General features: G+C 41.1%; 2 protein-coding genes across 3 annotated transcripts in view; one reads left to right on the top strand and one right to left on the bottom strand.

Moving 5' to 3' along the window:
- The first annotated feature begins 27853 nt into the window (after positions 1-27853).
- MARCHF1 (membrane associated ring-CH-type finger 1) lies at positions 27854-133766 on the top strand. 2 transcript variants are annotated; one of them, XM_088528109.1, is made up of 8 exons: positions 44473-44537; positions 68812-68951; positions 104145-104195; positions 110440-110519; positions 110803-111516; positions 119067-119247; positions 130886-131033; positions 133489-133766. In XM_088528109.1, exons 2-8 carry the CDS (start codon positions 68850-68852, stop codon positions 133764-133766), a joined length of 1554 nt encoding a protein of 517 aa, XP_088384235.1. In that variant the 5' UTR covers positions 44473-44537; positions 68812-68849. The 2 variants fall into 2 exon arrangements, with proteins under 2 accessions (XP_088384236.1, XP_088384235.1); XM_088528110.1 differs by lacking the exons at positions 44473-44537; positions 110803-111516 and adding an exon at positions 27854-27933.
- Positions 133767-139070: 5304 nt separating this feature from the next.
- TMA16 (translation machinery associated 16 homolog) overlaps positions 139071-144179 on the bottom strand; it is a 12031-nt gene continuing 6922 nt past the window's right edge. Inside the window, exons 5-7 of the mRNA XM_088528140.1 lie at positions 143259-143407; positions 140824-140866; positions 139071-139223 (exon numbers count right to left, since the gene is read on the bottom strand). Of these exons, the coding sequence (XP_088384266.1) occupies positions 139085-139223; positions 140824-140866; positions 143259-143407 (331 nt within the window). The 3' untranslated portion in view covers positions 139071-139084. The remainder of the gene's footprint in view (positions 139224-140823; positions 140867-143258; positions 143408-144179) is intronic.

The following is a 144179-nucleotide window of genomic DNA, read 5'->3' as shown; positions in this document are numbered from 1 at the left end:
TGTAAATATTTCTTCCTGGCCAGTTGTGAAGTCCCAGTCCTTCCCATTAGCAAAATCCTTCCTCGTTCTTTTCTGGGGATGTGCAGCAGCTCTTCTATCCCTTGCAGCCTAGGGGCTGTAAGGCTGTTGTTCCTTGGATGACAAGGAATTCTAAGGCAAAGATATAGGATTCCTATCCCTCACATCTGCCATTAGAAAGAAATATTAAATAATATATTTTTTCATATATTGATTTTATAATTTTAATAATACGTACAATATACTTTTTAATATATAATTATTTTTTTTTCTGGCCTGCTAACTGTATGCTTGGCAGGAGATTTTTGCTAGTTGATATCTGTATTTGGCCGTATGAGTGAACTGTATTTTTCAGTATTGCAATACAGGTATCTCTTACACAACTAACTGTTTTTTGGCATCATTCTTGGTTAAAAGACATTGTAAATACTAGTCTGGGATATATACTTGTAAAGTGAACAAGAGAAAAATAATTTAGCCAAAGTCTTTCCATTTTGTAACTAATGAGATCTTTCCTTGCCAAAAGGTTCTTTTCTAAGTTACTCATCGAGTTTATTTTGCTCCTTTATTTCCACAAATATTGCAAGGTGATCTTTAATGTTCCTCTCAGCTGTTCACAATTTGACAGTGGTGATAAGGGAAGAGTCAAATGAGTCCCTAGCCGGCCCTCTCTTAATGCTGCTCTCTCCAGGAGCTGACAATGTCTTAAAAAGCTGCATTAAAATGGAAAAAAGGAGAAGTTTGTCTTTGTGCCAGGCTCTGTGAATGCTTCTTTTGCACACCTGTTTCTGTAAAGCTTTCCAGAAAATAGAATGTTCTATTTACCCTACAGAAACAAAATGCTGTGGCTCTAAGTCTGCCTGGAAGGAACAGGATCAGGAATACAGGGCTCCAGTTCTATACCGTCTGCTCTGGAGTTTCTGTACGGTGTACCCTGATCAAAAATGCTTCAGTTACAGAGATCTTCTATGTATTGTCCAAGGAAGGGGCCAAAGTCTTCTCTCTTTTTTTTTTTTTTTTTTTTTTTTTGAGCTGCAACAAATTGATGTGGTAATTGCATAAAAATTTCAAGTTTTTTTTGCCTTGTTCTTTCTTCTCCCTCCTCCTGCTCCCCCTTTCAGCTTCCCTATCTGTGTTTGAATCTGCAGAGATACAGACCCTAATGTGCTGAAGAGAACTGGGAGTGCAGGAGAATTACTGATACTAATAGCAAGTTATACATATATATATATATATACACATGCATAATGCTTGCCAAATATTTGATATAACGTGTGTCTGTTTCAGCTGGCCTGGACATCATGCTTCAGAGTCTAAAAGTGTCACATTAATATGGAGAGAGTCCTGCAGGATATTGTTCCCGTGTCCTGAATCTTGGTCACAGTTAATCAAAAGACCCTCACTAATCACTTTGATTCCTTCACTATGGAAAGGAGGCTTATCCTTGAGGATGGAGTAGGCAGTGCTTTCTGCCAAAGGGTAATTTCCTGATTCCCCTAGAGTTTAGACAGGGTTGTTAAAACTGTTCTGTGGGTAGAGCAAACTGAGGAGATGAAGTAAAGTATTCTTGCTCTTTGATCTAATCTACCAAAGGAAGACTGTACTGGCAGTATGCTTAATATAAAAGTGTTTGCCTAGGGTTGTGGGAGAATTTAAGCCTATATGTCTGATTAGCTAAGGCTGCAGAAAGAGAGAGGGAGAAAAGAGCATATTCTTTTAATTCACAATATCCTTTACTACTAAAAAGCTGCAGTACTTACCAGTGTCTGACAGAAAATAAATTTTCCCAATACGACCAGTCAAAACTGCAGCTGAGGAGCCTTTCTGGTGTGGAAATGACTGCGGTGACTTTTCTGGTTGCTTGTTGCAGTTGTGTCGAGGACCTGATATCTGTCAGATGAAAAGTTCCTAGCAATGGATTTCTAAAACTTTATTTGAAGTGTTGAGACTAGGCCCCTTCAGGGCTTTGTAAAATAGCTCTGGGTTCTGTGAATAGCTTGCAAGGCAATGGGTAGATCAATACTTATTTTTGAAACTTTCTAAATATTGATGGTTTAGGAGAATACTCAGAAACTAAGGAAGAATTGATAGGGTTTACTGGAAGAGTTTGTGCAGAGGAAGAAACAAGAGTGAACAAAGATGACGCACAAGAAATGAGTCTCTTCTGTGAAGATGCTAGATACCTAAATGATGAAGTGGCCTGAGTTTTAAAGACAGTTTCAGTTGTGTGTTGGTTATTTAAGGCATGTTCAGTAAGTGTGTTTGGAGAATAACTTTCAAAGCCTTTCTGGAATACTAGGAGAAAAAAAAGCATGGTCTCGTTGAAATACTATTATGGTAAACTCGGGGATGGTGGCTCCTTGTGTGTCTTGGTTTCTAGATGTGCATAATGGTGTGACAGATTGCTCCGAGGCCCTCATGTATCACATAGCTGATTAATTGCATCAAGTGCAGTTTTGATGTGTAAGAGCACAAAACTTGGTATTTGAGAAAAGGGCTGAACTGGAGAAGAAACACAGGGGAGAGGGTAGGTAGTGAAAGATGAATTTTTGCAGGGTAGCTTTAAATGTCAAGTATTTTATCTAGTTGTCAGGATGGAGGCTTCTCATCCGTGCAGAGTCAATATAAAGTTTTGACAAGTTGTTAGGCTGGAGACTGGGAAGACAGAAAGGATGAATCAAAAACTCTGTTCAGGAGAATATCTGTTTTAGCATCTGCAGTAGCCGCCTTCAAATGTTGCTTAACTTCATTTCCTACAGCTCTGCCTATGGCTCTGAAATAGGAGAGTCTACGTTAATAGATAGTTCATAGAGATGCTTTAAAAATTAGTCAGAGCAGCTGTTTTTTCATGGTAAAATTGTGGTGTTTTCTCAGTCTTTGCGTACCAAGAAGTACGAATGGATTTTAAATCCTTACCAAGGAGAAGAAAGAAGACATCGCATGTGCCTCATGTATTACTGATAATCAACCTGTTTTTACTACTTTGTCAGGGCTTTTTTTTTTTTCCTGATTCCTTAAAGAGCTTCTGAATTTCAGTTTGAAATACAACATCCCATGGCTCTGGGATCGCAATGTTGGCGGGATGGGTAGAATGTCTGAAGGATTCTTGATCAGAGAATGCCTTCAACCTGTGAAATAGCAGCTCCCAAAAGGTTAGAGGCGAGGTTAGTTACCCAGTCTAAAGTGGATTTGCACTTTCAGTAGTAACTTTATTCAATTCATGTGACTTAATAGAAATAGGCAGCAGTGGTTTAGCCTCGTGCAGTAGTGCTGATTAGGAGTTCTGTAGAGGTGCTATAAGAATTAGGGAGCGATTTATGTTTAAAAAGGCTGGAGGCACAAGTGTTTAGCATAACTAAGTAATGAGTGTTAAAATTTATCATTCTGATATTTCAGTACACAAAATGGGAATATCTGATATTTTTAGCACATAGGTTTAGAGGAGATGATCTCCAAAAACACCAAAAGAAGAGAAAATGGCACTAAATTTCTGTTGCTGGAGAGTATGTCTCGATGATGTTGGTTTCATTATTTACATTTATTACTGTTATTATTTATGATACCAAGCTGACCGATGGAAGAGGATCATGAAATATACATTTATCTTCAAATCCCGGGAGAAGGGGCCTATGGAGCCTCACAGTGGGGCCATGAAGGAGAGTTTCTGGCCACGGTTGGTGCTTCTGAGCAGCTCCTGGATGGCACTGAGCGAAACGGGGCTCCAGCAAAGGGCTAAAATAACCCCTGGAGCTGCTGAGCCTTAGTGTAGAAGGGCACTTCGAAGGCCCTCAGAGCTGTGAATACTTCAGAAATACTAGAAAGTTCCAAAAATATAATCTGGTTATTTGTTTTAAGCTAAGCATTCCAGCTTGATTCAAATAGGCCTGCATGCACACACAAACACGCTCACATATAACATTAAATACTCGACAAGAAATATATTTAAAACAGTGAATGTGACTGTGTTCTGCAATGATTAACCTGCATGTAGAGCATTGTTAAAGCATGAGATTTCAGTTTCACAGTAAAAATTTTAGCAACAGCTTGATATACAGCTTGTGGGGTGGGTATCCAAGTGTTCGTGCCTAATAAACGTTTATCCTTTGCAAATGATTAATCACTTCTTGAACTCTTTCTAGATTTGCCCTTTGTGTCCTCCCATGAGGGTAAGTTCCACGGGATTTGGTTATGTGATGTATGAAATGAAATAATTCTTTTAGTGGTGAGTTTTTTTGTTTTGTTTAGTTTTGTTTTAGCCTGCTATTTGCTGATTTTATGAAGTGGTCACAGAATGGTTAGGTTGGAAGGGGCCTCTGGAGATGGTCACCGTGCTCGAGCAGGGCCACCTCGAGCGCGTAGCCCAGGTCCCTCTCTGGACAGTTTTGAGTGTCTCCTATGGGGAAGGTGTCATAACCTCTCTGGGCAACCTGCTCTGTCCGACCATTCTCACAGTAAAACTCAAAATCCCAAATCCCTCTTGCCTTACATGTGTATGGAACTCTTCTTCATGTCACTTTGTGCCCGTTGCCTCTCTCCTCTCCCTGGGCCCTTCAGCAAGGGCCTGGCTGCATCTTCTCCACATCTTCCCCCCGGCCAGGTACTTCTCACCTGGAGAAATTTTTCCCAGCCTTTTTTCCCTGCGAGGGAAAGGCTGGAGCCGGGAGGGAGCTGGGCAGCTCCCCTGCAATCAGGGCGGCAGAGGAGCCGGGCTACATCACTGTTCAAAAGGTAATTCTAAAAACCAAGGCAATTAGCATGGAGTCGTTACTTCCTGGGGGTTGTCCTTAATTAAGACAGTGTCGCTCTCAAATGGGTCAAAGCTGGCGCGGTTGGTGCCTTGCAGGGAGCTTTGTGACAGGGGGATGGGTTTTGGGAAGAGGGAGGGAGAATGGGGAGCAAAGGTATCACTGTCACGAGAAGGAGTGCTAGGAAAGCAGCAGGTTGTTCAAATTGCACCAAAATTCCTGAATTGTGACTCCTCTTGCTAATCTTTCTGATAGTTTCTGCGTCATGGAACTATCCCTGGCTGCTGTTTCAGCAAGGTGGCAATCCTGGCGATGCCAGCACATTCGCATCCCTCATCGCATTCCCTGATTTTTTTGGAGAATGTAGCTTGATTCATATTGACAAGCTGTTTGTTATGTTTCGAACACCAAGGCTGCTTGTGGGTGGCATACTTTCCCTTCCAGTGCGTGTGTATCAGAACTCATCTGTCATCTGATTTAAACTTCAATTTAGTCAGCCCAGCGTATCAATTTAGAGAAAATTGGACTCCATTGTAAAATACAATTGCAATGGGATTATGGATTTATGGTAATGCGTGTAATTTATCACTACTTATTATGCAACAGATTGTAGACTAATGTTTTGACTTGCTCCTTGAAAACTGCTTTGGAGCACTAAAATGATAATATTACTCGTATGTGTTGTTTTTATTTTTTCTTCCAGACTCTGAAGGAGAGATGCAGGAGTCTGGCTTTCATGAGTAGGATCATCAAGAATTTTTAGAATGTATTTGTAACTGATCCACAAATGTTTCTGTGTGGTTTTCAGCTTGCCTCTCCGTTAACAGCACTAATCTCTGTCTGCCTTTAAGAATGTTTATTCTCTGCAAAATGCTTCATTCTGTTGTGTTCCTACCCTAAACGCTGTTCCAGCCCAGCTGTTAACCAAATGGCCACGAGGAGCAAGAGCCTTAATCACATCACTACAATTAATTTTGCAGCAGCAGAGGTGAGCGGCACGGTGCGCCGGAGCACCCGCTTTGGGCTGCAATGAAGCCTTTGAGTCATAAAAGTTGGAGCTGTTTTCCTCATCAGTAATTAACCTAATCTCCTACTCTAATGAAAGGAAACTCAGATTTTCTTTGCCAGTCCCTTTTTTTTTTTTGTCTTAACTTTCCAATTAATTAAATCCGTACAGATTGTTTTTTTCAGATCCTCCGTCTTTTTATAATGCAAATAATTTATCCTTTTCACTGCTTTTTTTTTTTTTCTTTTTTTCCTCTCCCCTGCTCTAGGCATTTTTCCCACATCAGAAGATGTAATAACCAGTGCTTTAGTAGTGTCTTCCAGTGTAACGGATTAAAAAATACATTCCCTGAGGGAATGGTGCAGCGAGGTTGTAGTTGTTGGCGCGCTCGGGACTCGCTTTGCTCCTGGCTGCTGCTCAGCTCAGTGTCCCATCGTTGGTCTCATCAATACCCTGTCCTGCTGATTTCTGGTTAAGCTTTTCTAGCTGTCTTGTCTCCTGTCCCACCTGTGGGAGAGTGTTGGTTTTTGTTTTGTTCTTATCAGCACTTCTTCATAAACCCCTTGACCAAAACAGTCTGCAAGGATGCAAATGATATGGATGTAATCCCGAGGTTAGGATGGAGTTGAACCTGCTCTTCCGGCAAGCTAGGCAAGTTGTCCTACTGAATATTCCATCAAGTGAGGGTAGAGGCTTGTCTCCACTGTCCTTGGGGTGCCTCTAAAAATGGAAGTTACCTATATTCAGCAAAGGATTCCAGGGTAGAGGAAGCAACTCACTGAGCTGCTGAGTTAAGCTGAGTTAACCTAAAATACAGGGAAAGACAAGAGATGAAATTAATCCGTATGTTGAAAATACCATTTCAGAAACAGTGTGCCCATTTTCTCCAGTCCTGGTCATTGATCCTTACATCAGCCCCATGTTCTAATGTTCTCCTCCACTCGGCAGTGCTAACCCTTTCAGGTGTTGAGCAATCCAGCAGTTGTGATTATAGTTAAGGATCTTGTCCTCAGGCTTTGATTTTAAAACTGAGTGAAATGGATTTGTCCACGAAAACCGAAGGAAATAAGTTGTTATCTGTAAAGCACTTCATCTTGCCAATCCCATTTCATCCTTGACCCCATTTCAGAGGGTGGCCCTTTCTCCTATCTGTGTCTTCAGAGCAGGACAATTAGGTGGGCAATACGTGATTGTATTTGATCCAGGAAAGTTCTTTCTGTTGCACGTCCTTGAGCTCGTGGTCACGGTGGAAGAAGGGCCCTTCCTGCCCGGGTTGGTGCCAGCAGCGGCGCGTTGACCCCTGCTCTGGGTGTCCCTGCTGGTTGGACTGGATGATCCCTAGAGGTCCCTTCCAACCTCAACCCTTCTGTGGCTCTGTGACCTTCCTGAGCCCACGAATGGCCTGTGTATAGAAGCTCCTCTCCGAATAATCTTTCCCCCCTGCAAAACGAGCTTCCCTATAGGACACGTTATTGGCTTTGCTAGTCAGTGTCATTCCTTGCAGTGCCACAGCAGGCAACGAAAAGATGGAGCCTTGGGGCACGTGCAGGTAATTGGATGAAGCATATTTTGACAGACACCTACTAATTGGAATTTAAAATGACTCTTTTTGCATTTTAATCATGTCTTATTTCGCGTCTTTCCTGAAAAGGTTTTCATTAGCTGGTAGGTTTTCTTACTGAATACTGTTAGGAGATGTAAATCTTGTCAGCTTCTGCTTTCACCTTTTTCTCTTTTTTTTTTTTTTTTTCCTTCCCCCCACCCCAGGATGCTACAAGTGCATCAACCAACTTGTTTCATACTTGTTTAATAGTCAATTTAAGCAAAGAGAGACAGTTCATTATGATGCTGTGTCATTGTTTCTGCCTCTGGTGCTGCAAGAACGTATGTTAAATATGTTCTTGTATTTAAATACATTCTTGTATTTAAATACATATCTAAATCCGTGTAGTAAAATAGTAACTGTGTTTCTTGACCTTCAGTTGCAAAGAAACGCTCTACTGGAGGGTACGGTTCTGTGAGGGAGCTGTTGGGACCCAGCACAGACCAACAGGCCCTTGTTGCTGTTCCTTGTTACCCCCCAGTGCTCAGCATGGGAACCAAGTGGTGCCGTAGCTGTTCGATTACACTAATTAGATCATTTCTGCTTAAAGCCCTGAGGTACCTTGTGAGAAAGCAAATGACCGATATGTGCGGGGCTTGTCCCTCTTCCCTGCTTTCTCCTATGAAAAGCATGGCATGAAAACGGAAGGGATGTGCCGGTTTTTACTGTGAAGGACCAGGTTTTTGGGGTCCTCCTCCTGCAGCAGGTATCCCCCGTGTCGCTCTGCAAGGTTTGCGTCTTGCTGTTACCCCGGCTCACGTTGTGCCCTGGCTCTCAGCTCTCCTCCTGTGAGTACATCCTGCGGGATACGTCGATGAGTGACGGAACCAACGGGAGGGCCTTGCTGGACCATCCCTAGGCCGCAGCCAGGCCCAGGTCCCTTCCAGCCTGGCCTCAGGAGAGAGGCTAAGGCCCCAAACCCGTTCATCTGCTCTAGTTGCTCTATCTCTGTGATCCACTTTTTGGTTCTGAGCTCTGGAGTTTTTTTAACTGTAAAATGTGCTGGGTTGCCTTCTTATCCCTGGTTGTGCAGGGATCAAGAGGTTCAAAGGGCAGGAAGAAACCAAGGTGGCTACTGGCGATGTGTCGATATGCTCAAACATAGCAGGTCGCTCCTACTCCCCCAAACTAATGTCTACAACACCAATCCCTTAAGAAAGGGGATATGTACAAGCAGTTCATCATGTAAAATCTGCTAGGAGCACACCAGGCTGGAAGGAAGAGCTGTTACAATTACCTTCCACATTGTGCTCCTCATCTCTGGTACTTGCCTCTGTAAAGGTGATCAAAAGCCAAGGTAGATGAAGTATGTGGTGAATATAAGATATGAGACTTCTAATGAGTCTTTCAACTCTGGCAGTCTTTAGAGCCAAAGAAAATGAATGCACCTGGAAACACATTTTGTGTGTTAATTTGGGAGATGGCGTGTAGGGGTTGGTAACGAAACAGCCCTTTAGAAGTTTAAAAATAATTCTAGCCTTTTACTAAGAAAAGTCACCCTCTAAGTCTTCCTTGAGAATCATGTATTTCTATGGAGTCGGGCCTGGAGAAGTTGATCCAGTGGAGCCACAAGGATCCCCATGAAACTTCTGTGGGCAGGGAGGAGGGCACAGAGCATGGCCCGTGTCCCCTCATGTCCATAGAAGGGGGCAATGGTGTCGGTTCTGTGACTTTTCCTTTAACGTGCCGTTTACTCTGGTTTGAGTGCCAGTATTCCTCATACCGGAGAGATGAGCTGCTTTGTTGCTTTTATCATTTTATTTCTTCCTTTCTTTCAGCAAAGATTTTTTTTTTCCAACAAAACTTCTTGCCACCAAGCAGCACTTGCCTTCAGTTTTGTGTGTTTTATTAACTTCTGTACTGGAATTCCAAGGTTATGGGTGGTCAGGATGTTGTTCAGGAACAGTCCACAGTGTAGACAATGAGGTTTTTCTTAAGATTTGTAATTTAAATGAATAATGTGCAGATTTGGAGAGGGAGGATGCGCTTTTCATGGTCAGATGTGGCAGGTGTGTCTAAGCTTATTTAGATATTATCCTTGCTAACATACTGCTTGGTCCTGATAGGAGAGAGGAAATCTAGGTGTTAAAAAAGACACCAAGAAAAAGTAGAGAACTGTTCACCATGCATTACCATGAGCACTGTGTGCTTACGGTGTTATTTAGAAGGCCCTTAATGGGTCAACACTGTTATTTTTATTTAAAAGTGGAAGTTAGAGAAGTGTAACTGTATAAAAAATTAAAGCGTGACCAAGCCAGTTGATAACAAGGCAACTCGGCGCGGGACGCTCAATGACAGGGCACCGTTAACTCGGTGTACGTAGGTACCCGTGTGCTTGGAGGGGGAAGATAGCTCACTAATCTGTCTTTTAGATGTCAGATTGTACCAGATTTCTTACAACGGGGATAAAAGGGTGTGAAAAACTGTCAAACAGCTACTAACCAGAGGAGACAGACAAGGGTGTTCTCACTGCAAGCATTATTTATCAACAGGAATAGTCTGTGGAGGAGAACACAAGTGTAAGATATTTTATGTTAGTTTTTGTCTTAAAAAAATCCTTTTTTCTATGGCATCTGGACATTTTTTTTTTTTAATTTCTGCAAGAATGTGTTTTTAGAACATTCCATATTTTTTCATTAGATTTTTGAACCTGTGTTTTTGCCAGCTGTGCTCTTTTTGTTTCCATAATAAATGTTTCAGCAAAGCAGGTACTGTGAGTTTTTAGTTTCATCAGATAACTCTATGCTTTGAAGAGTAAAATCACCAGATGCGGATATGTGTCTTAACTCTTTATTAACTCAATAAAATAGAAAAAGAAAATGTTTAAACATGCATGTGTATGTATTTTTAGAGTAGGAAACTAGTAGAAAATGAAGAGTGGCAAAGAAGTGAGGCTGAGATAACAGATTCTGGTAGCCATCAGAATAGTTTAAGCTGCATTTCTCATTACCGTTGACTTATTTTTAAGGCAAACTAGGTTAATTTGTCAATAATTCACCTACTTTTTTTTCCTGAGCATTTGTAGAAGCAAAATGTTTCTGGGCTCTCTGTGGCGTGATTTTGTGGTTGGGCGTAGATACCCTTCCTTGTTCTTTCATTAAGATTATGATAGAGCTAAAGAAGTAATTAGCCAGGGCTAAATTAACTCTGTGAGCTACAACGTGCAGTAGAACAAAAGACTTTACAAAAAAGCATTTCATGTGATGAGTATTATCTTCCAAAGGAATTCAGCATCTTATGGAAGTTGTTGACGTCTCCCAAGGTGCCAGTTAGTGGGAGAGCTGGGATGTGCCGGGAGTTACTCCCTAAACTCCTTCCTGTCATTTACTTCATTTTATGTATTTTATTTACCATGGTGAGTGATTCTTTCTGTCATAATTTGAACATCACCTGAGCTTTTCAATGAATAGGATCTTTTGTTCTTTTCTTGTTCCTGAAAGCTCCTTCAGCCTGTTGGCTGTCCATGCCAACTTATTTGTAACTTTTAATCAATCTTTCTTAATAAGTGATATGCACTAGCACTGTGTATTTGATACAGCGTCTTTCAGTCATTTCCCTGGTGTCTGTAGGGGCCTAACTTTTTTCAGCAACTTTTTATTATTTTTTAAAAGGCTCCCACATTTCTACGTCATTTTCCCCTTGGAAGCTGCCCAGAGCTGTGGTGGATTTTGTGGCTCTTGTCGTTCCCATTGGGATGCTGAATGTGATGATATTACTATTACTAAAAGCCACTATTAGAGTGGTTGTTCAATAGCAAGATTTTGAACAAGGTGCTGCACACCTCAATACTGAGCCTGGGGTTGTATTTCTAATGATTTCCCTAACCAGCTCTCCATGGAAGAGTCATCGTAGCACTAAGTTTTGTGTCTTGTTTTCCCCTCTCTCCTCTGTGTGCTAATGTAGTATTTGCCTCATCCTCATGGATATCTGTCCTGGCAATTTTATTTCCTTCCCTTATTGCCTCTCTGATCTCTCTCAGCGAAGCACGGGCAGTCGGTGCTGTCATTCTGTTAAGGCTGTTGATAATATTCTCACTTTTGGGTCCAGGAAGACGGAATTGATTCCCTGAAATCTTCCTTCTTGCCAAACCTCACTCGGAGGCCAAACACTCGCCTGCAGCCTTAATGTGGACGCGTGACAGCTGAGGCTATCTGCTCGTGAAGCTCTGTTCAGCTTAATATCCTCTTGTCATTTATTGGAAATAGCAATACATCAAGTTTCCAAGGCCTTTGTGGCTGCTTTACACTCTGCAGCACTTCACGGGAATAAGGCAATAATTACACAATACTTCAGTTTGTCAGAATTCCAGCCCACTTTCTTATCAGTTTTCTTTCTGAACCAAAACTCTTGCCTTTGAGAGGAGGGGGGGAAAAAAGAAATAAACGTTTTGGGCACTTTCAGAGCTGCTCTTGGCTGTAATTGCTTTTGTACAGTCTGGCCATAACAGTGGAATGGGGTGTGTGTACATGTATATCCTGAATGATGTGCAAGATGGGAGCAAATTATAACACCAGTTAAATTAGCAGTAACCCCAGATTCCTTTAATTCAGATATCTGTTGGCATCCATGCTGCAGTTAATCCTGCATCTATTTGTTCAAAGTATTGCTTGTTCAAAATATTACAATAGTCAGTAGTAACTGATGAGTGTTTTAATGCTAATCTGTGCTTTTCAGCTCTTGGGTATGATTGTTGTTGAGGGAATAGAGAATCACTTTTTTTCTTCATGTCTTTCTTAGATTATATGTACTAAACTGTAGCTATTTAAAAATCAAGAAAGTTGCTTGGTTCAAGAATAAGATGCTATTATTGTGCTCCTGAGTACTTACTTCACAGAAAAATGATATATTGAAAATAACAGAGTACTTTCTAAAGACTGAGATTTTTTGATACTTGTTTAAAAAAATCATTTTATCCCCTCAATTTAAAGTGATAATATTGGTTGTAGAGATGAAACCATTCAAATAAGATATACTTGATCACTTTTATTTTATGTGTGTAAATAGAACTTCATATGTAAAGAACAGTATTAGCTCAGCTAAGATTCTCAGCGATAGCAGTTATATATATATATATATATATATATATTTTTTTTTTTTCAGTGATGGATTTTATGTTTGTTATAACCCTCTGGTGAACCAGAAGGTGGATGTTTACACGTCTCCAATTGCTTGTAGATGTTTGGGAATTGTCATCTCCTCCCTTATTTGCTAGTTTTCCTGCTTAGAGGACCGGGGTTTTAAAGCCGTTTCATGTAACGTAGGCAGGGAAGCTTGCACAGCTTTATAGGATAAACTAGTCTGTTTTGCATCCAGTCCTCACTTATTTTCTCTGTCATATGGCCCAGGAATAGTCAATGTTAAAAAAAAAAAAAAAAAAAAAAAAAAAAAAAAGCTCTAACTTGTTGTTGTTGTTGATTCAAATCTTTCCTATTACTTCTATACAAATCAAAAATGTCATTTTATTTTCAAAAGGATGTCACATATGTAGAATACTTGAAATGCGCTTTTTTTTTTCTTTTTACCTGAGCAGTAAAAGTTTGAGTATCATGAAATGTTCCTGCGTTTGTGTCATTCCTAACTTTGAATATTTAGGAGAAAGAGAGTGAGATTTATTACTTTGTGGAATAAGGAAGTATTTTTTTTTCCTTCTCTTTAGACTATTTTCTTTTGCAGAAAATGCTGACATGAATTACAGATATCTGAAGTTTCTAGCTATAATTTCCACTTTTCTGAGTATGGCATAAAATTATGTTGTATGTTTTATTTGTGATGCTACATTTTAAATGGCTTGACTTTTGCAGTTGCATTATTTTTTTACAGTTGCTTTTATAGCTAATATATACCAATAAAGTTTTTTTCCATGACATTTCCTTTCTTCATAATTTTGAACTATTATTTCTACTCCTGGCAATGTCCTCAATAAAAGCCTGTTCTTGATATATGGGTTGTTTGAGCCTATAAGGAAATGGTCTTGTGATAATCATCCTATTTTCCTTTTCTACCTGCTATACTGCTCCCTCATGTTACCTTCTCGACTTATTCTCTTGTGCTAACTGTCTAAAAAAACTAAGTTTTAGTGTCGTTTGTTATATTATCATGAATACGCTTAGGAACACAAGGTATATCTTAATTATCTATTAAATAGCAATATTTAGAGTTTTAGGAATACAAGCGCCTATGTTCATAACTTTGGGGAAGTATGTCAAAATTTGCCCGGAGAAAATAGCTTGTTTTCTTGAAAGTACCAGAATTTTGACTGGAACTGCGCTTGGATGACGGTAATATAGAATGGAGAGGAGGGGGAAAAAAAAAAAAAAAAACAACAGAAATTTGTGCTTAACCTAGAGTCCAGCCAAAATTTTAGGAGTCTGAAAGAGTTCTTCAAACAGGGCTGTTTTATTACCTTTACTTAAAGGTGTTTTGTTACCTTTTCCTGTGAGCGGTCAAGCTGCTTGGGGGAACGCGTGGCAGACGCACACGAGGCCTTTGCAGGCCAGGAACGTGGCTGTTACGGTGCCTCTTCCTCCTACAGATGGTCTCGTGTGATCCTCTGCGCCCGTATAAATCAATCTTCTGGTTCTGTCCCTTGCTGAGATGTCCTGTCCCTTCTTACAGTGGAAAGCTGTAATTTTGACAGAAAAGGGAGCTGTAGCGCTGTTTGTCACGGTGGGGAGCGCAATGCGGAAAGGCCTGCGGAACTCCCTAAATCCCCAAGTAACCTCCACAGCGTTTGGGCCTGACCCATGGAGGTGCTGATGGCTGGGAATTTTCGTTTGTTTGCTCTGATTTGGGCTACTTCCCTTCTTGCGTACGTATTGTGGGAGAAGAAGGAGCTACCCAAAAGAAGGGAACAGTGTCTGCACAGGCGCTGCTTGTCCCCTGTGGGTCCGGCTCATGGCATGGGGACACATGCAGTCAAAGTGGGGCTGGCTGGATATTTCGTGATACGAGTGGTGAGATGTTGCTGGGCTTGACAGGAGTCTGGTCTGCCTTCCTGCTGCCGACTGAGGAAGGAGGGGAGTGAACGCGACGGGGGTGTCCTCAGCCCTCCTGATAGGGCAAGACGTGCCTGGGCGGACGGAAAACCACAAATCACTAACTTTGACTGGATACCTAATGGGAAAAATGGATTTCTTGTCGCCTTTGAGTATATTTCGATCACGGATGGCAGCTGGCAAGTGGAGCTGGTAGGTCTTCATTTCGGTGACACGTCTGTGGGACCCGGCCGCGTTACACGGTGAGCAAACTGGAGTCTGATACGATCTGCAGCGTGGCCTGTCGCATTGGCCTCTAACGGGGCAGATCAACACCCTGTGTGGCTCTTTTCAGCGTGTACTGTGACTCAGGGCTTGGTTTCCTGCGTCAGGTCTGCATTTTAGGTGAACATCTGATTCTGACACTGAGAAGCTTATAACCATCACTAACATGGTTGAGATGAGGTCTGGAGAGAAGAGGGAATGGAAGCGAGTGGAGGCCAAGGGCAAAGTATCAATAGGAGGGATAAAGAAATCCCCCAATTTCTTTTTTCCCTTCAGCTATTAAGATTAAACTTTGAAGTAACCCAGAGCTACTCTTTTATGAAGCCTTCTAAAATTTAAGGTAAAACAGCCTTTTCTAGATGGAAATGATAACTAAAAACTTAAATTTCTTAGAAGCAGTTACTATTTTTTTCTGAACATAAAATCAGATTATCACTTCCATCCGGAGATGAAATTTTCTGTATTCCAAAATGATAAGTTGGCAGGAGATGATTTCAACTGTTGTAAATATTTCGCCTGTCATGTCACTTGATAATTGGTATAATGAATATAAATGATCAGCTAGACTTCACTTTAGCAACCACATACTAAATACCCGTTTTTATAAAATGAATGTGTGATGTAGGCACTCTGCATTATGCTGCTTACAATAGGAATGTGCTAATAAACAAGACAGCAGTCGCTCAGACAAGTGAGGTGCAATGACTTGCTGCTGGGGTCCTTCTCACATGTGTCACATCTCTCAACTTCTCGCTGTCCAGTGCAAATTCCTTGTTTCAGGAAATGTTGTATTGTCCAATGGAAAAGGCTTGTTTGTGGAAGGAGTGCACTTCCATCGAGAGGAACTTTTATCTAGTACTGTCAATGTTTTGACAGCAATTAATTAAAAATTAATTTTGCTTTTCAATGCATATGGAATGGGCAGAATTGCCCATGCTGGATTTTTGCATCTCATTAAACAGATGACAGTGGATTTCTGAATGCTTAATTAATATCCCCCTGCCCTTTTGAGCCAGGCCACAGAAGAATACGCCCTGTTGTAATTGCCATGTAGAGTTAGAGCACAGAGAAAAGAAAATGCAAAACGGAGTCAAAACTGGAGTAAGTTTCAAAACCTGCACATAAAGAATGAACCACTGACTAGGCAATGACCCTACGGGGAGCCCTGCCTGCAGGAGCCCTCTCTAAACACCTTAGGGCTGTGACAGGGCCTTCGTTAAGTATTTTTACTAATCAGCAGGAAGGGCAGCTCCCTTTGGAGAAATGACTCGCCTGACGCTGTGTTTGTTCTTTATAGATCTGAACACAAGGTGATATAGCTGCAGGGCACAGGTTAATCAAACAAGGGGAGGAAAACTCTGAAGAATTCGGAGTATTGTGTCTGACTTGGATGCATAAGGCTCTTTGTGTATGGACACAAGCATTCTCATAAACTTGAGCCTTTTCCTGCGAATTAAAATGAAAGGCTGTGTAGGCCAGGCAGGGAGAAGCTTGTGGGGACTTGTGCTACTAAACCCAGTCTTTGTTCATGGAACGAACAACTGTTTTTTAAAGAAGCTTTGGATCGTGAAGGTGCAGTTTCCTGCAAGAAAACAGCCTTTTTCTGCATTAGTCCTTTATCTTACATTACCCTCAATAGGCTAATGAGGTGGGTAATGAGCTCCCTGAGCAAGCTGCTCCCTTACCTATTTGTTGTCTTCATTAAAATAATTATCCTAAATATAACCTCAGCATTTTCATTCTTAAATTTCAAGCAGGAATTTATGTTAGGAAAGTCTCAGAATATTTCACAGCTTAGAAATGAAACGTTTTTCTCTTTGTAACTAGTAACTGGCTGCTTGTGCCTGCAAATACGTGAGTAAAGCAATAGTGGCTATTAAAATTTTTTTAAAAAGGTCAGTTTTTCTCTGCCATGAAAACTGTAATACTCTGATAAAACCAAGAACCACAATTGCTTCCTGAAACTATACATGAGATTTCATATTGCTCTGAGAACTATTGATTTTAAAGTTCATCACGAGTGGCTGTAATCAGGGTAGCAATTTGACTTCTTAATTAGAACAGTCCTATGAGAGTCTGGCTCCCATACAGTGTGTTTATGAATCTAATCAGCCAGACAGTGTAAAAAACAATTATAGATACTATCTTTATTTTATTTATTTTTTAACTCACAAAGGAGCTAGAATTGCGATACTGGAGCTCTTGCTACTGTGATAATTAAAACATGGATCCAGATGAACAGGAAAAACTATACCCTGAAGAAATACAAGCACCACAAAACGAGGTCCTTAAGTAAGAGAAACAAGAGGAGTATAAAAGAAACTATGGGACTGTGTCTAAGATTAATCATTATTAATTTAGAAGACCAGTGTTCATTTTTTTTAGGGTTTTATTAAGTTGTATGTGAGGTGTTTTGGTTTTGTCATGATAAATGAGTCAGCCCGTTGTCATTTTTGAAAAAGAACATGTACTGTCTCTTATTAATTCGTATCCTAGATTTGCCTTGTTAGCAGGTAATTTGTATTGTTATAGACTGTCCTCTGTGTATAAAGTGGTTTGCTGTGGGTATAGCTAGAAACGTTGTTAAACACCACCCAGGACCTGATGTGCTGTTTCTTGGCGGGGAGAGTATTCTATACTGTTTTCCAGTGTGTTAGTTGTTCCTTTAGCCTCCATTTATGGCTCAAAAGAGTCGAAGTTCAGTATATGGCATTAAAACCAGGCTCTGAACTGTCTGGGCAATCAGTCTATTGTATTCTGGTCGTTAGGCCAGTCTCTTAAGCGACTAACCTTTGTCTATGGCTTATTCTTGCTTTGCCTCTCCTTAGGGAGGTAATTGTGCACTGGGTTTCTTTCTGTCTTCGATAAATAAGCCTTTTTTTCCTTTTTTTTTGGTCTTGCAGTACGCTTATGACCGATTATGAATGTGACCTTTTAATCTAACTGCCTATAAGAAAGGATTATGATGATTTCTAGGTAAGTCGGGAGGCCTGAAGCCCGTGACAACCAGGAAGGTCTGTTTTTGCACAGATAAGCCGCCTCTTCCCACTCGCAGGCAGTTCTGCTTTGCTTTTGGAATGGAGCTGTGGCTTACGTTTGCTTATTTTAGAGGTTTTTTCATTTCATTGCTATGTTTAAGCTAGGCCACTGATTGCTTTTAGAGATACGGCCTGAAATCTTGCCCTTAATGCTGTGTCAAATGGGGAGCAGGAGGCAAAACTTGCATGGACTTCAGTGTAAGTAGCCAGAACTCCAGTTATGAATCTTTCCTGTGAATGGTTCTCAATTCGTTAATGTTATTTTTCTTAGCTCAAAATCAATATAAATTAGTTTTAAAGGGTAAGCATTGTTGTCAAAAGGCCATTTGGGACATCCAAAAGAAAAGGGCTTTTCCTTGGTTACATGTTCAGGTTTCCTTTTTTAGTAATCATTTTGTGGGGCACTGTTGCCAAGTCAGAGCATCCTTTTCACATGTAGCATGTTCTCTGACATATTTGAAGCAGTCTAATAGACACATGGTATCGTTCCTTTTCTTTACGATATAAACAGAAATTGAATAAAACAAGGATATTCCTATCAATGTTTAGAGAGGGGCTTTTGAGACTGGAAACAAGTCTGACCTAAAACAAAGATATCTTTGAAACTCTTTACTGCAGTGAAGTCCTTTAATTCAAGGCAGCGGCTCCAAGTCATTTGGTGAGAGCTCCCAACGCAGGATGCCAGCGATGGGATCGGGAAAGCCTCCGTGTGGGTTTGTGTGTTTGGGGCCTGCCTTTTTCCCTGTGGTGGTTTGGCCTCACAGCAAGAGCCTGGCCTAAGTGCATCGTTTTTTCCCTTTCCAATTCAGCTCCGTGTGGAGTGAGCTGGGACAGGGAGATCCAAACATCTCCAAAGGCCGCGTGGGCCCCGCTTCGAGCCGTCCTCGTGGACGATAACGTGGGTGTAGGTGGGCATTTCTACAGCAGCTCGAGGCTACATTCCTGCAAGAAGCATCCGATTTTTTGGAGATTACTTCCTAGTAGCGACACAGCGGCTGTTTTCTGCTGCTAATTTGTATTTTTCCAATAGACTCTGCCTCACCGAAGCACTGCATCCTGGCCAACGGCATCTTGAGGATCCCGTAGTGAAAGGCATTTACTGACAGCTACTGACAGGATTTCTGGAAGTTCGGATGCGACCTGTGGCTAGGTAGAAACTGCTGTGCAAGATGAGGACTGCGTGTGAATCTTTGTTTTCCATTCTCTTTTACCCTTTTACAACCAAGTTTCTTTATTTCAAAACTGTGTTTTCCCAGCTCCTTTTCAAGTAAAGTATGCTGCTTGAGTTTAAAAGTCCTTCTGGTATATTCAATTATTTCAGTTTGGAGCAGTTCAGTAGTGCAGGGAAATTCACTCCAAGTGCTGGTAGACTCTCTACCTTATTCTTGTTCAACGTAAAGGACCAAACGACAGTTTTAGTTAAATTGAAGAACTTATATTTTTTCCCTTTTGCTGCTTTTAACCCCCTGCTTCAGATCTGCTGAATCCCTCTTCATCTTCAGAAGTTGGCTGTGGAAAAGAAGAAGAGAAAGAATGTCACCATGTCTTCAGTGGCTGAATAGTAACTTGAATTTATGAGATGTAGTGTATGTGCAATGCCACAGTGCTCTGAAGAGTTGGTATTTCTTGAGTATTTACTAGGAAAATTTGCTGAAAAGATGCACCTCGCTTGTGTGTAAGTACTATGGAGGTGGACCCTTATTGTTTTCTGTTTCAGTTCTTTCCTGAGCATGGGGGAAACAAACTTGAGTTAGAACTGCTTAACATCTCATGCTGAAATTTTGGGAATTTTTTCCTTAAATTCCTGAAGTGAATGTTAGTGTGAAGGCATGCATATTATCTTAGTACGTTGTGCAAATTTTCTAGGGGAATCATAGTTTGAGGGTTTTATTTAATTGATGTAAAAGTATAATAATGCAGAGAAAATAGGAGAGGATTTGTGAAATCAGTATTTTGATAAGCACGTGCTATGCTGAACTGCAGACCCAAATATAAACTCAGAGAGGCCCAGCACTGACAAACCTGCTGTGAGCCCCCTTTCCCCTTTTAGATGCTGGGTCACCCAAGTCACTAATTAAACTTTATCTTCTCCAACTCTAAGGCAACATTTACACTGTATCTACATCTTAAATTTGGGAGAATTCTAGTTGTGCTTTCCTGAAGTCCTTTCTCCTTTAGTACTTCCATGTGTCTATTTGCTGGGTATCCCTTGGTAGGTATCGTTGTAATTCCCACATGTAAATTCATGATCTGCAGCGAGCTGAGTTTTCTTCAATCAGATACTGATTTAAATGCTAGATGAATATGCTATTCACAGCCATCAAAATGGAGCACAGGAGGCAGCTATTGATGAATAACATACCACCACAATCATAAAGCGGTCTTCTTGTAGGTGTGAAATACAAAATTAGAGGTATAGCTCACTTTACACCAAATTAGAAGCGTGGAGAAAGGGGTGGGGTGCCTATGTGTGTTTTTCAGACTTAGAGAGAAATGCAAAATCTGTTTTGTGTAGTGAATCAGAGTGGTTTGCGTTTAATTGTGGGAGATATCAGAGGCAAATTTGCCAGGACTGGAAAAGCATCTGGTGCTTTAGAAATTCCCCGTACAAAGATCAAAGTGATCCCATTATGAAATCATTTTATTAAAAAGCAACTGAGAATATTCTAAACACAGGATATTTACTCCTGCCAGCCTTTTCCCCTTATTTCTTCTTAAAGATGTGCATGTTTATCTCATGATTTGTGTTTAACACTGCCAACTAGGGACTGAGACTTATTCTGAAAAGTAGATGAGCACTAGTGGTGCCGATGTATATGAGAATCATTATTTTCAAGTAGCTGATAATAAGAATATAGTGGTAATAATGAGAATAGGGTAGTTCAGTTCCTAATAATGTCCCACATTTCACAGCAATAAACTCAATCACAAGACAATGCAATGCTGATATATTAATTCCCAAGATAGAGAGACACCTCAAAGATGTTCTCTGCTTTAAGGCCGGAGATGTTGGTTTTCACAGGATGACAGAACAGTTGGGGTTGGAAGAGATTTCTGGAGATGATCTGTCCATTCCCCCTGCTCAAGCAGGGGCAACTAGAGCAGGTTGCCCAGAGCAGTGTCTAGTTGGGTCCTGAATATCTCCAAGGGTTGTGGGACCCCATGGTCACCTTCGCTGCAGTCCGTGTGCGTTGCCCGTCGTCCTCTCGCGGGCACTGCAGCAAAGAGCCTCTCTCCATCCCCTTCACGTTCCTCTTCCTGCACTTAGGGAGGCTGCCGAGGTCTCTGCCGAGGTCTCTCCATCCGTAACCGGAGACAACCCTCAAAGGATGCGTGAAAACAGAAGGTAAGTGATGGGGAAGTGCAGGTTAACTCCCTTCAGTGAGCTCAAAGACTGCACCCATGAGCTGGGAGTTGGGAAAGAACACCCAGAGCCTCCATTTCTGCCTGCTTTTGTTTCCTAGCATACAGAAACGGATTCATAAAGACTTGATCTTACAAGCCACAGTCCCCAGATATCATTGCTGTTATTTGAGTGGGAGAGCCTGACTAATGGTAGCTGTTAGCATGAGTAAGGGTTTTAAGTACACACAGCTATGTGGCAGATTGTGCAGAGACCAAAATACTTCGTGGGAGTTGATATTAGCACAATTCAGCCAAAAAGCCAATCAACAGATGCGGAAACGTGGCTTCCCTGCTGCTTAGGCTCAAGAGAAACACTTGTGTTTGTTCCACGTGCTGCTAAACCATCCACTGCTCTCACGTGCTCTTGTGTGCCAGGCTGTGGTGGCAAATGGTGGAGCGGGAAGGTCCCTTCTAGTGGCTCTAACTTGTTCTGTATGGAAAAGAGCCCTGGCAGTGTCCAGGTCATCAGAGGAGCATCCTGAAAATCTTTCAGGCCCTATTTACTTAGAAAAATAGAAAGGAAACTAAGGTATGTATTGCAAAGGGCTGTGCTGTCACAGCTGGCTTCTTGCCATTGTTATTCTGAGGTTAAAACCAAGCTGGAATCTTAAAGTTTGTTCATTTCAGAAAATACTTTTAGGAGTAAGAAATAGGAGGATGTTGCTATGTACATGAACGATCACAGAATTTTGCAAGATATTTGTGAAAATGGTCACATGCGATGACCCTCAACACCGTTGAGCTACTGATACTCTGCAACTAAAATTATGGCTTAAAACTGTGTGCACGTTAAGAAGATGGATAGATCTTCAAATCTGTGTGTCTTTGCCTGTTGCTACAATATCCATGTGATCTAGCCAGATTCCTGTTATCTTGGCATGTTCTGCTGTGAATTAGAGAACAGGAAAGAGTCAAAAGAAGTGAGTGGCACATAAGGCATCTGAACTGCCTTATTGCACAAACAGAATAGGGTGCAGTTTTAAAGATGAATTTTTAATTTATTAAAAAACATAATTTAAATTGCTGAATCTTTATGGCCCTCATATTTGAAAGCGACAGCAGATTCTGTAGAGCACTCATTGTGGGTGCTCTCATCTAAAGAGTTTTCTTTTGGCTAGTTGGAAGATGGTTTGATGATCCAGCGTATGATTTGGAGAACACATTTTTATTTCTGCTTTTAGGAAGTCCAGCTCCTTGGGCAGGTGCAATGTGACCCATAACTGTTTGTATTGGTCGCTAGACTGTAATCTCTGTTACACAGAAGATTTTGGACAGAATTTGGAGTTGCTGTAAGCATATTTCTTTATATTCTATACTCTGTAAGAGTGAGGCTCATGTAAATATCCAGTAATATTTCATTTGTGTGGGGCTCTCTTCTGTTTCAATGTCAACGAAAACTGCAATTCCCATTTCTAATCGTCTTTCAAGTTTATTTTAATTGGTCCTGTAGGCTCTAGAGGTTGACCTTGTGTTTCCTTGTAGTTGAGAGTTTTTAGAATACTCTTAGGACTGGAAATTCATCAAGTTTAAATCTTTTAAGCAGTACAAAACCAACACCGTGAAAATACGTGGCTTTAACTTTTGGGGTTTCTTAGTTTTATTAGTGGAGGATAAACTGGAGAAGCAGGGAGCATGGATATTGATCTTTTTATAGAAACTTTATGGAGTGATTATAGGTAAATGCTGCAGCTCCACAGAGGGCCCTTCAGGGAGCTGCTGTGCAGCGTTTCGCTGTGGTACCGGGAGCAGCAGAAAATCACTTCTTGTTTTTCAAGGCGTTCTGATCTATTTGTGCAAACTATCGGCAGAGCTGGCAGTGACGCTTGGAGGTGCTTTGAGAACACCGACCGCTATTTACCTTGCACCAAATCTCTGGTTTTCTGCGCATGGCGGGGAGCCTTGCTTTGATTTTTGTTTGTTTGTTTCGCTTTTGTTTCGCAGTTGAATATTTTAATGCTGAGGGTGAAGTTCAATCTGGATCCCATGTCTCATCGAAATGTTCTAACCACTAAGTATATCCCCTTTTCTCGTGATGCTTACTGTGCTCAACGCAAAGATGATGCTCCCTATGTTTCGTGTCGCGAAGGTAGCACCCAAGCGTAGGTGGAAGGAAGAGCTTTCCTCCTCTCTGTGTAACTCAGAAAGCGGTGGCAGAAATAGCCTGTGCTGCTGTCAGGAAGGAGCTGCAGGTGCCAACGCTGGCCACGCAGGCACAGCAACCACAAGGATGTGACTCCATCCTCCACCAGTGACAGGGAACGGCACCTTTCATTGCCTTGTGTCACCTTCGATATGAAGATACGCAGGGAAATCCTTGCACCTCCGAAGTCTGTGCAAGTTTGCTATTAACTTCAATGAAGCCAGGTTTCCCAAAATTATGTGTTATAGGAAAAGGTAGACTCCCTTGTGTGGAGTTTTGTTTTGTTTTTCCTTCAGTTGAATATAGTGTGATTTCCTCTTGCAATTTTTGGAGCCTATTAGAAATAAAGTATTCATGCAGTCTTTCTTTACCCTAGGTAAATGTGAGCTTGGCATTCCGTGTTCTTGCTTGCCCTAAAAAGGGTAAGAGCAGAGCAAGAAGCGGGGAAGCAGAACCAAACGCCAGTATTTTTTTTGGTCTTGTTAGTGGTCTCGTCCCCGCTCACTTATGTAGCTGAAGGGACAACACAGGCGGCCTTTGAAATTACTCCACACTGTCAAGATGGACTCAGTATATCCAAATAATAAGCGTGGGATGAAGCTTATCCCGAATTGTTTTTGAAGCACCTAGCTTCCTCTAAACTTGTCTTGGGGAACCGGCCTTGCCCAATTGCCATGACCATCCTGGTGTCTCCCTTTCCTAATCCTTGTCCCTTCACCTGCTGCCGGAGGGGCAGTGAGGTGAGTGGTGGCATTTCCAGCCAGGAGCCCTGTCTGACACAGTGCGAATGAGAACTGACTTTGTTATGATGTCTAATTTGAGATTCCTGGTTCCTGATGTTAGCCTAGTTTCCGAATTTATTTTGAATTTATCTTTTTGTTGTCCTTTTAACCTTTTGATTTCTTTTGCTGCTACATATATAATGCATGAAGCTACAGTAATTGCTTTTAAAGAAATGCTTGTCTCCAAGAATCTTTTTTTATCATAATTTTTTTAATCTTTGGCTTTGATTTTTATGGTAGTATTGAGTCCTAGATTGAAACCAGCTAATGGATTTTCAGAGAGAAAAGACATAGTTACTATGGCTACACAGCACCCTGAAAGCTTAAAAGGACAAAGGATAAATGAATATAGTGCTGGCTGCTTAGCCAGTTCCAGAATAGTTTCTGATAATTTAAAGGTTTTATAGTCTTTCAGACACTATCAGGAAAAGCAAGGTGTTAGTACCCTAAAAACTTCCATTTTATTTTTATTTAAATCACTATTTTTGGAATAGCAAACTTGAAAAATATTTTTAATAAATTGGCTGAACAGTGAGTAGATGATGTTACCTTGCTCTGTGTGCCTGTAGCATGTAATAAAACTGGCTGTTAGCGCTAATCCCTGATACGTTTGTTGTAATGCACTGAAATTAGAAACCTAATCCTCCTATGGAAAACCAAGCCGTAGTTGTGGTTTGTCATTGCAAACTTGTAGTAATGTACTTCTCATAGCTTTCAATGTAGTTTTGACTGAAATGTGTGATTTGGCCTTGTTTCCTTTGTAAAAACTAAGAAATAAAGTGCATGTGAGAAGGGATAATTAAATGCGTGGTTATGTTCATACAATTAAGGCGCTATAGCTGGTTAGTGCTTAAGTCTCCACACAACCTGATCCTGGCAGCCTCTAGTGTTGTTGAGTCAAAGAACCTAAAATAGAAATATTCCACCTCAGGATGGTGGGTGGCCCTGCTCTGTCTTGGGCTAAGAGGGAGAATTCTTCCCCAGTAGATGCTATATGTCCATAGGACTTTTCTGTTGTGAGTGAAAGCCTCAGATTTAGGGCGCTTAAAACTACTCTAGTATTTACTAATTTTTTTAGTGCTTATTCTGAGAGAGCTTTTCAGAAGAATTTAGCCTAAGAAATGACCGTTGTACCTGTCTAGCACTTCTTAAAATTGGAGCTATGGGTTCTCAACATCAATTCTTGGGTGAAGCGCCGAGTTGCTGTCTGGTTTTGGTAGTTTGGGTTAAGAGAAATGTAGAGAAAAAATTACTCTTACTTATATTTATGTTGATTTTTCTAAACATGTCAGTGACCAAATTTGATGGGCTGTAGTTGCTGTGTAGGTGATTGATTATATTTATGTAGTTGTGGTTGTGCTGTACCAGGCGATCACTGGGGGCTTTTAATTCCTGAACTCCTACTGCCCGGGCTAGTGTGGCCATATTCTTTAGGGCTTCTTATTGTGCGTGGTTTATTTTGCTGCATAACCATTTGGAGCTGTTTAATCAAGTAAAAACTACCAACAGGTTCATAGTCGCGTTACAGCCTGCATCTCCCACTCCTGCCTTGTACGATTTGAATGCACATCTCTTCAGAAATGAGGTTATCTTAGCTAAGGGCCCACCAGGCTGATGCTCGTGTGTATTTCAGTTGCTCGTGTGTATTTGTTTGATTCGTGTGTGTGTTTCTGGGGTTCGCCATGTCCCCGCGGGGGAGGCCCTCGGCCTGGCGCCGGGCCCGGCCTGGCGCTCCGTGTTGCCACGGGAGACGGCGCCTTCCCCGAGCAGATGGGCCCAAGGAAATAAAACACCTTCAGGTGCCGAGTAGGGATGGGGTAAATGTTCCGTGAAACAACACGAAAATACCAACACGAGGCCGAGTAACGGCTTTTACACTTGTCCTCCTTTTAATGGGTATGCCTATAGATTGATTTTTTTTTTCTTTTTTAAAACCATTTCTGTAGCAGACTTGTTTTATCTTCCTTTAAAATCAGTGGTGTATTTCCATGGTATTTGATCTCAAGCCATTGAACCATCAGCTGTGTTGTTTTTATAATTTTTTTTGAGTTTTTAACAAGTCAGACTGTCAGGATTTCTCTATTTCATCTTCTGTTACATGCAAAAAGTGCCATCTCCCTACTGTAATACCTACCTTTTGGCAAGCTTTTCAAGTTATATCTAAGCACCATATAATGGATAAACTACTAATTTCAAGTTTTGTGATTTGATTAGCTTTAGTGTGCTTCTGGCTATTAACCAAGGACCCCTGTAAACTAGCTTTTTGCCTTGATTAACAAAAAAAGACGTACACATACTCTCCCGGTTGGAGAATTAAAATGTCCTTGTACTCATGCTTTTGGCAAAGAAGTGTCTGGTTTCTTAGCAACGCAAACATTATATCCATGCTGCTGTATACATGCAACGTATGCATCCAAGGGTGTGTATATACAGAAATACACTCTAATACATATTTTTTTGTTCTTTGTGACAACAGAGAATGGATACTGCTATTTTTTTTTCCTAGGGAAATAGCTGTGTAGAGCACTTGAAATATGTTTGTAGTCGTGGTTTCAACAAGTCGAACTCAAATGTGAACTTGTAAAGAAAAAAAACCTGTAAAAGTATAAACTTAATCTGTTCACTTGATAAATGCTTTCAACTGCAAAAGGAATCTTTTTCTTCCTAAGTGATATATTGAATCTAAAGAATTTCATTAACTTTTATTCTACAACATGCCTGTGCTTCTGTTCTAGATGAATTATGAAGCTTATTTCATGGGTTAATTTCTGCACATACAGTGCAGCAATTCCTTGGATCATGTGCTCATAAACCCATGAATGCCCAGAGAACTGTATCTGTTTTCCATTTAGTGTAACCAAGTACTGTACAGCTGACTCATATTTCTAGCATGCATGTTAAAGATTTTTGAGAGAGCTCAGAGCAATGATTTCTTGTTCTAAAGAGTATCTTTTTCATTACAAAGGAAAATTGCATTTGTTATTGTTAACCCATTAAGTATTGTATTTGAATAACTCCCCCAAACCTCTTTGTTTATTTATTTATTGGTCTGTAGTTCCTTTGATCCTCCTTCTTGAAGATAATTTGTTCTAGTTCTCAGCAACCTCTTCCAATCGCCATGACCTTTCAGAGGTGATTGAGAGCATCTCTGTAATGACATTGTCTAATTCCCTTGGTGTTCGTGGGTGCATCCTCATAGGATTGGATTGTGCCCATTTAGTTTGTTTAAATGTTCCCTGACCTGGTCCTCCCTCATGAGGGTTAAAACTGCCCCCTCATCCAGCTTTCCTTTGGGTCTCGGGGAATGGGATTGCTGGAGACTGATCTCGTTGGCATGCAATGAGAGCACTGAGAGTACCTCAGTCCCATGTCTTCTGTCACCAGGGCTACTGCTGCATTCCACCCCACAGCCATTAGTCTTCCTTTTGCTGCTTATTTGCTTGCAGAAGCCTTGCTGGTTGCCTTCTCGTATCCCTTTCTGGTTTAAACTGCAAACAGACTGTGGCTTTTCTAAGCCATGCCTGCAAGCTTGAGTAGACTTTCTGGATGTCCCCCAGTCGCCTGTCTCTGCTTTCATCTTTTGTACTTGAGGTTTGTCAGGAGCGCTCGGTCTGTCCATGTGGTGTCCTGCCACCTCTGATCGGACTATTCTTTGCTTTTGAGTCCAGGTAATAACCTCAGAGTCTACAGAAAGGTGAATGGGAACCAGAGCTTGGTATAAGAATTGATAAACCTCGTTTAAGCTTATTCTGTTCCTCCAGAAGTGCTGGCTTAGATTGGTACCACGATTCATGTATATGAAGTGTATTTCAGCAGTGTATAACTGTTTTAATCTGTATTTTTGTTTGTTCCTTCTAGGAAATGAACCCAAGGAGTAATGTGAAGGGCCATGTGAAACACTGTCACAGCAGGAATTTGCTAAAAGATTGCTTTACCTGTAAGTTTTTGTTTACTGTTGTTAAGTGGGGGAATACATTGTTCGGGGGAAAAAAAGTTATATTTTGATATTTTAACTTGCAGCTTGATGATGAAGAAAGCCCTGCAAAACTCTTTGTTTAACACCCACTATTACTAGTTTTCTGTGTTCTAATGAAGAGTAAACCAGCATTTTGTTCTCTGATATTTAAAGTTTTTGAATCTAATGAACAGCAGTTTTGCACATTTTATCATTGCATCATGACATGTACAATCTATCACTTGTATGTGCATCAGACAGACCTGTGATTTTTGCAGATGACAGAGCTGGTCAAGAGAGTTCGACAGTTGTTTAGAAGTTGTAGGGGGAAAGATATTCACAAAGTGTCTGAAAACTGACAGTAGCTGCATATTCCTATAAAAATAACTCTTTCAGATTTTTTTCCTTATCTTGTATTGAAAAGTAAATAATCACTTGCAACCAAATTAAAACCAGCAAATAAGTCTTTCACAGTTTAAATTATTTATGAAGTTTCAAAAAATGTTTTGATGTTTATTCCTAATTTTGCAAAAGTACCTCTTTGTTTTAGCCTTTCGTTACTGCTTTGATGTTTGGAACAACCAAAGTTAAGTGTAAATGCAAGAATTTTTTATCAATTTGATTTTAAGTTCTGTATTTTTGTTGAAAGTAAAAGCAGAGCATTTTTTTTGTCCTCAGTCTAATGAAGTAATGCCTTTCCCTTGCTCTCCAGGATTCCAGAAATGTGTTACTGTGGGATTTTTACCATCATTTTTAAAAAATTCAGTTCCTTTCATTAACCTTAGTAAGTATATTGCTAGAATCGGAATAATTTAGGTTAGAAGGAACCTCCAAAGGCTGCCTAATCCCGCCCTGTGTTCCGGGCAGGTCAAGTGAGACCAGGTTGCTCAGGACCATGTCCCTTTGAACCTCGAACACCTCTATGAAGGGAGATTCCTCAACCACTCTGAGCAACTCATGCCAGATGCCTTCTGATTTTTTCTTTTTTCCCTGTTATCTAGTTGGAATTTCTCATGTTTCTACTTGTGTCCCATGCCATCATGTTGTACAGTCATGCCCTGCTGAGTAATCTGGCTCCTTCCTTTCTGTCCTCTTGGATCAGGTGCTGGTAAGACAGCGGTGAGGCTTCTCCTTAGCCTGTTCTCCTTGAGGCCAAACCAGCCGTTTCTCGGCCTGTCCCGTCTCCTTCAGCCTCCTGCTCTGCCTGGTGGCTTTCTGCTGGACATATTCGATGTGTAAGGAACGTGAACGTTGAAACGAGACAAGACAAGAAGAACTTCATGGATTTTTTATAACAATTAATGCTCAGTTTTAAAAGTCCTGTCATCAAATCATTGTTCCTTTCACAGAACTGCGCTGAGTTACGAGGGTGACATTCAGCTTCCTTAGTCATAAGTGTTGTCACATTGACCGAATCTATAAAGATGGCGTCAGGCATGTGAATTGGCAGTTCCACGAGCATAAGATGTGTTTGTGTCTCACGCTCCAGATATAACTGCAGTTTCATGAAAGATACTTGAGCACGTGTCGTAAAAATCTTTGTTCCTTCATGCTGTACCACTCTCGTGTTCAGTTACAGGTTGTTTTGAAGATTAGGGAATTGAGAATAACTGTGGGTTACAGTGTGAATAAGAATGGCAGAAACCTGGCTCCGTTCCTTAAGAAGATTCATGCGGGCTAAGAAACTGAGTGTTTTTTTTTTTTTTTTTTTCTTAGTCTAGTCCTTTTCAATAGTGGATATTTATGCACCTCTAATGGTCATTTGAAGCATTGAAGCATTTATGCTGTCTGATACTCTGGTAAGAAGGAACAACGACACCTTCCATCAAATTACTAATAAACTCACTTTGCAGCTTTTGTTCAGCTGGGTTATGTGCAGCAGCACTGTAAAGAGGAGCACATTAGACTTCTGCTTCTGGTATCTAAGTAGTGAAATGCGAGCAGGACCATAATGTCTTCCTAAATGGTTTATTTGTGCAGCTTTGAGCGGGAGAATTTTAGAAGGCTAAGGATATTGTTGGCAATTTATACAGAAAATTCTTTATGGGCAATTCTGACCAGAAGGATGCTTGCAAGCTCTCATTAGATAAACAATAGTAATTTTTTATGATTGACATCAGTCTGGGTCAAAGCTAAAGCCAGAACTTTCACTTGAGGCTCATCAGAGTTTTTCTTCAAGTTATTTTTTCTTCAGTACTGTCTTGCCTTGTTAGTGAGTAAATAAGGACTCTGGAGAAATTGCTTTTTTGTGTGTGTGTGTTGTACCTGCTGCATTAAGTCTAGCTCACTCTAGCAACACGCTTCAAAAAGAATGAGAGCCCAAGGAAAGAAGAATAAGGTAGTTTGCTTGGAGTGGCTGCTGACTGGTGCAATGTGCAGGCCCCAAGGAATAACATGCCTTATATAACCAATCAAACCTTGCTTGCAGGCCTGCGAATGAGCAATTCCTGCTCCTTTTTGTCAGAATTCGCTTTGGAATCGGTGGTCAATAAGTTAATGAAGCTGTGATGATGCTTGTCTTTTCACAGATGAGTAGACTGGGTTATTGCAAGTTGATGAAAATCTCTACAGATGGGTGCTAAACATCCTCACTGGTACCTGTGTGATAGTGTCCTTCACTTCCTCTACACCTCAAAACAGCCTGTATACAGTTTCCATCTCAGGGCTGTAGCTGATTTCGTAATTGATATATTTGACCATGGTTTTTGTACAATTGGAGGAAAAGACAACTTGGGGAAGAAATGGAGTACTACACCTTGTGAGCCAAAGTTGCTTGAAGAGAGAGATCTAACGGCTTCAAACTTGATTTTTTTTTCCACTTCTCAGTGTCAGCCTTTTTGGTTAGGGATAATTCAGCTCTGGTGAGGCCGCACCTGGAGTATTGGGTGCAGTTCTGGGCTCCCCAGTACAAGAAGGACATTGAGCTTCTAGAGAGGGTCCACAGTAGGGCCACAAAGATGATTAAGGGCCTGGAGCATCTATTGTATGAGGAAAGATTAAGGGAGCGGGGCCTGTTTAGTCTGGAGAAGAGAAGGCCGAGAGGGACCTGAGCAACATGTGCAAGTACCTGACTGGTGGTTGTAGGGAGGATGGGGCCAGGCTCTTCTCTGTGGTGGCCGGTGACAGGACAAGGGGTAACGGGTACAAGTTGAACCCCAGGCAGCTCCACCCCCATGTGAGGAAGAACTTCCTTGGTGTGAGGGTGCCAGAGCCCTGGCACAGGCTGCCCAGAGAGGCTGTGGAGGCTCCTGCTCTGGAGATCTCCAACCCGCCTGGATGGACCCTGTGCCCCTGCTCTGGGTGTCCCTGCTGGAGCAGGGCTTGGACTGGGGGATCCCTAGAGGTCCCTGCCAACCTCAGCCAGTCTGGGATTCTGTGAATTCCACTCGAACAATTACTTGTGATACTGATTAAAGTATTTCTATTATATATTTATGGAATCTGATCAGATCTGGTTCCAGTCACATTAATCAGTATGGTAAAATTGCCTGTCGCTATTACAGATAAGTAATATATAACTTAATGAGATTTGTAGATCATGCAGGCAATTGGGTCGTTACGATAAATTTTGTAATTTTTTTTTTCAAAGGAGGATTGACTATATAATTTCTATTACTGGTGACTGAACGAGAAGAGAGAAATGTTTTTCTCCTTTTCTCCCCATGCTCAATTGTTCTGTGTTTGGCTAGTGGCTGAACTTACAGTTCTATCTTGTCCTTTTAAAATATCAAATCATTAGGTATTTCACACTTTTCTGTATCAAGTAAATAATAGGATGAAGGATACTTATGTGTGTTTATAGAAACACAACAATTTCTAAATATGATAGCCAATCATACTTGATAGAAACTTGAGAACACAGATGTTCTGTTTACACAGACAAAATGCCAAATTATGCCTCTTTATGAAAGGAATGTTTGCTGATCCTTTGTGACAAGACTTAATCATTTTTTTCTAAGTGCTTTCCTTGCTGGATCTCCTGGGCACTTAGTAAGAGATGGAACCAACCCATTTGAACGACAAAACCATTGGACCTCAATCAGTAGTAAGAACTTTCCAAGGAGTGTTTTGCATAGCCCTCACTGCTCACCAGAGATGAATATTCCTGTCTTGTTCCCATAGCTTTCTCCTGTCTTTTGGAACTTAAATCTCATGTGTTACCTGGTTTATGCTTTTTGATCAGCTTCTGTGAATGCATTCGGAGGAATACAAGGTATAATTTAAGCATTTTTGCATGAGCTGTGAGCATCTTCCTAATCATAAGCTGCACAAACCCATCTTGCAGAGTAAGGAGAATTGAATTATTGCCAAGGTCTGTCATCTATTGCTTCATTATTTATTGTGTAGAATTGTTTCTATAGTGGATATATTGGGAAATATGAATTGATACATCGGAGCTGATGACACTAACCAATACTGCATCTGTTCCTGGTGTTGCTGAATATAATTTACTTTGTAGAGACATCATTTCATGCCATGTTAAAATGAGACACAATTTTGCTGAAGGTGAAAGAAGGGAACAGATGCTGTGAAACTTCTGTGTTTTTTAGTATATTTAATAGCAGGGTTTCACCAGTAGATGAAGGCAGTAGTGAGGAAAAAGCTGTCCAAGTTGAACTTGATAATGGGAAATAATAAAAATATTTTACTGTTTGGATAGTTTGAGTGTGTGCAGTCAGGGTTTGGCTGTAGGTGTAAACTTCCGTAATCTCAGGTAGTTTCAGAATACCTGTGTTATAAATTGATACTATTGAATTCAGACACAGCATTCGTAAGCCACCAGCCACGTCTTCATTAGCTGCTCTTGGACATAAGGAGAGCTGGGGAATTTGGGGATCTGTCTTGGAAATTAAGAGACTGATTGCTCATACATGCAATAAACAGTGCTAAAATTGAGAAAGTACCAGTCCCTAGTAACTGTATATTAAAGTCATCCTAATCTGGATTAAAAAAAATAGCATTATAATTATCTGAAACTATTTAGGACATAGCTTGGAGTCTCAGTTTCTCCATCTTTTTGTCTGAATGTTAAATTACCTTTGAACCCTATTCTTTGAATAGAAACTCTTCTCTTTGCTTAAATTTCTCCTGGGCACTAGAAGGCTGCTAATGAGCATCTCTTAGCTCTCATTTGTTAGTTTTTGAATGTAATCTCAGTAGCTTTGTTGTTGCTTGTTTTATTGGCTCTCATCTAAACAACGCGGTCGGTGTTGTTTTGTGGCGTGTCTACCTCTCATACTATGCGGCTTCAAATGAAAAAATCTGTTTTTCAGCTTCCTAACAGATAAAATTTCAGCTCCTTTATCAGTTCTTGGTGCAGCGTAGAGGGATTGAACAGAGGGAAGAAGTGCAGCAGCATCTCCAGAACATCTGTCACTGTGGGGACATTCCCCTCTGAAGCTACCCGAGGAGCTGCTTTTAACCTGGTGCAGCAGGTTAGACAGTTTTAACGTTGTGTTTGTAGCCAAGTGACTGATTTCTTTCTTCAAATTGTCCACGAGTTGAGGTGTCATTGCATGGTGACTCCTCCTGCTTTGAAAACAATTTTGAGGGCCAGAATCTTGGGTAATGCAGATCTACAGGGTCATTCTTGCCATGATTCACTGACACGGTCTGAGCGAAGACTGTGGTGGTCACAGAGACAGTGAGGACAATTCCAAGCATTTTAGCATTTTTCCATGGAATGGGCTGGACACCACTTTTTTTTTTTTTTTTTTTCTTCCCCATTCCTTGCAAATGGACCAAGGAATCTCCATATCTGCTGCCACCTCAATAGTTTCCTGGAAAGAAATACAATTTCTTTGCTAAGACTTGAAAGGGGGAGGCAATTCCACACATCCATAATTATTTTGAGTGCAGCTTATTTAGTCTATTTGCTGTGTGTTGTAAAAACTTCTTCGCTGGAAATTAGAGATACTGTGTGAAGAGGTGCTTTTGCTCCAGCAGCAACTAGTTCTTCTTGGATGTGAGGTCTATGCTGGCTTTTCCTTCTTTAATCTTTTGTGCGTGTGTGTTTGCACTGCAGTGGCTGTGCCTAGCCTCCGAATTATGCAGTGATCTCTGACAGGTCTCAGGTATTTTTAGACTTTGAATGACTTGTGTGCTCCGCAGACTTTAATGTAGCCTTTTTGTGCAGCTCTTGCTTTGTAAGTGACCATGACTGTAGACAGATGGCTTGGTTAAGCAGAAATTAGACATCAGAAATGACCCTCAGACTGAGGAGAGGGCAGTGGGAATGCTGATGGCTCCTGTGTGTGTTTTCATTTTAGTGAGCAATCCCTATAAGGAGTTTTTTACTCTTTTTTTTTTTTTTGGTGAGTTGAGTGGGGGAAAAAGCTTATACCCTTTCCAATTTTCTGTGTCAATGCAAAAATCATGGTTTGCATCATAATGCAAAGGATTATTAAAGCAGAGAGATTCTGATCTTCTCACGGCAAGTATTTGTGATAGAGAATTTAGTCTTAGCAGAACTTTTGCTAATGTCACAGTTCCCCTCTAGCTTTCAGATTCAATGTGCCAATTACAACAGGAGTATTGGGAATTGCAAAATGGAAAATAAGAATAAATTTCATTGGTGAGGGAGGAAGAAAGTCATTTTACTCATAGGTAAGGAAGACCCCAATTAAGTATTGGGTAGCCTCTGGGTCAAGCAAGTTACTGAGGAACCTGCAGAGTTTGTCCTATAACTGTCTAAAACTGATATTTGCAAACCACACCATTTTGTTTGCAAGAGCAGAGAAAAATCCAAGTGGTCAAATTGGGAAAATAATACTGACAGTTGGCGCGTGTGTGTTTAAAGAGCTATAATTAGCTATATAATAATTTTATATTATATAAATTATAGTTAAACAGCTATAGCTAAAATTTCCAGCCGATGCCCCCTGCAAAATGCCTCATGTGGCTGCTGATGGGTCCTGCCAAGGACCACGTGGGGACAGTTCTCGAGTCCTGCAGCCCGCCCAGAGCCTGTGCACTTTCACCGTGGGTTCTTGGACACGAACTCGGGCAGTTTTCTGAATGACCGTGACCCGTCCAGCAGAATCACTGTGAGCAATTATTGCATTTGTGACGTGCGTTTCGGTACAGCTGTAATGGTGTTAACTGGTACAAATCGGAATGATGCCGTGTTGAAAACTGTGGAGGAGGCACAAGTGAAACGGTCTAGAGAGATCCATTCATAGCCAGCAATAACTAAAAATTATTATTTTATAAGCTCTCATAAGCCCCATCTAAGGCTTAGGTTTCTAGATTTTGCTAATATGTCCTAGAAATACCTCTTTCCACAGAATGCCTCGATCTCTCTCTTATTTTTATTTTTATTTTTATTTTTATTTTTATTTTTATTTTTATTTTTATTTTTATTTTTATTTTTATTTATTTTTTGCCACTGTGGCCTTAACTTCAACCCGCAACTGAATTCTCACCTCTAATTTCATGGTGTATGGAGAGCCCATCCTTTCACAAGATTCTTCCTTACGGTTTCATCCTTCCCTTCCTGGTTCCTGATCTGACATGAAATTCTGAATTTACTTTTTCTTGGTATCATTATTTTATTCACTTTTCTTCTTCATTCATCACCCCTAATTAAGCTGTCATTTTCATCTGTACTCCCAAGGATAGGGGTTGTGTGGATTCCATAGTGTTTAAGTGAGACTAACAGAGTGGGAGTATTCGCTGTGAATATTTGTGATCTTGTGACAACTGTCTTTGTGAAACAGTGACAGTTTTCTCAAAAAATGGAGAGATTACGTGGCAAGGTTTTCCTTTCACAAGGTTCTTTACCATGATTTTTTGCTCATTCATCCTTTCTAGTCTCTCTCCTTTTTGTCGATTGTGCAAGACTGACTCTACTAGGATGTACCTTGTATGCTTTTTTTAATGTTATTTTGAAATTATTCATAATGGTGGTGTGTTTCGTTTGTTGCAATAAAAATACACAAAAACACCCTAATATTCATTCTTGTTTGCACTATGAAATGTGGTCTCTGAATGGAAGAGAGGTTGGTATTTGCAGAATGGGAGTTATCAGCTATTTTATGCAAGGAGTGGGAAGCAGAAATGTTTATAAAGTGCCTTTGAAACCAGTCAGTTTATTGTGCTCTTTTGTAATTTTTACACAGCGTTTTTATGTTGATTCTGCCTAAAAGTTCTAAGAGCAAGTTTCTGATTTGCTAAGTATGACATATATACAAAAAAAAAAAAAAATTGCTTGGAGTGCCTAAAGTCTAAAATATCCAAAACACACATGGGCTGAGAATAATAATCTCCAGGCTGGCATTTTCTTTCGACATTCCCTCCTTGATAGGACGCGTGCAGGGGAGCTTGGTGCAGGGTGGTCACGGAGTGCAAAAGGCGCCGAGTGTTGGTGTGTGGGTGAAGGGAACACAGTCAGAACGGAACAGGCGGCGGCCAAACGCAGCTCATGCGATAAGAAGGGGGATACAGTTGTCAAATAGGATCATAGAGGGTTTTCCAAGGAGCACAGCACCAAATTGCCTTTGAAACTTAGCAACAGCAAAGCTTTTACTGCGTTAGACTCCTCGGAAAATCCAAAGCCTGATCCCATGTTTAGGCCTTGAATAAATAATACCCAAAGTGAACAGTCTTTAGGTGCAGAATTATGAAAAGGTTGATTTTACTGCTCTCAAGTTTTCTTTTTTTTTCCTGTTGCAGCTGGTACCTATTCCTAATTTGGTGCTTATTATACTGACACAACATAATTTGTGATATTATCCAAAGTCCTTATTTATTTTCCCTTGCCAATTTTGGCATTTTTCAACTGCTTTATGAACTTTATCTAGAAGAAGAGCTGTGTGAAGAACAGGTGACATTTGGAATAGTGCCATAATCTGTGCAATGACCTTACCACCTTCCCTTAACAATATAAAAAGGCAGATTATTATTATATCACAGGCGTTTTTATAGAAGTCTTCAAAGTAGCTGTTGGATTTCCCTAGATGGTTTTGAATTATTTTCTTCCCATTCAAGGGTATTAAATAGTCACCTATGTGTTTGTCTAATTACTTTAAACCCTTTTTTTCTTCCATTGGAGAAAATACTTTTCCTATACACCACTTTGGGCTCTTGCTCCACAATCTGGTATCTGTATGTTGTATTTTGCTCTGCAGTTTGTATTTTGAGATGGATGTCACTCTTGCACATTTGAACATCCAGTATTTTAATAAAAACTAAGAGCTATTCCTGCCTTGCAGTGTTTATTGCTGAATGTGTCTGTAAGTTCATGCTTTCGTTAGTTCCCCCTTCAAAATAGCTTCTTAGGAGAAAAATATAAAGCCTCAAGATACAAATGCAAAGGGCCATTTCCTGTTTATCATGTTCATTCCATGCAGTCACCCAGTTGTGCTGTGCTTCCTAGCTTGGATCTTTGCAGTGGAATTCCTGCTCCTAAGCTGGGATTTTGCTCGTGCCTTCATTGGCTTTTGCAGTGGAGAGAGGAGCGCGAATCTTGGAGATGTTTTGATGTGGTCTTGCCTTGGTTGGAGTAGGTCAAGAGCTGGAGACCCGTGCTGTGGATTAGCTTGTTTTGAGCTTGTTTTGCTTCTGATTTTTGTCTTCTGATGCCCTGTTCTAGCCACTGCTCATTTACCGACCAGAAGCCATAAAGGGTTTTTTAGATGCTCTGTGATGCCCCATATAAGATTTCTAGAGAACTTTAGAACTGTTTTGGTGTCAAAAAAAAAAAAAAAAAAAAGATGGAGTAAGATATTCAGCAATACAAAATAACCACTTTTAATTATCTGGTGGAGAGAAACTGGCCACCTTTACAGCATGGGGGAGAGAACAGCTAGTAAATCTTACCCCATACAGTCCCAATAATGAATTTAACTGCTTTTAAGCAGAGGATTGACAAATCTGACCCTTTAGGTTCTCAAAAACATTTTTGGGCTGTCTTAAAAATGCAGGTTTTTGGCAAGGTGTTATTCCTGTTTGCTCTAAAAATGTTCTTGGGGAAAGATGACTTCAGAATGTGTTTTGGAGAACAGCTGCAACTTGGGTCTTGATTGTTGGTGATTAATGTGGACAAATGATGGAAAATTTTGCTCTCCAGAGGTAAAATAGCCATGCAGAGAAGCCAGAGTGGTTAGTGAAGCATAAAGGCACCGAAACTAGTATGGGGCTTCTTGGATTGGATTAAGTATTTATGTGACTGTGGAGCCAAGTGCTTTTTATAGTATCTTCATGTTGCACGGGAGCTCGCTATAAAAATAGTTGCTTTTGTGTGGTTTTGAGCAGCACTCAGTTTTTTCACTTAGTCTTGAAAGGAAAAAGAAAGAAGAGCACGTTAAGTTTTATCATGCATCCACCAAAGCACCCAGGGAAGAGCGCTGTGACTGCCATCAAACGCGTCCCTGATGTTTAGGAAGGTGATGGTGAGCGACCCGAACGCATGGCTTAATACCGAAATAGAATTGTTTTCAAGGAAATAGAGAGGAAATATGAGATACATAATCTACAGAAGCATGAGGAGAGAATGGCTTTGGTTTGCCTGGCACTGTTTGTGTTTAAAAATGCTTTTACTTCAGGAAATGATTTTATCATGCTTTTCTTCTTGCATTTCCCCTCTATGATTTTACCGTTAGACACCTATTATCATGAAAAGCTAGAAAACAAAACACTTTATTCCTTGATGAAGAAAGCACTCTGCAAAAACCCATGTAATTCATATTTTAGTGCACCTTTTCAAAACCCATTTATACATTTGAATACAGCAGTTTCATCTTTCAACAGGTGCAAAGAAAGTTGAAGTTTTTTTATTCTTCTATTATTTTTTTTTTCCTGAATCTGGCTCCACTATAATTAAAGCTGAAACACCTCTGTTGTGATAGTGATCCTCCCATCCACGTGGCAGTGTCTACATAAGACACTCCGCTAGTTTAGGGTCTTTGTTTTGTTTCCATGTTTCATTTTGTGCTGCTTAATAACTAGTTACAACATAAGCATGAGAGCAAAGTAAATCTGATGACAGATGAATCCCCTGCATTGCTTGTGTGCATCTGCTTTTGGTGTCTTGCAATTGCTTTAGTGATGTCTTCCCTTTGGGCTTGCACTTCCCAGCCCTTTAGCGCTCTCCTTATCCAGAGAGAATGAAGAGGGATGGAGAGGAAAACGCTTGTGCAGGGCTACGTGTGCAAGAGTGCTGCATCATGCATCTCCAAACCTAATTATCGTTATTTAATCAGGGATTAAATCAAATTCCGTGTCTGTTAGAGGAACAACCTTTCCCATCAGCTCGGGCTTCATTAAACTCCTCCGGCAGGGCGAGTTGCAGCTGGGGAATGTGCTTGGCTCTAAGCGTGGCCAATGACCTTATAGGAAAGGTTTAATTAACCTCCTGCATCGATGGGGTTGTGCCGACGGGGTGAACCTGCGGCGGAGCAGCCGGCCTTCCCTTCCTTGGGGACTTGCCTTTTACCCGGAAAACACCCAGAATTTTCCCACCAAAGCAGCACCGGCATTTAAATTCCGCAGAGCTTTAATTTGTCGGTAACTTAGAGTAAGCAAATAAAATTGAGCAGCTTCTAAGCATAAATCACACGTTAGGTGGCAATAATTCAGGAGTCGATAGCATAGGTAATATATATGTATAGAGCTGGGAGTATAGACTACATCATAGCATTTAAGGTCAGCATAATGCATCCCACTCGCATAGACTCATCCTAAGGTTATGAAGCCAGGAGATTTTGTGGCTCAAACCTACCAACAAGTTCCAAGTGATTTTGCTACCTCTATAAACTGAAAATTCCATAGAGCTTTTCCAGCTCCATGCTGTTGTAATTTAATAGGATCCTTATCGTATTGACAGTGACCCTTTCTGTCCCTGAAGCAGTGGGAGAGGTTTCAAAGCCAACAACAAGCAGCCCTGGAGATAAGGTTGAAAACTCCCTCAAAACAGGAGATCTCTTTTATCAAGCTATTTTCAGTATAAAGTAATTACTGCACGGAATTGATAAATTAGAAAAAGCATAGTTCTTGGAATATGGATATTTAGCCAAAAGATAAATTCTGCACAGGTTATTTCTGAAGGAAAAATGGAGAAAAGGGTGACTGGAGATGATAATGGGCTGGAAATGGCTGTTTGGAAATGGCTGAAATGGCTTTTTAAATTTAAAAGAAGGAGATGACAAATAAAGGGGAGATTATAATAAGAAATGAGCATTTATAGGAAGCAGAGAAGAAATAGTATAATAATAGTGTTTTCAATTACTTCATTTGCATCTTTAATACATTCCTTGCATTTTTTTCCAGGCTCTTAAACATTCTAGGAACCGAGTTCACAAACCAGCTGATGCTTAGCCAAAACAAGAAACGCTGTCTAAAAGGGAACCTTTAATAATCAGGCAGAGGGACCTGGCTGTAAGATTTTGTTTTGATTGCATAAATGTGCGTCTGTCTTCATTCGTTTTCAAATGGTTATTATATAGCACGATTCATGCTGTAAATCTCAGATGTGGCACTCTGCAACTCTGCATCTGAATGAATACTTACTGCTTATTTAAAAAAAAAAGTATAATCTTTTTTAAACATATATAGTTAATTTTAGGTAGCTGCGTTCATACAGAACAGCACTGGACCCCTGATATACTGCTGTTCATGTGTGTAGAAATAACTAAAACCCAACAGACATGATGGACTGCATGGCTTGCTGCACTTCTTGCTTCTGTCATAAGCAGTGCTAACCACCTTCTCTCAGGCATCCCAATAAAAATATTTTTACACGTGTTTCATTAGGAAGTGACCAAGGAAAGAGTGAGAAACAGTTCCTAACTATCGGTGACTGTCTATATTTACTGTTTACTTTGTAGTACTGGTTTCTTACAAAGTACTGTTTTTGAGCCCATAACTCAGTAACTCGCTGGCCTTTTGCTGCACAGTTAGAATTGTGAAGTAGTGTGCAGGCAACAGGCTCTTAATAAGGTGTTCATACACAGGTGGTATAATACCTAGCCTATTAAATTGGTTAAATATCTAGCCTATTAGCTCTGAGTAGAAGTTAGTTTGTCATTAACTTTTTTTTTTTTTTTTTTGTAAATGAGGTATGGTTGCATTTAGACACGACCCCCACATTATAACTTTACCTTGTAAGAGAAACAGGCTTTTCGAATTACTGCCTGTTCGTGGAACTTCTTTTATTTTGATTGTCTCTGGTTCTCGGGGACGCTGTTGTGGGATATGCGAGTAGTAAGTTTGGTTTAATTTAGATGAAACAAACTTAGGTTCTATTGGGAGCATTGGTTTGGAAAAGGTATGTGTATATATAGAAATGCTGAGAAGTTTTCTTAATTTTACTCTCTAGGAGGTAGCGGGACAATTGCTTTTAACATCTCATGTTCACCTTTATTCAATTCTACTGCTGTATTTTCATTTCATATCTCATTTGCATCACATCTAAGCTGCAGCTCAATGAGTGAACTTTTTGACACTTCCTTGTATTGTTTCAGTATGTTCTGAGGGGAAAAAAACATAAAACCAAAAATGGCTGTAAGAGCATTGTGGTGTGCAGTGTCTTTCAAGAAATCCTGCAGTTTGTGTGCGTATTACCTTTTTTCAAGGCTTCTGACATGCTGGTAAGTGCTGGTAACTGAGTGGGGTCCTTTAGGTTTGCAGCACGATGTTCCCTCACGGTGTTGACTTTTGAGTTTTCTGAAACAAATCAGTGTATTTGCAGAACAAGAAGTGAAGTTTGGTGGAATGGCAGGTGTATTTGCCATTAAAAGCACAAGAATCGCCAATACATGAGCATCCAAGCACGAGTCGTTTGATATCGAGATACCCGAGATCCAGTCCCTGATCACTGGGAACGTTTGAATACTAAATTACTATCATTTTATTTGGCTAAAGATACAGTTTCCCAGCGGAGCCGCGTGGCCCCGTCCAAGGGGGATCTGCAGTCTGGTTAAATACATGGTTTTCATTACTCTGAAATAGCTGAAACAGTGTTTTTGGAGCTCTATGTACACAATTATATGGGTGTCTGTAAATAAACACATGCGCATACGCAAATACGCTGCAGCATGTAACCTCCGTAACGTGCATTTTTAGCTAGTTGTTCTTTCTCTAGCTGTTGACAATGTTCGTTATTGCCTTTTTGTTAACGATTTGCAGCTGTTCATTAGTTTCCCCTCTGGTGATGCTGCTGTTTGCACAGGTGAGGAGCAAGCGCCTCGGTTGCATTCGCACGCTGGCTAACGCCAGGGCCCCGGAGCTGCTCCCTGGCAGCAATGCTGGGTTGCCCAGGGATGCCCAGGAGAGCCATGCGCATTCGGGCACCAGGGAATGCCCACAACACCTCCCTTGTTTTGCTCGATGGGGACAAATGAGGGGTAGAGTTATCCTGATTTATAAAAAGTTTCTTACTAACAAAATGAACACCCGCGTTATGAACACCTGGAGGACACAAGGTACAGCCCAGAGGTCAGGTAAAATATGTGGAGCTTATAGGAAATGTGATAATAGGTTGCAGTTATTTATGAAGGTGTAAGATCTCCCTGGTTAGGTAGCAGACTAAAGGGAGTGTAGTACATGCGATATATGCAGCTTTCCGAAACTGAATGCAAGGGTTCGTGCATGTATTTAATGGTAATGTTTATCCCTTGCTTTAGATTTGTTTTTTGTCTTTTATAGTTGTTAATGGCTTATATAGGTGCACTGTGGGGGGAAAAGGGGCGCAGGATTTCTTCATCTTAAAGGGTGTGATGTGCTTAGTTCTTTTTAAGATCTTTATTCTGGATCACTGAGACAGACATAGGTGGGATTAAAGAGATTACTAGTTAACCTAGAAATCCCTCACTGGAATCTCAAGTTCAGATGCTTTAAAAGGCAGAAATATTGGCACAGTGTCAAAAGGGAAGTGATTTTTTTTTAAACTTAATTAGGCATGGAATCACATACTACAGAAAAGCTCCCTTTCAAGTCCCAGAAAAACTGTTTTTCCGCTAATGTTTTTATGAAAGAGGTAAGTGATTATCATGACAAAGCAGAGACAGATTTAGGGATTCCTAATCCAGTCCTGCCTCAGAGGAAGGAGAACCATTTGTCTGTAGCTTTAAAACTTCCCCTTAATCTAATGAGAACTTCCTTGCATTGTAGTGACATTTTTAACAGTTAAACCTCACCAGCCTGGTGGGTGGCATTTCTTGTCTTTGGATACTGTTAAAACATATTTTTGGATTAGAATTGTGTTAGTAAGCAAGGGTTTGTCTTTTTTTCTGGGTTTATGATCAAATTGCTTAAAAATCTTTCCGTGCGCAAGTGAAGTCGTTCAAACGTAACAACACAGAGTAAAGGTGGAATAGACATGTAAAATCTGAACGGTGTAAAGGAAGTGTGCGAATGGGAATAGACTTCATTTTATGTTTTGTGAGTCTGTTTCATTAATGCAAACATACATACATATATATATATATGTATATATATACACACACACGCCCCCATGCACACGCCTACCCTCACGTGCCTGCCTGCTCTCAGTGCAGGTTACTGTGCTGCTTTCGTGTATCGTGTGTCAGTGTCCCTTAGTTCAAGCCAGGGATGTGGAAGGGGGCAGACACGGTGACTAGTTCATGTCGGTTCAATCTCTTGTGAGTTCTTCTAACTCAAACGGAGAAACAGACCCTGCAGGGGTGAACCAAGTGCTTTAAATCCTGCCCATGTGGCTTTGTAAGAGTATCGAGGCTGCATGATAGGTGAGTGCCTTTACGTCTTGGTAGAATTCAGCTGCATACAGCTACAAATTAAGGTGTTTGCTCTGCTTTTGTCTTTTAGTCTGCTTTCATTCCTGTATTATTTATGTTTTGGGTTCTCATACAGATATTGCTTTATTCTTTAAATGGATCCAATTTTGCTCGACTTCTTAGTATTTCCTAAGAATACTAAATATTTCAAAGGGCTATGGAGGCTAAAGCTTTGCCTCCTTCTCGTCCCTTTCCGTGATCCTGCGCCGTGGCCGAGCTCCTATTGCTTTGCTCCATGCCCGGGAAGGGTTAAGCTGGCGCCGTGTGCGCTCACCGGGCCGTCACCCCGCACCTCACGCCGCTCCCGGCCCTAAGCCGCTTACCGGAGCGGCGGGAAGGACACGGGGAGCTGCCCGGGCCCTCCAAGGAGGAGGCCGTGCCTCAGAAACAGGCCGCCGAGCTCCGCGGCCCGGTGCGTGGGGAGCCCGAGCGGCGGCGGCGGCGACGGGACGCGGCATTCCCGGCCACGGGTAACGCGGGGATGGCATCGGCTGCTCGGGGAGGCGGCGGAGATGCCGCCGCTCGCGGATTTCTTCCTCCTTTGTTCGCTGCCGCTTGGCGCTGCTGCTGGGAGAGCCCGGCACGTGCCGCGCCGCTTCTCAAACGGTGTTTTCCCCTTTTTGTCTAGAGCCGAGCGCGGCGCGGCGAGGATATGAGCGGGCGCACGGGTGGGCTCGGGGGCAGTGAGGAGCGCGGCCGCCCCCTGAGGCCCCGGCGAGCCGCGGCGCTCTAGAAATGCCCCTGCAGCAGATTTCCGTAGTGCCGGCGCGGGAGGCCGCCGGCAATGGCAGGACCTCCATGGGCAGGAGCAAGGAGAAGAGCAAGGAAGCCGAGGTAAGAGGCAGGTGGGTGCTGGAACAGCACAACGAGGCAAACACGAAAAACACCCCGTCTAAGCCCTGCGGATGTTGTGCATGTGCTCTTCATAGCAGATGTGCACTGCGAGCTCTGACATGAGGCTTTATTGCCATTTAAAAGGCAGCAGCGTTTTGTTTTTCATCCCTCAACCTACTGATAAGTGCACAATAATGCGGTTATGTCAGTAAGTATAGGATCTTGTTGCACTAGTTAATAAGAAACTGTAATTTCATGTTGTATTAATGTTTGCAGCAAAAAATCTAGGAAATATGTGTAAGTTTTTCATGCTATTTTTTACAAGTAAGTGGTTTTTGTTTTCTTTTTCTTTTCTTTTTTTTTTTTTTTAAGATGCATGCATTAAATATTGAATAAGATAAAGAAAGGCTACCCTTCCACCCCAAACGAATGGCTTGTTTCTAGATGGTACAGAAATATATGTTGGACATATATAGACATCTGCATTTTACAAATATGTTTCTTGGCTCTATCTTTTTGTTCACAGTTTCTAGGTGGGGGGAAAAAGGAGGAACTACTGGGAAAACAGACATCATCTTTCTTTTAAGCATTATCTGACAGATTGGACAATAAATTTCATCCCTGAGGGAAACAGTGTTTAAACTTTTATTTTGTAGTTCATCTGACCTAGTTTTCATGAAATATAAATTTAACAGCTGATTGATACTTAAAATAAGCTTGCATGATCGTAGCATTGGTAAACTGGGAGACTTTTTGTGATGCCTTTTTCCTCAGTATTCGGCTGTGACATGATTCTTCTGTGTTTCATGTGGATGCCTTTGTAAACTGTTTCCCTAGAAAGTTGCTTAGTGGTAACGTTATCATCAGAGTTCATCATGTCCACAGATTTGTGTACGGAAACACAAAGCTTCAGATTTTGTGTTTTTTTTTTTTTATTTCCAGTGGTTGGTTAATGTTAAAGTTCAGGTGGGAAGTGTTTTTTGTATTAAGTCTGAAGATATGAAAAGCAGAAATATAAGACGTTACCTAGCTTAAAATTCTCTATCATTTTGGTTTTGATTTGATCATTGGATTTAGCTGAAGAATATATGTAACATTCACACAGAGGTCAGGTAAATTTGGTACTTTATTTAGAGTGGTGGAGGGAAGTGTGGAGTTTTGTAGATGATAACAATCATTTCATATGCTTTTTATTTTTTTCTATTTTTTCTTTTTCCCCACTTCATTTCTGCAAGTCTCTCATATTTTGGAAAACAAAGATTTTTATTGAAAATTTTGGAGCTTCTGTAGGAGAACAGAGCAAACTGGCCTGGTCAGTTAGTTTACAAAAGTTCGTTTTGTCTTCTACAATTAATATTAAAAAAAAAGAACTTGTAATATGCTCACTAAAATGTGTTAGCAAAACTGTCCTCTTCTGGACAGAGCTGAACCATCCTGCTCGAATATGGGATCATCTCTTATGGCTCTGATTTCTTCAGAATGAAGCTCCCACGTGTAGCTGCTGGATGCTGTAGATGACGTGGTAAACACTAGGGTTATTTTCACATAATCTAATCAGCTCTTGTAAATTCTGGTGATGCTTGAGTTTCTCTTATGGATGTGTTTTGGGAATGGTGTAGCAGGCTTGTTGTTGTCCATAGAGAGCTTGCTCAGGCTTATACATGTGCTCCTCCATCCCCACACACCTTCGTTACGTGGTTCTCACAAGGGAAACTTTTTTGCTTGTACTCAGCATTTCTGTTTGGTGAGTTTATGTCTTCTCAGTTCTTCTGGGTTCCTGCTATTTACTGATCCTGTTTGTGCAAATACCTGCTTCCTCTCTTACCATTAGGAGGCAATTTGAGGTGTAAGATCTAAGTGAAGAAACCCAGTCCTCTGGTGGTTACATGGACCTCCTAGAGCGGTGGGAGCAACGAGCTCCTTAGGACTTGGAAATGAAGTGTCTGAGAGGTCTTCCAGTTGCTAGCTCTGTGTTGACCTCTATTATTGGAGGGAGTTTTAGATGATTTCCTTACAAGAACATTAAAATTTATGAATGAGTGTTCAGCTCCTGTCTGCTCATAGAGCTCGCAGCAATGACCAAGTGTTTCAGGGTTTGCAGTGAATTGGGAAGACTCGTTTGACTCAAGTACGAGAACTTCAGCTACGTGGCCCTTGTGATGCCACCAATCCTGTCACGCTGTTCAGGGGCTTTTAAGTGCGGGATTAATTAAGGGCCACGAGTGCGTAGGTATCTGACAAATGGGATAGCAGCAAGATACCCACGGCTAGAGGGAGCTTTCAGAGGCAGCCTTCCTAATCAGCATCCTTTGTGCAAGCAAAAATATTTATGCAAATTACGGCTGTAATTTTTAAGTGAATTTTCTAAATAGTAAAAGCTGTAATCAACATCAGATTTTTGTATCAAATTTAACTATAGAATTTCCTCGTGTCTGTTGTGTTGCCTAACAACCAAACCACATGGTTTATTTTCCATGATGAGGAACTGTTTAGATACTGAATAAGCTGTTACAGCAGCTCTGCTCCAATCCAAAGCAGCTATAATGTTCCACAGGTTGGATCCACTGATTTTAGGAAAGTTTAACCCTCATTTATACTACATGTTTGGGGCAAAAGATTTAACCAAACAAGTTGTCTGTCTTATTCTTTCACTAATGAAAGATTGCTGCCAAAAATGAATGCAAAAGTATAGACTGCCAGATGCAGTCACAATATGATGTAGATTTTGTTGTTGTTTCAGTAATTAATTTAACCGTCCTTAATATTAAAGAAGAATCATAAGTGCAGAGTTAATACATAATTGTGTTTCTATGATGAAGATAAACACTTGGGTCTATGTTTTCAGAAAAGTTTACCACAGCTCAAATTCAAAGGGAATTAAGTCAGTGACCTAAAAATCAAATCAGGTCATGGGGACACCAGATCTGATAAGATTTAGAAAATACAGACCTTGGGGCGTAGTTCCTTTGGACTGTGTGAATATATTTGTGTATATGCTGGGCTTCTGGTGGATTTTCTTTGATAACTTAGGATAAAGAAATATAAGTATATATTTCTTTTATAGTAAATGAAATACCTGTGTAATGATTTTATTTATTTATGGACCTTTTATGAGCTGATGTTCATCAAATAGCGTCTGGTTACATCATCTTGTGTACAAACATGAATTATTCTTTTAAGTTGAGTGCATAGAGAAGCTTACATACAGTAGAGAAAATTGGACAGGGTAATGGCATGAATTTTAGCCAACTTTGCTTAGTAGCACTAGCCTAGTGTTTGTAAAGATCATAGCTGCCCTGGAAAAATGAACTGGAATGTTGCATCCTAGAATGGTGGAATTATGTTGATAAAAGCCGAGGAAAATGGCACTTTACAGCAGAGAAAAGAGGCCTTGCTACCAAGCTGTGTTTTTTCCTGATGCTCTGGATACTGTACCTGTTTAGCTCAACTCTGATTGTTCAAAATGGGGTACTGGAAGGTGTAAATGTGGTTTTTAAAAGGGTTATGAATTAGCTCATATCAGTGAGAAGCAAAAATGCAATCTGCTTAATCATTTTGGAGTAGAAGATATTTAATAAAGAAATAAGACAGTGACAAGCTAATCAGCCCTTACACAGCTGCCTTGCAAGAATTTTCTTGAAAGGAAAAGGAAAAGAAAAAAAGACCCTGGAACTGCAATTTGACTTTTGGATGCATTTCTATGGGAATATCCCTTGCTTATTTTGGTAATTATTCTTGGCTTCCTTGGCCTCAAAGCCTGCCTTTTATGTTAAAGTTGTTACAGTATTTGATATCCCATTATTAATGTTAGCAAGCAGTGGGTAGCAGCGGAAGCACGGTGATGAGGCAATGGTGAATACTAGTTCCCTTCCCAGAATTTCAGAGATTCTCATAAAATGCAAAGAGGGATTTTCTTTCTCTCCATGACTGTGAAAAGCAAGTGCTGCCACACGAGTTTGTGGATCTGCCTAACGAAGTCTCTCTAATCCCCTCCCCAGCGTGGATCCCAATTTGATGTGAAGCAGAGCGATTTTCCGGAGCGTTTTCCCATTCTGCCAGCTCATGTGCCATGGGGCAGCGAGATCTGCAGCTCTGCTGAGCCCTAAATGTATATTTTGACATATACATCAACATGATGGGGGCATGGTATGGTCCTTGGCACTTGAACCTGATATTTTTATTTTAAAAACCCAAATAGACTTATTTCTGACGTTTACCTTAAAGGTCATAAATAGCTTAGGAGGTAGTGAGATATTTGTGAGGGAGAGGTAGTAGCTCCATACTCTCAATGGGAAGAAGTAGTAGCGGGAGATGAAATATTTTTGAAGACTAATATCTTGTGTGTGCGCCACATCAGTGGCTATAGGTATCTATTAAATGATTTTTATGGCAACTGTGGTGTGTATATACTGATAGTTGGTACTTGAAACCTGCCTGTAATTGGTAAAAACATAGTTTAAAAAAAAGTTTACATGTTTATTTACATTTGCTGTAAGGCCTTAAATTAAGCAAAGCAATTGATTTTTTTTTTCTTCCCATGGAGAAGCCCAATATTTTGTGCAGTTTAATTTGGTAACCGCTTTGAACCCTTCACCAGAAGGTGCAATCAGAGCAGTGGCTGCTGCAGGCGTTTCAAGGCATGGAGGAGGTCGGTGTGTTGATGTCAGCGCCCACAAAACAAACGATACCCCGGTAATTCTGGTGCGTGTTGCCTTGGGAAAATGCCCTTCTCTGGAAGAGAGGCTCTTTAGGAGGGACCTTGCAAGGCCTGCGTGGGAACTCGTGTGGTTTTGGTGCAGCGAGCAGTTTTTAGGAGCTGGCAATTCCATGGCAGGGGCAAATGGGGAAGTTTGCCCAACAAGGGTCAGGCTGGTTATAGTTTGGGTTCTTTGGTTCTGTTTCATTTTCCTGTGAGCAGAAGACGTTTCCTCTGTTATCAGTGAGGAAATAGGAGATTGCTTGCTGCAGGACAAGGCCAGTTCTTCCAGGGTGCTTTTCCCGACAGGATTACGCCAGTGCTGCTGACTGCATGGTGCACTCGTTGGATTTACTGTGAAAACAAGATGATAAAAGGATATTCCACCAACTCGAGTTCCTGTGTGCTGGCTGTGTGTCAAATACCAGCAATGGTTTTAAAAGCAGTCTTCTCGCTCATAAGGGATTTGAAGCTTAAGATTGCCTATCTCGGTAGCCACATCCCTCTTTACGTGTGTAGGCAGAGCTTAAAATGTGCCAGGATGTGTATTTGGGTGCTGCTGAGATCTGCCAGCAGGTCTCAAGAACAAAGCTTGCCCTCTATGATCCCATCCGTGCACCTCCTAGTTCCAGTAAATTGCAGTTTTGGACTTGTTCGTATGTTCTCCGTTCTCCTCCGGTTCTGAGTAACCAGAGTCAGAGGTTTTATAAAGGAAACACTGCCATATTATAGAGACTATCTGGTTCCTGCTAAGCTTTGTTCAAAAATCCAACCCACGTCCCAACAATCAAGCAACATCTTCCGTCATTTTTAATTAGTTATTGTTGGGTTTTTTTTCAGTGAACCTCTCCTTCATTTGAGCTTTACAGCCTGCTTAGGTCCTTCATTAGACCGAAGCAATGGCTGTAATTGAGACCATTTTCTGAGTTTGCTCTAGCGCCTAAATGCAGTAGTAGAACAGAGCTGGTGCGGTAGGGGGAAAGAATCTGGGAACTGAAAAACTGATTATTTGCTCTATGAACCATTCAGAATGATTTCCATTATAAACAGTATTCTGTGAACACCTCTCTGTAGCACAGAAGGGTGATGGCATGTTGCCATCTGGGGGATGGCATGTCGTGTGTGTGTGTATATTTATATATATCTCTAAGTTTATTGTTTTGGCATTTCCTTCCTTGAATAGGTTAGCTTATTTTCATTTAAAAGAGGGAAAATCTATACGTGTTCCCTGTGAGTATCCATAAGCCTGAATTTATATTTGCATGAAGGATCAGTAGCCAGGTCCAGAGCGCTCTTGCCTTTTGTTCTGTTTTGAAGCGTGCCACTGTAGTGTAAATTTCACTATACTTTGTGGATTCCTTCCCCTTGTAATTTATTTCTGGGAAAACTGTTATGTCTCTGCAGTTCTTTAATTCGTGCTATTTTGGCAGGTATATAATATGGGCTATGATTTTAGCAGGAAATAATTTGGAATCCATAAAGCGCTATAGAGATTTCCAAGTATTTCATACAGGCCCAATGGAAATTTGGGTGTTACAAAGCTTTGGCCTCGCAGAACTTCCTTCCTTTACACAGATATCTTATCAGACTTTAACTTTATTTAAAATAGAAATTGTATTCACTTACTGTTTCTGCATTTGTTGGATATGGCCAAGCATCTGGACCACTGATGTCCTTGTTCCTTTAACATTTCAGAATATTGCCAATGAAGAACTAAAATCATAAGCTAGAGCAGAGTGGAAGTATAAAGATAGAATTTAATTCAGAGCTGTTAAATATTACATGTATAACATATCTGCTAGTGTTTTATGGGCTCCAGGCTGCTATTTCTTATTCATGAAACTTCTAAGATCCTTTTGATTGGGCAAGTATTTGAGGATTTCCTTCAGCAATGTTTTTTATTTTACACAACCTGAAGAATGGTTGGCTAAAAGTATGCTAAGTAGCTGGGCTCAAAGCACTTAAAAAAAAGAAAATCAGAACTTTTTGGTATGTTTTCACACGTTGCTTTTTCATTTTTTTTCTCTGCAATCAGAAGTGGGAGACCATGTGGCTTTTGGAAGAAACTTTGCATTCTTGCATGGAAACACAACCTCAGGAAGGACTGCTGCTTTCCCTACTTCCAGAGATTTTGTGGCACCTGTCACCAGCCACCCTGGGTGGAAAATTTTGAGTTTATTTAAGATCTTAACATAGAATTCTCTATTCTTGTGAATTGCTGCAGTCCAGGTATTATAGGGGAAACATGAGAAAATCAGCTTTATCCCTGAAGCTGATGTAGGCTTTATCATCAAATAGCCAAGCTTGGATAAGTAGATAATGGCATAACTGGAAATAGTTTTTCTGGTGTCACTGTTGGCAGCTGCAGTGCCAGTCACGGTGCTGCTGCACACAAGGGACACACAAAGGTCTCCTAAAACCTTGAGGTATCGCTTTTCATCTGTAAAACCAAGTCACTTAGCAAAATACTTCTAACTCTCTGTGTCTGAATTAAAATAAGGGAAAATCCCAACTTCTGATTATTGGACTGTTGATTCTTACATTATACTTTGCCAAGCTGATTGCCAAAAGTGCAATATATATCCAGGAACCTCGTGCACAGGTTAAATTGGTCTGACTGTAGTTTAAAGCAACGCTTTATCTTCTGTGTGACATCTTTTTTGTTCTTTTTATCTTTTTTTCCCCCCTCAAGCAGCCCTGTGCTGAGATTTGATACATTTCAGTGCTGACTACCTGCAAATTTTATTTACCATTCATTAATCCTACCTGTTTCTTCCTGCTCCAAATCGGAGTCTAAGCTCTCAATCAGTCCTAGCTCCAAAAGAGCCTTTTCACCTTTTATGACACTGCTCCATTCACCATTTTTCTCTTTGAGGACGTGAGAGCTTGAGCTAGGAAGTGAGAGCATCATGGAACAAATGTATTTTTAAACTCAACAGTAAATGCTGTCCAATTTTATTAATTCTTTTGATTAAAAAAAAAGGAGTAATTTTGGAGAAACCAGAGTTGCGTGAAGAAAGAGCTATTTCAGGGTTAGAGGATGAGTGCAATTTTATGTACAGTGTATTAGGGAACTGCAACCACGTGTCCTCATAAAGGCAGTTGTGTTTGGGGCAATGTTAAGGCTCCCCAAACTATTCTAAAACATTGGTCTTCACCTTCTTCTGTTCTAATCTTCACCTGAAGATTGTAAAACCTTTCTTGAACAGGAAGGATTCTGAGGCTCCTGATCAAACACAGGCTGCGTTTGCCTAGGCTACGTGGAGAGGACGTGTGGGATATTGTTTTAAAATGTTCCTAAATATTACATCATTATATTTTGCTCACTCATTCCTCAAGCCTATTAAGATTCCAAGTGCACAGATAAAGGCAATGAGCGCAAGCTTTTCTTTCTGTTATTTTACACAAAACGCTACAGTCCTTGGAAAATCTTTTGAAAATACTACGAATTTTAAATTCATCTCACTGTTGTTAGGCACAAAACTTTATCTTGTTCTCTATTCTTGCTGTTAATTAGAAAACTCTTGTTCTCTTTCTGATATGCAAAAGGACACGGCGCTGTTCAGGAATGAACAATTAAAATGTGTTTGGATAGGTAAACCAGCAAGATTTAGAGCCCTGATAAACTGAGGAAAACGCATTTGGCAGAGTGATAGAGGTTTCATTGTATTGCCTGGGGAATGTAATGCTGTAATCCCTGCAGCACCTTCTTATTCTGGATCAGAACTGCAATAAACAAACAGAGACGATGGCTTTGGCAGTTTCATGGACCTTTTAATGTTGTTTATCTGTTTTATGTGAAATATATAATGGTCTAGGCAGGCCGTAAATGCATAAATATGGACATTTCTGTATTACAAAAAAATCTACGGTGGGTTCTAAAAACGAGATAGTGGAAAAGGAAAAAAATGTTCTTTTTCAGTGAGAAACTAATGGAAGGCATTACATTTTTTACTAAGCTTTTTTCATAACTATATTATGCCTCCACTCAAAACGTGTAGTTTCTTAAATTTTCTGTGTTTGTCCTCTTTTGGTATAATCAATGGCAAATAAGAGAATGGTGATACAGCAAACTTTTTTTGCCATATTTCTTTATTGCTGTATATAACTAGAATGATTCAAAGATAAATACAAGCAGTCCTTGCAGAGACACAGGGGGATAAATACAAGCAGAGACAGAGTGGATTTTGATGAAGAATGAGGAAAAAAGCAATTCCTCATAAAAAGTGATGTAAGGGAAAACAGACCTATTATGACAGTCCACACAATTTTATATACCTTAGTTATAAAAAGATCCATTTTTTCTTCTTAAATGTGAATGTGTTTCTATAAAATCCCAAACTCTCATATTAAGCGTAGGTTTAGTCCTGGTAAATTTACAGTTTATTCCATTACTTTGTAAGGGCTTTTATTTTTTTTTTAACCTGAAACGCTCTCAAGCATCAAGCTATAAATCATACCTTGTTGCTACTAAATCATCTAGTTACCACTGCCACAATTAAAAGCATTAGAAACATAAAATCTCACTAGTTGTTGAAAAAAATCTGTTTCAGCTGAGAAAACTAGTGGTGTCAAGTTCAAGAATGTTATGTTCTTTCCTTAAGATTCATCTGTTTAAAAACAATCATTACAAAAGGTGAACCGTAATTAATTAATTTCAAAAGTAGATAATTCTAACTCGCAGGCTTCCTTTTCACCTATTGCTAAAGGACAAAACAACATCTTTAGGGTTCAGCGGCAGCAATACCTTTGCAAGTTGGCTGATTAGCAGTATGATTTTACCACAGGTGTCAGCTCCAGATGAGAGAGCCTTTCAGTAGTCCCTGGAGCAGCGGAGTGGGTAATAAATTGAAATTGGGAAGAGCATTCCTTGAATGCAGAGCTTTTGGTTTGAACAGGAAAAGAAGCATAACTAAGAGTTTCAAATTCCATTTTGATTTAGCAGTCGTAGTCCACAGTGTGTACTCTTCCCAGTAATATCCCAGCTTCTGTAAAATATTAATTATAGTCAATACATTGCAGTTGTTTCATGACTATTGCCTTAAATGCAGTGTGTGCAATTGCTAACGTTGCTTCAGTGCCTCAAGCACTGCTGCTTGCCAAGTGCCTCGTCACCTGCGTTGTGGCCTTGGTGGGCACCTGCTCCTCACTCTGCTGCTCATAGCCCAGCAGTGAAAGCAGCTGTTTTCTCCTCAAAATGAGGCGAGCAGAGCCCTGGCTCTTGATGACTGTATGAGCAAAGCCACGGAGCAGAAAGGTGCTTGTGAAGTCCCTATGGAGTCCTGCTGGTCTGCAGGCTCCCCCGAGTCCTGCCTTGGGAAGGCTGAGGTTGGCATCACGCTGGGCTCTGCGCTGATCCGGACCCTTATTTGTTGCCTCATAGCCAGGAATGAAGCCAAATCCAGACCTGAAATAAGACGGCAGAATCACAAAGCAGTAAAAACAATAAATGGGACCTGTAAATGTGGAGCATTAAGGTATCGGTGGACTTATTGCCTGCTGAACTGTATCCTATTTCAGAACCTGCTGAGACTTGTGTTCCCATGGGCTGAACATTTTGGTGCCCAGGTACCTTTAAATGCTCTGAGTTTTAGGCACTGAATTCCATTAAAAATCTCAGTTTGTGGTGTCCCTGTATTAATCTGGAGAAACTTCATATTTCCCTGTAGTAAAGCCAGAGATTGTATTTGTGTTTTGCTTTCTCTTTAGAAAGTAGCAGTGTGAATTCAGTACATTCTCCAAGTGTGAAAACATTCAAGATATACATGCTTTTCTTCAGGGCTGCACGATTTTTACAACAAGAAAGTGTGAATAGAGTGAATAAGGAGAGAGTAAAGTTTATCAGAAGGCCAAGAAGGTTCTTCATTTCAAAGATCCTTTGAAATGCATTTGCTGCTTTGTGGAAGAGTTAGGTGAGGATGGAGGCGGCGTATTGAAAGGATTTTGTAAGCAGGAAAAACAGTAAGAAGCTGTTCTAATTGGTCTGCGGTAGAATATTTCCAAGAAACTAGATCAGATATAATTATCCTGGGAGGTCAGGCAACCCTCTTATCCCCATTAGTGTACTTACATAATGCCCATTTTAACAGCATCGCACAGCAAGGCCATTGTTAAGCCATAGGAGATATACAGATACCTGGTGTTGCCTTTTCTTTCTTAAAAGACTCCTAAAAGATACCACTATTCCTGCAAATATGATTCCCTCCTTTGGACATACCTTATTAGGGGCAGATGCAGTTTTCCCACTGCCTTCAGGTCCTGCAAGAAGGGGAGAGGTGTGGTGGCCGGCTGGATTCCCCACCCTCCCTTGCAGACAGGACAGAAAACAGGGAATCATAATTCCATAATTCCATGTTTTCTCACAGAGGGGGAAAGAAAAGAGGCAAGGTTTTGGGCAAAGACTGAGGTGCATGGGAGAGGTATTATTGAATGTGTAAGGCCCCATATGTACATGCCTGTATGTTGTCAAGTATTACATTAGCATGCAAATAATATTAGTGAAGGAGAGAGAAAAATTTAAGTTGACATTCATCAAAGCCCTCCTAAATTATATGAGTAGAGTTCTTCCGAGTTGTGTGTTAAAAATAAACTGTGCATTACAAGTAAATTATGTGACAGCTGTTACTAGCTGTGTATTTTTTTAAAAAGCCTTTCTCCCTGTGTGAGCATCATGTCTCTGAGTGGAATCCTGTCAGGAATGTGTGAATATACCCTTTCTGTGGCTTAGTGGAAAATATTTATTTTATTTTCTATTTTTATTTGTTTAAGGTTCAATACTGGCTATTTTAGTGTCTGACAGACCTAGGACTCTGCAAGTGCTGTCTCCTTTTGCTTTAGCTTCTTGCTAATGGATTGTGCTGGATTTAGAATGGGACTAACTTTTGTATCTGCTGTTTTTCATTTAAAGGATAGGCTTCTGATATGACAATTTTTGCATAGAATACAAGGACCACGACCTGGCGTTAAAAGTAAAAATTGCATGTAGGTTTGGAAACGGTTTGTTTGATCAGCATTAACCCTTTCCAGCTTTTGATCGTGCTAGTTCCATGGAAGCCTTTGTCATTAAGAGTCTTTCTAGGGAGAAGTGATGGACTCCAGCTTGTTTCTCGTGGCATAATAAACATTACTGCTTATATATAATATATATATAATATTATATATATAATGTTTGTATATAATATAAACATTACTGACTTTCGCAACTGAGGAGCTGATACGTCCATCCAATATTTGTCTTGTATGTGCAATACTGTATTTAAGAGGGGTTTTCAATAGGAGTTGCTTGTTTCTTGGAGGTGAAAGATATTCTCCAAGACCACATTTAGATTAGAGAGTGTAATATGTGATTTAAAGGCAATCAGACATTTACTTATACATCTGTTTTTGATGAGTTTTTTGTGGTGGTGGTTTGTTTTCCACAGGTAAGGAGGAGATATCAAAGATACCAGGCAATTTATGGAGAGTTTTGATAGTTTTCAATTATTTTTGTAATTGAAGCAGAAAGAGTTTGGCCCTTGGAAATGAGTTCCTTTGCAACAAGGTGTGTGAAATTCCACTTGAGATATTTTTCAGAATGTTTAGTATGTTCTGGACGTGCTCAGGTGTTAACAGGGCTATTTCCTATTCAGAAATAATGTTTTTTGACTATACAATTAAGTAGTATGTTATGGATCTGCACAACAGCAAAAAGGATATGAGATCCCATTGAAGTCACTTTGAAGATCTGCTTGTTGCATAGCTAAAGAAATACAAATACTGTCTTCACGTAGAGATGTTACGCTTTTTATTCCTATTTATTACTTCTAACAGTGCTGTTACAACACAGGAAGAAATAGAAAAATAGGTTTGATACTATTCTCTGTGTGCAATTAATATCTATTTGCTGAATTCCTGACTGTTCTTGGTGGGGAAAAAAGGTGGAACTGCGAAGATGGCAAGACAGAACATTTTGTAGCTTGTGATCTTTTTGGACGGTACATGAAAAAAAGCTGAAATAGCAGTGTTTGCATTTGAAAAATGTTTGTATTCAGCATTTTGTTGCAAATCACTGAAAACAGACAAACAAAAAGAAACACTGAGGCTACTTTTATTGTGACTAACAACAACGAATCACTGCCTACCTAAACCTCCTAATATTTAACTTCATAATATCGCGCAGCGTTCCCTGTCGTCTCAGCGTTCTCCGTAGTGGAACATGGGAAGAGGGGCAGAAAGGCAGTTACACGGTGCCGTTTCAGGTCTCGAGCGCGCTGCATGTTCCCCTCCTGCTATGAAAGTGCTGAGTTAATCCTGCAGAAAGAGCCGTAACGGGACGCGGAGGCACCCACCAAACCCGGTCCCTCTCCGAGGAAGCAAACGCCTTTTCCGTTGGGATTTGTCAGTGTTTGTGTATCTCGTCCTCGACTTTAGGGTTTCCCTGTTCTTTACATGGTGTTGGGCAACACATCCCAATGTGGAACTTAGGTTTTAGCAATCTATAAATCACTGAAGTATTAAAGCACGGTTATAACTCTTGTATTTGTAAGAATTTGCCTTACAGAAATGTGCTATTGCTAAGACTGCCCAGAAAAGAGGTTCCCCACAAGCCCTGATTACTGCATCTTCCTTCATTAGAAACGTTCTTCTTTCCTTGGCCCTTGTGTCGTGTCCATCCATTGCGCTGAGGTGCATCTTTCCTCCTACTATATATGTGCATATACACATACACAGTTATGAGTGCGGGAGAAAACAGTCAGCATCTGCCTCGAGGGAGCACATTTACTTCTTCGCATTCTTTTAAAGCAGGTTCTCTTGGCAAAGTATTTATTTGCCAGGCCAGATTTCAACTTGGTCTTGATTTCAAATCTAACTTTCTCCTCACTGAAGATGGACTTTCCTGCCAAATCTTCCTCTCCCTCAGTTGGCTTTGAATTTGTTCAAAAATATGCCACAAAAGGCCATCTTTCAATTACTTATTTATTTAAAAACTGGGCCAAAGGATTTCAAGAAAAGAGTGATGGGTATAAATTAAGTTCCTGCTCCTGAGGTAGCTGTTTCAGATAATGAAGGCTGCCTCAAAAGAGCAAGCCCCTTAAAAGTACAGCTATTCTATATGTTTCTAGTGCAGAACTGAAAACTTCCTCAGAAATTCTATGATATTAAGAATTTCTTCAAATCTTACTGCAGCTAGAGACTAATGAGATTGCTCACCGACTCTGTTTATCTGGCTAAGCTGAGAAGTTTCTTGACAAACTTTTTGTTCTTTTTTTTTTCTTTCTAATTTCTGGAGCAGATGTGCGTCTTGTATGTGAAACATAAATTGCAGGATGTGATAGAGGTGATGAAGTCTACACTTCATTTTCCTTCAAAAGTTGTTGTAAAATCACCAGCTGTATTCCCATGGGCGTATTACTAAAATGCCCTACTTGCATGTGCACAATCCTTGAAATTCTGGGAATGACAGATTTTACTGAGCCAATTCTCAAACCAAATAATATGGATTTGCTTAATTATGTGAAGCATGATCTTGAAATATGAGTTTTTTCATTTCTTCAGACTCTTAGAGAGCCTTTTTAAATACACAAGCCCATATGTTCCTCATGCTGTGCAAAACTGTTCAGAGGGAGCAAAGCCAATTAAGAATTTGGAGATCTACTGGGACTACGGAGCTGAGGAAGGTGCATAATATTGAGAGTCTGCACGAAAGATTTTGGTCCAAAGCCAAGAATTAATTAATTCAAGCCCATAAACCTTCATTTCTAGTTGGTTCCTAGACGATTCCTGACAGCCCAGGTAGGATCTCTTAATGACACTTTGCAAAGCCCTAAGGGACAAAGGCGGCCTGAAGACGTGGGTATGGTGGGAATGAGGCATATTGAAACTCGCACAACACTAAATTATCTCCTGCAAGTCTACCAGCTGCTGCAGAGATGAACAACAAAATGACACATCTACTCAAGATTTCACAAGTAAACTTTGCAGATATCGCAGGTTTAAAGGGAATGGAGTAATAATAATGCAAATACCTTGAAAAGGGAAAGGTTAATATATTTTTTTACAGTGAAAGAAGAAAAGAGAGAGGAGACATTGTCCTTCCTAAGGTTGACTCCATCCAGTCTCAGCGAAAGTCGTTCATTGCATAAGTCATGCAGAAGTACGCCATAAAAGCATGTTTAAAAAAATAATAATAAAGGGTTGTGAAGATGCAAAAGTAATTTACCTAGACTTTGGCAACTGGTAATCAATTTTTCATTAGCTGGAATAATGGGAAAAAAACAAATAATCTGTTTACAGGGCAGAATAATGAAGGGATGCGCCAGCAGGTCTGTCAGATTTAGTTGTCTTGATGGTCTCGGGCTGGAGATGGGCTCTGCCGGGGCGCAGGGAGGCCCTGGCTGCCTCCATGTGAACAGTGCTGGAGGAGCTGAGGGACTTCTGTAGGGTGATTAATGCCACACGAAAGCCTAGGAGGAAACTTCAATGCTTGCTTTGGAGAAGTGTTTTAAACTGTGCAGCACGCGTGACTCCTGTCCTTGCTCCTTCTGATTGTCGCTCATTGAGCGACCAACGTGTGAATGGAAGCAAAGCAGGGAACGAACAGTATGTGAGCATAGTGTGTGGCATACTCCGATTAGACATTTATATAGATGCATAATCTAGTTATAAAGCATATATGCCAAGCTGTATTAAATTTAGTACTTCTTCTCAACTTAGCGTTTGATTTTTTTCAGTTTCAGTGGCTTCCTTCAAGTGATACTTAGTAATAACTTTAAAGTGGCAGGTCCCGATATAACATGGTGAAGCTGTCCTCCTTTCACAGTGGAATAGTTCATTTACTCCTGTATTTGCCTCTTGCTCATGATTTCCTCCTTAAATGTCTTTCTCAAGCAGCTACTATCACCTAAATTACTTGGAGGACTCAAATAATAATTCCTCCTCTTTGTTTACTGTGCTGTTGATTTCCCCCAAAGAATTTCAAGGTGAGAAGCAAGTTTTGCCTTTGTAGTCAAATTCTGCTCCTTTTTCCCTATTACCTCGTAGTTAACTGTTTTCTTTTGAGTTTACCTCACTCTGAAGGTGGGTGGCTTAGTAATTTTGGGGAACGTTACTAATGCTTTTTTCCTAAGGGTGGTCCCAGCACTAATTGCTTAGGCAACCTCTAGTATCTACAGGAAGCCGAGGAGTTGAGGCCAGTCTCTGCTAAGTCTGGTAAATATCTAAATTAACTCTAAAGCTAACTAAAACTAATCTAAAACTAACTTAAGTAATTTTCTGTTAAGCTGCAAACTGAACTTTATATAATAATGGACTTTATATAACTGATTTTTGTAATGTAAATATTTAGATGTACTAGACATTCAGCATTAGGTTAAGCATGTATCTGAAATTTAGATATGTGATAGTAATAGCTCCATAATAACTTTTTTATGGATTTTTTTTTTTTTGGTAAATAGCTTGAAATTGTCTTAAAGATCCTAGGTAGAGTTGTCTCTGAAGGATACAGAAGCAGCAAAAAGCTACTGGGGCCCTGCTGTGAGAACAAGAATCTACTTGTCTTGCTTGACACCTACCAAGTAGTTTTGATTCGGTTCTGGATAGATAACTCAAACCAGAAAATGGACCAGCTGCTTCATTTTCAGAAGAATATTTAACATGTTGATCTTCTGCTTGATGAGTGAAGGAGAAATTATTTATTCTCCACAAATAAATACTGAGCAGTGAACCCAGATTGGCGGGAAATTTAAATTGATGCTTCATTGAAAATGCTGCAGTTTGTCTCCTAATAGTATCTTGATAGATTTAAATTTTGGAACACAAAATTCCTACTGCTGTATACAAATTGCTTTATGATAGAAATTGTATTTCAGACATTTTTCTGCTTAGGAGGAAAAACAAAAATCAATGACTATAAAATATTTTATGCCTTGTCTAGTGTATTCTAATGCTATGAGTGTAGGTCTCTGGTAGCTTTCAGTTGACCTGAGAAGTTGCTTAGATTGATTAATAGTTGTCAATAAAGTGTGTCTATATAGTGTTGTATTAACATTTATCATTCATGCAGATATATCATGCAGATATCATTTTCTGGTGTGATTGTGGTAACTGCACAGAAGAAGACTTAGTAGGTAAAGTCCTGTAGTTTTCAAAGGACGTGCTTGTTATTCTAATCATCTGTACCCCTTGATTATTTTATCAGCCTCTGAGCAGGTAAAATGCACTTTTCAGCACTTCTCTTAAGATCTATCCACAATGGCACAAGTCCCCATTTTTTTAAAATATGCTGTCAGTAGTGAAGAGAATCTGTAATTTTCACACTTTTGATACTGTGAACATATTTTACTTCCAGTGTCGTTTCTACTTCAGGGTTTTTTTCTTTTGTCCTTTTTTTTTTTTTTTTTTTTTTGGATACCTTTATAACTCTAAGGACTTCATGGCATCTTCTGTAAAACTGTAAAAAAAATAATTGCTTTTGTAGTAGGGGTACCACTCTGCAGAAAAGCGAATTTGGGCTGATGCCTTCATTCTGAGCTGCTGTTCCTGGGAGATTTTTACTAGATGGGACAAGAACTTTCCGGAATGAGGTTTTGTATATGTGACAGCAATCCTGGTGTATTTATTTTGGTCTTATGGTGGATCAACATTTACGTGTCATTTTCAGCAAAAAACCCATAAATTACCTTTTGCCTGGTGAAGGGATCTCAGGTGTCAGGTGGAGGTGTTGCCACGTGTCGTGGGCCCGAATGTGGCGCCGGCCTTCACGAAGCCTCCATGAGGGCAGGAGCGAGGAGCAGCAAGGAGCTTTCTGCGTGTCATGACGTGACACGGGGGAGGAATTGTGCAGGCCTGATGTAGAGTAAGTGGAATATAGCAGCTGGTGCTTTAGTCTTATGCTTTATATGGTGTGCTTGACATTTTTTTTGCCACAATGGCTGTGACGTGCATATTGACCGTGTGAGTTTAAGCCTTCTGAAACCAGAGTGCTGTGGTTATGATACCTCTGTGTCCTGCATCTGTTAACCAAAACCAATATTCTGAGGGGAAAACAATCATGGAATCATAGAATGCTGAAGGTTGGCAGGGACCTCTAGATCTCATCTAGTCCAACCCCCTGCACACGCAGGGTCACCTAGAGCACGTGGCACAGGACTGCGTCCAAGCGGGTTTGAAGATCTCCAGAGAAGGAGACTCCACAACCTCTCTGGGCAGCCTGTTCCAGGGCTCTGGCACCCTCACTGGTGAGAAATTTTTCCTTAAGTTCCTGTGGAACTTTTGGTGCTTCAGTTTGTGGCCATTACCTCTAGTTCTGTCGGTGGCCACCAGTGAAAAGAGGCCGGCCCCATCCTCCTCACTGCCTCCCTTGAGGTACTTCTAGACACTGCTCAGGTCCCCTCTCAGCCTTCTCTTCTCCAGCTGAACAGGCCCAGCTCCCTCAGCCTCTCCTCACAGGGCAGATGTTCCAGGCCCCTGATCATCCTCGTAGCCCTGCGCTGGACTCTCTCCAGCAGCTCCACATCCCTCTTGTACTGTGGGGCCAGAACTGGACACAATACTCTAGATGTGGGTCAGTTACTAACACATCATGGTCTGGAGGTATATAACGTTTTAGTTGTTCACTTCTCAATACCGTTAGTCACTTGTTCCCCTGTTTCTTTGGAAAGTTTTATGAAACGTTACTGTTGCATTGGTTTCTGGCTGTTTTTCACTTTTATTGTTAATAAGTAGTGCTTGTAATGAATTTGCTACTGATAAGTGAGAAAAGCTAAGATGAATTATATCCACCAATACAAATTTTTACGTATTCTGTGACATGAAATAATTTACTTGAATGATAGTTGAGAGAAAGTGGAGAGCCATCTCTGAACAGAGGTGCTGACATTTTCTTGTTAATAACCACTTGAAATTAGTGGGAAGATGCAATTTGGTATTCTTCTGAAAGTTATTTCTTAAAACATTTTAATGTGAAATTATATGTCTTGTTTTAAAGAAAAATCTCCTAAATGTTTTGAAGAAGTCTAACGTTCATCAAAGATTAAGTGGGCATAGTATTTAATAAATTGATCTGAGACCCCAGTTACTTTTATTGTAAATTGATAGCAGATCTGTTGAAGGCAGAACATTTGGATTCCTTTTTAACAAAGGTTGAATAAGTCATTAAGTGTTTCCACTAAACTTGAACCATCCTATTGCAGATAATCCTGTTTCCTACCTTTGGGTTTGCACCTCTGTCATACCCCCTTCTGATGTGTATTATGAGGATCATAATTTAAGACCTGGTCTCTGCCAGCAGGAAATCATGCCAGATGGTGTATCAGGTTTTTTCGGGATAAAGGGATTCCGGTTATTTACGTTATAAATAATTACTGGCCTACTGGCCTAGTGCAATTAGCAGTAACAGCTTAAATAACTCTTCCCTTACATAAGTAAAGTAGATGTTAACCTGTGATGATTTTTAACTACAATTACCAGAAGACAAATTTGAAGGTAGGCCCAGAGTAAATGCCGAGATACAGAAGCACAGCTCAAACAGCTGAAGTTGAACTGGCTTCTAATTAGATAGATATAAGACTAGTGACAACTTGAGAGCAATTAGTCTTGCCACTTTGGCTGCTGTTAGAATGCAAATGTACTTGGACAAATTAGGCATGAAAAAAGAAAATAACATGGAATGGTTAAATAGCCCTTCTGTTTGTTATGTTTCTAGCTAACTCAGTGAAATAACTGCAGATATTTTGCTGAACAGACTCAGAATCTACAGATGTACCAAAAGATTGGAGAAGTGGTAACGTGGTGCTCTAAAAGCTGAAATTGGTGGGATTCTTAAGGATATCCTCAAATGGCATCAACTTAGGCTTGAACTTAGTCTATTATAGGAGTTTTTGACAAATGAAGCAGAACTTTAAAAATCGAATCCCTATAATACTAGTATCTTTTCAAAATGTTTACCTGCAATTTACTCCTTAATGAGCTCCTTAGTGGTAGTGCTTTTATACTACAGTTGTTTGGGGGATAAATACTGCATGTAGTCAAAATAATGAAGCATATACTTCAAATAAATGCCATATGCAAGCACCTCGGATAAAAAAAAAAAGTCAGCAGTGACGTACAGCAATATTTTCCTTTCAAAAGCCAGCGGAGAATACATGCAGGAAGTACACCGAGTACACTAGCCTAAACTATTATCCTCAAGCTTTTCATTTAAACAAATACTTCATTTCACTTTGTTTCTAAATGCAGAGGGAGCCTCCCGGAGCAGGTTAGCACTACATCACACAGCAGCGTTTCTGCCCGCTTAGGTGACTGCCTTCCTATCGCTGTGAAAACGCCTCCCTCGTGTCTAAAGGAGCCAGGGAAGAGTGAGGAAGAGCGAGACAGACTTCCCTTGTGACACTGGGGGAGCCAAGTCCACTGAAGATGCTGCCTTTTGGTCTCTGATTTCGGAGAGCTGCCTGCAGAACTCCTTACAAGTTAGTCCACACTTGATCTTCTCATCAACTTTCTTCCTATTCTACTTTCCCACTATTTCTGTGGCTCCCCCAAGGCAAGTCCTCCTTCTGAGTGCTCACGATGACTTTAATACCTGCGTTTACCAGTCAGGCCTTCAGGGTTGATCCCAGCACTGCTTTAAGCAACTTGGTTATGATAAATATACATTAACCCACAAAACAAACACATATATTTTGTTCCTGTTCCCTGCAGTGCCACTTCTCCTGAAGTCAGTCGTCACTAAATACAAGAGTGTGTGTGTTTGAATTCAGATTCTTGCATCCACTTAACAGAGAGGACTTGTATGTAGTTGCTATATGAGCAAAACTACTGTGGGTTAGAGGCTCGTTTGGTTGCACAGTTGTATGGGTCATATGTGCTTGTTTCTGTTGGTGTCTACGCTTTTTAAAAAACGTGGTGAGCACATTTTGTGTACATTTTAGCTAATTGCTGTGAGTATTAGTCAGAAAGATACCAACATTTTACTAGCTCAATAGCTTCTGAGGCTACAAACAAGGCCTTATAAATATAAGTTACAGTAATTAAATGCAAGTCTCATCTGTTTCTTGCAAAATTACTTCTTGATTTGGAGGTCGGTTGGCACTGAGAGCTTTCTCTGGAAAAAAAGAAAAAAGTTTTTCTGAAATCTTTCACATTTGGATATGGTTAATTAAAGAGCTACCACTATTTGCATGATTCCAGATATTCAAAAGGACTTTTTTTTTTTTTTTTAAAGGTAGAGGTAATCTTCTAAAAGGGGGCTGAGCTTCTCTCCTTTCCAAGATGCAGAGCAGAGCTGTCACGCTGGGTGCACCGAGTTGCTCTGGTGCAGCTGGGAGTCGTAGGACAATGTGGGCTGGCTGGTGACTTAGGGCTGCCCTGTGGCACAAAACCAGCGCCAGCTATTGGATTTTTCCCAGGGATCCAGCCCATAAATATAAAATTTATATTTAAACTGGAATAATTCATTTGAAGTCACAGCTTGATAATATTCAGATATGAGATGTGTAGAGAAAAACAGGGACTGTATTCCTCCCTCGCAAACGCTTAGCAATTGATGCTTATTTATATTTGCATGTTCCTGCAGCTCTGCTCCTGGAATATCTTGACAGTTTGCCAAGTCATGCAGGGTGTTGATGTCCTGGACAAACACGATCCCTTTGATTGCTGTCGGGACTCTTAGAGTGCAGAGAACAAAACTCTTGAGCTTAGATAAGGAACAGCATGTTGCGCCTTTAATTTCTTTCTACTTTATGCTAGTTGTTAGATCTCGCGAAGGACTGAACAAGCACAAACATCTCATGTATTTTTGTCCTAATTCAGCCTTTGTTAAGTACCTAAATCTAATTGTATTCCTGAATTGAGCTCGTATCATCTTTTCTTTTCTCCCCAGATGAAAGGAACATTAATTTCTGAGATATTATGCACTATTTCATTTAACTAGTTAATTCTAACACATCCACCCCTACTTCTTAAGTAGTAACCTTGTATAAGATCTGCTTCCATCCGTCATTTTCTTTGTCCATTTAACTATTTAATCAAGTAAAACCAGACCCGCATGAAAAAGTATGAGTAATTATTTTATTGGTAAATATAACCATGGGAGTCGAATTGAGGACTCTTCAGGTGTTTGATGTGGAGTTGATGAAGTCCTCAAAGCCCTCCTTTCAGCTGGGATCCGTGCAGCAGTGAACATGAAATTCAGGAGAATGCCATCTTCTTCCTAGCTGATGCTGTAGACCCTTTAACTGTGAAAACGCTGTGTTCCTGTGTCAACCACGTGGAAATTCACGTAAGGATTTCAAGCAGTTAACTTTGTAATACAGAGCTACAGCTGTTGCCTGAGGTTTTATGGTTCTTTGTCAGTTCTAAATACCAGGAGGATCCAGCTGTGCAGAGGCACTTTGTAGAATATTCTCCAGACTGAGTTATTTTTGGATTTCATCTGTGATCAAACCCAAAATGTGCAGTGTAACAGCTTGTATGCTTATAGGTGATGTTTAGAATTGCATTCTCACACTGGCTTTGCTCTCATCAGCCCACGCATGAGGAGTACATGGCTCTCTGGAGACACTGAACTTTGCAATAATTCTCTGCACTAAAGCATCTCTGGAAGAATTTGTTGTACCAGTGAAACCTGCAGGTATGCAGGGAAATTTCTACCGAAAGTTTGGCAAAGGCAGAGAGGCAATCAGAAAGGAAAAAAAGAGCAGAAGAAGGAAAGTTTGCTTAACTTGCTTTCACAAAAACACGTTTCTGTGCATTCACCCTGGAGAAGTGAAGTCGGCCTGGTTGAAGTCTTTCTCTTTTAATTGTGAGAAGTTCTGCTAAGGCCTTGCTGCCTGCTATTGCCAAGAAAGGACCACAACTGTTTTTCTCTCTGGTGGCCTGGAAGAGCATCCCTAAGGCACGAGCTCCTCTGTGCCGAGCCCCAGCCTTCCCTGAGCAGCAGGGCCGCCGTGGCAGCAGCCTCTGTCCCCCGTGTCACCGCGGATCGTGGAGCAGCAGGGCCAAACGCTTCGTCTCGCTTGGAAAGCTCAAAAATACCGAAATGCTTCAACTTTCAATGAAAGTAGATGCCCTAATCCAGGGAAACTCCTAACTGCTGCTGAGCTGGCAGTGAGTTTTGTCAATACTCCAGTTACCTTCCCACTGCGTAGGCCTTGCTTGGATGGTGCTGGTGCCCTGGAGGCATGAGTTTCCCCAAATCTATAACTGAGCTACTTTATAATGAATTTAGCTCTGCAGAGGGTCACCCAAATTACATGGCAGCCTTTATAGGATTGATGCTTTACTGGTGTATCTATGTATTTCCTGTTAAGATTTTAAGAAACTGAAAAATTGGAAGTCATGGCAAGGGAGGTGGAGCAAAGGCTGAGGCCCAGTTGTCCCCTGCTTTCCGCTCAGGGAGGTCGTGTGGAGAAATACGAGCTGATTCACTCCACAAATGCTAAGGTTAATGTGTGGCAATGATAGAACCATAATTATTTCAATTGGTCCAAATCATTGCCTGGGAAGATTACAGCCTGCTGTAAACATAACCACTACCGTGTACACTGCATGGAGAAGTATTATAGAGAATTAAATCCACCCCGCAAGGCCATAATATTCAATCACATCACATAGGTGCTGTGTTCTCTTGTAAGATCTTTAGCATTATTGTACATTTCAGATCTGTTGTATCTAGTGTTTTCTCATTTGGAGTGCTAGTCTGTCCCTCTGGTAGCTTCATCTTTGTATTTACTATACTCCACAATGCTATAGGATAACACAGAATCACACGCTTTAAATTTGAATTGTTATCAACCACCGGATTACTAATTGTTTCAGAGACTGCAAAGAAAAATCAAACAACTCTGAGGTTATTTTTTTTTTGTAATTAGTTGGCAAAGTTCTGCTCTGAAGAACTATGCTCTCCATCGGCAAAATTAAATTGTGAAATTTTAAAAATACGAAGGGTTCTTAGTAGAAACGAATGCTGTTTCTAGAGAATATCTGCGTTGCTTAAAAGGTGTTTTTTTACTGTTACAAACTAAAGGAGTTGATATGCACGTTAGGATGTGCTAATTATTACTGATGTGTGTGCATTGATTTTTGCTATTCACCATACTTTATCAGTTTAAAATTTTAATATAAGCCCAGTGATTTGGTGTACGTGGGGATGATTATGAATATATATGGGTGTGCTTCCACACTGCTGATTTGTATTCTATATCTTTTACTGCTTTAGAGCTATTTCTGCTTGTTTCGGGGAATGTACGGTATGGTATCTAAACATAATATGCCTTTAGTAATAATACTGTTCTCACAGTTACTTATTGTAAAAATCCTTTAACATAGCACTTAATTCAAGTGACACCTTAAGATTTAATATTGGAGAAGGCACTGAATTTTCTTGCTCTGAAACAGTGTTAATGCATGTTAAGATGTGCTGTAAGTGTATAGCTCTCTTCTAACCTGCATGGCATAACCCTTTGATGCACTTTAAATTAGTTCTTTAAAAATGTTTTCAGCTTGTTTAGATACCACTTAAAATGCTGTTTTTAAAGGCATGCATCCAGAGACATGCAATGAGTTCAAAGTGTCAATGTTTCAGGGAATCTAAATTATTTTCAGAATTTCAGAAATTGAGAAGGGATAAGTGGAAGGAGAAAATGTTGGGCTGGTGCCAAGCGATAGCTCGTAACCCTCACAGACTTCCAAACAGCACAAGAACGCCCGAGGTCTCAGGTGATCCTTCTCATAACTCTACTTTGGTGAGTGAAAAGTTGCATTTCGTGGTGCTGGCATGTGCGGGTGAACTTTGCAGGTGTTGAAGTCACTTAGAGAAAAGTAGCACTTGTTTTTTATTGCATTGCCTCCGTGTTTGGAATCCTTTGATGTTACAGATTTTTACCATTTGCATTTGCTAACTTTTCATCTTTTACGTTATGCATGGCCTGCTCTGACTTGCATGCTCTGTCTGTCTATAAATCAGTATTGATGTTCTGTGACTAGTGTATATGACTTTATACCCTGCATCTTTAAGTGGAAAACTGCCCTTTGTGTCCTACGAAAAGCAGGCAGTGTCCTAATTTTAATTACTTACACTCTCTGTGTTCTTAATCAAAAGCAATGGCATTTGGTCCTGCTGAATACGATTACTCCCTTCCTCAAATCATCTTGTTTGCTCTTTGCTCCTGCCTGTAGTAGGAACAAAGCATAATGTATGTCTGTGCTTATGTTAGAGACAGGCATTTTTAAATGATACATATTTCATGTGATGCTTAGCGGGCTGAGTTTCTGCATGCAAATCTCCTGACAGAAGATGTTCAGGCTGTGTAAATTTGTCAGTGGATTGATCATGAATTATATTGAGTTGAATAAGTGACTCATTGATAAGAATTTTAATCCCACAGTTTTTACTCATTCAAATAAACCCATTTACATCAGTAGAACTGCACAGGTGAGTAAGAACTGTTATTTGTAAATGAAGGCTTCAGAAAACTTACGGAGCAGCAAAAAAATGCCTATGTCTTCACAGAACCACAGATTCACTATCTGTTTTTTGTTAAATTGTATTGAAACTTTCAGAATATAGTGAATTTGATTATTCGAAGCATATTCAACTAAATATACGTGGCCCAATTTCATTATTAATTTTCAAATGTAACCAGGAGCGTTGGGGTTTGTTCGGTCTGCCTTGGCAGCAGCTCTTACAGGAGGAAGCAGCAGCTCTTTGCTTCCATAGGTGGTAGGTGACAAATGTGGTTCTGCTGGGAGGTAACTTGGAGTATAGATGACATCTTCTTTTCACCTCTGCCTTATGCTTTTTATGTAAACTGCAGTGAGCTACGTATCAGACAGCAAATTTTGATGTTCCTGCCCTCGGGATCTTCCCAGAAGCACAATAAGAGATTTCTCGCTAACCTCTCAGCTCCGTTCCTTTCCAGGGAATCTCGCTGGAGCTGGAAGGTCTGTTTCGAGGCTGTTGCCTCTTTGCCAGATGCACGTGTCTAACGGCACTTCCATCACAACTTGGCTAATGGCTTTCTCAGGAACCAGGGCTTCCTGATGCTCAGGTTTCCATCCAGTTCAACAATCCTGATATTCTGCACGTGTCTCTACTATCCTCGTGCTCTAACGGTTTGGGATTTTCTCAAGTGCTGCAGGGGATTGAATGTAGCAGTGTAGACACCTACTACGTCAGTAGGTCAGATTGAATTGCTGATAGTCACAGCAATCCCCCCTCGGCGCAGGGGACGGGTTGTTGCAAGTACACCGAGCTGTAAATGCAGTTCTGAAGTGTGGATTTGTAGTAGCTGCATAATAGTAAAAGCGGATTTAGCTTTCCCAGCTAGGTAATGAATTCACTCAATAAAAAAAGCACCAAGGCTTTCATGCTGCTTTTTAAAGACAGGAGTTGACAGATTTTAAAGATTTCTGCAGCTAACACTTTCCTAAATAAACTTTTCCTGCCTTTTAGAAACCCCTTCTTCCTGCTCCCAGCAAGTATTCATCGCACAGTGCCATTTTCCCAGAAGGAAAGGATCCGAAAATTGCAAACACGGTTTCTTAATTTTTATGGAAAGAAATATTTTGTCATAGTGAAAGACTCATAGAATAGAAAGCAAATTATGATGATTAACAAATTGCTCACCAAAGTACACTATTTTTTTTCCTTAAGTAATTTAGTGGAACACTGAAGAGCTATGTAGAAAAAAATCAAAAAGAAAATCACGCGTGAAAACATTTAAATTAATTAAAAGGGTTTAATAATGTCTGGTATTCATGTCCCCGGAGGTCAAAATAAATTTTCTAGCTTCATCCAAACCAACTAAACTGCCAAATATTTCATCAAAACTCAACTGAGTTTTCTTGGAAACATTTTTTCATTATTAGATTCAATCTTGTCATGAAATTATTCACAGACTTCATTGAGCTCATTCTAATGCGCTCTGGAGCCTCTGTGTTCTGTGTTAGATGGCAAGAAAACCACTTTGGTTCTGAGCAGTCCTAAAAAAAAAAAAAAAAAAAAGAAAAAGAAAAAAAAAGAAAAATGCTTAATATTGCAGTGTATTGGATTTTTTTTTTTTGTACATGGCTTTAGATTCCATATGCATAGATTCAGTGTTATCTTTCATACTCAAAACGGCTTCATAGACTCCATAGTGTTGTGGGGCATAAAGCTAGGCTAGATTGCTGTGCCATCCCAGTTCCTTCTGCACTATTTGTAAGCACCTTGTTACCAGCTTCATGAACTAGTTTCTTCTTGAAATAGTGTGAAAAAGGGAACTTTTTCACACTATTTCAAGAAGAAACTAGTTCATGAACTAGTTTCATGAAGGGAACTTTTTCACACTATTTTCACACTATTACTCCTCAAAAGCAGCTCCAAAACTTTGCTTCCCTGATAGCTAGAAACCATTAGCCCTTTTCCGAGTTAAACTGCTTACCGGTTTGTGCTGTTCATCCCTGTACCAATATTGTTTCCAAACTTCAAAAGCTCCCCCTTTCCGATGTTCATCACAACCTGGGTTTTTAGAACGATGACACTACTTTCCACCTTCAAATTTCTAGAACAAAGAGACCCTTTTTTCCCCTCTTTGTTCCCTTTGCAGACCTTCCCCTGGCCTTGGCCCAGCCACATGCAGTGGTCTGACCCCCTTAAGGGGCTCTTGTGTTAACTATTTATTGCTTCCTAATTCAGGCGCTCGCCCTAAGCTGCCCATGGCCTCGTTAGCAGAGCCAGCCCAGGCCAAGCTCGGGGATTTTCCCCTCCACCTAAAGCCAATTAGCTGCAGCACCCCTGGGCAGCAATGGGCAAAGTGCTGCAGCAGCAGGACAGAGCTTGCATGAGCAGGATGAGAGCAAATTATTATCAATCGAGTTTAAAAAGTGAGTTTTTGTTTAGACTTATAACTTGTATGATATCTATTTTTTGTACCTATAAATAATTATGTACTCTTACAGTCCTTTTTGCAAAATTTGCAGGAAATCATTTGCTGATACTGAGTTATTCTGAAGAAGTAACTGACAATTAACTGATGATTAACTGTTAAAACTCTTCCTGCTGTTTGAATAGATTGAATCCCTTCTTTTTTTCTTCCCCAAAATATTTCATCCACTCTGTTTCTCCTCGCAACCTATATACACAAAGTTGATGCCAATACACTTCATATAAACTATCCATAATTTTTCCTTTGTAGAGTCAAAATTGTCCAGTTACAGTCTGTGTCCGTCAGAAAGAATGGTATCTTTTAAGTGTAAAATTTTAAATGTATTAACTTTTTTTTTTTTTTTTAAGTTTTGAAGAGTTATATACCTCAGTACATTAGACTTGCTCACATAGGATGAAAGGTCCGAAATTACTTTTATGGCAATTTTTTATTTGCCATAGAATTTCTGGATTTATTTGCAAGTGCATAAAGCTGAAGTGTAGGCTTATAGATACTTAAGCAAAGGGGGGATGGCCAGATGAATATGCACCTTCTGTTTGTAAAATGAGCTCTAGAAAATGAGAAAATCAGGCAGAGCCAAACCATTAACCCTTTGAAAAGTTGACATGGGTTATTCTCATTTTAGATCAGCAGAGCCTTCAGTCCCGTGGACACCTACATTGTAATAGAGAAGGCCAGTGACAGAAGGCATCAAAGAAAAGTCTTTGTTTATTCATTTATCATCAGAGTAACTCCAGCAAGGAAAGCTGCGAATGCTGATGTTTAAAAAATCCACCATGCTTTGTGTTTTGCAGAACGTTGCTACTCGGAATTGCAAGATCTAGAGGCAATGTCAGGATGAGCTCCCTGCTGTGCTAACTGCCACAGCCTGTGCAACTCAGTGCAGTAACCAGAAATGCATATGCATAATTTGCTTTAAAAGCCTAGATGGACACCATTTGCACGCCTGAAGTATGTGGCAGCAGCACTTTGGAGCACTGACAGACAAGGGTAACAACCAGCATTTCAGCTTTGCCTTCAACCCCATTAGCTTCAGTTGTCCCCAATTACACCAGTTTATTGCAGTTCCTGCAGTAGGATTCGTTCCCACTGCCAAGTAACAATTACTGCTTCCAAAAAGATATTCCTAGGTATCGCAGCAAGAGGAAAAGGAGTTTTTTGAAGCAAACAAGGGAGCTGTTTCCTGTTACCCAGTGTATGGTGCAGAATGGCAGGCAGGCCTCATGAAAATCCGCTGCCCGTGGGGCAGTTTCCTTCTGTGGAAGATTGTTGGCCCCAAAACCTCCCCAGAAGGGAATCACAAGGCAGGTTCTCCAGAGGGTCTCGTTGCTCTGGGGATAATCTGGGAGTATTGCACCCAAATTAAATGTTCAGACTTGTACGCAGTGGAGAAACATAGTTTAGGTCTTCATATTTACACGGATTCTCTTCTTAGTAACTTGGACTGCAGCATTTCCTGATTCTGAAATAATTCAAAAAAAAATTAATGAAACCATGAGTTTACAATATGTTTGCTTTTTCTTTTTCTTTTCTTTTTCTTTTTTTCTAAGGGTAATAGTATATCAGAGTGTGCTAACTGCTTCTTCTCATCTTTGTAATCTGTAAGTTAGTGTTAGTGTTAATGTTAGTGTTTCGTTAAAAACGAAATGCAGGAAATGACCAATTCAGCTAATCAATTTATAATGATTATATAGCTGTATAGATCATTATTAAATTGTCAAAACAGCAATAAAATTCCTGCCGAACTGTAGTAGTGGTATGGGGTGGTTTGAATATTTTATGGAGACTAAATATTCATTTTTGCTGCAGTTTCTTTGCTGGTATTTCTTTAGGGCATTTTATTTAAATCTGAGATGATACCGTCCTGGAGACTGTCACTTGTGCATGGCCAAGCTAAGATACAGTTGTCACTCTTAAGAGGTAGCTTTAAGTAACTTTAAATGGCCAGAGATGCCCAGTATGTCTGAAAATCAGATTCTGTAGTCAAAAGCGGAGTGAACCTAAAATTTGCCTTTAAATCATTATTTTGGTACTTTAGCTAAATGGTCTGCTTTTCAGAGGAACTATTTAACTGGAATTATATGCCTAGGATACCTGGAGTGTTTCTGAGATTTCGTGATGAATCAAAGTGTGATTTCTAGATACAAAGTCTAATTCAGCAGAAAATCTGCTGTTACAGAAACCTTTCACTGACCAAGATTCTTCAGTACTGGGAATTGTTTGAAATGACTGGGGGAACAGAAACAGGAGTCAAAACTTATTTTTTTTATTTTGTTTAATCATGCAGGGTATGGAGAGGTGGAAATAAGGATGGATAAGCCGGAAAACAAGACAAATAAGAAAAAAGAATTCTATATAAATACAGATATTGACTACTTTTGGACTTGTATCTAGTACAAATATGAATTCACATATTTTAACAAAATTTATTTATTTCTTGCCATGTATTTTTTGTCACTGCACATTCACAGTTGAACTGGCAAGTGTGTTGAGCAGTATCAATAGTCTCTACCATCTGCAAAGTTGGATATTCACTGTTCTGGCACTTTGAGCTAAATGAATTTTAAGAAATACTCCGTAAGTTCCTACCTTTTTAGCATGCAAGTATGTTAAAATATAATGTAAAGCTATAAGATATCCAGCATTAATTCACTGCTTTTGAAGACCTGTTCTAAGGAACGTTTATCTGAGTTTTCATGTGCCCCATCATTGACAGGAGCCACAAACAGTAGTGTTGCTTCCAGTTTCTGTTCTTTAATTCTAAAATCATTCCTCTTCCCTGCATGATCTGGCTGCTGATCAGATCTTTGTTCTAAACGTGGAAACAGAGAACATGAAGAATAACATAGCTGATGAAAATGTTGTTCTTGGAAAACTTTTTTTCCTGCAGCTCTGAAGATGTGATTAAAAGACAAAGAATTGCGCAGTGAATGATAAAATGCAAGTGACCCGAAGGCTTCTTCTTTAATATTTAATACCGCAGTTCTTGGCAATTAGTGAGCAGGGCAAGGGTTAGGTATGGTAGTTTTTTAGCAAGCTAAATGCTGCATCCAAAAGAATGTTTTGGAAAGAGGTACTTCAGTCATGTGGAGGGCAGGAACATGAGTTAATCCTTTGGTCAGCAAGTGCCTCTCATTGAAAATGTGCTATTTATCAGCTTCTCAGATGCCCGAGTTGTGCAATTAGCTTAGCCATTTCGTATGTTTATTCTAAATCCAAAGCCTTAAGTAAAGCAATTGGTTTCTTGCAGATAAAAAAAAAAAAGAAAAGCAGCCATTTATTTCTATACATGAACAAATTCAATATTCTGTCATTATCTATCTATTTAGTTCGTTTTGGGGATGTAATTAACTGCATAAAGGCCAGGCAGAATGGGATCTGTTTGTACCTTCCTATTTATCAAGGCATTCAGAACTTATTATCAAGTTGTCTACATAAAAAGGTACATTTGTGTCCAGAATGTACCTTTTAATTAAAAAAACTAAAAGCAAGCAAGCTCTTTGTTTTTAAAACCCTTTAGTCGGTCAGAGTGCTACTCATATTTTTATGACCAATTATTGGGTAAGTATAAGTTAAAAAAGGTGGAAGAAGAATGGAGAATTTTGCTTTTTGTTAGATCACAGTGGATGACACAAAAAAATACACTATTTTTGCATTCAAAGCAGTGTAGTGGATTGAAGAGAACCTTTCTGGTATACGTTTGTTCTGCAGTGGGAGACAGAAACCTGATGTTGGCATTTTCCTCATCACGAGCTCGTATTTTGATTTACTATAAATTACCTTTCCCAGAGGAATAGGTTGAAAAGCATGCTGGCCAGCTTGCAGAACTGTAGCAAGCCTCTCACGTAAATAAAATACAATTTCTAAATCCATTAGAGCTTCTTAAAAAAAGAAAAAAAAAGTGAATATGTTCACTATTTCCCACCATTATTTAAATAAAATAGTCCAATTTTGAGAATTTCCATACAGTTTATATCAGATACACTTTAAAAGTTGAGATAAATAGTATAGATTCCATTGTATAACGTCCTATTACAGTTCTATTTAAAATAACATGTACCATTTATTTGCTTTTATACCATCCCGTGCAGAATGTAGGAAGACTGTTCTCTAAAAGAGCTTGGAGGCTTCTGTTTCTCCCTGAAGCCAGCAGAATGCCCACTTTGATGCACAGTATTTCATATTTTTCCAAACGACCACAACAGCTTACTTGCTGAACGGCATTCGTGATACCACCAAGCTGTAAGTGAACGTTCACTAATGCGGTTAAGGAGGCCACCACACCAGTGGTACCTACTCAACCAAGTTGACAGCTCCTTTTAGGAGTTAGGCTTGCTCTTGTAGTTTCAGGTTTAGGGCTGGAACTTCTCCTCTGGATCGATGCCACACGTTGCAATGCGCTTGGAAGCGGTGGAAACCACCTTGTCACTTTTCACTCCGTCCTTTTCTGTTCCTCCTCATCCAATTGCACGTTCCACATAGTAGATAAGTTTCATAAATAAAAGGTGTCAGATGAGGAAAGCGAGAAATGTTAATTTGTGCTGCACAAGAGCACTGTGAAGTTGTTTACGTTACCTGGAAGCGTTTCAGGAGCTGTTCAATTGCCTTGGCCCGATGGCAGCTTCCCTGCTTCACAATATTCCAGCCTGAGTGACTGCAGGGAGGCCCATAGACTACCCCAGACTACCCCAGGGGCTGTGTGGTGCTGATTGTGCTTTACAGAAACACAGAATAAATACATAGTTTACATTTTTCTTTCTATAATACTTAATTTATAAATATTCTGGGAAAAGAGTAGTATCTACATCTCATCCATGAAAATTAAACTACGTTTCCTGCACCATTAACTGCGTTTCCTGTAAAGAGGGGAGAGAAAATATGATTTTTCTTAAATGGGCAACGAGAGGATCAATGTGTAACTGACAGCAGATCTTTCACATATATACTCTTTTCGCCTCCTCCCCCAACATGAAATGAATTCTCAGACTAATAAATGCCCCTTTTTGCCCCCCCTTTTTTATGTATTGTGTAAGAAGTTGAGTGTAAAGATTGAAAGTTTTCTCATGCACTTAACCTATATATTATCTTTAAAATTGAATTGAGAAAAACAAAAATTGATCCAGCAGTAGTGCATGTGTGCGTAGTGTGTCTGCACAAGAAAAGTTTATTGATGTTTTATAACAGCCTTCCAATCATAGACTCTGGCTTTGGGTGCCCTGAGGTAGCTTGCTGTGATTAAAGTTATAGAATCATAAAGCTGTTTTTTGGGTTTTTTTTTTTTTTGTGTGTGTGTGTGGTTTTTTTTTTTTTTCCATAGAAACATGAATTTCTGTATTGTGTTCTGTAAGGCTCATCTTTGGAAGACAGAATGGTTTTTGTCATATAACAGATTTATTTATTTTTCAGTAAACGAACAATCAATGACGAATAAGTTTTTCACCTTAGAAAAGATATATTAATGTGTTTCTTAAAACCTTCTTTTAAGATTTAAGTTTTCAAAATGATTTTAAGTTCTTGTTGTTTTAAATAAATCCAAAATCTTTAAAATTTTTGCAAACTTGAAAATCGCATTTAGTATATATCCATTATAGCATTTTGCTGTTTTGTGCCATTCTCCATAGTGTAATACTTTCACAGAGGTGCGTTTCTGCTGTTGCCGCCTCTAAAGGACTTCTCAGGAAGTCTCAGTGTTGTCGAATTTGGTCTTTCAAGTCTCAGCGTCTTCATATCATTAAGCCTAGATGTCTGTTAGAAAGATGCAATCATTTTTGTAGAGAATGATTTTCAATACACCTTTCTACTGATTTATATCTCAACTTGTCATCTATATATAAATTTTAAGTATACTTCAGCTCACATAACATTGTGGATTTGCTATTTCAAGGGGAATACATTTTTGAAATGAGCCTCATTCTTAGTCAAAGCTTAAGAACGATACATTTGAAAAAATATTTGTTCTGATTTGCCAAATTGTAACTAATTTCCAAATCAGAATAGATTTGGGCAAAGCCGGTGTGTCCAGGAATCAATTGCAGAAGGTTCAGAGATGAGTATGGAAGTTTTGTGGCTGATTTTGAGTGGGGACCCCACTTGGCTACCCTTGTTTGTCATAACTAATGTCATCTTCTCCGAGTAGCCCTCTCGCTTCCTAGAGGATTGATCACATGGAATCACAGCACTGGTCAGCGAGCGAAGATGAGAGTTGAGCCCCCTGCATGTAGTATAGCACTAGTAAAGAGCGCTTTTCCATGGGTAAATGTGTTCTTTAACTAAGAGGATACCACCTGCTAGAAGGTGATAACGGAAATGCTTGTAATTCCAAGTAACCTTACCTCTGCCGTTGCTGTAAATCTAGTGGTTTTCTATGAGGTGGTTATATATAATAAACTATAAAATATACTTTTTACCCTTAAAGGATGCTGCCTGAGGTTGGGATTAGTCAATGTGCTTCCAATATCTAAGTACTTTGCCCCTCTTGGATTTTTTTGTTGTTGTTGTTGTTGTCTTAAGCAAAACAATGTAAAGACAAGATGTAACTTCAAAACTTGTACTTTACATTTTCTCTTCACTTAACCCAGACAGAAATGGTTACTGGAGCCAAGCCAAAAGGTTCATCCAGTCCGTTATCACGTCTTTTCCAGAACACGCTGTAGAATAATGTAAATATCAATATTTCTGTGGGGCAACCTGTAATCTAAAGAGCCACAGGTCTTCCTGATCCATATGAGATCACATTGACTCTTCACCAGCCCTTAATAAATACTTTTTCTTTCATTGTTTTTCCCATGGCATGCCTTTTAATATGCACTGAACATTTACCTTGAACACCCAGCCACTTTGCTGGTGGAGTTCCAGTGATTACTGATTGTGTGAAGAACTGCTTCTTTTTAGTAGTATTAACTAAATCCTCAGGCTCTTATTTAGATGCATATGGAGTAAGGGTAAAACCTGACAGAGATTCTTCAAAAAGATTTTCATTTCTGCCTCCTTCAGAGCCCAAATTAAAAAAATCAGAAGAGTCCCTGAGGGCCTAGTATGTATTTGCTTTTGCTGAAGAATTCTGTGAGCACTGCATGAATTTTGTGAAGGAAAAAAAAAAAAGTTTTTTTTTTTAAGTGCTCCGAGTTTCATTAGCACTGATTGATACCATCTCCAAAGCAATGCCTTGTCAACCTCCGATACAGCCACAATTAACCAAATTAAGCTACGTGCTTTTAAACACCCGTGCCTGTCAGATGGTTAAGGAACCCGCAACGCGCACGAGCGCGAGGGCTGCTCCTCACTACAGCTTGCGCTGCGTTACCTTCCCAAAATAGCTGGAGCAGGAGGAAATTCATCAGCACGTTCAGCACTGAAAAGTCAATTAACTGAAAGAGGAGGAGGCAGCATTAACTGCTCCATTTTGGCGGATCCCACTGTTCTCCACAGCCTTCGTGCTGTGCTCAGACACCTCAGCAGTGAGAGCTGAGCATGTGGTGATGAGTAGTCGGATTGCTAAGCCAGGATTCCCTTCCAGGAATGCCGAAGCGGAGCCTCCAGCTTCGTGGAGGTTGCTCTTGGATCACCAGCACTTGTTTTTGTGCTGATTGGGGGATTTTAGGAAAGAACTGGCAGTTCAGTGCTAATAAGAAATGTTGGCGCTTCGAGGTCGCAGGGAGGCATTCTGATACCAAAACAGAATGGTGTTTTTAACGGGGAAGGTACTCAGTGTGGGCGTGTGGTGGTTGCAGACTGAAATTTAATTAGAATACTTTTTATTGATAATGTTTTGGCAGAAAGGTGCTTGGAATCAGGGCAGAGTCTTTACAGAAGCAAGTTATTCCTGAATAGGTATAGGAAAAATGTCAGTTTATGGTCTTGTACCGAGGTCAGGTTCTGGCCGTTCTGCAGTTGAGTTTCTCTCATTGGACATAAACAGAGGTGTCTACGTTTGAGCAAATCCAGAGGGGAAGATTCTTGTTTCTACCTGAAAACAGATCGTCTGTGACTTGCCAACGTGGAATTGTGTTCCTATGAAAAACGTGCCTGAAGCACGTGTTTGAGAGCTGTTCTTGTGAGTTCCACAGTGTGAAAGGATCACAGATCTTTTGAAAATAGCTGGAATGTCTCACGTGGCCCGATTGGGGGATGGCTCAGCACTGTGTAGCTTTCACAGAACATTTGACTCCTGGCATTGAACAAGAGCAAAGTTTAGGTTTTGGCACAGGGCTGGCTTGGGCCCTGCACCGTCTCTGAGCTCTGGAACGCTCCCTAGGAGTTTGGCTTTGTGCTTGTTGGATGCCTGGGCTGGATCTCGCTCTGGGTTTCATTTTCAGGCTGTTTTTCTGCGTGACGTACTCACGTGGGAAGGAGGCTTTCATGTGTCCTCATGAATTATGCAGCCGCCGGGGTTACCCTGCCAAGGAGCGAGGCCTCATGTTCAAAGGCCTTGCAGAGTCGCGTGCTCTTTCCTGGAAAAATAATAATTAGAACTTCTGACAGGAATTTGATTGCCATTTTTGATCCCTGAAGCAGGGGCCGCAGGTGGCCTCCTTATTTTATGATCTAACTTATTTATCCTTCCATTGGAGACATAATATTGATGTGTTTCTTGGCTAAAAGTGTATAGGCCATGAGCCTACACTCACATGACCAAGTTTTTGTTGTTTCCATATTATTTCCATATTATTGTGTTATCTTCTGTGCCTGTTCCTCACAACTGTACAGCCCTTTCATTTGTGTGTTTTGTTTATGCCTTTTGTTTGTCATGTGAATATTTAACTGTATCTTTTTATTGTCTTATGCCAGTGGCCTCAAAGAGTATTTTAAAGTAAGATATCTAAGGGGGATCTTCAGAAATGAGATACCCTGGCTTTGCCTAAGAGAAATAGCTTATCTTGGCAGGAACGTGAAATGTGCTTTATGCTATTTTCTGTCAGACGGGCATCAGGATATGTGAACAGAGTACTTTGAGCCACTTAGCTAGGCAATATTTTACAGAAACCAATAATGTAATTTTAATGAATTTAATAATTTTACCATTGCTCCATAATTTTTTAATGTTATATGCATACGATGCTGCAATATGCGTTCAGTTCCTCACTTCCAAGTTGAAATTGTGAAGCTTCTTGCTAACTGTAATAGGTACCAGCTACTCAACATGCTACTATATTAAAAAAAATATATATGTAGAATAACAAGTTAAAACAAGGCAATGGGTTCCAGTTGATTTGCTAAATAATGGCATGTTGGGTAATGTCTCTAGATGAAAATGTCATCTACATACTTGTAAAGCTTACATGCATCCTTTCAGCTGCATGATCAAATACCTTATACAAAAGGTCATGTAATACTTCAGTAATTTAAAAATAACACCATACCTAAATGTTAAGGTTTATATTACTTACCTTAATAACATCCCTTTTCTAATGCTCAAGCATTTGAGGCTAAATTGAGTTACAAGTTTTACATTATTTACAAATAATTGGAAATGCACAACGTTCCCACGTGAAGAGGCTTTCCAAATTTATACATAAAATGCGTGTAAATATCCATAGAAATAATGCATACATTTGCTTTACTTCAGCCTACTTCCTGAACAGTTGACAAGGAAATTTGCAGAGTGATGGAATTTTCTACAGAGATTTTTTTTTTAAGAAGTGAAATGAGCTTTTTATACTAAAGGTAAAATAATTTTAGGTCAGCCTTTTTTATTTCATGGACCCCAGGCCTGCCCAAGCAGTATGGCTGAGGTCGGAGGCAGTGGGACAAGGAAACATGGCCAACAGTTCCTGGTGAATGGTGTACTAGGAGCATGCACATATCGTCAGGCACTTTGTGTTAATTCTTGCATTTCCAGCATCGCAGTGACTTTATTACAGTTATGTAGCCATGTCTTCAGAGGAGGCTTCAATTTACAACTGGAAATAATGAAACCAAAACGATAGGCAGTGTGGAACATCCCAGCTGAGGCCGTCCACTGAGCGCGTGGCTCTGTGTTAAAGCTTTTCCTGTCGCTACCAGAATGAATCTGATTTTTTTCAATTTTTTTTTTCCTTTATTATAAGTCTTAATGACAACCAATAGCAACTGCACATGGTTGATAACTGTAAGTGCTGTGTTGAACCTAGAGAAGAGAGAATGCACAAGCATAGAAACCCTCGTGTTCTGCATCTGAACTTGGAGCTACGCTTATGATACCGTACATGTCCATGGAGCAGATTTCAGTCTTGCATATGCATAAAAATGATGAAAAAAATGTTGTGGTTGCTTATTCATTGGTAACCCAAGGAAGATGAGCACTGAAAAGATACGGGAGGTGGTCCAGGGTGCTGCCTGTTGCCCTGCAGCTCCCCTGGCTTCTGCTCACATAGGGAAGAGGAAAATGTCGTTTTCTTCACCTTTTCTCCTAATGAAATTAGACCTATGAAATTAGCTGGACTCGATTCTGTGCCGGAGACTGTAATTCTGGTATTGTGCTTGGTTGCAGCAGGACGGGCTCCCTTCTGAGGCTGCCACGTTGTCCTGCTGTCACCAGCCGGGCGGCTTTCGCACTCCGTCGTTTTGGGTTTTATGGCATGTGAATCAGAGCTCTTGCAAAAAGCAGATTTATTAGGTTAGTTGAGTTTTTTTAATTATTTATTAGTTACTGCACTCAGCTACATCAATCAAATGCAACTGCAAAATGCTGTATCAGAGTCGAGACAAACAGAGAGTACATTTTAGATATTTACCAGTATTCTAAGATATATTTTTATGGTATATGTGTAACTTAAATGTCTTATAATGCCGTACTTATGAAAAAATGAATGTTGATGTTAGCAACATTTTAGGTATTCGCATATAAAACATTTCAAGTCAATAAGATGGCAATGGTGCTGAGTTTGAGGTAATGATGTTCTCTGCGGAGAGAAAGTTCTCATGTCAACTGACCTGGTAACTGTGAAACTATAAATGTATACAGAAACGGGGAGAAAAGAGATCTTTTCCCATGAATAACACCTATAATTCTGTTATTGGATGAACGTTGTCCAGTGAAATCTTCCTTAAAAGTATTTTATTTATCTTCCCATAGATTGCATTGAGATGTTTCTTATAGAATTTTTATAGCAATACTGATTTGTACAATTCACTCAGAAAAGTGATGTTAGTCCATTTTTTTTTTAGGTTTACTATATCAGTGATATTTAAATATAAGCAGGACAGAATTCAGTTTATATTTTGTCCTTATTAGTGTTACCTTACTGGAGTAAGATTCGAATGGCTGTATCAATGGAGTAGGAAAGGGTTGTCACTTGTAGCAGCTCTCTTTGAAGAGAGAAGCTAAGGATGAATAGAGCTACAGACTGGTTTGAGAAGAAGCGTCTTGCAAAGCACTAAGGTCATGTCAGCGTTGGAAACAATTTGTTTTCATGAGAAATATTTTAAATTAAAATAATGTCATATTTACTCGTATAAAATAGTTTTGTTAGCAATTATTCTGCAAAGGGAACTTGAAAATGTGTCTTTATTACAAATGCTAGTAATCGCTCTCAAAATTAAATAGAAAAATCACTTTACAGGGCCATTGGACCGATTTGGTTTCCAAATATACCGACAATATAATGCAACCAAATAGCATTTCAGAACCTGGTAAGTGCTTGTCCAAGTTCTCCTCTGCTGACCTGACTACGTTTGAAAGACCAGCAGGAGCAGTTTATGAGGAGAGGGGTAGCTCTATTTAATGAGGGGGATGCAGAAGAAGCACAACCTGAAGTGAACATTGTTTTGATCCCAGCACCAGGGGAGCCGTGAAAATAATGTTAAAGGCAGTGGGAATTCCTTAGGTCCAGCAGCCAGGACCCCTGTTCTGGGCTGATGTAGCAGATGCTCTGCTTGGGAGTGAGGGACTCGCAGGCATCATCCAAGATAAGGCATCTACACTCAGAATTGCCTTAATTGCCACAAACGTGTTTTTGAAGCTCAATTCTGTTGCAATATTCACAGCATAAGTAAAACGATCCAAAAAAAAAAAAGTAAGACAAGATTAAAAGTTCACAGATATATTTGGAAAAGAAAAAAATTTTCATAAATAGAAACAGGCTTTATATGAATAAAGAGAAACGTCAAATTGGAAAAGCCAAAATCCTTTCAGTAATGATAAGGTTTCTGACAGGTTTTGAAACCCTGGAGTTAAAGGTTAGGCAAATGGTGTTTTGGTTGATTATTTTCATGGCTATCAAGAAAACAAGGAAAAATAATCTTTAAAATGAGGAATATTCATACTAAGGCATTATGTGCAAGTAGTACAGGAAGTAATAAATTGTAGGAAAAAAATATGCATCTAAGGTTTGATTTAGTCCTAGATTTACATTTTAGATAGAGTATCTAGTTGTGTATCATGTTTCCGAAGAATGTGCTTAATAAAGTGTCTGGTTCTAGAAAATGTGGTCTCCATACCGAAAACTTAACTTTCTTTACATAAACTAAATAATGTGCCTAATTCTTAAGTGTGCCTAATGGAAAATCGAATATTTACATTTGAAACAGCTCTCATTTTAGCAGACTATGTGCTTTATAATATGCATAATGCTATATATATGTGCATGCATATAACAGAGCAGCTAACAGACATGTGAAAATCCTATATTCACATATATTTTTTCCACGTGTCTGTGCATTGCTGTGGCATTCTTGCTTTTACTCCATTGTATTAAAATATGATGTAGCCTGTAGTATGTCTGAGCCTGCATACTTCATAGCGTTGTTTTTTATGGCATATGTCAGCTAGGTGCAACCGCCTTTTTACACTTGAAAGGAATTTCCAAGCTGAAGGTTGTTGAAAACAATTTTAAAACATTTTTTGTTATTATTTTGTTGACAGTCTTACTCCATTTTTTTTTTAAAAAATCATGTTTTCAGTGGAAGGCAGACTATTTTAAGAAAAATGTGTGTTCAGTTAGAATGGGTTTCTCACTAAGCAACAATCTTGGTGAAAATGAGTTACTGTCTTTAATGAAAAGTAGCAAATGCTCCTTCTGAGCTAAAGTATGTCCAGAGGGGAATTTCTGCACCATTGAGTCTAGTCCCCTGCTGATATAACTTTGACATTACTCCTTAAATTATTCTCTGCTTTATATTTTTCTTATTATTTGAATGATAGGGAATCTTCCCTGTCTAACCTAAATTTGTGGATGCTTTATAGCCACTTATTTTGTGCCAATTTTGGTTCATCACTGCGAAAGTAGGTAGCAACCTTTATTTTGCTAGGAAGCTAAACCAGTCAAACTCTTCAGGCCTGTCTCAAACTTGGTTTTTGATTTCCCTAATGGTTCTTCTGGCCTTGCTGCCCCCATTCCAGTCTCAGTGAATCTTTCTGAGCCGGCTGCCCGTCTCCTTGCTCTTCTAGATGTGATCTCACCACAGGAATGGTAACGTTTCCCCAGTGCTTCTCAAAAAACATTCATCTTTCTTGGATCGAAGCTCGCCTATCTAAAATACTATACAAAATCAAATGTATAATTTAATAAGCATAGCAATTAAAATCTTAATCTAGGAAAGGAAGAAATTGCTGGGAAGTAAAGTTTTCCAACAGAAATTAATTGCTTACTTTAGTAGAGATCAAAGCTGAAAATTCAGCGAGGAGCTTGCACGTTACATGACATTAAAAAATAAATGGCCAGTTCAAAGCCAGTTAGTTACTCTTTGTTTATGACCGAAAAATACCGAGTGTTAGATATGGTAATTTATAATATGTTATCCCAAAATAACCCTTTTGGAAAAATGGCCAGTGTTCTATTTTGAACTACTCAGCAGAATGTTCCCAAAGTCTCAAAACCATATTCAGTGAAAGGAGAAATGTAAGACTATATATAATGAATGTTAGAGAAAATAACACTGCAGGTGCTGTAATGATACCATTTAACTCAGTAGTAAACCCTAGACAGAGCCCCTAGAATGCTTTGTATGTTTTGAACGGATTATCTTGGAAAATATGGATGAGAAAGAGGTAGACAAAAGCAACGAGAACCACACATGGTCCTTGAGCTGCATTACCCTTTTGTCAGCACCACAGCATCCTTCCCTGCATCCCAAGGAGCAGATCTTCCTCTGTACTCAGCATTGGTAAAGCCTCAAGCTGCAGTTTGGGCCTTCCAAAGCATTCAGAGATTCCTTGGTTAATTAAAGGAAAACAGCAAGAAGGATCAGAGGTCCAGAAAGCTCCATTTCATGGGAAAGATGGAAAGAATCTGGGTCCTCAGAGACAGGAAGGCCCTTGGAGGATGCGTTAATGGTCCTGCCATGATCTCAGATGTTTGCTGCCAACAGGCTCCAGTGAACACAGCTAAGATCAAGTACTGCTCCCATGCACGGTGCCCCATCCTTGTCTGCAGTTTCCTAACAACTGCTACAGACTAACTGTCCGCAAGAGCTTCAGCATCGGTCCCTTCTTGATGAACTGAAGTTCTCGTGTTCAACAGTCCCAGGAGAATGAAAGGCAAAAAAAACCTTGGAAATTATATAAATACCTCTTTTCCCCCACAGAAAAAGCCAAAGTTTGAGGGCAAGAGGCTCCTAAGATAATAGATGTGTTGGTTTATATTTTTAGAAGTTCCATCTCTTTCTCAAAAGCCACAGAGCCTGGGTATCTTTTTATATATGTTTTCTTTAAATTTCTTTTCATCATAAAATTGACACATAATCTTGTAGGGCTGTGAATTAACAGTGCTAATTCTGTGCAGCTAATACCCACCAGCTGCTTTTGATTTTCTCTTGCTCTTGTTTTCCTCTTGTTCGTCTGGCTCGTTCAAGTCTCCAGCATAAAACTCACTGTTGTGTCTAATGACCTTTTATACCACTAATCTACCCCGCAGGGTTTTGAGACTAGTAATTCTCAGGAGTCTCAGCACACGAAGCAGGCATGGCATAATTCTGCTGCTGCTGCCTCTCTCGTGGGTGACAGCATGTGGAATTATATTCCCACACCACTATTTAGCATCTGGAGTCATCGCTCTGAGTGTATCTGGCAATCTTCTCTACTCGGTTGCTCTTTATGTGTATGCAAATCTATCAAAGGAGTTTGTAACAAGTAGAGGTATTTGAGTAAACTTTACTGAAACTTTTGATGGTCAAGATAAACAGAACTGCATTTAAGGATCTTGGAAAATGGAGGGAGTTACTAGTCTACTATGTATATATAAAAGGTAAGCTAGTTTTATATATATATATCATATAGAAAACTATAAACTAATTTTCTATACGTATGACGTTTAAGTTGGGATGAGAAGTGCCCATTCTTGAGTATCCTGCCCATTGGTAAGCAACTTAAGAAGTGGATATAGTCTGTGATGATAGTTCCTCTTTAGCTCATGTAGCAGTGACCTGTTGCATCAGAAATAGCTGAGTTCTTTACAGGTTATTTCAGGACTGGATCCAAGCAGAAAATAACGTTAATGTTCTCTTAACTTTTCAGAGTGGGAAAAAGATCTTCCCCAAGACAACAACAACAAAACAATTCCTGTATCAGAATAGGGTGAAATTGGGTATCTCTGTGTGTATCCCTCCGTATCTGCCTTGTGTCTCTTGTTGTTGGTTGGTTTTAAGCTCCCCAGTGGCAGATTGATCCTTACTGCAGTCCTGTGCTTTGGGTCAGTGGTGTCCAACTCTGGGACAACTAAGAGCTAATGCCCCCACGTGGCCTCTTTCTTTGGGTGAGCAGGATCCCCCTCCAGCTGAAGTTTTCCTCAGCCCTTAACATGCACGAAAAGCCAACAGCTCTGAAACAGAAAAACGTGCACTGGAGTCTCAACCACCTGCACTGGTAACTGCAGCCAGTGAGTGAGTGTTCGTGCATTGGCACCTCTATATCTAGGCACTTTGTGCTGGTCTTGGTTGACCTTCACATTGTAAAGGCAGGTTTTTCTGTTTTCACAATTTTTCTGTTCCTGATCTAATAGTGGCCTCCTGGTCAGTATTTTTCCTTTAGGAAGAAGGTAGACAAGGATCTTCATAGTGCTTAAAACATAGTCAAAGTTAATTTGAGTTCCACTACCTGGTACTGGTAACCTTTTTATACAGAATTTGAGTTTTTGGCACAGCTATTGTCAATCATAGAATTTAGTTTTCTTATAAATTGTAACAATTTTAAAGACATTAGTAAGGACTTACTATTTAATTTATTTTGAACTTACTTTATGAGGAATAAGAATATGATTTGCAAAAGCTCTGGACAAAAGGCTTAATCTCAAATCCTTGGAAGTTGTTTTTTCATACACAAACTCTATTTACTCACGGGAAGTTTTCCCAAGTGTAGATTAGTTAAGGTTTTATGATTCAGATGACATGGGTTTCCCCTATATGAAAGATTTATTTCTTTTCTTCTAACCTTCAAGCAGTCTCAATTTATGACAGGTTTGTTATACTTCAGGTTTTCACATTTACATAAAAAAATGATGTCCTTACAGTTTTCAGACTGTTGAGTTTCCAGAAGCTTAAGTTGATGGGAGCTATAACTACTGAGTTCATCTAAAAATCATTGCTTTACAGCTGCCCAGATAATTTTCCGCCTTGTGAAAATTCAAATTTGAGAAATATTGTCATCTGTAGTGCCTATCTAACCATACTATTAAGTAACGTGGAATGTTGTATTTTATCTTTATCTTGATATATGAAATAGCAGATTTCCTAGTGTAAGAATGATCCAATTTGTTGTGTCTGTTGCCATAAAAAAGACAAACTGGAAGCCCATACAGCTCGGTAAGACATGTAGCTCGATAACAGCTAACTGGGAATGCTAAGGGGAGGGTAAGGTAACAGTTTAAGCAGTTGGTGCTCATCCTCCAAGTGTTCTAGTAGGTTTCCTGCTCTTGATGTGTTGGGGAGAAGACAGGTGGTTATTGTAAATTTTTGTGTTTTTTGCAAATTGTTGCTCATCCTCTCTTTTTGCTCTCTAACTTACTCCAATGTAATGGTGCAAAGGGCATGTTTCTTACGCCTTTCATCACAAGACGTGACTCAAGCTCTTGGAGTTTGTTCCATTTGTACAGATTTTTTCCCCAGAATTGAAAGGTACTGAATGCAGTGTAAATATTTTAACGTAAAATTTACCTTCTTCCAGGCAAGAAAAAGCATCTTGTCTAATGCTTCATTAGCCAAGATACAGATTTTTTTTTTCCTCTATAAAGGAGGTGAAAGAGTATGGATAAATCTCAGTACTCTTCACGGGGATAATATTAGTGCCATTTTGAACGGGTATATGTACGATCTAGCGTGTTCATATCTTTCATTTTTATGTCTGCGTTCGTCTTGCCAAACAGAGCATGAAGTGCTGAAACCTGGTGCCATCAAACTTACTGCCCACATGCCAAAGAGATACTCCTCAAAAAACAATTGGGATTAAATAGAGGAAAAGAGGGCAAATGTTCAGTGTTCGATAAGAAAACATTTCTGTGTGTGTGTGTGGCAGCCATAGATAAATTTGCAAAGCCATTGCGAAAAGCCTGTGCCAAGGAAAGGCATTTGTTTTCATCGCGCTACCCTAATTAAATAACATATAGTGGATTTTCTAGGCACCGGTTGCTTCAGCAAAGATGGCAGTTTACAGTACATTGCAAATGCATGCTTAATAAACACGCGATATACCAGTTAAAGTTAATTTAATGGCTGAGCCCTGTCATTAATTTATTGAAATGAGCAGCTCTTAGAAATCCTGCCATTTTAGTGATGGTCCTAGTTTGTATTATTTTCATCATAAAAAAAAAATCTAATGAGCTATTTATTGTATTTCTTATTTTCCTTTCTATGTTGTTTAAAGTGCCTGAGAGTAAAAGAGGAAATTACCCTTAATAAAGCAGCTTTTTAATTGCCAGATATCCAGCCTTGGAGCTCAGGGTGTGACTTGGAGGCCCGACTCTGCTGGTCTTAATGGGTTAGCAGGTGAACGCTGGGCTCCATTAAACAGCTAAATAAACAGCAGGGATCATAATGCTCCTGCCATTCAAAAATTATTTACAAGTAGGAATGTTGCTTTGTAAAAGCTTTCATTAATTCTGAGGGATCATAATGCAGTTTCTTTAGTGGCAGGGGACATTACGGATACGCCGATATCTGGGCTGCGGGAAGGGTTGGTGACAGACGTGCAGCTTTTCCCTCTCCACTTTGGCTTCACGTCCTGGTTTCATAGCAGAGCCAACGAACACGTGCTGATTTTAACCCTTGGAAAAGTGCCCTGTAGAACCTGCATGGAAAAGCTGACGTCAGTAGGTATGAAATCCAAGTTGCATGTGCTGGGACGCTTGGAGAGCAGGAATTTAGCTTGGAGAGCAGCGCAGAAGTGATGAGAAGGGGTGGGAAAACGCTCTGTTTCCGTGCTCGAAGCGCAGGGCTGTATTCTCCTTCCTGACAGATCGTCTCGCAGGGAGCATGGGGAGGCCTTCCCGCTCCTCCCGGTGCCAGAGCTGCTTCGTGCTGGCTGTGGTGGAAGATCCCATGGTGAGAGACGGGCTCCGAGGCCAGCGCTGCCGTGACTGCGTCCCGCGAGCGGCTCCTCACCTGAACAGGCCTCTCTTCCCCTCTGCCTCCTAGATACTGCACATCACAGTGGCTTAACATACATTATCTGCCTAATACCCAATCTTCTGCCTTTTATTTGGCCTCCTGAGCATGTTGTAATCCAATTTCCCCGGGAAGCCAGTGCAGGGAAGGAGGTGCGCAGATAGGCCGGGACTGTAACCGTGATCCTCTTAGCCAGGAGCGAGGCCCGGGACAAGACTTCTGGGATCCTCCCCAGTTAGGCTACGCGTAAACGGTGTAAACAGTAGCCACTGATTTTTATACTTTGTTTGCTGCAGTCCCACGAACCTTAAAAAGAAGAGCTCTCAAGTGACAAACCTTACGGCTGAGTTTGGTTGAGACTGAGGTTGGAATATTGAGATTGCGTCGCCTTACGTTGTCCTAATTGTGAAACGAGAGCGGCAAAGAAGGTGCCAAAGTCAACCCAACATGGACGTTTTCACCAGTCTTTTCCTTTCCCGGCTTTTCCCGGTCTTTTGAGGGTCTTCCAAGTTAAAATAGGTTCCGGGGAATTTGATGGTGTGTGCACACATTTTAAAGGAAACTACACTTGGGAAGCAAGTAAAGAAAAAATATATTTAATCCCTTAATGTCTTTGTCTGATCGCTGAGCGCTTATAATCAGTTAAATGCTTAGTAAAAAAATTAGTCCTGAAAATGTAATCTATAATCCTATCTCTGAGGCGCTTCTCTGTATTAATGTTTTCTCGAGCATCTCAAATAGTGGAAGCTCTGATTTGGCTTGTTTATAGAAATAATTGGCAAGATTGATGGGTTTGTACGATAGAAAAAAATTAGTTGAGAGCTAAAGGTGCTTTTGTAGATCTGAGAGAGGACTAAATTATGACACTTACAAATATAATATTGAGCCAGAAGCAAATGGAGAGGCAGGTTTGGTCAGGAGCTGCGGCTTTATACAGGGATTCAAAGAAGGCCTTTAGGCATGCCAAGTTGTTCCCGTGCTTGAAATGCAAAATTTTACTGTTTTCCCAGTTTTGGAACTCCAGATGGAAGATTATTACGTATAACTAGAAGCTGGCAAAATAAATATTTCTTGTGCTTTATTTGCAGGCAGCCTCCTTCCCCTCTCAAGAAAGCGTGGCTCGTTTGCTTCAGTAATGATTGCAGCTTTCATCAGTTAGAGAGGTCCTGTTCATTCCTCCCTTTTTTGAAAAAAAAAGTAATTTTAGCTTTGTTAAAACCTTGTGTTTTTTTTTTTTTTTTAATGGCTGTAAGGATATTTAACTAAAACTCAGCACTTCAGCATGAAAAGTATCAACAACTGAAAATTGGTGAGGAAGGTTTTTTTTTTTTTTTTTTTTTCCTTAAGAAAGGAGAATGGGAGAAGGATGCTCCTGCCATTCAAAAATTATTTACCAGTAGGAACGTTGCTTTGTAAAAGCTTTCATTAATTCTGGTTGCCGAAATTAAAATAAAGAAGACATATTCCTTCGAAATATTGACATCTGCAAGGAAAGCATCTCCTTCGAATTTTAGCCATTAGTTAGAAAACTTTTTAAAAATAGTAAGCCTTTGCATTGCTGCAGACAGTGCCAGTTAATCAGGTCAATCCGTCACAACTCTTGGGCCTTCCCGGCACAGTGCCAGGCTGCACGGAGAGTGTTGACGGATGCTTTAGAGCAGGGATGAGTCACCTGAATGTCATCTGCATTTTTATAGCCATGATATATATGTAGCTGCGTGTGTATAGGTATAAAATTCCGAGTTTTCCTGAGTTTGTCTAGTTTGGGTTGCTGAGGATAATCATGCCAAGGACTTTGTTTTATTAGGTGTGAAGGGCTGCCTGGGAGGAATTAACAACTCCCTACAATGTCTTCACATTCTAGCTAATCAAGTACCTTGGAAGAGCCATTGCTTTTATATACATATATATATATATATATATATTCCTACTTGTTATTAGTCCTATCTGCAGTCACAAGTTGTGCTCTCAGCAGCACAGTCCCCCCTTGCCCAACTAGCACAGCTTACACGCTCTCCTGAACGGCCTCCCCATGGTCTCTTTTCCCCAAACTTGCTCCTTTTCTCCCACTTGGTGTTTCTCCTGTCAACGGAGACGTTTCCCACAAAATCCTCAGGGAGGGAAGCAGGCAGTAAAGCTGTGCTGAGCTTGTCCATCTCTGCATAGTTTTTTAGGACTGTGTAGCTCGTGTCGGCTGGGGAACAGAAGACCTGCAGGATGTCTCTGTTGTGAATATGTATGACTCTCTAATTGGGACGTGTGTGCGGTGTTACACAGTTCTTTTGACTTACGTTGTCGTAAATGGAAAGGGAAGATTAGGACTAACCCTTTTACTTTAACATTAATGTAGCTATGATGAAAAAAACAAACCCCTTCTGTGTGATAATTCCCCCCCTTTTTCCCTGACTGAATAAATGAATAGGTAATAGGTAATAGTAATAGGTAGGCATGTGAGTTCCAGGAATAAACCAATGTAATTGCAGCACCTCCAGCATCCTTCCTCTACTGAAGATACTGAATAGTTCGGAAGATGAAAGAAGAAAAATGTGGACTAGATCCTGAACTTTGTTACCTTAAAATATTCCTGATACAACTGAAAGATCCAGTCAGCTTTCCAAAAGAGAGAAGTAAATGATAAGTTTGAGCTCATGCAGTAAGAAAACCCTACTGTTAACTTCTGAAATGGTCTATCTGTGCTAGAAGACTCACAGTAACTTTAGGGACACAAACAGAACAAGGCTTACCAGTAAATAAAATTAATGATTTCTGTAATAGGCATCTGATATCATAAACTGGAAACTTAATAGTAGGAAGATTCGTACTAACTCGATGGTTGATACACTCATTTATTCAAGATGATGATCCTCAGATCGAAGTAGCTTCTCCACCTCCTGTTTACGTTTGGGCCTATTGGTACAGAATTACCCTTTTCTAATTTCTCAGCTGTACTCCACGAGAGCAGTCGTCTGGGTTCAACGTAAGTTGTTTTAATCCCGCTTTTATCCCGTGTAGGTATTTCCGGTTGTTGTTTGTGGGTTGTACTAGTTTATTTACGAGCACATTTCGGTTATGTCAAAAAGTGTTGTTCCTTGTCCAACTCTGCTTCTAGTATTTTTTTTTAACTGAAAAATTAGCAAAATATTAGTTAGAAAGTGGGAGCATCCAGGAATGGAAGTGCTTTTTTTACTGCTTTTGCCCTAGGCTGCAGGGAAGATGATATCACATGAGAAACGGCTGTAAACAGGAATAATTATTAATATCAGTCTGTTTGACTCCAGTATTCACTCACTGTGTTTACATTGGGATAGAGAAAAGTGCTGTTCTCATTCCTACAAGTGTAAATCCAGTGACTTAAGGAAACAGGTAAACCTGTTCATGTTTTATTCAGATACTTGGCAGCGTATTCTTACAAACCACTAATCTGTACTTTACCAGGAGAACTTAATATTCTGTGGCCAGTGTAGGTTCAACCAAATTATGCTCCCAGGTCAGTGTTACTTCCATAGCACAGCTAGCTTGGGCTGTACCCCTTTCTGTAATATACGTGGTTCAGATATCAAAATATTCTCTGGAATTCATTTTAACTTGCCTTTTCACTGTTTTTATCCTGCTGCCTGACCTGAGGCAAAAATGGAAGGTGGCACCTGTACTTTAAAATATATGGATATCTGGAAATCCTTCAGGGGATTTGGAAAAATGCTGGTTCATTCCATTTTCCCTTTTGCCTGAAGTCTGATTGAAGGAACAAGCGGGGCATAAAACCTGTAATCAGATAAATGGTATGAAAAGTGGTGATATGTCACCATGCAGCACATAATATAATTAAGTAATGTTTTATAGCTCTGTTGTAATTGAGGCACTCTGACTTTGTGTATTTAATTAATCTTCTGTCCTTTGATAAGTGTTTGGCTGTCAGACAAGTACTTGGCCACTTAGAGTCTTTCATCTCTGATATTAATTGACTGGAATCCAGCAGGTCACAATAATTGGCAGACAACAAAGCGGCCTCTGAATTGTAGCTGCTGAAAAAGTTAATTTGGCTTCTCAATTAAAGATTCGGGATGTACTGATCCTTAACAGAAGGTGAATGCATATCATAATACAGTTTAAAAACTGGGCGACGTGGTCCACAGTTACTCCTGAGAATTCCTATCTACTGCTTCTTAGGGGTATTTCTTCAAATTTGTGCACTGACCACCAAAAGTGGCTGTGCAAAGGAGGGCTTACAGAGACCAGATAATGAGGAAAGCATCCCGAGGGACGAGAGACGGGTCTTTCGCATCAAATTAATGAGTAAAAAAGGAGTATTTGGTAATTGCATTAGCATCAATTCGAGTTCAGTGTGGTGCTGAAAAATGGGAGTTTGGGGAAAAGCAGATTTCATGACATACTGAGAGCTTTGTGAAGAAAATATCGTGGCGAGTTTACTAAAGCTGTGTCAGCACATGATAGAATGAATAGACAGAACTTTAGAGATCAGGGATGGAAATACATGGCAGGCAGAAGAAGGGATTTTGGTGGAGGAGGTCTTAGTGTTTAAGTTAATTGCTGCTCCACTTTCAGCAATTCAGTGTTCTTAAATGTGCCTGAAACAAAGCTGTAACAGTCCTAGGTGATAAAACTAATATATTTCTTCTTCCAAAGCTCATTTTATGCTTTACAGAGTTATATTTTTTGCTTTTGTTCTCTGCTCCAGTAAATTAATTGATGTCGAGAATGGTTTTGGAAGCTGTTCCCCTCTGCCCCAAGCACATGCAGAGCAAGTTCAGAGGACACTGTCCATGCACTTTGGATTCCCACAACCCCAATTTGAGGCTTAGGGGTCTGAATCCCTTCAGGCTGCAGAGGGAAGCATCTGTTCCCAGTCCTAAATGAGTGTTGGGAGGCCCGGGCTGTTCCTGCAGAGGATACGGGTGTTCCGTGCATGCTCATGTGCTTTGGGAATCAGCAGTTACTTCACGTTAAGACTGTGATATTGCTGCCCAAGGCTGCAGATGGACTCCTGGGCGTTTGGGAATTCTCTGTGAGCCCAGGTTTTAGCAATTTGAACTTAAATTGAGTAATTAGCACAATTTGAATTCGGGTTAATACTGTTTTTAAATATTTCTCCAAGATGAATCTGCTTATCTCTACAATGTATTATTATACATTACATTACCATCTGCACATGATAGTGCCATTTAAGCAGGCTGCAGTGCAGTTTAATGTGTTGCTTTTTCATTCAGCACAGAAGCAAAATGCTAATCTGACGTCATATTTAAGAGGGTCTCTCTCAATTTCTTGTTCCAAACGTGAATCAGATTTAAGAAGGGCGACACAGTGTGAAAGTAAGTGATAATTAAAGTAGTTGGTTTGCTTCACGGGACCACATTTGAAATGAGGAGTACAGTGCCATATAAGTGTCACACTTCTGTGAAAGTAATAAAGCTGAACTGGCTGTACTGTGTTAGGAAAACAGATTGACAGAGTAAGGCTTGCAGACCATTTGGTATACACTTTATAAAGCAGTTTTCTTGGTGGGCCACAAGGTGCTCTTATTGATTTTTTCCATAGCTAAGTGATGCAAAGGGGGAAAAAAAACGGTGTAAAAATAGCATTTTCAGTTTTAAAGTGCGAGGTATCTATCAACTACAGCCAAACACAAAATCCCCCCCAGCAAGTCTCCAGTGAGAAGTGAATGCAAATGGAGTGATCACGCAATCATGCGGGTCGTTTGTAATTGCCAGGTAATTTAGACATTAGCAACCAAGCAGCAGAAGGTGGTTTTGGCTGTGGAAATCTATCACAAATTACACTGCTACCTCTTACAACTAAAGTGCTCTGATTAATGCAGTGAGATGCTCGAAGGAAATAAAGCAGACTGTAGTCAGACACCTGTATGATAATAAAAAACCTCCATATTTTTTTCTGGAATTTTGTTGGCAAATATTGCTGAGATTCAAGAACATTTTTTGGCCAAGATTGGCTTGTAAATGTGACGAGGAAATCTTCTGTAGACCCTGTGTGTCATGGAGGCTGGAGCCTGGTATTTGGGGGACAGTTCTCTGAAAATAAACACTAATGAAGCGCTGCAATTAGTGTCTCTCCCTGTAGATTACTCTTGACTTAAGGACTAGCTCTTTTAGATGCATGCATGTGCAGCATGAATGTTACTTTCTATGTGCTATATTTTGATATGGTGGCAAGAAGCAGTGATATTTTTCTCTGTTTATCTTTCCCTCCCTTGCTTTCCTTTTGTATCTACCTTTTCCTGTTTATTTTTTTAAATTTTTGTAATCTTTTCTTCAGATTTAATTAATATTATCCCGCTATGCATTTTTAATTTAATTGCACTTGCATGTAGTATTTCATCCATCTTAATCCCATCAATGCGTGTCACTGAACTGTATATTACCAACCTGTTGGCTTTTAAATTATAGTCTTCCTTTGGTTTTTTTCCGCTCGATTTTGAATGAAAAGGTGATGGCAGGTTTCAGTCAGCCACGATCCGTCTTTGCAGCCTGTAATTTTGAACTCTGTGGTCAGCTTTGGATAAAGACAGGAATCGTGTGTGTGTCAGAGGGAAAAATCCTACTGGGAACTGTTATTTTGGCAGCCTTTGTTTCACAAGGTACAAAGTGAAGAGCAAAGGCAGCTAATTACAGTGGCTTTTTTATGCGATGTGATGCTTGGTGAATTTCTTCCCCAAGCAGTTACTGAGCTAACAAGGAGAGATGCTGTTTTAGACAGGGGTTTTTGCATACAGGGAACGATTTCGAACCACTGCTGCTAGAGGGTAACCTTGAATTGAACACTTGGGGGGTTTTCTTAAGGTTAAAGTGAGGGAAAGGACGAATGAAATCACTTCAGTTAGAAAAACAATCCTGACAAGCTGTCAGCCAGCTAATGAATTCAGCAGGTGAAACCCAGGGCTGGGAAGGGGTGCGTGGACATCTCATGTGTCTGTCGAAAATGAGGAAAAGCCACGTGAAATCGGTGTCCCGGGTCGGGAGGAGGCTTGTCCAGATGGGCTGTGGATTTAAATGTAATGTCTGAACGTGTGTGTGTGCGTTTATTGCTTTAAAGATACTGAGAATAAGCACCTAGTTTAGGAGGAGTGAATTTAAAAGGAAGCCACACTCGGGGGGTGCTGTATAAGCGAGTGGGGAAGTGGGGTGAAAAATGCAGGAAGGTGTTCAGGTTGCACAGAGAGACTTGAATAACAAAAGGCTCTTTAGCTATATAAAAATACAGGAAAGAGAAGAAAAAAAAAAAAGAAAAAAATCTCTAATCTAGAGATTAGAAAGTCTTTAAGTACCTATTTTCCGCAAGGATACTGATGCTGTATAGGAACAACACAATGAAACCAGCCAGTTAAAATGGGCAAGTGTGCCACATCTGAAGCCTAAGGAAAGGGCACATTGGCTCAAGCACAAATACAAGGCTTTGGGCTTAAACGGCACAGAAAGAGTTGGCAAAGAAGGTTTTATTTGAATCAGTAATTTTCTTTGCTTTGAATAACTCGGTAGTGTTTCCTTGCCTAGAAAAGCATTTATCAAAGAAGGTAAAAAGAAGGTAAAACCGTACTCGGTTATTAAACCTTGAGCATGGGGAGGCAGAAATGTCCAGTTCCAAGGACGGGTTGGGTTGAACTGAGCTGTGTCAGCCAGCCAGGATTAGCCAAGATCCAAGTTTCCTCACCAAAGGAGGAGTGGAATTCTGGAGTAATTTTATAGAGGAAGTACTTAGAGCAGGGTCCAGATTTTTAGCCATAGTTTGATTATTTTCCAAACATACTGTTATGGGAAGATTGTGAGAGGGAGCTGGGCTTGATGAACTCAAGGCTTATTTTGTTACTGTATTACTAGGGAAGAGAATGATATGGTAAACAACATTGTTTATACCAAATGCCCTTCCAGCTGTTAAAGCATAAACATGGCTGTTTTACTTCTGCTTTAAAAAAGGATAGAGAGACTAGATAAACCTTTCTAGAAAATTGTGCAGTTGATATTGAGCTTTAATATTTATCTGTGCCTTCTGAAGCTCAGAATATAGATAATATTTTGCTTGGTGCAAAACAAACACTATCATCACAGAGCTTCAACTAAAATGTTTTCTTAGATTATGCTAACTTAGAGCCTGGTTAGACTAGTAGGTTCTGATGGAGAGTGACATTTGGAAAAAAAAATGGGTCATACAAGGCCGATTTCATTTCTTCTTCATTGATTTTTGGCAATCCTGTCTTTGTGTATTTTATCTTTGTTCCTTTAACCTCCCTCATCAGTATTAGGCACCGCCAGGAACCATTTTCTCAGAACAGCTTCTGACTAGCTCCTTTTCTCTGAATCGAAGGCGACTTCAAGATATGTAATACCCGTTTATTGAGTTGAACATAGTTCCCATGAGGTACCTCTTTTGTTAGTAATTTTTTCCAAGGATTTGTAGGATTTTTCGCTTCCAGGTAGGAGTGGTACAGCGGACTTCTCACTTTGAAAGGAGTTGTCCTTATATGAAGTAAAAAGGTGTTTTCCCCTCCATATAGTCTTGGGTGTTCAGTACATGCTGTTTTTTGTCTACGTGCCCTGTTTCAGGGCTGATTCACTGCTTGCTTTTTTTCTGATATAATATTTATTCTGTTTTTATAGCAGCTTGTCCTTGTACATCTACGCAGCACAGGGAAAGCAGCTGAACGTGGAACCGTGGAAATTGTCTATATAATTGGATGTAGAAGTATCACTGTGAAAGCTTTACACTGTAGCAGCAAGCATAGCACTGACCCACACTGGCCTGTGATGAAAAGTGCTCAGAGCCTCATTCAGTTGGAAATAGCGTTTTCCGGTCAAAAGGACCCGGAATCACATTCTGGGATCTCCATCGTGCTTATTAACAGTTCATGCTACCAATATTTCTGGTGAGACTAATATATAGTAAGGTGCAAAAGCAAAGGAACCTGCCCTACTAGAGATCTCAGTACAAGAAGCAGCATTAAGTAATAAAATGCTAAGTCTGCGATATGGCATGTTCTGGCATTCCAGGTGGCATGTGTTCATGTAAAGGAAAATGCTGAAGAAGCAAATTGCTTTCTAAAATGTGTACGTTTAATCATTACTGCAGTCAAAGTTCATACATTTTTTTTAAATGAAGACATAGAATCACAGAATGCTGAAGGTTGGCAGGGACCTCTAGAGATCACCTGGTCCAACCCCCTGCACACGCAGGGTCACCTAGAGCACGTGGCACAGGACTGCGTCCAAGCGGGTTTGAAGATCTCCAGAGAAGGAGACTCCACAACCTCTCTGGGCAGCCTGTTCCAGGGCTCTGGCACCCTCACTGGGAAGAAATTTTTCCTTAAGTTCCTGTGGAACTTTTGGTGTTTCAGTTTCCGGCCGTTTCCTCTCGTTCTGTCGGTGGCCACCAGTGAAAAGAGGCCGGGCCCATCATCCTCACTGCCTCCCTTGAGGTACTTCTAGACACTGCTCAGGTGCCCTCTCAGCCTTCTCTTCTCCAGCTGAACAGGCCCAGCTCCCTCAGCCTCTCCTCATAGGGCAGATGTTCCAGGCCCCTCATCATCCTTGTGGCCCTGCGCTGGACTCTCTCCAGCAGCTCTCCAGGTAGATCACCTCTTCTTGCCACCCAGCCTTGCCAAAGCACTGCTCCCAGTAGAGCACACCCAGCGGGTGCCACCAGCAGAGCTCAGTGAAGTTTCCTACAGCACACAGACCCTTGAACCACAACTTTTCAAAGGAGAGGCAAGAAGTTCACTGTACAGAAAGGAGCCAACCCCAGCTAACGTCTAGATGTGTTTTCTACCTCTACAAATACCTCTCATAAGCTTAAGAAGCCAATCTTTAAAACTATCCAGATTGAACACTCTTCGATGCGACCTGTCGCCCATGCTCAGGTCTCCTGGACTGCAGATCCCCATAGCAGCTCTCTCCTCCCCTCTGAACTCCTTTGGGTAGTCTCAGGCATCCAGCAGACACGCGGCAGTGTCATTTCACCAGAAGTTCACACCTTACCAACATTACCTGTGTGTCTCATTCCTGTGCTCCAGTTAGCACACCCAACGGGCATGTGCTGCAACGGAGACAGAAAGGACCAATGTCAGCTCAAAGCCATACGGTGACGTTAGTCCCATACATCCAATTTCACAGGGCTCGCAATCTGTAACCTAAGGGCTCAATCATGCTGTCGTGTCATGTAGCACCGATGAAATACTCCAGATATGGCCTCATCAGGGCTGAGTAGAGGGGCAGGATCCCCTCCCTCGACCTGCTGGAGACGCTCTTCTTAATGCACCCCAGGATCCCATTGGCCTTCTTGGCCACGAGGGCACCCTGCTGCCTCATGGTCACCTTGTCGTCCACCAGGACACCCAGGTCCCTCTCTGCAGAGCTGCATGATTTTAATTTATTTGTGTGATTCACTTAGGAGTTATACAGCTGCTGAGTATTTAAACATAGGAAAAAAAACCAGAGAAAATATGTAACCATCTAGAAAACAATTCCACAAATAATAAAAGATAACTGTCAATTCATGAGCTTCTTTCCCAACATAGTTTCAGGGCCAAAATGTGCCTTGAGTTCGAGTTCCTCCCATCAAAGCTTTTCAGGAACCGCTGCTCCCTGTTAATGTGTTATCACCAGCAAGAGATTCCCACCCAGCCCTGTGCTGCTGAAGGACAGATTATGCCCTGCGGACATATTTATAGTCTTATTAGTAGTGCTCCCACCATTACCTTTCCCTGCTTTTTATTTTTATTTCTTTATTTTTCATTGCTTTTCTTCTAGATTTCTAGTCCCCCGAGTCCCCATTCATAGATGTACTGCAATTTTTAATGACGCTTTTTATGTCTTTCCTGTTCTATTCATTAAGCAAAGCCCTCAGACATCATGCTAGATTTCGTGCTGCCTCTGCTGAAAGATGACCTTGAACAGGATTTTCAGCTTTTTGCTCTGGTTTAAATTGCAATGTGAATTGTTTACTTTGCTCTCATGGTAGAAAATGTTCCCAATGATATGCAGTAAACCGTATAGCTCTGTCAGAAACAAGCAGTTGGACAGGAATTGTCATTTTCTAATGGAGACTCATGTACTTCAGCCTAAATAATTCGTTTTCTAAGTAGTCATATTATAAAGAAAGATGTACATTCTTGTATTTGTTTCAATAATATAGGCCCAAACATGAGACACTGGGAAACAGTTCTCAGGTAATGTAAAAATAGCTGCAGTGGTAGACACTGCTGTCCTGGCTCCGGCAATGGCCAGGAGCAGATAACTGGGAAAACCAGCAGATAACTAGGAAAACACAGGGATTGCACAGTGCGGCTACGTGCTAATCAAGTGCATTGAAATGTGCCTTTAGCAGGCACAAGCTCTGAGCATCTGAAAATTTAAGGGAGTCACTGAAAAGAACCTTGTCTGACACCAAAATGAACTTTCAGGAGGTATTTTACTAACAGCAGCAGCAAAACTTGGAATTCTTCTTAGGTCTTTTAACTCTTCACTACAACCAGGGTTGTTTTTTTTTGATACGGCATAGTGGGACAAAAGCATACAAAAAGTTACAAAAGGAGCATAAGGTCAAAAAAGACCTAGCAGCTTAAGCAAGCAAGTAAACAACTGCCCCTCACCCCCAAAACCCAGCACTTTTAGTTTTTAGCATTAAAAAATTCCTGCTGGGAAGTGGTAATTTTTAAAAATGAACCCTAGTTTGAAATAATCTGAAGGCCAAGACAGTACATGTGCCTGATGCACCAAGAAAAAAAGAAAAAGGATCAAAGGTTGAACCTTCAGTTCTTTGGATGTCGCCTTTTAAGTATAAAGTAATATTGAACGTGCAAAACTCAGCATTTTTCTTATTAGAGATTTAGCAAAATCATGGAGGAAAATGTTTTTCAATTACCTGTTCACTAACAGTAAAAAAAAAAAAAACAAAACAAAAAAAAGTGTGAGCCTTAAACAGCAGTACACGGACATTCTGTAAAAAGGATGTATTTCACGAGATTTTTTTTTCCTAATTTTGCTGTTTTGTTCTGTGAACAGTGATCTGGTTGAAAGCAAATTTGAATGAAGAACTCTATCTTCCATTTATACATGCACACTTTTTTCAAGTGTTTTATTTTTGTGCTCCTCAGGATAAATGAAGATCACCTTGAAATATCTGCACTTGGAAATTATGATAAATTTTTTTTTTCTCTTGGCTTCCACCAGCTCTCGAGTCGCTGTTTTTCAGGCTGTGAACGCTGGGAATTTTTCGTTAGTTGGATCCAAAGTTTGTAGCAATCGAGCAAGGCAGATGTGTGCCTTGGTGGAGAACAGTTAACATAGGAAGTGTGCATGGGGTAGCAAAGAGACCTGTTCTGAAAATGAACCTTTAATGACAACTTATTAAAGGACGGCGTGTCAGAAAACATTTCTTTGGTCCGAGTGATGGAGTAGAAAGGTTGCATATTTTTAGTTTGGAGTATCCTAACTCTGCTCCCCATTCATAATTTCCCAAGTATATTTTCTATGGATACAAATGAAGACATTCGGGAGCGTATATATTTAATGTTGACTAGAAAGTATAATCCTATAGTAATTTATTAACCATATTAGCCTAAGCTACCCTGGATAATACACCGTGGAATTAATAGGTGAATCATAGAATACTTTAGTAGGAATCATCTGGTTCAATTCCCTTTCAAAGCGACCTGAAGGACGACATACAATAAATGAGCCCTGTATAAATAAATCATGAGGACTTTTTTTTTGAAAATCCTTCCTGGAAAAGAAGAAGCTCTAGCACACGAATGTCTAAGTCCTGAAAATTAACCAGTATAGCAGAATAAAATCGGAATGTACGGTCAGGGTGTTCGGTGCCCCTGTTTTTTTGAGGGCTGGAGTTATGTTGTGCTGCTTAGAGCTAGTGAAGATAAAGCAGAAGGAGAGGTAGTGCCAGACACAAACATGTGCAGGACAAATAATTCATGGTGCCGGGGGATAGAACCAAATATCAGCCACCTGCCATCTAGAGAGAGGGATTCGATGGGTATTTGAAGCAACAAGCAGCCCTGAAACTTCCCCTGTAGACTAATAAGTTAATATGAAACTGGGTCTATTTTTCATTAAGTTGTGTTCACTGGAGTTGAGATCAAAGTAGTCGTTTTCATATAGAAATGGCAACGTGTTTATTCCTAAATGTTTGTTGACAAATTCCTAAGTTATTTTGCTTTGCAAAACTGTTCTGAGCCAGAAATTATAGAAGAAATTTTAATTCCAGACTAGACATCTGGTCTAGAATGTTAATCGAGTGAGATCTTGAGCCTGTTTTATCTGGCAGCTTCTGTATTATTTTGCAGATAGACATAAGGAGATATGATGGATTTTATTAACATGCATGTAGGAAAGCATTAATATATATCCCTGAGAAACAAAGAATATAGAAAAAGAAGTTAGTGTGCTCACAGCTACAAAAATAGTACAAATTTATCTTAGAAGCTGAATTACATTATTTTTAATATCTGATTTTCTTTTCCAGAATGACAAATCCCCAGGGCGTTCCACAAGTAGATCAAGTAACATTTCAAAGGTATGTGGAAACTATTAATATATAACTACTGATTCTTATATACCAAGTAGTAATTGCTACATACGTCTTCAATTTATGGTTTTTAAAATCTGATGTTTACTAGAGTGGAAAAAAAAATCAATGCTTAAATTTTGCAATTTGCTTTTGATATTCAAGGGCAATGCAGAAATTTGCTGTGAAGACTTTGCTCCTCTTGCGTGTATGTTTCTGATATGAACTTCAGGAACCAACTTTTAGCTAAAGGAGAAACATTACAATGCTTAGGCATGACCTCAATAAATTATTACGTGCCAAGTCCTCTGTAACACAGGAGTGTAAGTGCAAGGTATGGCCAGGTATGGCTGTTCATGTGAGATTATAACATCCGGCAAACTGGAATATTTTCAAATTATTTTCATCTAACTATAGGATTCTGTAGCTGTAACTAGAAAATATTTTGCCATGAGGAATATTCAGTAGTGCAGGAGCAAAGCAGAATTCCCCTCATGGAATGTTTAGTGTTATTGGAGGACACATGAGCAGGAGGGCAAACTAGCAAGATGCACCCGGGCCCCATCGAGTCGCCAGCTGGGCCCTCCTGTCCCCTTTCCTGCTGGAACTGCCAATAAAGGGTCACATTTGGGATATTCCAGATCGTATTTTGCATTAGGGCACACTGTTTGTTTTGTTTGTTTTCAGTCAAGACTTATTTACCATATAAGCAAATTAAAGACTTTGTTTCTTGGCTATTTGCCACTGATCATTTCTCTGCACTGTGTCTTTTCTCAGTAAATGTTTAATGTTCTTCCTAAATGATATGAATAATTTAAGGAGAAAGCTGGTACGATAAGGATCTGGTGGATTCATTTCTTTCCACTGTGGTTAACCAGTGGAACAAATATTGTGTTTGAAACGCAGCCCAGAGGGGTTATGCTTATGTGGGCTTGTGAGCCTGCCTGGTTATGCTAAAATGCTTTCTGGAGGAAACATTTCTAGCACGTTATAATTATCTTTCTGTGTGTTAATTATGATTCAAGAGCAACGTGGAGAAGGAGGCTCTCTCGGCAGTAAGATTTAAAATTCTCCGAAGGGAACTTTGGGTTTATTTTCCAGGGAAGAGAAATTCAGACTTGAAGCAAATCGTTCTTGTTTTTTTGTTGCTTTGGCTCAATTGCTTCTCAGAACCCTGGAGCAGGTGTTAGAGCACTTCTTATTTATGTGTCTGCAGAGCATCTATCTAATAAAACTCAGCTGAGTTGCATCAGGAAGAAGTGAGTTGATCACTTTGAAATATTCAGTATAATAATATTCATTGGTTTAATTTAGAATATGAAGGGAACACATGCATATGAATTTCACTGCATTTTCTTCCTCCACCTCATTCAGTTTCTTCGCTGTTTTCTTGTCTGGGGTCAGGCTCCTCTCAATAAGCTATACATGAAAACCAAAAGGCACCAGCATGTCCAAGAAGTGCTTGCTAAAATTTTAGATTAAATACTTATGGCAAATTTACTGGTTGTTGAAATACTCAATTTGAGATTTTGAATTAGATCCTGCTTTGAAGGAGTCTTTGAAATGACCAATGATGCAGATAGGTGTCTACCACTTTCGTGGAGGAGCATTATTATAAATAATGTGGTTATGATGCAGAATTCATGCTATTTGAATGGTGTGCCTTGTATTTTGTCCATTTGAATTCAAGCATAGAAGCTTATTTCATCTCTTCCATTAAAAAGGAATATTCTTTCATACGTGTTTTCATATTCTTTAATTTTTATCCGTCAGTGTGAGGTGAATATATGACAAGTATTTACCCACCGTGAACCGCATTCGCTGTTACGTGCTCAGCAGTTTTCATGGGCAAGCTCTATCTTTGGCTTGACACCAAGACAGAACGTGTAAAACTTTGTACCTGAATTATAATGAGCACCAATTATATGTTTTAGGGTGGTAGAAGCATTCCATTCTTCCAAAGCAAAATCCCTTATTGGCTGTAATGGGCTTTGCTTTTAAAAATATAAATATAATACTGTATCTCGTCAGAACTGAGTGGAAACTTAGAGCTTTCAGAAAGACTGCAAGACAAGAACAAACAAGCTGTTAGTCTTGTAAAGGGTAAAATGGCACTCTTCAAAAGCACTGTTACGGTGAATAATATCATGTATATAAAACCAGCATTAAAATTGGAGTGTAACTGTTGTCTTAGTCATCTGAATGATGCCTCTTGCTCATAAACAGAATCATTAATATCAAAGGTGAAGACTAACCTAGCGCTTAACTCTCATTATGGCCCTATTACTGTAAAGCAAACAAAAAAACAACAGTGCAAAGTAAACAAGTTAGTAGAAAAATATTTTGTTCATCAAAGTATAAAAGGCAAAAGCTAGAACTAAACACGGCAGGGTAAAAAAATGTTGCTGCTTTCTTTTTCCTGAGATGTGCATGCTTAGTTTCTTTGTCCAGATAACTTTCTGGTTGCCCACAGAATTTGTTCCAAATGACAGTGTAATTAAGACCGATGTTTTCCATAAATCTGGTGATTTTGCCCAGCCTGTCCCCTGGCTCCCGTGGGCTTTGAGCACTGTCCAGGCTGGGCAGAGGCCTCTCTGTGCCTCTGTGAGACCATTTCAGTGGTTACATCTGCTTTGCTGCTTTCAACCTTTAAGCTCCATTCGTGCACGGTTTGCATGTGCGAAACGTGCTTTTAATGAGCATTTTTCTTGGATAAAGTCCTCCTCTTCTCTTAAAAGGAAGGCAGATTGACTCATCTTCATGGCCTAGCTTGCACATGTGGCGTTAAGCAACAGCTGGGCAGGGATGACTCATGTTTTTTGTGTTATCTAGAAAATCTTGTCAAAATGTCACCCTCAAAGCGAGCACTAAGTGCAGATAGGAAATTCTTGTGTTCTTTGGGAGTTTGGCTTCCCGCAGTCCCTATCCCTGGCGCAGTGTCCTGCCAGCAACACGGGCGTGCGGTGGCAGTGTCCCCTTGCTCCGTCATTATCCTGGTTGTGCCAAAAACGCCGCGTTTAGCAGTATCCTGCTGAAAAGCATCCTCGCCGCTCCCGTTGAACATACTGCAAATAATTATGAATAAAATACCCTGCCATGTCTATTAATTGAATTGCATATCCTTGACAAGAGAGTTCATTTGAAGTGGCCAAGACAGCAGGAGCTGGTGGCTGGGGAATCCAGGCTAACAACGCTTTGGAAATGCCAGCCTCAATCAGCTGGAGTTGGCATTAGCCCTCAAGCGTCTTCCTTGTGTCGGTGACACGGTGAAATGAGCCTCCTTGCTCATAAACGGATTGTCAGGCAACTTTATGTTGAATTAACATGTCGAATTATGCTACTGATATAATTTGCTATCATAAAATTAGTGCAGCTCGGGTTTAGTTTTCTGATTCCAGTGAGTCGTACACTCCAGCTGTTTGAAACAGATTCCCATTCAAGGAAGAATATTTTTAAAATAAGTCATTACTCAGCACGCCAAGTGGAATTGGAGTCCACCGAGTCAAATTCATTCCCCCATTTCAAGAAATGCAGGACCTCAAAGCACTCGGTGTGGTCAGCAGGATGTTACAGCAGCAAGATCTGAGTGCTCGGGACCGCTGCCGACATCCCTTGTATATACGGTCCCTCAAGAGCTTGTTATCTGGATTGATATGAGCAGAATATATTCAAATCACGAAGTTTTCGGTTTGCCAGCGATGCCTATAAAATAAATTGGATGCAAATTACAGGAATTGGTATTTTGTTTCTAAAGCTAGCAATAAAGATGATTAAAAATGATAGAAAATGGATGTTACGTGCCGCTCTCCTGGCTAGCGCTGCGGGTGGCTGTATTTGGGTCCCTGGGCTCCTGTTTGAGCTGCAGAGGTACCGCTGCCCTTCGTGCAGAATAAGAAACACGTGAAAGCAGCTCCGTGGAGGCAGCCCCTGCGTGTCCGTGTGGAACGTGGCCGTAGGGGCTGCAATATTAATCAAGCTGGATCGGGCACGAAAAGTCTGTCTGTTTCCACAGGTAAACAGTAGAAAATGAGTGTCAACAGTATAAAGTGAGCACCAGAAACACGAACTTCCTTCGTTTTAGAACCCCCTCCCTCTGTTCATTTTACCTTTAAAAGTGATTTAAAAGTAGTTGAAAACAAACTTTAAAAGTTGCAGAAACTTTCTGAATGAAACGCCACCAGGGATGAGAATGTGACTCATCTGGGTGGGACTTCTTGCTCTGTTTGTGAGGATTTAACTGGGTTTGTGCCTGCCTGGATAGCAAATTTGCCCCAATACGGATTATACAAACCAAAAAATATTTTTTTTTATGGAAATGATGAATAGTTTCAGCAGAAAATGAACTTTCCCCTGAGGTACTTGCAGCTCAGGATGCTATCAACGTTATGCGGATGCAGGAGAACTAGGAAGTGAACTGGGCTGAAGAGGGCTGAAACCGTCCAGGCTTCTTTACTGCTAAGAGAGATATACAAGACATAAGCAACTGCACGTGTAATGTAATTTTGATCTGAAAATAATGAGATTTCAGTCCGTCTCCAACCCCAGCTAGTAAGTGTCAGAGCTTTTTGGAGGATTTATTTTAGCCTTGGCTTGGTTGCAGCGCTCTCAAGACTGGTCTAGGCCACTTCCTGCTCTTACAGCCCTAAAATGTGGAAGTTCCTGGAGCTTGCAGAGCCGAGGGAGGGCCGGCTTCGTGCCCCGGAGGCACCCAACACCGGAGCACGGCGCAGGGGGAAGAAACCCAGCAGGAAAAGAGGAACCAGCCACGAGGCCGAGTGCAGCGGCCCTTTCTGCAGCAATCTGCTGCACGGGGTGCAGCCCGTGCTGGGCAGGAGACAGGGGCTCGTTCAGCCCCATTTCTGGTGTTCAGACTGTCAGGTTGCATTCGCTGGTGGTAAACACTCACTGGTAGCAAACACTCACTTTTGGTGTTGCGATGCAGCAAATTGAGAGGGAGGAAGCGGTGCTGCAGTTCCTGAAATCAGCAGATTCCGATGCAGAAGCACTGTTTCTAAATCCCAGCTGATCTCTCATTAAAAACAAAAATACACCTAGTATTGACTAATGGTTCCAAAGGATCTGGACCTGAAATACAGTAGATATATGAGGAACCTTGGATTAAAATGAGGCATCAGGAGATGGTTGCTGCATTTGTCCGTTTTTGCTTGTGCTATGAATTCTTAATTTTCATGCTGACACCACAGAAATGTGCCTGTGAAAGGTGAGCTGGGAATAATTATGGATTCTGCATAAATTTTTTTTTTTTTTTAGTACAAAAGGTTGGGGTGACAACCTTTGCATTATTTGCACTGCAAGCGTCTTGTAAACTGCCTTGGGTTATTGATGCTTCCCCTGCACATGGTCTGTGTGTCGCAGAACTCTCAAGCTCATGGTATTTTGTCCCCATTTGGTAGTGGTGCTCACGGACACAAGCTAAAGGAGGGTCTAAAGGGGGGTATTTATTGAGCCCTCGCCCCCCGAATGTGACACAGAGCTCCAGAGTGATCCCGATGGGTCCACAGGGCCTCCGGTGGGAATTTGGATGTCACCGGGCTGTGCTGCCAGGGGGTTGTGAGGCAGATTGAAATGGCTTGTTGGCAACACCATCAAAGTACGTTTTAGTGGAAGTATTGAGCAGCTGAGCTTACAGTTTACAAGTGCCTTACAAGCAAAATGACACCTACTAAATGTATTTTTTTTTCTTATCTCCTGATGGAGGATGTGATCAGCTCTGTGGAGTCACAGCCTGCGCTTCGGTCTCCTCAGGCTCATCAATTTCTCATCCTCTGAGCACTTCCATATGATCTGATTGTCTTGAAAACCTTTTAAAACATGCTTTAATTTTCTCAGGTAGCTCTGCTTTGTGCTCGTCACCACTCAGCATAATGTAAATGCACTTCACCTCACTGTGAAAAGAGTTTGTTTTGCCTGATACAAAAACATCCTTTCCCCTCAGAGCCCTGCAGCAGATCACAACCAGATGAAATTTCAAATGCTGAAAGCTGCTTCCTCAAAGAACGAGATAAAAAGTAGTCGTGAACAAACGAAAGCTGTGTTAAGTCAGCTTTGGTTCCACAAATAGGTTTTGCTTTTGGTTAGGCTTCCTGTATTTTGCGAGCTTGCGTGTGTTCAAGAGTATGCTATGAACAGCTGCAGCAGTTGTTTTAATTTTGTCATCATGTGGCAAAGTAGTAAAATATCTGCCATGTATTTCTTGGACAAAGATTCCAAACTGTCTAACTTATTTCAACAGGCGAGCAGTCCTACGACAGGAACAGCCCCCAGGAGTCAGTCACGACTGTCTGTCTGCCCTTCTACTCAGGACATTTGTAGGTACGTGCTGAGAGCAAAAATCCTTAATCTGTCTGACGTCTGTTAGTTGTTACCTTTTTTAGATAATACGTTGCTCTTGCTTCTGCTTAACACTTCATAATTCACACAGATTTTGGTTTTATGTTGATCTATATTTTGGTTCTGGTTTTGCTGTTCAGTCTTGTTTTTCTGTTAAGTTTCACACTCTCATTTTCATCCTTCTTTTTTTGTGTGGTCTCTCTTTTTCCCTTTCCACCTACCCTTACCATTTCCATCCCTTTCCTTTGCTTACCGCTCTGTCCAGATCTACCACATTGCATGATTTGTCAGAAGATGAGCTTGAACATGCAACCCCTGTTTCGGTGCTGACCCCTGCTAATAGGGAGTCTGGTAAGAAACAAGTAAAGCGAAGGTTTAGGCGGAGAAAAGAGCCTGGAGACAATGGTGAGCATACAGAAAAGCAAGGAAAGGGGAAGGACTGTAAATTCCATCCCGAGGCTGCAAGATCCAAGTGGATTCCGTTTGATTCATCATCATCTTCGGATGAGAGTCAGTGGGCTCAGGTTAGGAGGAGAGCAAGAGAAAAAGTCAAAATGCCCAGGAGGGGGAGAAGGAGTAGGTCATGCAGTACCCAGGATGGGTCCTCGCACAGTAACGCTGTTGAACTTGTTCCCCTGGGGACAATGGGGAAAAAGAAGCAAGAGGTACCTGATGCAGAGCATCCTGCTCTAAACCACCGCAGGAGGAGGGTTCCAAGGCCTAAGGAAACTCACTCTTCAGCATCATCTCAGGAAGCAAGGATTTCCTCAAGAAAATGTGGAAAAAGCAAAGGGAAGAGCTACAGCAGCGAGCGGCCGCCCGCGCCTCACGGCAGGCCCGGTGAGGACGGCAAGGGCGGCCTGGCCGAGGGAGGCTCCGGCAGCGACGTCCTGGCCGGCGCGCGGCCCCGCGCGGCCGACGCTCCCCACAAGGCTCCCGTGTTGTGTGATGACTGGTCTGATGATTTAGAAGTGTGCAGGTTAGTCCCACGAGAAAGATTTCGTGTTGCCAACAGGCGTTTCTTGTCATGGGGTGCTTCTCTGCGCTGCTTTCTGTCACGGCTTCTCTGTAACAAACCGCCAGGCAGGCCCCAGGAATTAACCCAAAGTGTTTTCCACAGAAAGGTCATGATATCTCCATCTGAAGATGTAGTTCGCTTATTTAAAAAGAGTAGCCTGGGAAGGGAACTAAATGTTTGTATTTTGGCAAGGTTGTTCTTCATGAAGATGGACACACTGTGCACTCTGGCAGGGTATCACTGTTCTGAATCTCCAAGCAGAGCCAGAGAGTGAGGCAGGAGACCCAATAGCTAATGGGATGCAGAGATTTTCACTATTGCACAATCAGATCAAGTCCCGCTATGGCCTTTCTTGGTCATTTATTATTGATTTACATGAAATAAATTTATGGTCTTGATTCAGTGTCTTCTAGAGTTGCCATTACCACAGAAACCTGATGGATGGTCTTTCTGCTCTCTCCAATCAGGCATAAATTGCACATAGCTTTGCACTGCTCTATTACGTGCACGTGCAGAGGCTGCTAATCTGGAACCACTCATGTACGATGGAAAGTTTTAGCAGAATAAGTAGCAAGGAAGTTTTGAAAAGGGACAAATGTATCTTTCTAGCCTAGAAGAAAACCGGCCTCTGGCAACCTAAGGTCTTTGTGTAATCAAAGGTGAGCATTTTCCCCTGAAAATGAGGACAATGGTGGCACCTCTGAGCCAATGTGTGAATTTGGTGTAGAAAACAGAAGGGGTTTGAGTCACTTGATTCAGTTATATCTTAGGACTTCAGTCGCTTGATTTAGTAATACCATCCAGTAAGTTTAACAGAACTGAAACAAGTATTTCTTTTTTAAAAAACTTGTGTGCCAGAGCTGAGTCTCATCTACCAAGTGCAAATGAGGATCAGGCGTAGTTTCTTGGTGCAGTAACAGAAAACTTCTCACATTTTGCTGGGAAGAAATTTGCATGGAAATGTAAACAGAGGCAGAAGGAGGAAGTTGGTTGCGCCGCAGTGTGCAGTTTCGCAGCACGCTCCAACCTAGTAACAAGCTGCAAAGATATGAAATTTAAAAACAAAAAGGTAATGTGAAGGCTTTTTCATAGCAGGAGATAGAGCTAGTACTATGCACTCCTTATTGCCTTAATGAGATAAGAATGACCATTTCGGGTATGTGGTTTCAGAGCAAGGTCCACCCTTGCTCTGCTTGTCATCAGCTTGCACAATAAGGCAGCGTCTCAGCCTCAGGACCCCTGAATCTTACAGAAGTGCAAAGAAGCAGCAGTCATGATAACTATGATTTCTATTTTTGTAGCATTTGAAGTCTGTCTGTGTACCATGCAGAGATAACTGAGCCCCATCTTCAGAGTTGTCTTCAATTGCAGGCCTGCATATAGGCACTGAATATTCGCTGTGGTAGGCACGGTGCATTTAATAGGGCCGTTTCATTATTATTAACTCAAAAACTGAAGTAAGTTATTTCAGTATAGGGCTTAGCTGTCCTGGGTTAAAAAAGAGAAGTTCAAGTTTTGTTAGTGTCTCATGTAGTTTAACCCTAACTGCTGTCCAAGTCCTCAAACCTAGTGGAAAGCAGACTCCAGTCTATTCTGTGTCCCAGGCTCAGTGGAGATGCTCTCAGAGTGACTAGAGCTAAGCTCCATCATTTGGCCAATTGTGCCAGATTTGTCAGGAGTTGTAATTTCACAGTTCTCCCTTTTCAGGGGTGCCAGGGTAATGCTGTATTTCTTGTGGCTGTTCTGGGTGTATCACAGCTGATGATAACACAGTTGGGAAAACTGTTACAAAAGCTAAAACAAACCTATTTCAATCTATAATGGATACAGTTGAGTATAGGCGATGACTAGATATATAGCTGATGAATAGATGATGAATATAGATTCTATACCTGAGCTGCTTTCTAAAAAAAAAAAAATAAAAGCAGCTTTCTAAAAAAAGGCAGCTCAGGTGGTGGCAAACGACTTAGGGTTGTTACCAGCCTTTTCTAATATCCTGATTTTCACAGCTGAGGAGTTATCTTGATCTCTTTGCAGGCAGTTGGATAAAAGGAAGAGATGTATAAATTGTTACTATCCATTCGGCATAGACTGTAGTTCCTGTTGGTCAGGAGAGACCGATGAATTGGATTAGCACATGATCTGGAATTTTTTTTTCCTTCAGATTCAAAATCTTGCTTCTTCTGTTGAAATTAAATTCCTTTTTTTTTTTTTTTTTCTTTTTTTTTCTTTGCTCTTTCAGAAGCGTGCACACATACAGCAAATGTTTTTCTTCATGAAAAAAATGACTTTTTTTCTCCGATATGTTTGTTCCAGCACTGGAGTTTGCTGCCTCACTATAGTTCGGTAACTGCATTCAGCAGGTTGTGGTGTGGAAATGTTCTTCAAGAGGTGTTTCTTCAAACTTTTCATCATAGGCAGTGCTTCCTTCTAACTGATGTCCCAAAACTGGCTGAGACGAATGGCTGTTGCGTGGAGGGGATTGTGTGGAGACAGCAGAGAAATGGGATCTAGAACTTTCCTTGGTGCCAGTTCTTTCATCTTGGTGCCTGTTCTTTCATCTTTGTGTGTTTGGACGGGCAGTTTTTGTTCTATACTTCAAGTAGGCTATATATGAAGGACATAGACTCCAGAAAAACACAAATGGAGCCTATTTTAAGGCAGGATTTCAGGTTCTGTAGTTATGGAGAGCTGCCCAAGTCCTGGCAGTGCTGAGTTGTTATGGCACCCAAACCGTTTGAGATTCAGGCTTTATAAATCATACAGGATACAGGATAAATCCCCCTTTCCCTAAGCTGCCCTTTGCCTGAGGTTTTCCTCGTATATCCTTCATTCTCCAAGCTGCCAAGTCACAGGGTCCTTGAAGAACAACCCCAGGAATATCCTTCTGTGATCTGCACCAGTGTAGTCTCCCTAAAGGGAAGAGTTATGTGTTAGACTCCATAAAGTAAATGAATTGTGAGAATATAGTTCCATGTCTGTTTGGAGGAGAAAAAAAATCAGTCAGTATTACCACTGATACCTAATATATCATAAGTGCCTCATTCATTGACTCTGAATTAATGTTGTGATATATTTATTTACAATATTTATTATAGGACAATTGAAATATATTTTCTGTTTGACTAGTTATGTTTTTGGTCTTAAATATTTTTGTATTTTATTATTTCAATATTATTGAAATATTTCCATTTTTTGAAATGAACCAGTCACTTCAGTGATAATGCTGAACTGTAATTAGTTGAAGTGGAATTCATTGCAGTGAAAGAAACCAGCTGCACTTAAACGAGACAGTTTTCCATGTGATAAAATGGCATCAGAAGTAACTTTTTGTCCCAAACTCCACAAATGGATCTTTATGTAGTCAGGTAAATGAAGGTTCTCATTTGTAACTGCCATTGCAGCTACTTTTAAACCCTTCTTTTTACGAAGCAGCTTACTTTATCTAACATCTGCTTAATGCAAACAGCTGAAGGAGCAACACTTTCTGCTAGAAAGTCTGGGCGAGAGGAAGTGCTCTGCTTAAGGCTCCCATTACTCAGCATTTACAGCTCGCTTTTATAGGGAATCTTGTTATTTAAAGACTTTCACTAGATGCCTTGGAGGAAATCTCAATTCATTTTTAAGTTGCAGTCCTTAGTTCTTCAGTCCCGTGTTTGGTGCAGCAAGTCTTGCCTGACACCTCTTTTGAGGAGCCCTGACGCTGCAGCTGGGGCAGGAATTACTCATAACTCTTTGCCTGGTTAGACATGCTATTAATCACCTATAATGGGAGATTAATAGAAGGACAAGAAGTTTGAATGAAATAAATGATTTAGTGTGGCTTTGCTAATGTAGCTTGTTCTTGGGTCCCTTATAAAATCTCATCACGTTTACAGAAATCAAGAGAGAGCTTTACCCAGACTGTTAGGAAATTATACTGGTGTGGTGCAACATTTGGAAAATGTGTTTTTCTCTAGTCAGATAAAGGCAGCTGACTGTAGAGCGTAATGGAAGGGCAGGAGTGGCAGGGAAGAGGTATACAAATTGATTACATTCCGTATGCAGAATTAATGTGCTTCATTCACACTCTGTTTAAACGGGGAGGAAGACCAATTTGTCATTTAGATTATTTTATGATTTAACGGTAGGGGAAAAAAAAAGGAAAACAAGATCAAAAAACAAGCCTGCAAAATGGAAGCGAGAGAAACAGCATGCTGCAGCTTGTTGCTGGCTGAACATACTTAGAAAATTTGACTGTTTTTTTTTTTCCAGTGAATTATACCGTGACAGTGCTTGATATATATATATATTTCCTAATTAATGAGTTTATAATTTGGTGTCAGTTTTTCATAAATTGTTTGCTCTCACTCTAGGTTCTCTCTGTGGTTCCTAACCAAACAACTACAGAAACCAGCAGAAAGCGAGAACGTCCATTTTTGGACTAGAAAACAATTTCTGCAGATCCTCAGGCAGCAACCACAGCGGTTTGTGGACACACTTGTGGATTCGTTCTCTTTTGGCACCTAAAATAACCGAGGGGCTCCCTGCAATCTGTGCTGGCTGCTAATCCTCTCCCTGGCCAGATCCGGAGCGAGACGCTCGCTCGATGCCGGACCCTGGGATGCTCCCACTGCATGGCCACGGGCAGGAATGGGGCCTGGAATATGGCATTCCCTTTGAGTGAAACTGGGCTGAAGGATGTGCTTAGGATCCAACTTCAACCAGTTCAGAGAGCAGACTTTGCTCTAGCAGCTCCCAATAAAATGCACGTGATGTGGGCATCAGATTTTTAGCACTTATTCATGAAAGATTTGCTGCACTGCTTGCTAATGTAGATAGAGCTGTACAGCACCCAGAAGTATTAAAGAAATTTTATTTTTTCTCCCAAGTGCTTTGTTATTCTGCTAATTTATTGTGTTATAAACGAGGAAAGATTTTTGTCAGAGAAACGCTCAGTGCTTGCATTAATTCCTCCATTCCTCCACAAATCTGTGTGCTGAAGGTTATAGAAACAGTTCAGGGCTGGAGAAATATGCTAGCTGTGTAATAAAACATTCTTCCAAAGCAGAAACATAAGCCTAAGAGTGACTGTACATTGTTAGAGTATTATTTCTTCAAGCTTCACAGTGAGCTTCTTTAAAGAAGAGATACCCATTCGCTGATGTCTATGAGTAGGTGCATGTCCATACAGACACACAGGTCATCGAGCTGAGTACCCAACTTGTCTAAGTGTGTGTGAGCAGCTGGAGCTGCAGCTATTAACTAGGACTCATTAATCAGTGCTACAGCTTGAAAATAAATCAGTATATGTTTAGCTTTGTTTGTCTTACAGAGTGAGGTGTTTTTTTTATTGAACTCGTTTCAAGTGTAGATGAGATTTTGTTTTTTTTCCTGAAAATTTCACTCACAGGATGAAGTCAGTGCTGTAAAATGTCAGTCAGAGGCCCGAAACTTTTGAACAAATGCAATAATCTAAAGACCGAGACATCACAAGTTACCTGGCCCAAATCCTTAAAGGATATTTAAGCCATTAGCCTGCAGTCTACTGCAATGGCACCTAACATGTCTTTACAGACTCTGACGGTGTGTTTAGGCAGCATCAATTTTTTTAAGCTAATTTGTGCTGAATAAAGAAATTATGAAGAACTAAGGTGCCCCAAAGAGCATTTGAGCTAATGAAAGCTGTGCCTGTAGTCATTTTGTCTGTATCTTAATTCCATTTTGGATTTGATTTTATTCTCATTACATCCTTCATGGCAGAAAGCTAGAGGAGGCCATTAGATTATTTAGTAGGAGCTTTTGTATAATGTAGGTTCTTAATGTCACCCTCTGATTTATACATGGAGCCAGTAATTCCCACACAGCGAAAGCACAAATGGAACATACAATTTATATAGTGTGTTTTGGTAAAAGTGTTTCTACTGGAGAATACTTCTATTCCTTTCAAATTTGCAGTGTCACTTCATTTGAAGATCCCAGTGGAGTCTTAGGCTTGTATTTTAGCTCTTAAAACAATGTAAAACACTTCTGGCAGTAGTAGAAAAAAAGGCTCTCGGGTACCCAGCTTAGTTGTCTAATTTCTAAATAGCTTAAATGCTAAAGCCTGTAAAAAAATTATAGATAGCTTGTTTTAAAATGAACAAAGACTACTAGTTTCCCTTTGGGAAACAGCTTTAATTTAAAGAGAAAATGATTTTTTTTTATGTAACTCTCAACTGGGAATGCATTTATTGGAAAAAGAGCTGTTTACTCAGGTTTTGAGGATGCGGTTCTCCCCCGCCTTGCCTGCTGGGCAGCCGAAGGGCCGGGTTTTGGTTGTGTTTCCCGGGAAAAGCTCTGTATCCCATTACCAGGCTGCAGCTGCCGTGGGACCGGCCCCTGCCTTGGGCTCTGCTTAGAGCCGTGGGTTTTGTCTTCCAAGGGACACGAAGGCTGAGGAAGAGGAAGGTCCGGGGCTTTTTAGCTGCTGCCTCCCAAGAAGCCTGTGCATGTGTGTGTAGGCTGTGCTAAACACATCGCCCTGCAAGAGCCAAACTTGTAATGATAGAGCTCCAAAGAGGCATCTTACCCAAAGAGGCATCTTAGGAGGGTTCTGTACTTTTTCTACTGGATGTTTGTACTTTGGGGTTACATTCTGCTAACTGTGTGTATTTTATGGAAATTACTTGCAGACCACCAGCTATTCAACGCTAACTGTACAGAAGAGCGCAGATTTGTGTCCTTAAGGTTTTGTCATGCATAGAAGGGAAACACAGTATTATTTCTGTCCATTCACCTTTAGCAGATTCACAGAGAAATAACTAGCTGAAATTGCCAAGTGGCAGAAAGGAACAAGGAATATGTTCCTGCAGCCCCACCTGAAAGGCCACGTACTTTTACGCACCCCAAATCTGAACCTGGGAGAGCGGCGTGAACAGGACAGGGCCCTTCCTTGCTCCTTGGGAAGCTTCCTGAGCGGTGTGAACAGGACAGGGCCTTTCCTTGCTCCTTGGGAAGCTCCCTGAGCGGCGTGAACAGGACAGGGCCTTTCCTTGCTCCTTGGGAAGCTCCCTGAGCGTTGTGAACAGGACAGGGCCTTTCCTTGCTCCTTGGGAAGCTCCTTGAGCGGCGTGAACAGGACAGGGCCTTTCCTTGCTCCTTGGGAAGCTCCTTGAGCGGCGTGAACAGGACAGGGCCCTTCCTTGCTCCTCGGGAAGCTCCCTGAGTGTTGTGAACAGGACAGGGCCCTTCCTTGCTCCTCGGGAAGCTCCCTGAGCGGCGTGAGCAGGACAGGGCCTTTCCTTGCTCCTTGGGAAGCTCCCTGAGCGTTGTGAACAGGACAGGGCCCTTCCTTGCTCCTTGGGAAGCTCCTTGAGCGGCGTGAACAGGACAGGGCCTTTCCTTGCTCCTTGGGAAGCTCCTTGAGCGGCGTGAACAGGACAGGGCCCTTCCTTGCTCCTCGGGAAGCTCCCTGAGTGTTGTGAACAGGACAGGGCCCTTCCTTGCTCCTTGGGAAGCTCCCTGAGCCGCTCTTGCTGTCGCCCCGGCAGGATCTGCCACTGCGAGGGCGACGACGAGAGCCCGCTGATCACGCCGTGCCGCTGCACGGGCACGCTGCGCTTCGTGCACCAGGCCTGCCTGCACCAGTGGATCAAGAGCTCGGACACGCGCTGCTGCGAGCTCTGCAAGTACGACTTCATCATGGAGACCAAGCTCAAGCCGCTGCGCAAGGTAGGGCCCGCACTTTGCTCTTATCACTGATTCACCTTCTGGGCTAAAGAGTCAGCACGCGTGCAATGGACTTGCACAAATAACAGGCTCTTTATCCTTAGGATTTTATCTTCTCCGTTTGGCCGCTGGGTCTCTCAGTTTTAAGCCTGAGAGGGAAATCTCACCCGTTATTTTGCTCCTGAATAAGACAGGCCAGTTCACACAGCAGTTCTTGCACTGAGCCCATAGCTTATGAGCAATGCTACACCAATGTGGGGATGGCAGCTGTGAAATAGTACAGTCGGATTAGCTGTATCTGCTCTAACTCTGGCACTTACAGGCAAATTAATCACTCATATGCTAAGGTAAGTTAATGGAATCTAAACTGCAGGCTGACCGAGCGTCCTGAAAGCCAAATATATGTTGTCTGCGCTCAACTGTTTTCCAGAATAAATCAATTTAATGGTATGTGGGTTGTCAGTATAGGGAAGATGAAGAATTTGTTAAATGTGGGGTTTGTTTTCTTCCAGAGTGAATAATTCCTTTGGTAGATTTTCTCTGATAAATCATTCTCCTTCCAGTTCAGATTTTGTTGCATCTTTTAAGTTTTAATCAACCTAGAACATGACAAGATTTGATGCAAAGTACATTTCAATATGAGATGTCTTGAAAAGCATGTAGAAACTATCAACTTATAACTAGTATGCTTATTTTCTATGCGCATGCAACGTGCAGCACTGTTTTGATGGCAAAAAAGCATTTTGTTTTGTCAGCCTTGCATAGGTAGCAGCTCAGAGAAGGGAGAGCAAACGGCTCTCCTCATTTCTCCTCCAGGGAAATGTGTGTGAAGCCTCTGGGATGAACCACTGTTGAGGAGAGACTTGGGATTGATTTGACATTGGAAGCCTATGACAGGAAAGGACACAGTTCTCAGGTCCCACAGAGACCTTGCCAGATTGGCAATTGAAATAGATGTAAATAAAACCCTTATGACTACCAACTTAATTATATTGAACCTGTTTTTAATAATTGCAGATGAATTCTAGCTAATGTGCCAGGAAGGAGATAATTGTATAAAACCTCCTGTCTGTAGCATATCTTCTGTTTGTTTATTTTTTCTTTATACATGTTTCTGTTGTCAACACAGATAGTGCCTTAGTCTTCCACCTAACAAATACACTGGCATTTTCCCCATTAAAGAAAATGCACAGATGTCAATATTCACACAGAAGCCTTATCCTGACTGTGTGAAGTTATAGATTGTCTTTAAAAACAGAAATAAAATGGATAGCATACGAGGTGACAAGGAATGAAAAATGCACGTAACTCTCGATATCAGCAGCAGTTACTTTAATTTGTGTCTCTTCTTTCTTTGAAAGAAATTAATGCAGTAGTGACTGATCTAGAGATGCAATGCAGCGCTTGCAAGTTGTTTATTTATTTACCGAATGATTAATACCTTATTTATCCTTTTAGCCACAACTTGCACCATTGGTTCTCAGGTATGATTTTGATTTCTGGCATGCTAAGGATGAGCTTTTGCTTTCAGAGAGAATATTTTAGTTTCTGCTCAGAGTTTTACATTCTGCTCAAAGCACTCTCAAATGCAACTCATCTCTCTGACAGTCAAATGCTGACCATGTTCTCCCCTTCAAATGCATTGCTAACAGATATTTATCTGTATAAAAGGGGCCCAGCATCTAATACATATCCTGTCCTATAATTTGCACCCATTCCTGACACCAAAATCTGGAAACATTTTTTCAAATAATTTTAAGAATCTCTGAAGATCAGGAATCTTACTTGCATATGTAGCTTTCAACTATGACACCCCTCAGGTGTTGCACTAAGCTGAACGTGTCGTGCCTGCTGCATGTGTGCACTATCATCTTGTATCACAAATTTCTGGAGGAGGTCCCTGTGACGAGGAGCTGTGTTGGAAACAAGCGTGTTGGGAGCCGTTGCAAAGCCAAGGTGAGGGCGGAAAGAGGGATTGGAAGGAGCTCAGCCACCTAAGTGTAGCTGCCTGGTACCTCTCCAACTAAACAGCTCTTACAAGAAGCATTGAAATGCTGTTTTGTTAAAACGTTCATCTTCTGCAGAGGGAAAGCAGGCGCTGCTTGCCTGCTGGTCGGTCGTGTGAGTTTTGCAGAGCCTGCGAGTCTGAAATCTCCATCCAGGGCCTTGCTGGAGAGCTCAGGCTCTGTGCAGGCCACAGAGACCCAAGTGCTGCTGCCTCGGCCGCTCGTGGAGCTGGAGCTCTCCCCAGCCCTTGCAAATCGCTGCGGGGTCTCTGGGACTTGCAGGCTGTGTCGGGAGGCCTTGGGTCCAGCAGACACTTGTGTTCTTAATTCCATAAGAGCCCATGTCTTTTAATATAACCAGACACCAATTTGGCCTACAATGGAAGTTTGGGACAAGCTCCTACAGAAGACGCTGTTTCCGTGATCATCGGGCCTGGATTTGAAGTGGCAATCCACAGGCTCCCATCTCTTGACCAACTTTGATTTTTGTATATAATTCTAATGTATTTAATATACATATTAACATATTTATGATGCAAGATTGTAGAGCTTGGTCCTTGCCAACGCAGTGCTTTATTATACACAATTTCACCATAATACCTTTGTGGCGTTCTAGCTGCTGCTCTCCTGAAGGGAAAAATTACAGACCACAGAACTTAATTGCAGGTATCTACACTCATGTTTTCCCAGCATCACAAAAGCAGGATTTAACTGTAAAACAATTTTTAAATAGACTGTTGAATTATCTTTATGCACGCTCCAGCCTTCCGTGCACTCTCAGTATTCCCTAACTCTCCTATTCCCTAATATTCCTGCCAGAGTTGCCTCACAAAATCATGTTTGGATTTTGTGCCCTGCAGCTCTTAGCACCACCACGACAGTAGGCAGCCTGCTAACCTAGCATAAATCCAGGCAGCTTGGTTAAAATGCCTAGATGCACCAGTTCTGTAATTGCAGAATGCCTGAAAGCCCCAACATCCTATAAGCCTTCATCCTTTTAGTGTATTTTGTACTAAATTAATCTTTTAAAGCGATGTTCAACAGGCACTGCAAGTGTTTTGAGTATTTGAACAGGTTTAATTACTTAATATCAATTAAATGCTTCAGTTTGAAATACGGGATGTATAGTCCAATGCATCTGTTTTATTTCACCTGGTCTCCCTTATGGCTATTTATGCTTATAAAATAAAATGGTTGTACTTGTAGCTTTACCTTGCAGCATTTGCAATGCATTGCAGAATTCCTTGTTTAGAAAATAAATTCTTTGTGTGACAGGGAATTACAAAGTGGCAATAAGCTGGTGTCAGTTTTCTGTGGAGCCCAGCAGGTTCTAGCTGCACCCTGAGAAAGGCCCTTCTTCATGAAAAATGATGTAATCCCGAGAAAGTGGCACCTGCATTTTGTATCTTGTGAATCTAGTATTGAAGCATAGAAGAAACAGGAGCTGAAACAGAATATTGTGAGTATAAAATGGATGAAAAGGTCAAATTAAAAGGTGCTTAAAACATATAGAGAGCTTCAAACTGAGATTTTTTCACAATGTCTCGCTATACTTCAAATACTTTTCATATTTAAATTTTGCCGTCTGTTTAAGGCTTTTGATATCTCGTGAGATATTTTCCCTTGATACATTGTCCGAACAAATTATTCTGTCTTGTCAGATAGGTCTTTTTTTCTCTCCCAATTTTTTTACCTTTGAAATTGCTTACAATTAATTTTTAATTATGAGGTATAAGCAATACTGCATATTGTTACCGTGTAGTTGCTCTTCATCATTAAGAATGAACAAATAATTTTATTTTTATTTAGGAAAGCATTATGTACCAGTCCAGGCCCTCACTTCCTTCCCTTCCCTTAAGGCAGTTAAAAGAGTTATTTTTGTTTTATTAAATAGAAGGAGACACAGCCAATATAAATATTAATGACCAAAGCAACCTAGTCTTGTTTATTGTGAATATTTGCATATATTTCCTGAGTGTTTATTGCTCTTGTATTATCAATTTATTCATATACTGATAAATAGCACATCAAATTCTGATACAGGGTTTATCTCTCTGTGCGTGTGCATTTTACACCCTTGAACTCTTTGGATTTCTTAGTTACCCATCTGCTGTCATTAGAGGAGAAGGCAGCAATGCTCTCACTCAGCTTCGTATCATTTACTTTAAGTAAACTTATAGTCAGTAAGTATAAGTAACTTATAGTCAGTGAGATGAAGTGTCAGTGTCAGCTCCAACTCCAATGCAAGAGTTGCAGTATAAAGTCCCCGTTGGAAATAAGTGGTTCCCTGATGCCCAGAATAGGAAATTTAAGTCCTGGAGAGAAGTTAAGGAAGAGATTAATTCAAATTTCACGTTCTCCAAATTAACCTAAGCCCAGTTTAGTCCTTTCAGTGTCTGATGGGGCTGGATTGCTTTGTTCAGGGGAGATTTCAGCTGACTGGGATGGCATTGATTTACCTATTGAATCGAAAGCAAATGTTTCAGTGTGATGAGTTAAAGACAATCTGTTGGAACAGGAGCATCGGATCCGGAGAAAAGGTTGTATACCAGTAAGATTTAAGGTTGGAGCCCCAAGCAACTTTGGATAGAGGGTAATGCCAAGCTCTAAGGCACCCTTTATCTTGAGAAATCGATAATCCTGCTGGCTCCTATAAGAGGTGTGTGGAGTGGAAATCAGTCACCTATGGAAACAGCTAAAAAAAAAACTGCAAACAAACAAGGATTACAAACGAACAAAAGTGCTTCTTGAAGAGCTGAAAGATGGAAGTGAAGGGACTGTCTAAAGCAAGTGTTTTAAGACCTCTTTCTCTCCCTGGTTTAAGGCTTTGCTCCGTGATGCAGGGACGCGTCTCCTTCTGTTCCCTCTACTTGACGTAGCGCTGCATAGGCTGCCTGTTTTACAAAGCAGCTGGCACTTGCACTGCTTCAATCCAGCTGTTCCAGACAGTGTGTGAGAGCCGAGTTCAGCTCCCTTCCCTGTGTGATGAGTGCCAACCTTAACAAGAGTAACCCTTGTGAGTGCAGGGTTTGCAAGGTCAGGGAACACCGCCTTGCTCCGGGACTCGGTCCTTTAACCCAGTTTGGTGAACGCCTCCCGGGCCTCCACGTGCACAAGGTCCCCGTCTCCCTCTGCTTTCACGGCGTTGCCAAGGCAACCTGCTCCCGAATTTTCCCTCCTGGAGGAAACTGCATAGAATCACAGAATGCTGAAGGTTGGCAGGGACCTCTAGAGATCATCTAGTCCAACCCCTGCACACGCAGGGTCACCTAGAGCACGTGGCACAGGACTGCGTCCAAGAGGGTTTGAAGATCTCCAGAGAAGGAGACTCCACAACCTCTATGGGCAGCCTGTTCCAGGGCTCTGGCACCCTCACTGGGAAGAAATTTTTTCCTTAAGTTCCTGTGGAACTTTTGGTGCTTCAGTTTGTGGTCTCAAAACATTGCCAGCCCCAAATCCTTGCTGCCGTAGGGGAGGCCGGGCACCTCGGCAGCGTGCACGGAGACACGGGGCTGTTACTTTCTTATTGGCTCTTCCGTCATTACGGAATAACACACAGCTCGAGGCAGACTCTATGTTCAAGCTTTAAGGTTAAAATAATTCTGTAGCGTTTATCTCCTATTGTGGCGCCTCAAGGATGGGAGGGGCTGCTTTGTTCGCCCAGTTCTATTCCTGAGGCTTGAGAGGGAGTAACAGAGCATTCCTGCTAAGGTATGTGCAGATAGATCACACGCTGTCGTTCGTAGAGGAAGGCTCTCTTGCATTTTGTGCAGTAACAAGAATAGTAGATCGTACATTTTTCCTAATGGTTGAATCTGCATCAGCTTTCCAGCTCCCTGTTTGTTCCATTCAGCCCAGCTTTTTCTCACAGAGCTGTTCCAATTTATGTGGATTTCTGACTAGCGATGCTGACCTCTGGTGTCTCATACCCTGAAACTGTCCTGAGACACCCCTGGGCTCGCCAAAAGTCATCTTGCTATTGCAAGCCATTTTGCTGCGTGAGACCTCGTTGGACCCAGCCGCCTTCCTGAGAGGGAACAGGATGCTTTTCTGGTTTGTCATCTCTGAACTTCTTTTTTTTTTAAAGAAACAAAGAAGCCTTGTTAGAGAAAATGAAATGGAAGCCGTTTCCTCTTCTGATTAGCTGCTAGTAACCAAATTTTCTACTTCTGTGGAGCAGTAACATTTACAAAAATAAAGGGGATTCAGGAGATTGCCCAGCTTACGGTGTTAGTGATGTTGTCCATATGAGCTCCAGGGGCACAAATCCTTTTGTGCTCCCCAAAGTCATCCGAGGGCACCGAGCTGCAGTGCTTGGGCGTTCACAGTGGAAACCAAGTCACTAAAACAAATAGTTTTGTTCTGAACTGTTTCATGGATACCACTTGCATTTCCAGCAAAAATTGCATGTCCATTTTATTTAGAGGACTCTTTACTACCCCATCGTGCTGCCTTTTTTTTTTTTTTTTAATTAATTGAGGTTTCATTTTCATTTTCTGATTTTCATCATTTCGGTGTTGCCTTTTATATCTCAGCCTCTCAACAGTTGTAGGCAAGCAGCTGGTCAGCTCAGCCTTGGAAACTAATGAGCAGAATCCCTTGCTACTGACTTGACCGCTAAAGAAAATGCATCTATTAACCTCTCACATAACTAATATGTACAATTTTACAGCGTCTCTTTACATCAAATTTGTTTTACATGAGAACTGTGATATGACCTGCATGTCGAATGAACCAAGGTTTTGTTCACAAGCTGATGCTTGCTTATTGGTGCAAAAAAAGGGCTCCTCCTGGACCATGGCAATGGTACATACGATACTTGATCTAAATTACGATCAAAGGGGATAATTAGCATGAGTTATGCTGTATATTTTATGATTTTTAATGTTGACTTCTTATTTCCCCTGCAGCATTTTATTCAAATCACTTTGAGAAAAAAAAAACAGACCTCCAAGAATTTAAAATCTTACTATATTCATCTGCTGCAATTGATACGTGACAAAATTAGAATATGTGGCATTTGTTGGGGGCCTTTCAGAAAGAATAGCCACCCTCAGCTCTTCACCAGAGCCCTACACTGTAGTTTGTGTTAATTAATGTAGCACAAATTTCCTCTATTTCATTGTTATTTAATTGGATCAAAGGAGTCTCTCTCGTGGGAAAACTGAAAGACAGAGGCAGTAACAGTAGCTGTTCACTGGGAAATCAGTCACGTTGCCAAAGTCACATTTATTGATAATGAAGCATGTCAGCTCCTTTTTCTACATCTTGGGAATGTGGTAGATCAGACGTGTGTGTGCAGTGCATATGGAGTTGCAAAGGGATGTCTAGGTCTGGTTAAATTAAAACATATCTATAACTACCCAGTATCAGTTCACGAGGATACATAAAGTGTTTGTAACAATTCAAACTGATTTGGGGAGTTGTATCTTCCATACGCTGCAGGTCAGTTTCTCTTAAAACTTCAGGAAGAAAATAATGACCATATTAAAAGTTCAGAATCACTGGTACTATTAATTTAATAGGTATAGAGGGGGGGAAAGGATTTGGTAGAGCAGTTGCGTATATGTAAAGGTTATAAAAAGAGCTGAAAGGCCAGATAAGATGTTCTAGAAGTTCATCCAATGCTATGAAATGGCTCCTTTCCATTCAGGAACATGTGAATAAAGTGGCCTTCGCCTTCTCATGCAGCTGTACCCTCTTTCTCACAACATTCAGGAGCATCTGGACTTCCCTGTGTACCCTTCCTTCCCCTGCACGTTGCTGTAGTCCTCTCTATGATGTGATGATGGAGGCCCTTGAAGTGTAGAGACAGTAACACGTGTTTCTTTAGACCAGCCTACATAAAAAGTTTGACAGTAGATGGCTTTGGATTCTTATTCTTCAAGGTACAATTACGACCTGGAAGGAACTTCATATATTGAAAAGAGTGAATTTCTAATGTATCAGGTAATAGAAATGAGAGGAGCAGGCTCATGATGTGAGAACCAAAAAACCCACCAACCACACACCTTGAATACGTGGCAGCAGTGAGCGTTTTCATGTGCAGGGGGATGTTGACCTCCATCACGTCGCTCTGCAGCTCTTGTTCCTCACTTTCCTGCTCTTCCCCATGCTGCTCCAACTTTTTGTCCCCATCCATATCACCACTGAAGGCTAAAATACACCCCGATGTGCAAAGGGAGCCCTTGCTACGTGTTGGTCAAAGACAGAGACCACTGAGTTGTGGTTGCTCTAGCAGAGACTACGTGTTGAGATGGCTGCTGTGGTAGAGGAGGTTCCTGTGGCCACTTGGACCCTGGCACAATCCGTCTCAAATCCGGCCTGAGCAAGTGTCACAGCTGCTCTCGTATTGCCCGGAGAGGGGAACCCACAAAATGCAGCAGCCCTGTCTGCTTTGGTGGCAAAACGAAATGTCAGCAGCGAAACTGTGAGCGGGACTTTGTGGTGTTGGGTTGGCATTAGGTTGTGGGTGTTCCGTTTGTACATTTGTTTTGGGGTTTTGGTCCAAGTTGATTTTCCTAGAGACCTGGGCTATGATTTTAAGGCATTTTCTACTGAGTCAGTGAGTTTCCTGATCAGTGGTTTAATGTTTCATTTTCAGGTTTTGTGGGTTATATCAGGATTATTTTTGTAGATAAGGATATCATAGTGGCTAAAACTACCACACTAGGAGTTTCTGATGCCTTTTTTTTTCCCCCTGAAAACTTGCACAAAAGACAAGAAAAGAAATAAGCATTTACCAAAGAGATGGTGCCAAAGACTGATCACTTAGACCTCTATTGAACAGAAAATTGATTAACATTGGGGGAACATTCAGAGGGGATTCCTGGAAAGTAAAAGCTTTGTAGAATACTTTTGCATTCTATATTTTGTGGTAAAATAATTCCTAGCAGATGAGAGCTATGGAGAAGCTCCCAATATAGAGAGATCAGTCCATTATTGCTTGTCATGGGGGTTCTTGCACTTTTTTTTCTGTGAAGCATCTGTTATTGGCTTCTGTCCGAGACATAACATGGAATGGCAGGGACAGCAGGTCCGTCGAATCCTGTATTTCCAAAGTGTGGCATTATTACATTTAGATCTGTGCTGGAATTAGAATGCAGGTATTGAAGTTCTTGTAGTTGGTAAATGACTCATATTCTCAATAGTACTTCCAGACTGCAAAAACAGCTATTTAATTTTAGAAGAAGTGGTGTGCTCAAATCACTTCGTACTCTCATTCTGCACCTTTTAAGGATGAACTAATTGATGGCATACATGGTGTAAAACTCCGTAGGTTTCTGAAGAGTGCATATTGATATGTATTGATACGTACATATATTGATATGTACATATATTGATATGTACAGTTGACGTATCAACTCAAGTCCAGCTCTTTTAGCTGTCATTTAAAAAAGGAAGAGCTGTGTTTATTTTTATAAAAACCCAGCCATGAGGTGTTTACCGAAGAGAAATGTTTCACTGTGCAGTGCTTCTGACACCTGGGTATGCATTTCACATACATATACAAGTGAATTGTTGCACGTACATATATCACATACATATACAAGTGAATTAGGTGCCTTTATTTTTATTTATTTAATTGTACCCAAGCAGTTTATAGGTCAGTTTTAAGCTTTTTGCGTGGGAGAGGGGTCTCCTCACACGGGAGGATGCGGCGCGGCCTGCTCGGGCCTTCCTGCCCGCTGCAACCAGGCGTCGCCATGACTGGGCCGCGGTGCGGCCCGAACTGCCGGTACCCCCGGTACAAGGACCGGGGCCTCTGCTCTGCTCGGTGCTTTGGGGCAAAAACGCTCCCCAAACGGCAGGGAATGCGCTCTGCGCTGCGGCCTCGCGCTCTGGAGGGCCTTCACCACCAAGCTTGCTTCATGGCGCTCATCTCCAGAGCTTCCTCCAGAGGCCCTGCCTGGGCCCTTCGGTCCCATCCCGACGCAAGGAAGATACTTTTCTCCTGGACCGCGTGCACGACGCAGGCCCGGTAGATGATTTTAGGCTTCGTTTGTAGGCATGATTATTTCAAGGTAGAGGTTGGGTTGAAGTCTGTCGGGTGGAAGGGGACAGCAGATGCCGCGTGGCAACGTTAGCCCCAGGTAAGGGAGAGGGCCTGGCAGCTGCGGTTCTGCTTACGCTGCCTTCACTGTCACTTCTTCGCCAGATGGAGAGGGAGGAAAGTGTCGGAATGGAAAAATATGTCATGTTAGCAATGCCATGCCTCTCCTAGATTCCTGCCAGGCCTCCTTGCAGGAAATTTTAAACAACAGGTTCCTGAAAGTGTCTGGGAATTAAAAGTCCAAACTTTCACGGCATATGGCAAAGCAGCCCGTTAACTTTCACCTTGAATTTAGCATCTCAGGCATGAATCTCTGCAGCAGGGAGAGTTTGTGGTGTGAACACGTGTGTATTTGCGTTCCTGCAGTGGATATGGAACGGCTGGAGGAAACGAGCGTAAACACTTTATTTTTATTTTTATTTTTTGCATGGTGAAGCTTTTCTTTCTGTATTGGGCCACCCTGGGCCACTCAGCTTGATGTGTAGGGTGGACCTTCTTATATACATTACAGATAGATTTTTACCTTTAGGAAGAAAGGCTTTATCGGTGTGGCCTGCTAAAGCAGATACCAGGGATGTTCTCTAGGCTCTCCTACAGGAAAGCAAAGTGGTCGGCTATTTTCCCCTTTCCTGATAGACCACATTTTGCAATTCTGGTTTTAAAATCAGCAACTGTTTTCCTTTAGGTTTCAGAGTGAGATGGTCTTTAAAAAACAAAACTGAAACGCAAGGTGGAAATCTCGAAGAGGATGAAGATTATTCAAGGTTAAACACAAACTTTTCAGGAAATGAAGTACAGGAATTCAGGTAGAGGCACATATCACACCAGAGGCAACTCTAAGTAGTAGTTGGGGTGGGGAAATGTTTCAGCAGGTCTATGAAAGTGGTAACGTAAATGGTGTTTTTTAGGTCATGAGGCTAGTGCGGTTCAGTCCCGTCCGTGTTTCGGGGAACGGCTCCGTTTCCGGACCGGGTTCAGATCTCCCTGTCGTTCCTTTGACCTCGCTCCGTGGGCGCTGCCGGAGGAGCCGCGCGGTCTCCTGCCTCCATCCAGTGGTTTGTGCAGCACGGTGCAAGCGCCACGTTTCGGGAAGCTGATTCGGGATGGAGACGGGGTGGGGAGCCGACGGGCTGCACAGTTTGCTTTTAAATACCATATCCTTTCATCTGTTTTCCAAGGGGAGCATTTTAGGGGAGAAAGTTTAGTATTGCAAGAAAATGTTCCGGTTTTTAGTTCTCTCATCACAAAAAGGGCACATTGGGTTAAGCTAAAAGATACATCTTCTTACGTGTCTATTAACCTGTTATGACTATACTGCCAAGAAATGATTTTAGATGCCGTTCAGAGCGGGCAGAAATGGAAGAGAACTCTTCTTCCTAATTCTGCCTTGAGGGAATCAGTGCAAACCAGGTCCACACATCCTGAAATATCAGGATGCTGTCAAAGTCAAGGGATTTGTAATTCTACTACTGCTTGCCTTTTAGGTGGAAAAAGACAGAATGGCCTAGCCAGCTTCTAGTAGAATTTGCCAAGATTGTGTTTTCCGTCCTTCTTCATCCCTTTGTTATTGTTTTTGTTGCAGTGGGAGAAACTACAGATGACAACAAGCGAGAGGAGGAAAATCGTCTGCTCCGTCACGTTCCACGTAATCGCCATCACCTGCGTGGTCTGGTCGCTGTACGTCTTAATCGACAGGACGGCGGAGGAAATCAAACAAGGCAATGACAACGGTGAGGATTTCATCTAGCTCCTTCAGTCCTGCTCATCGTGCAAGGGGTGGGCTTCGAGACAGCTGTGTAACCAGTCACTTTCTCAAGTATCTCCCTGCAAAATGTCAGATGGTTTAAGGAAGGAGTAGTGAACACGTTGACGCTGCCACTGCAGGGGGAGGCCCAGCTGAAACCTCTGCAATGACCCAACTAGCCTCTTGGGCTCCCGTTATCCGGGTGTTTCCGAAGGTCTGGCTAAAAGAGGAGTGAAAACCCAAGCGCTCCGTGCACGTGTGTTTGGTTTGGTGTGGGAATGAACCAAAACCTCCCTTTTCCAATGGAAGCTCCCTGTGGCTGCCATGGCTCCAGCCGGGTTTCCCAGGAAAACTCAGAAAGGGGGGACACAGGGAGAGCACAGAGGGGGAAGGTAACATCTTGGAAAAGCTTTAGAAACAAATTACTTCTTAATTACCAGTAATAAAGCAGTCCCTGCGGATACCACAAGCAGGATTTCAGCCTCATTATGCCTACTGGGTACAGGAACTTCATTAACGTAGGAGTAATTTATTATTCAGCTAGTACAATTTATAGCAGAATAAGTCTATTAACTAAGCAGAAACAGTAAAAATGTGTTTCGTTTAGTTGCTTTAGCCCTGTTCAGATAGGGAAGGTCCTTTGTATAATGAAATTCAGAACACTGGTTTATTGCTTCAAAATATTCAGTTAAAAGGATAAAATTGAACATTCCAATGGAAGAATGGATTAAACTTTGTAAAATTGCTTGAAAGCTTTTACTTTAAGGGCCTAGCAAAGTACCAGCTCTTGGGTCATGCTTGCCTGAATTTTTCTTTTTGGAGTTAGCAGATTGAGCATGTCAGGTGAGGGCACTCAGAAAACAACCCTCGTGAACACATATATTCCCCAAATATTCTAATTTATTGTTTACAAAATCTGAAAAGTTAAAATAATGATAAATGTATTTGGGAGGGAAATCTGCGGGCTATATATGTTATACTTGAAAATATATCTTTAGCATAAATAGGTTTGTTTTTCCACTATGCTTAACAGTGTGGGTAAAGTATACTGATCTACAGGTTTCCACTTAAAATCTACATGAGACTTGAGCATATTCGGTCTCAAATGCTAATAGTGATGAGCACGGTGCTAAAGATGAGAAGAAAAGCAGCTCTACCTTTTTGATCTGAATTAACTTTAAGGATTAGGCAGTAGAGAGACGAAGGCCTCTGCCTTAGTGCTCCGCTCTGAAGTTAACCCGGGAAAGAAAGTGGGCAGAACTTGGTGCCTTCTTGTTAGAGGAGTATTTGATGCTGCTCCTGATGCTAACGGTCTGGTAATAGTGCATAACATTAATAATCAGTATTTAAAACTATTTAAGGTGAATTATTTTTTCCCTTGTGGAAGCATTTGACACAAATAAGTAAGTGTGTACAAATCTAACCAATAAACCAATTCAGGCTTTTAAAAAACTGACCTCTTAAGCACAAGTACCAAGGTCTGCCCCTTGTATTTAATCTCTAAATGTAGTGAGACAATGTGTTAGTTGCTTCTTAACTTTAGAAAATGTTAGTGCAGTTATATGGGTTAATTTAGGATTAGAATGATGTCCTTAATACAAGAGTATTTTATTCTGTTAAAGTTGTAAGACTACTTTTAGACCAAAGCAAATTGTCTTAACATTATTCATGTTGTACCAAGTTCTCATGATCTTTTCTGTAGTTTTTTGATGTTGGCATCCGTAGATTTCCCTGTATATACAAGATTGATGCAAAGGAAAACAAGCCCAGATGTACCCCGTACTTTTTTACAGCCCAGGATATAAATTCTGCTCTTCTGATGCGGGTGGGCTCGAGGCCGGAGAGGCCAAGGCAGGCAGATCACTGAGCATCTTCCGACTGGATCTGCTACTCCCTGGCTTCACCATGAGCCTGTGGCCAGATAAATAACGTTGGGAACGTTGGTGCTGCACGGGCTGCAGGAAGCCTTGCTTTAGCAACATGAAAATTTACTGTGCCATACTGTGAAGCATCTTGTTATCTCAGTCTTGGTACGTGTGTTTTTACTTAAGCAAACCACGGACTATGGGGATATTACTAAAGAACAGCAAAATATTCTACTTCTCAGCTATATCAAGTCTAGCACTTCTGCCACGGCCTTGGCTTTCTCTCTTACCCAGGTTGTGGTGGCGTCAGCTGGTGTTTGGGGTCAGATGGCCCTTCCTTGCTGGCCTGCTGCTTTTCAGATGGGGAATCATAGAATCACAGAATGCTTCAGGTTGGAAGGGACCCTAGAGGTCATCTAGTCCAACCCCAATGGGGCTTGGATGCTGTTTGCTGCTTCCTTCCTGCCCTGATGGCCTGTGGATCCCTGCGCATTCTTGAAGCACCGGTACCGCTAAAACTTTGTGTGCAGCTCTATATCCAACAGTGCTAGTGAGTGCAATCCCTTTCCCTCGCAGGTGTCCTCGAGTGGCCCTTCTGGACAAAGCTCGTGGTGGTGGCCATCGGCTTCACGGGCGGCCTGGTCTTCATGTACGTGCAGTGCAAGGTGTACGTGCAGCTGTGGCGCCGCCTCAAGGCCTACAACCGCGTCATCTTCGTGCAGAACTGCCCGGACACGGCCAAGAAGCTGGAGGAGAAGCTCCCGGACGCCAGGGAGGCCGTGCTCGTGCCCGGGGCACACACAGGTACCAGCTCGGCGGCCGCCGAGATGACGCCCGAGGTCCTGCCGGTGTGACGGGGCCGGCGCCTGCGCCCTGCGGAACGAGCGATGCGCAGCGGGAGCGGGAGGGACTGCGCGTTCTGCTTTTCAGTTCAAAACCAGAAACAAACAAAGCACCACGAACACCAGAGCCGCGGCACGGAGACGGGGCCAGCAGAGCAGCCCGGCGCTCTATGGAACGTGACCATTTGTGAAGTAGTTTCTCTGCTAGTCAGCCAAGTGTAGTGAGAGTGCAAGTGTAGGAAGTGCAATAGAGAACAAGTTCAACAGACACTGCCAAACCAATGTGACAAGGGGACTTTTCTTTTTTTTTTGAAAAAAAAGGAGAGCTGGGAAAGTAGAACAGACCTAACCATTTTGTTTACAGAAAACAAAACCCTCTCATCTGTTTGTTACTACTAAGGGTCGTATTTACTCGTTATCTTCTCAAAGATTCTCCTCCAAACACCACCAGGCCCGTCCTGTGTGTTAACCGGACAGACACACACAGAGCTGCAGCCCAGGGTGTTTGAAGCACTTGAGGGGACCGTTGTTTTTGAGTATGTCTGAGTTTGTGAGAGGAAGGGATTCCAAGCAGTACAACCTCCTGCCTCTGGGACCTACAGCACTTCCTAAACTACAGCTGCTGGGTGGGAGGAAAGAGAAAAAAGAGCAGGGGGAGGGAGAGGATTTGGAGATACCCATCTGGAACAGCAGCTCGCCTGTTTATTTGACTTTGTAAAAGCGAATTCGAATTCTCCTTCATAAACTTAGTATATAAAGTTTTAAAGTGACGCTATAAGCTAAAAAGGCCGTTTGCTGCAGAAGCACATAAATTGAAATGGAATGGCATTAAAGGTCTATAAAACAAAAACAAATAGGGAAGATGGAAGCTTTTTTTTTTTTTTTTTTTTTTTTTTTTTCATGAGACAGAAGCATAGGTGTAAGAGAACATAACTAGTAAGAGAATTTTAGTTTTTATTTCCCTGAACTGACTGAAAAGTAAATGGTTTCTCTCTGTACAATGGCAAACTTGAGGTGTTAGGGATGGAGCAGTTCAGCAGTTTTTTTGTTTTAAGCATCTCATGTAAAAATGAGGCGTGAATAGCATTAAAAAGTGCAATAGATAAATGAATGTAGATATAAAACCGTGTCCGACAGGGTGAACTATGTAACAAACCAATTTTGTGATTGGTTTCTCCTACCTGTGGTGCCGCCCATCAGGACCTGGTGCCAGCAGCCGCTCGGAGCTGCTCCGTGCAGGCCGGGACAGGGCTGGAACCTGCACGGAGCCAAAAGAGCTGGAGGCTCCGTTCTGACCGTGCAGGGGGCCAAGGGGCGGCGGGGAAGGCAAGGAACCCGCAGCGAAAGAGCCAGAGAAAGGTGACCAGGGACACCCCTGGTTCATGCGCAGGGGCATCTGCCATAGCTGGCAGAGTCTTGCAGAGAAGTCTTACAGTTTCTGAGGATAAATTGACTCATTCGACACCCCGTTTTCTGAAAATAAATAACAGAATTATTGAGGATGTTGGGCCCAACGGGTACTGGAATTTATATATTAAGTGTTCCCTCGTCGACATGTTTATCCTGGCTCTAAGCCTGAGCACAACCCGAAGCAGCATTTCTATCTGCTCCCGGGTCGCAGTGTCCCTTCGTTGTGGCACTGGCAACGTCACCTGGCTGTGACGAGCGCCTGCCATTTGGCTACAAGTGTGGAGTAAAGTCCTGGTGCTTGAATAGGCCCGAGGAGCCTGTTAGCATTTGTCCTCGGTCCCTCCAGCTGGGTTGGATTAATGCTCAAGTCTTTTCAAATAATGACATTTGCTTTTCATATAAAATAACTTTGCAATTATCCAATTGCGTAAGTAGAACTGTAACAGCTTCTCCTTTGTGCTACAAGAGCAGCCCAATCAATTCTGTGTTTGGAATTGTGGAAGAAGCTTCAGAAGGTCATCAGCAAGCCATGACAGCACCAGGAAATGCCCAGTGACTGCAGGTACTTAAAATATTCCACAAAGGCATGGCTTTCTAAAAGTGTAATTAGCAGGGACATTTAAATGTTTCAACAGATATTTACAACAAACCCAACTGAATCACAGGAAAATTGACTGACCAGGAATAACATCATGGAAGGTAATGAAAATGTTTCTGAAACAGCAGGTTTCTTACTGACAATTTGATGTTCATTTAAACAAAACTATTCCCTTCTTTGGTCTGCTTGTTCCTTAACTTGCTGCAGCACCATGATCCCGTAGAAAGCACTTTATCCCCTATTTCAAAAGTTTACTGGCCTCACTCATACTGTTGTTTTTCTTGAACAAGTATAAATTTCAAATCAAAGAAGGAACGCTTGAGGTGTCTGAAAGCAAATCGGTGGCATCCAAGACTCCTGCACGTGTATTTTGTAAAATATACTGCAGTGTCAGCAACAGAACACACAACTTGCCAAAACATTTCAGACCAACAGCTTCAACGTCACAACACTATTTTGGCACTTGCGCAACTGAGCTTCCAGTTGAATTTAAGAATGGAGAAAAGACCTCAGTTGAAACCTCCCCCTCCCTTTGAAGTATTTATTGGTGGCCAAAGCAGCAAGGCAAGGTCGGGCCTGCCGGGAGCAGCAGCAAGGGGCTCCGGAAGGCCCGGAGCGGCCTCGAGGCGTTCAGTGTCACCCCGGGGATGGCCTGGGGCTGCTGGGACCTTCCTGCTGGCCGGGACGTTGCCACCCCAGGCCAGGGCTGCCACCGTCCCGCAGGGCTGCACGCGCGGAGCCCGGCCCTGCGCTGCTGCACAGAGCAAAAGCAGCGGCCTGAAGAGCCCGAGGCCCCTGCTGAGCCCTTCTGATGGAGCGTGTAATGGTGGAGCTAACAGGGATCCGTATTGTGTAGCCACGGGGTACCCAGGCAAACGCACCGCGAGCAGAATGTAGCAGCCTAAAGCCAAGCTTTAACGCAGGTAGGTGGACGTAAACGTGGTCTAAGGTGAGAGAGATGTTTACACCAGATGCTCTCCGCGTGCATCTGTCCTTCCCTTCTTATCAGCATTATGACTATGTGCAGCTGGCCGAGGCGTCCCAGCGGGGACTGTCCGTAGCATTACGAGGAGCCGCAGCGGTGCCAGTCCTGTAAAACAAGAACAGTATCTCCCCATCACCAGAACAAATTGTTTCTGATTGCTAATGCTGCAATGGAAGTGACTCTATGATGAAGAAGATTTTACTGTGTGTAATATTTGGAACTACAAGTTTGTGTTTCTTGTTTAACTCCCTTCTCTTTTGCAAAAGAAAAATTACATGTTTCTGTGGGTGAATCTGTATTGAATGACAGAAGGAAAGGGTAACAGCAATGATCTATCTTGCTTATTTGTTGTGGAAAAAAATGTATTTGTATTAAAGAAATGACCCAAAAGAAGTGATCTACGTAGTGATCTCTGTTTGTCATTTCGCCTCAGCCTCCTACATTGGCTACATGACCCTGTCCCCAGGGCAGTCCCGGTGTCCTCGCGGTGGCGCTGAGGTCCCCACGGCGGATGTTGTCCCCAGGGAGCTCTGCTTCACACCCGAGGTGTCCGTCTGGCTCATGCCATGGAGGTGCCATCTCAGGGACACTCGGAGAGCTGAAACCTGCACTAGGTTCATCCCTGCACTCCTTCTGTTTTTAAACAGCTCGAGGGTAATTACACAAAAACACAATAATCTGCACTCAGTGCCCAGCGAACGAAGGATCAGACTCATGTTTAAGTGTGGTAACTACATGGGTCTGTCTGTCTTCAGAATTACCATATAGTTAAAATGCCTTTAGACTTACACACGTATCTTAATTTGAAGATATAAGGCTATAGTGAAGTAATGTTGTGTATGGATTATTATATCATGTATGCATATGTTTCACATATGAACACGTTCTAGCATCTTTAATAATGGTTCACGAATGGCACAGGAGTGAAAAGTACCAAGATAGAGATGGCTTTTATTTTAATAAACTCAGAAAAAAAGACACCAGCAAAAGCTTAATGGCTCTCAAAAGTAAGATTGCTACTTACAGGAAGCCCGAAGAATGCAGTCAAAACAAATCAGTCTAGAAGAAAGTTCAGGCTTTAGAGAATCCCCTTCAAGTGCCTCTTTACCTCTAGAGTTTATTACATTTCAAGAGCTGGGGAAAAATCAGAAGAATGCATTAAAAAAGTATAGGTAAGATAGAGCTTTTACGCTGGGAAGAATGCTCTGGCAAAATTCGCATCATGAAAATTAAAAATAAGTACAAAACAAAACAAACAAAAAAAAATCAAGCTGTGGGTTTCTTCTTTCCCCTTGCCACCATTGGTGTTCTGGAACAGAACAAAACGAAACACGCTTTTCTGGCGAGCTGGTCTTGGGCATTATCAGCTTCAGGCCACTTTGTAAACTGAAACAAACACTGGCAGCTACACAGCAATTATTCCTATAATTCAATCAGAATTAGTTCACACCTAGATGCTGTTTTTTCTTCCCTAGCTATACATCAGATCAACAAGGTAGTCAAATAATTTAAAATATTTCAACTATCCCCTCAACCACATAAGTAACACTCAGACACACACACATATCTATATATACTTACCCTGAGAAGGCTTTCTTGTGCACCACACAGAGCTGTATGGAGGCTCAGGCACATGAAGATCATCGATGGGGAACAGTTATTCCCAGGCTTATTAGTAGAGATTCCAACTGCGGCTGCTCCATCTGCCCCCAACACCTACAGGCTGTTAGTAACTACGTGAACACCCATTTTCACCCAAGAGGAAGGTGTTTCCTGGGGCCGAGGTGTCTGCTCTGTGACAGGCAGCTCTGCCCCTCTCCCAAAACCGCGTGTGCCTCGAGGTACCCCCGGCGCTGCCACGAGCAATGGGCAGAGCTGGCACCAGCTCAGGCTGCTGTTTCAAGGCTACCGCTTCACAGTAAGTGACACTCGTGTTCTCCTCCTGAAAGGAAAAGGCAAAGGCTTCCTACCAAAAGTTACTTCTGCCCGAATCATGTGTGAATGCTCTACAGCCACAAAGAGGCAGTGCTCCATTCTGCATTTCCAGATACAAACTGTGATTTCCTCCTCAGCTTAGGAGCCTGCAGCCTGACAGGTATAATGTGAGAGGCAAAAACACACACAGGAGTTTAGGCTTTACTTACATTCTCAAGTTTTTCCTAACTGCTTGCTGGAAGTTTGCTCTCTTAACACAGGTACACAGTGAGACAATTAAAAATGCAACCGTAAAAGCCTTTGCACATATAATTGGAAACACCAGCTTTATTCTTGTTCCCAGTGCTTATTAAAATAGGTTCCTTACAGTTCCCTTAGCTGCTTTGAATCCGCTGGCGCCCATTAAGCCATGTCTTCTGCTTTACTCAGTTCTTCTTTAGATTCCACATCTGCCACCTCCGGGTGGCTGCAAGCAGCATCCTTAGCCGAGAACTTCCTCATTTTAATGTTTGGCAGTTTCTTCAGGTCACCATCCCATTCTCTTCAAGGAAAAAGAGATGTTACAGAAGGCAGTCACCAAGGTGGACAGCAAGAGAGCAGCAGAGCTGCTTCCCCTCTTCTCCAGCGACACCAACCCAAGGTGAGGCTGCTTTTCTAAGTTACACTCTCAGTTCTGCTGCAGCACACGTGGCCTCCAACGTTTGCACCTTGTGCACTCACTGCAGCAGCTCTCATTTCTAACTTCTATGAAGAATTTAAATTCTCTCAGATTTGACATTTTGGTTAAAAAATATATATATAACTGACTTTATTCACACCCATTATTTCTATCCTCTTTAGGCCAGCTGAGTTAGGCTGGACAGACTAAAGCCCCCGTCTTGCACGCAGTAAGAAAGCAGCTTGGCTACGTTTCCTTATCTGCACGCTAGCCCTCTGCTCTGGGTTATGGTTAACTAACTGCTGGCATCTCATCTAACTGACTTCAGGAATACACAAAGCACTAGGGAAGTTTAATTCACACGCTGAGCATCTCACTTGGAAAGGCTGCATAATGGCAGAAGGAATCACCCAGATACCACGTCAGCTCTAGGACTCCGTTAATACTTGCTGATCACAAGGTGCTGAGGGTAACGTTTCTCAGGGGCAAGGACAATATTTACCGATTATGAGATGGACAGACTTGTTTGGGCTCTACCGAGATGATAAAACAAGAACATTTCCAGCAGGTGTCTCAGTACAAAAAGTCAATGGGATGTTCATAACCCCGCAGCAGCCAGAGGCCTCTGCGCCGGGGTTTGTGCCTTCATCTCAGCACCCTGTGGCAGCGCCCGTGGTCAGTGTTCAGCACCCTGTGCCCTCAGCACTCAGGCCTTTCCTCTCTCCTTTTAAGCATCATCTCATTCACTAGAGCTGCCAGCAAGAGGGGGCACCGATTCCAGCAGCAGGGCCTGCCAGTTCCTGCAGGAACCAGGTGCAAGCCCCTTAGCTTCAGCTTCCTTAAGTGGATATAAATTGTCAGTTCTCTCGTCATTTTTATTCAGTCTATAAACACAAGCACTGCTGCAGACTGCATTACACCTGGGCTTGGCGTCGTATATTAGAAGGCTAGAAAATTTAATAGGCATTTTTACCCATATCATGGTAAGGCCTGACTCTACTTATTTATATAGTCAGTTACTTATAACTTAAGTCACCATATCCTGTGATTACCATCTGAAATTTCATTTATGAAGATCTTATGTTAAATAGAAAATCTTACATTAAATGCATCTTTTAAATATCAACAGTGAATCCTTTCAGTAAAAATCAGTTAGCTGGAGCTGACAATTAGATAAAAATAGTCTCTAAAAATAGCAAAAATAAAACAGCTTAAGTTACGGAAGTAGAATAATAACTAAGTTCTCTAAAATAGTGGATAGTTTATCTGTCATCAGCCAGTTTAACCTGTAACAGCTAAGAAACGCCAAAAATAGAAATAGTGCCAAAAACACCAAAATATCATATGTAAACTGCTTTTTCAAACAAGAAAGTTCTTCATAATTCTTACACAAATTATTTTTATTAAAAGCAAGAAGTTATAACATGCCAACCTCAGAAATAGAGCTCTGCACAATGATGAAGTAATGACAATGAAAGCTTACCTGAAAAGCCTGAGGTGCTTGGTGTTGACAAGGTCTGGGATTTCTAAAAGGAGTGAAATTAAATCCCGTTAGGTTTGTGGTGTCATCCAAAGCCTCCTTCCAAAGGCAGAAACGTGAACAACAGGGCTGCACGTTTTATTTCGGAGAGACAAAAACGATGAGGATTTGTGTTAAGGGAAGTCCAAGACAGAAAGACCTCTCACTGCTTAAGTAAAGGTGGGAACACCCTTGTGGTGCTCAATAGTATTTCCTTGGCATGCACAAGCTCCTTTTTTTTTTTTTGCAGCTACTTGTGAAATTTTTCCTTTGCTTTAAAAACATTAAGGTGCAGGAAGGTGGCATCTCACCTAGAGATGGAAAAAGGACCTTTCTCAGTGCTGGGATGGAGCAGCCTGGGCCCACACGGCCCTGCTGCTGTGCCCAGCGTGGACTAGATGGCCTCAAGAGAGAATCAAGGGGCAGAGGGGCTGATGCCACCCCCAGAGCCCTCCTGGAGCTCTGCTTGCAGCACGTCCTGGGACCTCTTGCTGAGATGGTTTCTGTCCTTCCAGAGCACAGGCTGCTGTGGCACTAACCTCATCTCTCTCCCAAAGCACCGGGATTTGCACGGATTTACCCAAAGCCAAACGTGGACTGAAATGTTTCTGGCCTAGAACAGATTTTAAGCAGCACGATCATGTCCATTAGAACTGCCAGAGAGAGCAACACCCGCAGTCAGCTCAACAGATGGTATCGGAGGCTGAAGTTGAACAGGGAAAAGGATGTTGGAAGCCCTGGCTGCTCTTTACAAAAGAGCAATTCAGTTGCACGATAGTGACCGCTGCAGAAAACGGCAGGTAGCAAACAGCACAGAACAGCACGTTAGCTGATACATCACAGATGTATCATTTACAATTAAAATGAACTTCCTTACATCCTGAAACCTCAAGAATCAACTAATGAAATGGGGACGTTTAGCTTTAAAGGTCATTTTACACTAGGCTTCTGTGAGAACACGAAAGGTAATTAAAAACCAAGCACCAAAAATGCAGGATTTTTTTGATGAAGGAGTTGTGATGCATTTCAGCTGAGCTCCATGCTGATCTCCAAAGGCACACACAGCTTTTCAACGCCCAGGATTCCCTCTCAAGAGCTTTGCTACGGAGACCATTAAAAAATGCAAATGACAACGTCATGAAGAAAAACAGCAGTAAAATTAGTTTAACTACACTTAAGAAGTAAGGAAGTGGTAAGTAACTGCCAGCTCCACACCCTCACAGATAGACTGTATGTTCCTCTATTGGTAATATACATTTTCTAAATGACTACAATCCACTATGCATTTGCATAACAATCAGTAGTTATCTCCATTGCCATTTGCATCCATCTGTTGCCATACACAATCTTTAAAGCTTTCTTGAATGCAGACAATCCGTACCATGCAGTCGCTTCATAACAATATGTATGCAAGCAAGAAGCAACCCTGCTCAAGAAGAGAAATAAATCCCTCAGTGCTGGAGTCAGTTAGAAGAGCTCCCCACACTGAAGCTTCCAGCAGTAACTAGCAAGAGCAGAAAAGCAGTTTCCAGCTGATTTCCATTTATTCCCCATCCCTAATTACAGTATTTAGCAGCAACTATTATCTGAATGAATAGCACGTCCTAGACAGAGAGCAAAACCTGCAGCAGCTGCAGTAACAATAAATGATTTGGGTATTTAATATGTGAAGTTGCACCCTGCTCTCTGAAGGCTTTACTTACTAATACTATTACAGCTTCAGAATATACATTCTCCTTTATTTGTGTTGTGCTTGTATATCTGGCATCTTTTTATCTAGTCCTATTGTTTTTGACATTTTTTCTACAAAGCAATAGGAAAAAGTTGACAAGTTAAAACGTAAAAGCAAAATCAGAAAGGAGATCTGCTACCACGGGGCAGTTTTGAGGCAATCACCTCTCTCTTCCTATGATGTCCCCCCACACTTTTAAGAAAACAAGATGAATTTCCATCATGAATGAAGTCATACAGAGCTCATCTTCTGCAGTACATGAAAGTATTAAGTACCCCTAGGAACATTTTTAGAGACATCCATTCTTTTTTATTGGCAAAATCCATTTGGGAAGGAGGGGGGAGACGAAATACAACATAACACAAATTTTCTTTGTTAAATCTCACTTCAGGTTCAAAAAATCTATACTGCTACCTGCACTAAAGAAACAATGCAAGCAAAGATGCAGAACTGCCAGAAAGCAAAGCAGAAACATATGGGTCAGAACCTATGGGTGCATCTTTCTTTCCCTCCCCCAACTCATCCCTGAATCAACCCAAGAATTCCCAACCAGTTTCTTCTGAGGAGAGAAAAATAAAAACAAGGCCTAGAAATTTAGTTAGGTTATGGACTTGTGAACAAAGGGCAACGTTGTGCCTCCTGGATTATTTCCAATGCCTTTCTGTACCTATTCCATAGCCGTCGTAGAGCTGCCTTTCCCGTTCCATGGTCTGCCTGATGACTGCTTCCCGAGAGCCGTGCTGCCTTCCTTGTCTGCCTTTAATGCTGTTCTGCAGCTCTATCTGCTCCAACTCCGCGTTAAATCGGCCCATGTAACTGAAAGAAATGAAACACATTTATGCTAGGAATAGTCATACAAGATTTTTGGAGAACAGAACCACTTTGATTGTGCTTATTTTCTGATTTTTGAGCAAGTCCAAGATACATTCCTCAGGTTTGAAATGTTATATTAATCTTCAAAAGTGTATTCAGTTCAAAACTGTATTCAGAAGCTGTATTCAGGACATACAGAAGCAGAAGGTGATCCACATCAACAATTATTTTTATACCTTTTTTTTTATTCAGACGTTTTAATCAGACTCCTACATGACCATAACTCACTTCCTGGAGACAACAATGTTAGATCTAAATTTTCCTGTCTTCTAAGCACTGAACTTCACGATCTCAGCAGGGTTTTCTAAAGTAAATTTCTTCCTTGGCATATATTATCCATCAGCTCCTACAGAGAAAACTGAATACAAAAAAATGCAAGTTTTTTACTGCCTTTGCAGTTCCACCAGAAGTGACTGGCAGGTTATAGGGTTCGCTAGCAGTACAGAAACACTCCCAAAGTTCTGAAAGTGGAATGACAGGCCAGTGAATGAGGATTCAGGAAAGAGGATTCCTTATCCATCACATCACGTAGTTGGCAGGTCCAAAATGGTGGCAGGCCATAGTTACCTATTTTCTGCAGCACATAAACAGCAAAACTGGCTCCGTACAAAGCAATTCTGTTATTTCCTGACCTAAAATTTCAACTGACCTGAGTACTGTTTAATTTTCTCATCATGTGTACACATCTTATTACATAACTGTCTGCAATCTTGAC

This window comes from Tinamus guttatus, unplaced genomic scaffold, assembly GCF_059628265.1.
Source record: "Tinamus guttatus ecotype Peru unplaced genomic scaffold, ASM5962826v1 Tinamus_guttatus_pri_ptg000301l, whole genome shotgun sequence".
Lineage (NCBI taxonomy): Eukaryota > Metazoa > Chordata > Aves > Tinamiformes > Tinamidae > Tinamus > Tinamus guttatus.
This window is presented reverse-complemented; position numbering and strand designations above follow the sequence as displayed.

What these genes read in the sequence shown, in the direction of transcription:
- MARCHF1 (XM_088528109.1), top strand. Translation starts at nt 68,850, where the DNA reads ATGTTGGGCTGGTGCCAAGCGATAGCTCGTAACCCTCACAGACTTCCA. An exon ending in GATCAAGTAACATTTCAAAG is followed by an intron (nt 104,196 to 110,439) that starts GTATGTGGAAAC and finishes TTATTTCAACAG; the next exon opens with GCGAGCAGTCCTACGACAGG. An exon ending in AGCTCAAGCCGCTGCGCAAG is followed by an intron (nt 119,248 to 130,885) that starts GTAGGGCCCGCA and finishes TTTTTGTTGCAG; the next exon opens with TGGGAGAAACTACAGATGAC.